The sequence below is a fragment of the Xenopus tropicalis genome, chromosome 2 (genome assembly GCF_000004195.4).
Source record: "Xenopus tropicalis strain Nigerian chromosome 2, UCB_Xtro_10.0, whole genome shotgun sequence".
Classification (NCBI taxonomy): domain Eukaryota; kingdom Metazoa; phylum Chordata; class Amphibia; order Anura; family Pipidae; genus Xenopus; species Xenopus tropicalis.
This window is the reverse complement of record NC_030678.2, coordinates 72022809-72166987: the sequence shown is the minus strand read 5'-3', so window position 1 is coordinate 72166987 and position 144179 is coordinate 72022809. Positions and strand designations below refer to the sequence as shown.

The 144179-nt window shown below is 38.7% G+C and overlaps 3 protein-coding genes across 4 annotated transcripts; all 3 read right to left on the bottom strand.

The window, feature by feature from the left end:
* Positions 1 to 1489: 1489 nt before the first annotated feature.
* Positions 1490 to 52819, bottom strand: slc6a17 (solute carrier family 6 member 17). Of its 2 annotated transcripts, none has more exons than XM_031896867.1 (12): positions 52729 to 52819; positions 37404 to 37789; positions 34058 to 34215; positions 30793 to 30919; positions 28621 to 28802; positions 16816 to 16926; positions 16481 to 16722; positions 11679 to 11871; positions 10359 to 10551; positions 9239 to 9398; positions 5552 to 5714; positions 1490 to 5201 (listed from the first exon to the last, which is right to left on the bottom strand). In XM_031896867.1, exons 2-12 carry the CDS (start codon positions 37684 to 37686, stop codon positions 4836 to 4838), a joined length of 2178 nt encoding a protein of 725 aa, XP_031752727.1. In that variant the 5' UTR covers positions 37687 to 37789; positions 52729 to 52819; the 3' UTR covers positions 1490 to 4835. The 2 variants fall into 2 exon arrangements, with proteins under 2 accessions (XP_031752727.1, XP_002933031.1); XM_002932985.5 differs by lacking the exon at positions 52729 to 52819 and adding an exon at positions 52485 to 52629.
* Positions 52820 to 61979: 9160 nt separating this feature from the next.
* strip1 (striatin interacting protein 1) lies at positions 61980 to 80729 on the bottom strand. The gene is made up of 21 exons (NM_001032312.1): positions 80597 to 80729; positions 77903 to 77972; positions 76250 to 76324; positions 75119 to 75253; positions 73898 to 74018; positions 73023 to 73091; positions 72817 to 72923; positions 72586 to 72713; positions 72326 to 72508; positions 70277 to 70494; positions 69973 to 70038; positions 68684 to 68747; positions 68480 to 68551; positions 68287 to 68361; positions 65937 to 66034; positions 65625 to 65751; positions 65201 to 65301; positions 65051 to 65117; positions 64839 to 64943; positions 64557 to 64761; positions 61980 to 63192 (listed from the first exon to the last, which is right to left on the bottom strand). Exons 1-21 carry the CDS (start codon positions 80720 to 80722, stop codon positions 62945 to 62947), a joined length of 2460 nt encoding a protein of 819 aa, NP_001027483.1. The 5' UTR covers positions 80723 to 80729; the 3' UTR covers positions 61980 to 62944.
* A 5265-nt stretch (positions 80730 to 85994) lies between these two features.
* On the bottom strand, positions 85995 to 125963 carry ahcyl1 (adenosylhomocysteinase like 1). Its single transcript, NM_001127975.1, has 18 exons — positions 125788 to 125963; positions 117137 to 117245; positions 114870 to 114998; positions 113382 to 113482; positions 110474 to 110576; positions 109427 to 109524; positions 109192 to 109298; positions 99719 to 99937; positions 99239 to 99355; positions 98264 to 98327; positions 95200 to 95288; positions 91161 to 91231; positions 90547 to 90641; positions 90158 to 90256; positions 87133 to 87201; positions 86862 to 86940; positions 86214 to 86334; positions 85995 to 86104 (listed from the first exon to the last, which is right to left on the bottom strand). Exons 1-8 carry the CDS (start codon positions 125875 to 125877, stop codon positions 99838 to 99840), a joined length of 837 nt encoding a protein of 278 aa, NP_001121447.1. The 5' UTR covers positions 125878 to 125963; the 3' UTR covers positions 85995 to 86104; positions 86214 to 86334; positions 86862 to 86940; positions 87133 to 87201; positions 90158 to 90256; positions 90547 to 90641; positions 91161 to 91231; positions 95200 to 95288; positions 98264 to 98327; positions 99239 to 99355; positions 99719 to 99837.
* Between the last annotated feature and the right edge of the window lie 18216 nt (positions 125964 to 144179).

The following is a 144179-nucleotide window of genomic DNA, read 5'->3' as shown; positions in this document are numbered from 1 at the left end:
ATAGGTAGCAAAACACAAGATTTTCTTGGCCCAAATTATATTATCACTTGAGGCGAAACTCTTTTAAAGGGCCAGAAACACAAAAAAATCAAGGGTTTTTCATGCATTAAATCAGGTGAACTCCAGGCGCTGCTGGCACCTGAGGCTGCACTAATAGGCAACCCATTATTTAATATGATTTTATATATTATTATTTTATGTAACTTTAATCCTTCCTCCCCAAACACCGGCCCACTCACCGGACCAGAGGAAGAAGAGGCTCCTCCATTTCCTGTTTCCCTCTACTGCTCCTCCAGACTGATCTGCCTGTCTGCCAACCCCAGGTTTCCCTTTCAATGAGGCATAACATGTCTCAAGTATTGCAGAATTCCAGAGTTCATGCACATGTATAACATCAAGAATGCTTCCCACTGAAGCTTCCTAGATGCAGGAAAAGGTGATGTACCGTGCTAGCCAGTCAAAAATGTTTACAGGGTAACCCTTTTGAAATAAAAAATAACAAAAGTGGTATAAAGGTGATACCTTCCCACATATCCAATGCAGGACAGTCCCTCTTTTAACAGCTCAGCCCGCAGTCCCGGATTCTTACTGAAGTCCCTCATTTCCCTTTGATCTCCTGCACTGAACACTAAAAAAGATACAAACTTAATTATAAAGTAGCTTTTGGCAGAGAGCCCAGAAATCTTAACCAGCCACACCTGCACTTTAGATAACATTGTACCTAATAAGCTAAACAGGCCTCTTGGGGGAACTGAGACTTGCAGCTGAAAGGGCAATTTCACCTTTTTAGCAAAACTGTAATAACACATAAAACGACCCTAAAACCCCTAGTCTGGGGGTTTTGTGTTTGGCCAAACCCCTGAACCCACACTGATAGATTCTGCCGAATCCCGAACCGAATCCTAATTAACATATGCTAATTAGGATTTAAATTAAAAAAAAAATTTGAATTTTTTCCCCCTGACCATTTAACCCTTTCTGAATGCTAATAAGCATATGCTAATTTATGCTAATAAGGATTCAGTTCGGATGGGACCGTGGATTCGGCCAAAACCGAATCCTTCAAAAAAAGCCGGGATTCAGAGCATCCCTAATTTTTAGCCATTTTATTGTATTTTCAGTTCTGGTGTTGTTTCTGTCCATAAAAATTATTTGGCTAAAATAAAATATTTAAACTGTTTCATATTGTTCTTTGTTACTTGTTTGTGGGTGCCTCTGTATGCCAAAATAGATTCAAATGCATATTGAGCATTAAACTGTTCAGTATACCCCTGGAATTCATATTTAGAATGTTTGATGCTGGTAAGTTATGGGGTATATAATGGCCACCTTTATTCTTGAATACACACTTTTGCCATACATCTTACAATCCTATCACACCTTTTTTAGTACTCTGGCCATAAAGGCCCGAACCCCTGTAGCTGGAATCACAACATAGATTTTTATTGACTTATTCACAGTCTTTTAAAAAATAATTCATACATAAAACTTTTATTGTAAGAACAGAGTTTATTTAATGTACAAGAGTACAGCTTGGAATGTTTTACTGTGTAACTAACTAAAACAAAGCACAGACTGGAGACTAGAACATATGGAAAGATAACAATAATAGACACAATGAGCAGCAGACAGTCTGGTTGTGCTGAATCAGTACACAGTATTACAGCATTTCACAATATTCCATATCTACTAGTATATCTCTTCCTGCTGAGCTCATATATATCAGTGCAAGAAAACATATTTCATATACTTCTATAGTTTCTATTCATAACATTTTTTTTATGTATTTCCTTGCATAAAGATTTGTAAACCAAAGGTTCATGTCCACTGAATTGTGACTTTATTATTATGCAAACCCATTATATGAAATACTTGTACAGTAATTTTGTGGGAATATATGTATCATATGTGAAAATATTTTTCAGTAGGTCTATATTCTACATTTTAAGCGCTATATGCATTTTTAAAAATCTATTTGAATAAAAGGACTCTAGTGCTTATATATTGTTTTCTATGTCTATTGTGTTTAAAGGTCACACAGCTATTCACAAATCACGAAGCACAGTTTGTAAAATTATTGCTAATAGGCCTCTCCAATCTCCTAATTATTCCACTTTGAGCCAGCTTCCTGTGTGCCATAATTATTGCTGCCCTTCCTCTCTCCTTGTGATCTTTTAGCCCCAGCTGTACATGACACAGAAACAGTTAGACAACACATGTATACTACTGATCTGGTCTGGCAGTGCACAGCTCTACTATACATGTGCTTCTTTTATCTGGTAAAAGCTCTGCTTTCTTGGATTCCTTTGTGCTTCTCAGATTATATTCTGTGCTATTTTAAAAGAATCTTTTCTTAGGTTGGATTTGATATCAGCTAAAATTCTCCTCAGAGACTGAGGAGGCATTATATTATGCTCTGGAAACCTTCTAATTGGCCTATTACACTGTTTGGCTCTAAACCAGGCCATTAATGTTACATCTTTGCAGATCGGGTGACAGAGATGTGGCTGAACATTTTTCCTTTGTACGCCACAAAGTAGGCTGTATCCGATAGCTGTACACCAAGAAATACATTCCAAATGTTGCTGCAAATGGTGGACAGGTACACAAAAAGATCTAAACTTAACACATAGTGTTAACTACCCCTAATGGGAGCTTAATAAGAAGTACTAAGTGAAGCACACATTGCACAAAGCAACAACTAAGCGGTTCTGTTTCAAGAACAGGAGGTACAATCACATACAAGTCACTTTAAAAAATTAGCTTTTTTATACAGTGTACATTGCAAAGTCATATTTACAAAATGAAAAGGGGCATAGTTCACATATTACCTGAAGGACAAAATTTACACAGACATGTACAATTAAATATACAATATACACAACAATATAACAATATATAATTATACATATAGTTAAATTATTTAGGATTTTCAAGTTTTATTGGCTTTCATAAATAAAGAAAATAATCTCTTACTGATCTTTTCTAGATCAGTACCAGGTCCCTAGAGAGTGTAATGTAACATGTTTTGTATCTGGTTCCAGTCAAGAGATTTCAGAAGAGCATTGCATTTTATTCACAGTTCTCAAATTGGCAACTGTAACCACAGACATGTTCTAAACATGCCTTAGATCACCAAGCAGCTGCCATATGGAGACAGACTTCCATTACGCAGATAAAAATCACCACAAATACTGATATGATTTCACACCCTTAATTTCCACAGTGTTTTATTATGTGGTTTACCAACACAACATAGCAACCCTGAGTTATAATATTTCTAGCTCCTCTAAAGTGCTTAATTAACCAGATATATTAACTGATGTAAATGACATTGTTTAACCACATATAAGTTCAAATATGTGTAAAAATTCTAGTATAAGTATTCTGTGGATTCCCTAAAAAAAATAGCTGGTTTGATAAATTGGCTCTTGCCAATTACCTAACATTAACTAGTATTAATGTAGGTGCATTTGTGCTTAAGTGCAGAGAAGGGTGCTTTAAACCAGAAATATAACCACACACTTTAATTCCCGCCTTCATTCTCTATATTTAAAATCACATGAAATCTGTAAAGACCAGCCAAATAAGATTGCCTGTATGCTATTTTATAGGGACACAGAATTTAGAAAAGAACTGCTTTACTTTTTTGTCTTGTAAAAACTGGCCAGCAAACTTTTTTTTTCAGCACACAGAATTAAGTCACCTATTTAAAAGCAAACTTTTTGCTTAGTTACTATTGGTTACTGCACTGCACCTGGGCAAACTGACTTTTATTACATATGGTGGTAACTGTACTGCAGCTGGTCAAGTACCAACAATGGGTTATGAAACATTATCAGGCGGCTAAATACAGGAAAGGGTAAAGTTGGGTACAGCATTTTGCTAGCTCCATTGCCTTTCACCTGCCCTTGGACTAATTCCCTTCTGTTATTATGGTGATGATGTACTTTTGTCTTTTAGTGCAGGTGGTGTGTAGGGGAATATTTTAAGGGGAAAACAGGTCTGAGTGTTTACAAAGATGGGCCCACTGGCTGGTCGATGACCCAGTTAGACAACTGCTGATCTCTGGAGCAGAGGATGACCCATTTAAGATGGCTTGTACAGGCACAAATAAATGTTATACTATATATGACTGGGGGAGAAGGATAGGCTTATTTCTAACAAGGGATATCAGTTGCTGATCTCCAAAAAAAAAGGAATTCAATATAACCTCAGGCACATTTCAGCTACTGTTATTGCAAGTAGAGAGGAGATTGACAAGAAGGATTTGTGGTATATATATATGCTCATTCTGAAGTGTTTCAATTGAGTGCCTAATTTTTGTCAGCACATGATGGCTATATCAGCATTCCAAAACCCAGTAGGTAATGCCACATTTTATCAATGGTATTTAATGTTAAACACATGCAAAAGTATCACAGGTCTGTATAGAAGCATTACAAATTATTGGTCTAGGTCTATATAGGTCTAAAAGCCTTATCTGCCTTAAACCTGTGCTACCCATTTTTAAAGCTTTATTGATTATGAAATTCACATATATTCTTAAATTATATACTTGGAAATAAGAATTTACATAATGGCAGATTCTGAAAGTTCATAAAGCAGCTAAACTTTTCCAGTCAAGGAAAGACAAACAAAACAAAGTTCTTTCAAATTAATACAAGACTGCATTCTCTGCAGTATCAGAGAATAAAATTATATTATCATGGAGACATTAATCTTGAACCCAGTTATCAGTGTATTTATAAGACTTCAAAGGGTGATGTCTTGTCTTGTTTGCTAAAAAAGAAAATTTGCATTTGACAATGTTGTAAAATAGCCAGCGGGCTAGATTACAGTTCAGACTCAGGGGTTGTTGCCAGCAAATAGCCACTACCATACCTTCCATTTGATGCACCACCCAGATCTAAAGGTGATGCATTTGCTGGACCCAGATATGAACGGTGTGTAGGCATAGGAGATGGTGTCTCGCTAGGAACTTTGCTCAGAATAAACCGAGTTTCATCATTATCCTCCAAGTTAGAGATATCCTTCATCATACCTTTTTTATAAGACACAGACAGTTTGTTGGATCCATCTGGAATGAGCTGGAACTGCCAGAGAATGAAGATAACTGGGACTGGAAGGATAGCTAGTATTATCAGGGTGATAAGTAAAGAAAGAGCCCACGTAGGATACAAGACAAATTGTTCTGCAGCCTGAAAGGGAGCAAAATATTAAAAAGCAATATGTAACAAAGATTGTAATATAATATAAACACCTACAAAAAATGTTAAGCTTGAAACTTGCCCCAGGCATAACAATTTTTAGCACTGCAGATACAATATTCTAGAATTCTAACTCCCAGCATACCCTCACACCTGAGCTGCTAGATTTGAGAAAAAGCACAAACAACAAAAAAAATTGTTGCATTTTTTTGTACAAAACTTTTAACATGATGTGTGTGACTGTGTTTTCTAGGTAAAAAAGGAAGAATGTAAAGTTACATAGTTCTAATGCCCACCAGTCAAGATTCTTTATTTCACTATTACACTATTTATGTACATACCAGTTCTCTGATCCATGCACTGTAACCTGGGGGACTTATTCCCAACTGGATGACGCTAGCTGTGAGAAGTATTGCCATGAAGATTGGGGAAACATATTTCCATGAATAAAAGTAATAGCTGTATGGGCGAAATCCCAGCATTTCTGTTAGCTCCTGCATGAACCTGTATATTTAAGGAATAAACCATTGTGTTTACTGAAATAACACTGAAATTATAAAAGGACAATTAAAGCCTTTAACACAATAAAGAGATATGCAACAAAAGACATTTTGACACTACCAAGCATTACATCGGTCCCCAACATGCAGTCAAAGAGCTGCTGTCAAAGAGCTGCTGACAGGAAGAGCAACTAACAAGCATTAAATAAAAGGTAATTGAGACACCAGCTGTATTTGTATACAATCACAAGTGTAAAACAAATCTTTACATTCAGTACATAAAATGGAATCTCGATCGCTGATTAATTTCCATTTAGCCAAAAATGAATTTGGCCAGTTGCACTTGTAATAAATCAGGTGCCATTCATTTAACATATTTTATTGAACTTTTGCGATTACATGTTTTTTTTTGGAAACAGTGTATTCATAGATTATCTCATCCAATTCAAATGTCACTGCCATACCTTCATTACACCACATTGCCTGTACCGATATGTACAAAAAAAACATTTTGGCTAAATGTTTCTCTTTTTTTTTTTTTAAAACAAACTACCCATAACTCTAAAACCAACATATAATGCTATTTAATCTTGTGGAAATAATTCTTAAGCATTCACAACACACTGTGGCCATCTGTGCAACAAAAAGGCAGTTATACCTATAATGAAAGTCAGTGACAGGTCCTCCAAAAAGCTTTAGATAGGCTAAAAGTAACTTGCACTAGTAGGGGATGAAAGGGGTGGTTCTTCTTAAAATTAACTTATTATATTATAGACAACTTGCAATTAGTTTTTTAAATTGCTTTGTGATTTCCAAAATATTGACTTTTTTTATTTTGCAGCCCTTAGACTTGGAATTTCTATCTGGTTGCTAGGGCTTAATTATCCCAGCAACCAGGCAGTAGTTGGGATGTTATAATGGAAGGTCAATAGGGGAGGTCCTAAATGTAGCATAAAAATAACAATAAAATGCAACACTCAAAGTTGATATGTTTTTTAGTTGCTGCGGTCATTGATCCCCTTCATTGATTCCTTGCAGTGGGGCCTAGCCCTTTATGCTATGCCACTGTCTATATGGCAAAAATGATTTAAATAAATAACTGCAATATTCGTCCCTATCTCAATGGATTGTCTGGACAGCTTATTTCTATAAATTTTAAGTTTGAAAGGGATGATTTTGAACTCTATATTGCCAAGCAATCTCTGTTAAATTGGATACGAAACAGGACCGTTCATAACTTTAAAGGAAAAAAAAATAAGATTGGTGCTGAATGGATGAAGAGAATCTATACTATTTTTTTAATAAAGGATGTTGTAAATTGTAATCGTTTTATGTCTTATGTCTTGATATGTCTTAATATGTGAAATAAAAATGTTGTTTTGGTATTATAAACCTATAAAACCAACTTTAAAGGGGTTGTTCACCTTCAATGTCCAAATCTTATTAAACCACCACCAATGCTCTCAGTGTGGTAGATAATCCATTTTCCATAAAAAAAAGTTCGAAGGCCACTGTAAAAGCTACTTTTTATACCTATAAAATGAGTCCTTCTCCTGAAGGGAGATGGGAGTGGCCTATTGTGAACCTGACACACTGAGAACTTCCTATATGCTTACATCAGGGGTCCCCAACATTATATACCCGTGAGCCACATTCAAATGGAAAAAGTGTTGGGGAGCAACACAAGCATGGAAAAAGTTCCTGGGGGTGCCAACAAAAGCTATAGCTCACATTTAAGACTGTTCTATTAATTACTAATCCACTGCACAACATGAGCTCTTCATAGGTGTCCAGTTTTAAATGGATCATTTAACAGATCTATGCATTTAAAATTCAGCTCCAGTTAAACTCCAGTGCAGTCACGTATGCATTACAGTGTACTACTAAATAAATTAATTCATTAGTTAACTGATGTTAGATTTAGTGAGGCATTTATTAACATTTGATTTTTTGTGGTTTGAAGTTGTTTAAAACCAGAACTAAATTCATTCCCACGAACATCGTTCAATTATCAAAATATTTGAATTGAAAAAGCACAAACAAAAAAAAAGATGCAAAAACCGCATCACACGAAAACTTTTTCATAAAAGAAACCCAAAAAGCTCTAAAATCATCTGCCATTGGCTTCTACATGATTGACAGGTTTTAGATGGTGTATTTTTGCTTTCCTGGGAAAAAAAAAAACGTATTTTGGCATAAAAAAAAAATACGAGAATTAGTCAATGCCCCCTTTAATGTATGTCGTTAAACTTCCACATCAGACTAAGGGGCATATTTACTAAAGTGCAAATGGTAAAACTTAGAGAATTTTCAAATTATCTTCACACTAGCGAACATTCATGCCTTTTCGTATGTAATTTCACATGTCGTTTTCATATTCACCAATTCACTAACACCACAAGAACATCCCACATGTCATTTATTTATGCCATAAAGTCTTGAGAATGTTCCCCACTACCATTGAATAGGGAAAATACACAATTTTATTTTACTAAATGTGAAAAAATATGTAAAAAAAAATACATAAGCCCTTCCCACAATTATAAAATATAAGACAGTGTCTTATATTTTTTTAATCTCCAAAATATGCACTAGGTCTTATTTTCAGGGGATGTCTTATTTTTCCATGAAGAAGAATACAGTACAGATTTATCGCCCAGCCCTAGGTGGGTGTCTTATTTTTGGGGGGTGCCTTATTTTCCGAGGGGGGTGAAAAATCAGGGGGGTGCCTTACTTTCGGAGGATGTCCTATTTTCGGGGAAACAGGGTATAAGCCTTGCCCACCAACTCTTATTAGCTTCACCCACATTAAAGCAAAGTATTTTGCTATTTCCTTTTAATACACAATTAGATGCCCAGTATGCATAAAATTACCAAAGTATGGAGTGGAGTGTAGGGCCCCCAAAATGGAAATAGTACATATTAATTTTCTTGGTTGGCAATTCAGCTTCTGTAACTACAACACCCTGCCTGTATATTATGTGTTGTAACCCCAGCATATTCTATATTTCCCCACATTATTTAATATAAATGTCATCCTCGTACCATTCCTCAGTCTGCTGCTGTATGCTACCTTTATTTTATCTTTTTGTTATCCCTATTTTCTTCTTCTCTCCTGTTGTCTATACCCTCTCTGATGCCTACACCTTCTTCATCTGTATAACACTTCGACATCTCTCTCATCTCTACTTCTTTCCCAGCAATCTTATCGCCCCTTGTACTCTTTATAACTTCTCCATCTTATTTGCATGCTTCAGTGGATATGCATGCTCTTGGAAATAAGTCTTATGAGTCAAAATTTCAACAAAATGTGTTGATTAAGAATGTTGTAATGGCACCGGATTTAATAATATTTCCCTAATAAGTGGAATGAAAATGTTTTGTTATTATCAATCCAGCTTTAACATTTTCCCTCTTTTATGCATATTTATAACTAATTATTGTGAATAAAATGAAAGCAAGAAAAGCAACCCTACTATAAGTGGAAAAGTAGCAGTCTGAACAAGCATGTTGTGGTAAGATTCTTACTTCTTTGTGCCATACACCCATGCTACTGCAATGTTTTCCAGGATGACCACAATGGTGAGTGGCAGTGTGGCAGAGTAATCATCAAACATGTTGACGAAATAATTTCCAGAGCGCTGAACAAAGATCAAGCCCAGCAGGAAGGCAACGATGCAACAGCTAACTACAATTTTTAGCAGAAAGAAAAATTATACAGTGAAATGATGTGTGTGCAGTCAGTAGCATGACAAATGAGCATAAAAGTACAGGAGCGTGCATTATTCCATGCTTTCAGCAGTGGATCAGGGCGGTTTGCCAACATCCCGTGAAATGTCGGCTGTACGCTCCAGATCCAAAATTTTTCGGTGAATTTGTAATGGATCTATATTTCTAGATTTGTGCACACCCACAAATATTTGCTGGACAACACCAAGCTACTTTCTTAACACACATTTTATATTAATACAATAAACCAAAATAAATTGCAGATAAGCAAGAGATTTTATTTGATGGAAAGGAACAATAAGTACAGCACAGACCACTTTGTTTGACAATAGTGTATCTATACTACTAAACTGCAATGGACTGTATGTTCTCTCTCATTTGACCAAGAGGTTAAACACTGATATCTACTATTTTGATACCAGCAAGTTTAAGCAAAACACTGTCAAACAGACCTAAGTTATCTTATGCAACACTAAAAAAATGGCACTTTGCTACTTGCCCCTTTTAGGTAAATCAGGTGTATTTATTTTAACAATTGGCCTAGTTTCTCCTTAATACTTATTCATCTTTTTGCTAGCTTTCTATCTAGCAGAAAGGGAAAATCTTTGTCTATTGTATATTGATGCTGATAAAAAAGGTAAATGCTACCTCCCTCACAGGTAAATTTTTATGAAAATATTTTATGAGTGGACATCACTAAAAATCTCTGTTATTGTTTTCTGCTTTTTGGTTGAATACTTAACATTAAATTTCTATCAGTGTAAGAAAACATTTTTTTAGTTATTATATGGATCACAATGTTATATGGACCTGAAATCTAAACATTCTCAAGTAGCAAAAAATTAAAGTTATATCACTTCTGCATAAGGGAAGGTGCACTCAGCAATACTACCAATCACCAAACCAGGCAACTACTTACCTGTCAGAATTTCCTTACGTACTTTAAATGTATCTATTATAGGTGTGATGATACCCGACATGGTCCCAATCATGCTTCCAAGTCCAAGATTAATCAACATGAAGAAAAACATAACAGACCAAAAAGGTGAGGCTGGGAAATGTGTCATAGCCTCTGTAAATGCAATGAAAGCCAGTCCTGTTCCTTGGACTGCCTGTGGGACAGAAAACACACACACGTAAACATAAAGGTAGATATAAAATAAAGAGATTTTGAAGAGATCAAATGATTGAATAAATAAATGCAGTCATTGAACTATATTAATCAGCTAATGTCAACAACAAAGCAACTGCAGAAATGAATGCTCACAGTCAAAAGAAAGCATGTAGTGCAATAAGAAAATATTATAATTATTATATGAAGTGTTTCATAGTTTGAATTCAGTCTTTTGGGTGCAGTATGCCAAGCCTAGGTTTTTATTTCATTTTCTTCTAAATAACCTACTAAGCTCTGTATACAGCCCCAGTCCAGGGTTATATTTAAACTTTTTAATACATTTATTTGCATGCTGCCTTCCTGATTTAAGGAAGAAGGAAAGGTCTTAGGGAAGTGATTATAATCTTTGGGAGTTCCTAACATGATTATACATTTCCTTCTCCTTTGCAGTAGGTCTCTGCAATCTATTTTGGAGCACAGAGACCGAGCATGCAAGCTCATCCTCTTAGCTCTTACATGGAGCACTGGGAACAGGACGCAGAGAAATCTCCATTGTACCAGACCACAGTGCTCCGGATTGTGAGCAAGTTCCAGGTGCAGCTGGGAGGCATGCCTCCCCTAAACTGTGCCAACCTAGGCTCAGGCCAGGCCTGCAGAGACCTGCAGCTATCCCCATGAATACAGTAGCCATTCAAGCTGGAAAAAGGAGAAAGGCACAGGTTACATAGCAGATATCAGATTAAATAACTGCCCCCATGGCTAGAGTAGCTTTGTTTATATAAACTATTGTAGTGTTTCCACTGCAGGGCAACAGTACATTATATTTAATTACTTTGATACATTTTCTTTTTGGTGTTACTGGTCCTTTAAACATTCAATAAACCCAATAGGATAGCATTGCCTCCAATAATGATTAGTTATATCTTAGATTGAATCAAGTACAAGGTACTGCTTTATTAGTAGAGAGAAAAGGGAAATCATTATTATTTGCTTATAATGGAGTCTATGGGAGATTCGTAACTTTCTGGATAACTGGTTTCTAGATAACAGATCCCATACCTGTATATTACAAGTAAAGTTAGCTTCCCCTTAATAGCGGGCATATTAAACATATTAGAGACTGACCTTATCAAGTTCATCCTCCAGCACACATGCATCAAGGTGCAGGTCTTGAAAATGATCTTCTTTTACTGTCTTGATAACTTGATACATTTTAGCATAGTCTTCCGTTGTTAGGTGGGAAAAGTTCACGTGTGGCGGTATCAGACTATAGTCTATATCATGAGTATTTATATATCCAAGAATTTTCTCAGCATTTCTTGGGAATAAAACAGGTTTTAAAAACATGTCAGTCTAGTGAAATAATCGAAAAAAAAACAAACTATTTTAATTCCCCCCTTTTTAACAGTGTTTCTAATGATGCACCAAAAAGTCATAAAATGGAGTTGAAGTCGCATCATTAATAGCTTTTCAATAACATCAATAGAATATTCAGGGGCCCTCCTGCCTTGAGGCAAGGTAAGAACCTATTTACAAAAAGTTTCTCCTGGTAATTTCAAAAGCTGAATTTACAGTTATGAAACTGGAATTTTCACTCTTCTTCCACAGAGAGCACAATTTAGTCTCTGCACTAGTGATGCACTGCCCCCTGGACCCCTTCTGGCACAGTAAAGATGAGCACAGGGGGTAATGAAGTGGAGCAGCATCACTAGAGCTGCTTCAGGATGGCTCAATGGCTAGAATTGCTCTGAGAATAATAATATTAATGACTTCTTTCATTTTTTTTTTGAAAAGCATTCTTTGCTACCCCACAGTTAACAATGGGATTTTTTCCAGTCTTAGCTTCAGAAGATGAAGTTTGATAAATAGGCAAGGTTGGAAAAACTGGCAAAATCCACAAAATTTACTTAAAATCAAAATAGATTCATGATTCCTTATAATCTAAAAACTATTAATTTTCTGTTGTGTTTTAGTGCCGAATTTTGAAAGGACACAATAAGTTCATTTCATTTTAAGCACAAATATGTACGTAGGTAACACTGTAGTTTTTCAAAAATGACATAATTGTAGTAAAGTATTCAAAATTAACTTCTTAAAGGAATTCTGCATACAGCTGTCTTGTTTTAAAATAAATAGAAAAAGTGTTTTCAAAACAATCATTGCAATTATCTTTTGGAATATGCTTTGTCTATGTCTTATTTACTTTGATGTGGCGAAGTACATTAGCAAAAGGGAAGCTTAATTCCCATGCAGGCTCGTCCCTTCCCATGCAATAAACAGCATGGAATCTGGATACACCTACCCTGGATATAACAATTCTACACACCCCTGCAAAATGGCAGGTTTTTTGGTTAATAAAAAAAGAAACCAAGATAAAACAGTTTAGTGAAGAAAAGGAAAAAAAGAAACCACACAAAAACCTGGTTGCATTAGTGTGCACACCCACTAAATTAATACTTGGTTGAAGCATCTTTTGATTTTATTATAGCACTCTGTCTTTTGGGTAAGGGTCTAAAGGTCTAAAGGTCCCTTGGACTGATTCGGCAGCTTATCTGCCCGTGTAGGGGCAGAACCGAGGGGCCTGGCCGACTGATATCTGGCCTGAAATTTGCCAGATATCGATCGGCCAGGTTAGAAAATCCAGTCGGATTGGGGACCGCATCGGCTCGTTGATGCGGTCCCCGAACCGACTGCCCCATTGCAGCATTTAGAATTCGATCGTTTGGCCCCAGGGCCAAACGATCGAATTTGCCTACATGCCCCCCGATATCGCCCACCCGTAGGTTGGGATATCGGGTGAAGATCCGCTCGCTTGGCGACATCGCCAAGGGAGCAGATCTTATAGTGTATGGGGATCTTAACAGTGCAACAGATCTGTCAAATTGTGTGAGTGCACAGGTCTCTTCAGGTCAACCCACAGGGGTTTAATCAAATTAAGGTCTAAGTTCTGGTTGGGCCATTCCAGAATATTAATCCTCCTTAGGTGAAGCCATTGGTTTGTTGATTTTGAAATATGCTTTGGGTTGTTGTCATGTTTGTGACAAAAATAGACTGACTAAAGCACCAGTTCCAGCTAATAAAAAGCATTTCCAAAGCATAATGCTGCCTTCACCATGCTTCACTGTGGGTATGGTGTAATGATGTGCTGTGGTTTTTTTCATGCCAACATACATTTCATTATTATGGCCAAATAGTTCAACCTTGGTCTCATCAGACCATAATACATGGTTGTGGGAGACTGGGTATACCTTTTTGCAAAGTGTAGCTGGGCTTGGATGTTTTTCTTTGTGAGTAAAGTTTTTCATCTTGCTACCCTACCCCACAACCCAGAGATATGAAGAACGTAACAGGTCGTTGTCACATGCAGAAAACAACCGGTACTTGCCAAGAATTCCTGCAGCTCCTTTAATGTTGGGGTATGTCTCTTCTTGCCCACCCTGACATAGGTGAAGGGTGATTTTTTTATTTGAGGAGGCTAAAGTCAACCATCCGCAAGCAAACTGAAAATGGTCATGCAGGCTAAATGGTAATTTACTGCCTAATATGGCCATTCACATGTGTATTCTTGTATATATACTGTACAAATGCTTTCATTATTGTGCTGAGGCACACATTATATGGCATAAACATCAGGACACAGATAACCTAAAGGGGTGGTCCACCTTTAAGTTAACTTTTATTATGTTATAGAATGGTCAGTTTTAAGCAACTTGTCTTCATTTACTATTTGTTATAGTTTGAATTATTGGCTTCTTCTGACTCTTTCCAGCTTTCAAACAGGGGTCACTACTATTGTTCTCTGAGGCTACAATTTATTGTTATTGTTGCTTTCTAGTCATTATTTTTCTCAGGCCTCTTCTATCTCCCAGTCTCTTAATCACACCACTGCCTGGTTGCTAGAATAAGTTGGACCTTAGCAACAAGATTGCTACTCAAAGTAAAAACTGAAGAGCTGCTGAACAAAATGCAACATATAATTCAACCCCACCCCCCCCACCAAAAAAAAAATGAAGACTAATTGCAAATTTTCTCACAACTTTACTCTCTACATCATTGATCCCCAACCATGGAACATGACATGGATGTATCAGCTGGTATTTGAAAAGAGCTAAGTGATCAGGAACTGCTGGGACTTTGTGCTCCCACCTTTAAATGGGTTTGCTAAGTCCCTCCCTCTGGATCAAAAACTAGTCACTGAGGGCACATGCTGCAGGATTTTTTCATTACATCTTTTATTTTTTTTTGTTTTTGCAGATATCAGGCAGGTTTCGGGAGGCTTAGCCTTAAAGGGATGTCCTGATCTTGGTACAGTCACCGTTGAGCCACATTTTATCCAGTTGTTGAAAATTGTCTTCACCATGCTCCACTGAATTTTGAATGATTTGGATACTTTTTTGTACTCCTGTCCTGATTGCTACCTTTCAATGATGAGATCTCTTCCATGTTTTGAAAGTTCTTTGTGGACCATGGCTTTTTGAGAATGAGACCAAGTAAAATAATCCTACAGAAACAGCAAAACTTTATCTGAGCTTGATCAGAGGAACTTCAGTTCAAGTGTATATTAAATACTATTTGATATGAAACTGAATGTGATTGGTCTGCATGCAGCCCCATCCTTGATTGTTAAACTGTGTGCACAGTAATGCAACCATGTTTTTGAATGATTTTTGTTTTTTCCTCTTTTACTAAATGTTTCTGATTTGTTTTCAACTTCTTTGTATAGATGGCAATTTTGCAATAAGGTAGAATAAGTTCTGACAGGATTTATTTCAGTTGCTTTTTTTTATTAAACAAAAACCTGCCATTTTGCAGGGATGTGTAGACTTTCATATCCAAATTCAAATTTCAATAACCACAATACCTAAGCAGGTGTAGTTGAACAAGAACAGAAAAACATGAAAAAGAAAATTCTGCACTCCACTAGAGTTTGCACAGTTATGTAAAAGTTGCCCTATTAACAATTGTTGTACAAAGTGAAACCTCTTATATATAAGGTGAATAGTGCATAAATAGACTAAAATTCATGTCAGTAAAAATATAATTAGGGTGAAAATTAGTGGGTAATTGTAAAGGTGAGAATATTCCAAATGACTGCGGTATGTTATACAATAAATCAGTAAAACCAATTTGTGACTGCATGGGATCAATTAATCCATGACCATCAATTTATTAAAAATTATAGACTGACTGGAGATATCCCAAAGAAACTCCTAACTCAATTATTGCTGCCTAGCCCCTAGGGATACTGCTTATGGAAAAGGCAAGGGCTGTGATCTCATTTGTACCTCCCATAACTGGAAGAACTATATAACTATATAACAAACCCTGGGTACCTTAGAGCCAGAATAGATATACTGTAGGTTCTTAGAATTAAAACAAAAACAAGATAGGCCAATTAAAAACAGAGCACAAGTACCAACTAATACCCAAGAAATAATGTCAAAGTCTGGCCAAAACCAAAACTGAAAAATATTTTTTTAAAGGGATTAACTAATGATTCGTCCAATTAAATGCTTATTTTCAAATAGCTGACAAGTAATTGCTGCCTGCTAATTTTTTTATATGGGTTACTAGGGAAGTAGCAAGTATAAGACCATATATTATGTGAGCCCCTATTAGAGTTGCCACCTTATCGTCGCAGGAGGCAGGGACGAGATGTTGGTGGGGTGGGATGTGGTGCCACGTGGGCAGGGACAATGACATGGCGTTTGGGTGATTGCCTCCTCAATTTAGGAGAGTCTTGTCTGGTTTTCCAAAACTGGGCAGGCAGTTTTGATCCTGACAGCCTTTCTGATAAACGGGCTGCCGGGTCAAAACTCTAGCCCCATATATCTATGTCATATCAAAAATGTCTGTATTCTGGTAAATTCTTATGTAAAAGTACAAATTGGTGCATGCAATAAAATGGCATGTATGTGTGTACTTACTGCACCACGCATTTCTCATTCATTACGTTAGCTTTGAACCCAAGCACTGCAAAAACAACCAGCGTAGCCAAAACTGAAGTAAAGAAGTTTATAAAAGAGACAAGAGCAGCATCAAACTGGCAGTTATTGTCCTGCTTGTTGTAACTTGAAAATGCAATGACCCCTCCAAAGCCAAGTCCCAAGGCAAAAAAAACCTGTGTTGCAGCTTCTCTCCACACCTGTGGGTCCAACATTTTCTCAACCTGAAGTGGCAAATGCAAGTAGTCATTAAAATTAGACTTCTTAAAATAGCTAACTGCATTAATTAATATTCTTTGAAAGTTAAATATCTTTACCTTTGGTGTTAACATATGAAGTATTCCATCAACAGACCCCCGTAAAAACAAGCCACGGATAAGGAAACAGATCAAAACCACATATGGGAAAAGGGAACTGAAGTACATTACCTACCATAGGAAATAAGGAATATTAACACATGCAAAAGAATAACTTTAAACATGTAGATCTCAAAATGTGCAAACTTTGACCAATTTTAACACTATTATCAACACTTGCAGCAGAATATTTTTGTATATATATATATACACAGGTATGGGATCCGGAAACCCATTATTCAGAAAGCTCTGAATTACTAAAAAGCAATTTCCTATAGACTCCATTATAAACAAATAATTCTAATTTTTAAAAATGATTTACTTTTTTCACTGTAATACTAAAACAGTCCAGTGTATCCTACATAATGAATCCTCATTGGAGGCAACATAACCCCACTGGGTTTTATTAATGTTTAAATTATTATTTTTTTGGAGATCTAAATTATAGAAAGACCCCTTATAGGGAAATCCCGAGGTCCTAAGCATTCTGGATAATGGGGTCCCATACCTGTATCTTAAAAACCAAAACATAGGGCAAATGCATGTACTTGTACATGTTAAGATAGGATAAAAATCCCCTATGCTGTCTTCTGCCATACTAGCCCTCGCAGAACTAAATTTTAAGTTTAAAAATGGCTAATGTTCTTTACAGTTCTTAAGCCATCAACAAACATATTTTTGCCCATACTTAGCAGAGCATCAGTAGGCCAGTTCCACTTGATTTGATGACCTGGGTGCAAGGTGCAGTGCTCACATATACAAAGTAGTCCAGAAATTCAGCTATAAGGGGTCATTTGCAAAGTAGAAAGTAGGATGCAAAGACCAAAAAAAAAAAAAATTAGATGCAATATGAATTTTTTGCTCCAAAGTGCAAGGGCAATTGCATTAATTTTGATGCACAGACTGCAAATGCATCAGGCACAATTCTCCCTGGTGAGAGCAACAACGCTGGAAATATGGTGATTGCATAATCGTACCTTGCTCACTGCACTTGCAATTGTATATGACTCCTGCTAAGTTTGTGGGGGACTGAGAAACCTAAGAAACCAATTTCCTTCAAAAACAGGACAGTGCTAAAGAGGGAGCAGAGAGGAATATGCAAATTGGTGCTTCACTTGAGAGGCTGCCTGCATATTCAATTAACTCTGCAGCTGCAGACCAGACCAGCTCTGTCTGAAAGCCAAATCTTAGCATATACAACTGGCATTTTCTTTAAAACAACAGAAGATAAAATATTAAAGGAAAAGGCAAAATAAGTTAAAAAAAAGGGGTGGGGGGGAATATTTACCAAGCGAACTTCCTTAAATAAGAAAAGCTTCATCAGTTTTTAGGTTTCCTTTATGGTTGCTAAAGCCGAAAAGCTCAATGTCTGCCCAGCCAGATATTGGTTCCCCCAACCAATATCTGGCTGGTGCAGACATCTATCAAACAGAGTTTAAAATTCTTTAAATGTTAACGAGGGTTGAAACATGTTCTTTAAACGTATGGCCATTTTTATATATTTATGTATATGACAAGAACGTGCTTCTCCACTTTGGTAGTAGTCACCCTCCAGCCCTTAAAAAGTCCCTACCCATCTCACAATTTTGTAGGGTTTTGAGGAATAACTCCGATGAGCGCATAGCGGAAACCCAAATCCTTGAGATGTGGGGGCGCTTTGATGCAAGGGGTTACCCAGTTTCAGTTTTAACGCAAGCTCTATCAACAGCTCGCTCTCGCTGTAATCTCACTAGCAGGGGTCCCAAGGCACATCCTGGTGTGGTGTTTTGTACTACTTTTAATTCTAGATCTGGCCACATCAGAAATACGATTGGTAAAAATTGGAATATTCTTCAGGCCGACCATGACTTTAAGAAGGTGTTACCTAATGCCCCACTTGTTAGCTACAGAAGGGGTATAAATTTACGTGATCTCTTAGTACAGAGTGACCCGATAGCATGTTACCAAAAGAAATCTGGTTCATGGTTGCGTAGCAACAAACCTGGATGCTTTAAATGCCCCAATTGCACCTCTTGTCGGTATATGACTCCAGGGGCGACTTTTTTACATCCCCATACGGGTAAGCGTCTTAATATAAGACATCATATCACTTGTACTACATCTTTTGTCATTTATTTGATTACTTGTCCCTGTGGTTTGTCCTATATAGGGAAGACTGATCAAACGTTGAGGCTGCGTATGGATGGTCATCGCTCTGCTATTATTACAGCATTTCGTGATGGGGTGACCAATAAACCTGTGGCAAAACATTTTTTAGAACAGGGCCACAGGTTACCCACCTTTCGCTATATTGCAATCGACCATGTTCCCCTACCCAGGAGGGGGGGTGACCGCTCCCGTTTGCTCCTACAAAGGGAAACATTCTGGATTAAAACTTTAAATACATTATCCCCTTTTGGCCTTAATGAATATTGCTCTTTTTCCTGCTTTTTAAATCAACGCTAGATGTTTGTGGGGTTTAGATTCTAGGGCCCTTAATTTAAGGTGATGGGCCAGAATATAAATGGGAGTTTATGGCCAGTGGTATGCTCATTATAATTCTCCTTATGGTGTTTGATATTGTTTTCTCCTTGGTACAGGGTTTCTTTTAATTTTGACACATGACTAGAATGACTTGTGCCATTGGGTGTGGGTTTGTGCTTTTATCTATTTATAGCTTTGATGGTTTTTACATGTTTAAGGTCTTGACAAAGGCCCAAGATGGGGGCCGAAACGTTGACCTATTTCTCCATGTATGAAGTTTTATATATTTCAATAAAAGCTAATTTTTAAAGGATTCCCAGTGTGCACCGCTATACCTGTGGACTTTATTGAAATTGCTTGAATCTGTAGCACCTCAATTCAATTAGCCATTTGCTAAGGAGTGCTGAACCCTCGTGGTTTGTATATATATATATATACACCGTATATACTCGAGCATAAATGTGCTGAAAAAGTCACCCTCGGCTTATACTCGAGTATAAACAGTAACTGTACCCATCTTATAAGCACCTATGGGATAAATCCTGCCTCGCACCACCCCCCATGCACGCGCAACGAATTACAAATCCATATACTAGGAACAACCCCTGCTACCAGAATCCTAAGTGCCCCACAACTCCCTCTCCGGCCGCTGCAGGCAGAGTGGACTGTGAGCTGCAGCTACCGGCGAGCTCACTCAGTGCCCCGGAAGAGACTGAAGCGTTGTGCGGGCCGCCTGGTGTCACATGTTCTCCTCTGGCTCCGCCCACTGACTTTGTGCGGCTGCAGTGAGGGTATAGCTGCCCTTGGGAGTGTTATCTGGCCCACTTGCTCCTGACTCGGCTCATGTTGCCCTCCTGCCTACATAGTAATGGCATGTGTGGGTAGGCCAACGGCCTCCTGGGATGTGTAGTTCCACAGAAGCTGCTGCCAGTCCGCATTTGCACATATTTTCCTTATGGCATGTAAGTGCGCACGTCCGCACACACGCTGCACGTACATATGCGCGCTCGCGAGGCTTCATGCGAAGGAAGCGCATACAGCGCAAATATGATGGGAGCGCACACAGCACGGCTTCATACGATGATGGCTTCTCCATGCACAAACTGTAAGTCTACCCTGATGCACTCTCTGTCAGTTGTGCTGGGAGACATGCTGCATTGCGATGGGAGCACACACAGGATTGCGAGTACTTGATACTTAGTATGGCAGCTTCCTTAGCCTTCCCAAAATTGCCTGACAGTTAAAAAAAAAACTTAGCAGTAGCTGCTGCATTTCCAGCCCTAGGCTTATACACGAGTCAATAAGTTTTTCCAATTTTCTTACGTAAAATTAGGTACCTCGGCTTATATTCGGATCGGCTTATACTTGAGTATATACGAATATATATATACAGATGTATAATTCCTTGTACAGAGAAGCATAATTTGATTAACTACCTTCTCCACACTGAGAAAATAAAATTGAAACTCAAACTACTTTTCAATAAGCCCCACTACTTTTTGGAGTTCATGTATGGACTGTATGACTGTTCAACCTAAATTTGGTACAGGAATGGGACCTGTAATCCAGAATGCTCGGGACCTGGGGCTTTATGGATAAGGGATCTTTCCATAATTTGGATCTCTATAACTTAAGTCTGCTAAAAATCATTTAAATATTGAATAAACCCAATAGGCTTGTATTGCCTCCAATAAGGATTAATTATATCTTACAAAGCACAGTTTTTTATTATTATAGAGGAAAAAGGAAATCATTTTTAAAAATTAGAATTATTTGCTTATAATGTTGTATGGGAGATGACATTTCCATAATTCAGAGGTTTCTGAATAATGGGTTTCCGGATAAGGGATCCCATGCCTGTACCATTGAGAGGTATGCACATTTGCTCCGAAGAACAGAGGATGTAAGTTCAGGTTTAAAATGCTTTATGTTACTGTTCTGCGGTATTTAGTATTTAATAACAAAACTATGCAGAATGCGTTTTCAACACAAACCCTAAGATTAAGCTTATATAGAGCTTAAGCTTATGTGGTTCACTGCATTGTGTCCTTCAGAACATCCAGTCACTTGCTTGATACACCTACATCTTACCATTGTTCAGTTAAAAAAGTTACCCCCTTACAAATTATGATGCAATATATTTTATTGAGAGTCATTGATTCAGGAATTGATTCAGCAACAGGCAGAATTAATAGTGCAGTGCTCACTTACGGTGGCTTTATGCATCTTATTAACCCACAAACATGTGTACAACTTTTCTCCCAAAGTACATAATGTTTTTAATCTGTTCTAGTTTGATGGCATGTAAAGTGGCAAATTAAAGATGTCGTTCAGTGCTTTGAAATCCTAATTTAAAGGAATACTGTCATGGGAAAATATTGAAAAATGTTTTTAAAATGCATCAGTTCATAGAGATTTTTTATATTTTAATTCCTATATTTCACATGGGGCTAGCCATATTCTTCATTTCCCAGGGCGCCACAGCCATGTGACTTATGATAAACTTCAGTCACACTTTACTGCTGAGCTGCAAGTTGAAGTAATATCACCCCCCTCCATTTCCCCCACCCCAGCAGCTGATTAGCAGAACAATGGGAAAGTAGCAAGATAGCAGATCCCAATATATTTGAATAGCAGTTAATGGTAAGAAATCCAAGTCTGGCTTAGGACTTGACAAATAGGTTATTTGAAAGCAGTTCTAATGTGTAACACTGGCTCCTTCTGAAAGCTCAGAATCAGGCACAATGCACTAAGATGGCTGCCTACACACCAATATTACGACTAAAAAAATATATAGTAGATTAAATTATTTCCTATGTATACAGTATAATTTAGAAATAAAAAGTACACCATAAAAATCACGACACAATACCTTAAAAGTGTGCAGTTTGTTTTTTGCTACAGACCTTCATGTAACGCCCTGGCAGGCATTACAAATATTTTCTTCTATAAATTCAGCACAGGATCTCTCTCTTTGCTACTCTTTTACTACAGTTAAAACATCACTAGGACTAGGGTGCATTGTGTGTAAAGTAGGGATGCACTGAATCCAGGATTCGGCTCGGGACTTTTTCGGTAGGATTCGGCCAAATCCATGCTCCTGGCCGAAACGAGTACAAATCCTTAAACTCACATTACTTTTTTGTCATGTAAAACACGGGAGTTGAAAATGCACACAACATTTAACCCTTCGGTGCATCCCTGTAAAGCTCAGGCTGTTATATATGCATGTTCAATTTTTGGTAAATTTTCTTCTGATTTTTGTTTTACACTGGGGGGTATGATCTATATTTTGCGCTTCCTGTTTAGATTTTCCAAAACATTTTGCAATAGGTTGCAGTGAAACTATTTACATTATCAAGCCAATTTAATCCAGTATGTATTGTCATAAATATTCTATTACCTTGCTGTTGGGACTATTTGTTCATCCGGGAGATTGCCACCTAGCAACAGCTTGTGAGAAAAATTTTTAAACTTACCCACTGCATCCTGTTCGGGTCCTCCCAGCCCACTTCCTGGTAGGGGAGGGAGCATGCAATGCTGCCTCCTGATTGGTGGAAGGCAGGGACCCTGAACAGGATGTCAGATATTTTTACCTCAGCGCAAGATGGAGGATGCAGTTTCTATCTCTGCAACTGACTCCATGGAGCTGTCTCCTGAGAGAGGGGCGGGGTGTTTAAAAAGCACCCTAAAATGCCTCAGGGATTATTTCTCTTCTTCTGAAGAGGAGAATTTAATACATAAGTCACAGTTTAAGAGAAGGAGGATTGTGGACAGAGTTATATCATCCTCCTCAGGGGACTCTTCCCCTCACAGCCCTAAGCATGGCAAGAAGCATGTTTCTAAGTCAGTCTCTGGTACCAAACATGCACACAAATCTGTCTCAGCTCCGTTTGGAGGCTTAAGGGCAGCTCTTCAGTAAAAGAGACCCAGTTGGGGAGCTCTAGCTGCACATGTTCACCTGCTGGAGGTCAGTATCCGCAGGCTATGATCTGTCAGATTACGAAAATTTAGACCTTACTCCAAAGCAAGTTGATTGAGAGTCTGAGAAAGTTAACCTCTTGTATGCCGCTGGTGACAAAGGAGAGCGAAGTAACTTGCAAATGACAAGAGTTAATCTCCAGGGCAAGCTACCCCCAGCTAAATTCACTGCAAAACGCTGGTGCATTGACAAAGACACAGAAGTGTACAATTTCTTACAACTGGGGTTTAGAACTCCTCTAGTCAGAGAGGACGACCCGATATTAAGATCTCATGCAGGCATACCTGATATGACTGAGCTTGCTGCACCTGAAATGCACCCAGCATTAATCTCCATTTTGGGCAATCAATCAATTAAGTCTGACATTATGGATCAATCATTACGTAATATACAATTTAAAATAGCAGACGCAATTGGTCCACTAGCTCTTATGTTAGTCAAAGCTGAACAGGAAGGTTCAGATTTTGAGCTCCTCCCTAGAGCTACTCTCCTAGCCTCTAAGCTTGCTATGCTTCAGGCTATTTCTAGAGCGGCCCTAATAATTGGGCAGACATTTAACCACATCACCAATATTAGGAGATGCCGTCTGCTAAAGTCAGCAGGTATGGCTGACCTAGCTCAAAAATATTCGGAGTTTCCCAATACTTCCACTCCTCACCTTTTTGGTCCAGAGTTCATTCCCACTATAAGGCCAAGAAGTCTTTTGCGGACATCAAATCAAACAAAAGGTTCCCTTCAAAGCCCTTTCGTAAAGAGGGACGTTTCTCCAGAACCCAGGATTCGTTCCGTTCCAAACAGGGTTCAGGCCAGGGTTCCGGCCAGTCGACCTATCATAACAGGTCCAGTTTCCCCTCCTGGGGTATTTCTCTAAGAAAAAATCAGGTAAGTCTATGCCATTCTGTGCTGGGCAAAGTAACACAATGGTCAGAGATCACATCAGACCCCTGGGTGATACTAATTGTCAGGAGATGCTTGGCTCTGCCATTAAAAAGATTTCCCTTTCAGTTCCGCATGTCACATGCCCCTTGCACAGTATCTTTAAACAAAGTTTTAATGACTGCGCTACAGACAGGGAAGATTTCCCCATCAGATCCCACAAAAAGGGGTTGGGTGAGTCCTCTTTTCCCGGTAAAAAAACGGATGGCTCTCTCCGTCCAGTCCTGAATGTAAAGAAGCTGAATCGCTTCATAAAACCAAATGTTTCAGAATGGAAGTGTCACGCACGGTATCCCAAAACTCAGAACAAAGGCCAAGGTCCCTGTCTGAGCTCACTCTTCTGCCTATAACAGCCACCTTTCGCTTCGGGAGGAGCCCTCCGCTACTCGGGTGCCGCCAGGACTTATTGTGAGGACCAGGGCAAATGTTCTGAGCAGGCTAGGGAACCTAGCGTTATGCAGAATTTGGGGAGAAGAGACAAGGTGACCAGGCCGAGGTCAAACCGAACAGACAGCGAAGTACAAAATCAGATTCCGGAATCGTAGTCAAAAAACAGGCAGAAGGTCAATACAGGCGGCAATCAGCAAGGTCAGGGTCAGGCAAGGGTAAAAACACGAATCAGAGTCAAAACAGCAGAAAACGAGAACCAGGAGGCAAAACCAAAGTTGGGCACTGAAAACAAACACAAACGCCTTTAAATATTTGAAATTCGAGCCTAGCGCGATGACGTCATGCGGCGCGCCGGGTTAAAAAGGAAGCGCACACACTTCCGTGTTCCATTGCTCCAGGATGCGCGCATCAGCACAACGGGTGTCCCCGCCTAGAGAGCGGCGGGCATCCCCGCCACCCAGGTATCCTCACAGGAAGGCTTAAAGGATCTTCCAGTGATACTATGTGCTGGCCAATGGGCTATAAAAATAGATTTAAAAGAGGCTTCTTCGTTTTCACTGGGGTGCACATCTGTTCCAATGGAATGTCATGGTGTTTGGCCTCTCAAATGACCCTTATAACTTTTCCAGGATGATGAAGGCGGTAGTATGTCACCTACTCCTAAAAGGAATTTCCTGCTTAGTGTACCTCGACGATTTACTAGTGGTACACCAAGACAGAGACTCCTTAACTCACATAAGAGAAGTCTTCTCTCAAATCTAGAGTTTCTGATAAATATAAAGAAGTCTGTTTTAGATCCTTGCCAAGTGATTCAGTTTCTAAGCTTCTTCCTCAACACAGAAACATTGACGTTACAGGTCCCACCAGAAAAACGTCTAACAGTTTCCAAAATGATTCAGAGATACAGGTTGTGGGACATCTTTCCCTACCAAAGCTAGCGGCTCTGATAGGCCGCCTAGTGGTGTTATCTCCGGGTTTTCCTCAGGCCCAATTATATTGCAGACACCTGCAATTTCTGCTAAACTATCACCTACAAAAAGGGAAGCACGGGAGAGAATTTTTAGATTTCTCAGATTTTTTTTTTAGAACTCAGAAGCCAGAGACGATTTAAATGTTTGGCTAACCATCTCAAACTCCAGTCCTGCTCCTATAACTGTAAAAACCCCAGATCTTGTTATAAATACAGATGCATCTCTGGAGGGCTGGGGAGGGTTTTCCAGAATGAGAGCTGTAAAAGGACATTGGTCCCCAGCCGAGAAGCTATACCACATAAATGTATTAGAGCACAGGGCAGCTCGACTGGCTCTACAACAGATTCTAGCCCCTCCCTTTCCCGCCTCAGTTCAGTTTCAGATGGACAACAAGACTGCAGTATCGTACATCAACAGAATGGGGGGCACTCAATCATACCAGTTGTGCAGAGAGGCAGTCCTCCTTTGAAACTGGGCCTTGCTCCACAATCTATACATATCGGCAGAATACATCCCAGGGGTTCAGAACGAGATAGCGGGCTCCATGTCCAGGCACAAACTCTCATTGGCAATTGTGACTCTTCACAGCCATCTATTTCACAAAATCCAGTACCTTGGGAATCTTTTTGCCTCTCCAACATCAGCACAAACAAAAATGTTTGTCTCCAGGATCTGATCAAAGGGCGCTTGGAGGATGGATGCCTTGTCATTAAGATGGCAGGCTTTAAATGGTCTATATGCCTTTCATCCTCCGGCAATAATCCACAAGGTTTTACTGAAGGTCTGGAAAAAGCACTGGTCATAGTGTATCCAGTATGGCCTTCCAAGATTTGGTACCCAAACTTACAGAAGATGATAGTTGGGCCCAAGGTTCCCCTAGGCTTCACGACAGAATGCTTTCAGGGTCTGAGGGATCTCCTAACAGCCTTATCCCAAACAATGTGGCTAGCAGCCTCGGTGAGAGGCTAGCTTTACCTGCTCTTTCGAAAACAGCAAATGCTCTGATAAAAGCATCCCTGTGCTCTTGAACTTATAAAAGATATTAGGCTATTGTACAAGAATTTCATACCTGGCAAGCAAATAATCCTCCTACAATCCAGTCCTCTGATACTATTAAGGGTATATTAGATTTCTTGTCTTACAAGTTTACCCTAGATTTGGCAGTGTCTACACATATGGATCGGCATTAGCTGTCATTTATCCGGAGGTTACAAAACACAAACTTTACACTAGGCTAATTAGAGGAGCTGGCATTTCTAGACCAGTCCAGCCAAAATACAATTCAACTTGGGATATAGATCCTCTTTTGATGTACCTTTCAAAAATACCTCCAGACCCTCCTGAAGTGAGATACCTAGCCATTAAATTGGCTTGTTTATTAGGTTTGGCCTTTGCTGCCAGAGGAGCAGAACTTTCCTTAATACATATTACAGACCCTTGGTTATCCACTACGCCAGAAGGTTTTCATTTAATACTCAAGGGTCACACTAAAACTACATTTAACAGAACTCTAGTTGAGATTAATTGGTGACACTGATTCCTCCTTATGTATAGTAAAGTGCTTGTCAACTTACTTGGAGAGGACAGAGCCAGTCAGGGCAGATCTTACTCAATTGTTTATTACTTCTAGACAACCTTTCAGATCAGCCAAGACTAATACTATCAGAGGCTGGATCTTGTCAGCTATGACCTTGTCGGGGATTGACACTTCTCAATTTAAAGGTCATTCTCTAAGAGCAGCAGCAGCCACTAAGGCAGCAGTTAGAGGTGTTTTCTTTCCAATAATCATGAAAGCTGCTAGATGGTCCTCATCCAAAACTTTTGTCAAGCACTACTGGAGGCCACCCAATAAAGAGAGAGTAACATTTATGAGAGCTACTACTAGGTGTGTGTTACTCTCCCACAAGCTGTTTCTAGGTGGGAATCTCCCGGATGAACAAATAAGTGTGGAATCTATGACCTGCAAACAACATTTGTTCTAGGGAAAGGATTGCCACCTAGCAACAGCGACCTCCCTTCCCTCCCATATATACACTCCTGAGGGAGTCCTAGTAGTTGCTATTAATCGTGTAATTATTTCCTTTCTCTAAAGGCTACAATCAGCAAGCAGGTCAACATCCTAAGAACAAGGAGACCTAAGGGATAGAGTCCTTGAAAGTGATGAAGCCAATATCTAGGATCTATGTCATGGGACAGCTTTCTTTATCTACACCCCATTGCTTGTTGGGTATAACAAAGTTGTTTTTGCCTTCTTGGTTTTGGTTACCACATATTCTGGACACACCTTGGTCACGGTTCTGCAATAAAAAAAGTTATGAAGCGTATATTCTTATGTTTATTTGTTCACATTAAGGATTGTAATCCATAGGCTCCCGGTAAAAAATTTCTCCCACAAGCTGTTGCTAGGTGGCAATCCTTTCCCTAGAACAAATGTTGTTTGCATGTCATAGATTCCTGCAAACATTTATAACATAGTAACATAGTTACATAGTAACATAGTAAGTTGGGTTGAAAAAAGACATACGTCCATCAAGTTCAACCGTAATGCCTATATATAACCTGCCTAACTACTAGTTGATCCAGAGGAAGGCAAAAAACCCCATCTGAAGCCTCTCTAATTTGCTGCAGAGGGGAAAAAATTCCTTCCTGACTCCAAGATGGCAATCGGACCAGTCCCTGGATCAACTAGTACTAAGAGCTATCTCCCATAACCCTGTATTCCCTCACTTGCTAAGAATCCATCCAGCCCCTTCTTAAAGTTATATAATGTATCAGCCAGCACGATTGATTCGGGGAGGGAATTTCAGAACTTCACAGCTCTCACTGTAAAAAATCCTATAAGTTTTACTGAATCTGAGAAGCTAGTTTTGGATATAAAAACAATTAAGAAAAAATATTTGTTAGAGTAAAAAATATGGGATACTTTACTAAATTCTGCAGGACTCAAATAAAAACACATTGGTTCAGTTATTATTCCATTCCAAGAGGTACAACTTAAGGAACGTTTTTTGGTTTCTCTCTTACCTTTCCTGATGACTGGATTCCTTTGATCATTGCCATGCACACCATTGTCCAAGCAACTAACAGACACAATGTCATCTTCCAGTTAAGGCCTCCACCTTCTGATATTGAATTTGAAATATCTAATGCCTCCCGATACCAGAAAAATGTTGTGGCTGAACTTTTGTCACACTCTGCCTCTACCACTGGAAAATATAATAAACTACATGTTATATATACTTTAGAATTTTACGCTGTTGTTAAGATGCCAATATACATTAGTATATTACACTAATTTTGCAAATTGCCACAGACTGTATTGTCCTGAGTTGACCTGCTAAATGAGTGCTCAACAAGATCTAAGATGCACTTGCCTGGTGCCCTTAAAAATACATATCTTGTTGTAGAATTTGCTACTCTATTTATTGAATGATATGAATGATTTTTTTCCACATCATATTAATAATAATAAGATGATTCTAAATATTTTCAACTAATATACTAAAATTAATGGCTTGTATAAAGCATTCCTTGCCCTAAACTGCTAACAGGAGTTACATCAAAATTTATTAAACCATATTACAAAAAGATGCTCAAAGAGAATATGTATATAAGTGCCTATGGGATTTTCAAAAGTGTATTTACCAGTGGGTGAAAGTTAGAGTTCAGTGCAACATTTTTTTAATGATTTTTTTCACCCACTGGAGCCTATGGACATTTTTTAGCAGGGAAACCTGGCGAAAAATTTTGCTCATGACTAATATTGCTCATGACTAATATCTGTCCCTAAATAGTAACTGACATTAAATAACTATGTTTGAAAAATACATTTAAATTACGTTTAAACATCCACTGCAGTTTAGTGGAATTTTTAAGTAACAATTATCTATTTTATTACCGTATATACTCGAATATAAGCCGAGTTTTTCAGCACTAAATATGTGCTTAAAAAGTAAGCTTCGGCTTATACTCGGATATATACGGTAGTTACACTCAAAGTAGACACAACATGGCGCACCCCCCCCCCCCTGGGCGACCTTAACCTGCTTATTGACGCACGGCACCTGCACGGCATTATGCGCAGCGCGACGCTGCTCCGTCAACAACGGCCCTGACCTGTGCGGCGCACCGGTGGACTCAGCGACACCCCCGAGATTGCCGTGCACAGGACATCATTCGGTGCGCGCCCGTGCACAGGATATGGTGCGGCGCGCCTATGCACCTGTGCGGGCCACATCCCACCGCGGATAACCTTGCATTGCATGAATGGCAAAGTTGATGGTAAGAAACAAGGGAACGTTTGTGTGAGGGAGGATAATGCAGACGTGTGTGACAGGGCGTTGCAAGAAAGGAATAGTCACAGAAGGTTGCAGGAATAATGGGGGCGGTAACTTAAAGTAGTTGAATCCTTACTAATCACATGTATTCATGGGAATCAATGCAATTACAGTTGATATTTGCGGGTGCTGGTCAATTTATTTAGAAATGTCCCACAGCAAAATTATTTTAGGCCTCCCTTAACATTGGGGATAAGAGATTCTTTATATACCTACATATCAGCCAGTGTCCCACTGCCTCCCCTGCTTCCTGGGCACCCAGCAGTCACAGGGTCTACTATTTCTATGTTTATTCTTTTGGTAGTATCTCAGTATCTGCCCGTGCACAGGCACTTCGTGCGCGGTGCGCCTATGCACCTGTGCAGGGCACATCCCCCCCCTGGATAACCTTGCCTGGCGTGCAGATTCTCTGATGAGGTAACAGTGACATCCAGAACAGCAATTTACTGTACTGTACAGAAATGCCATATTTAGTTATGGGATTAAAGATTTTGTATATATGGATGCTTTTCATGCTGCACCATTGAGGGGCTTATACTTGAGTCAATAAGTTTTTCCAGTTTTCTTAGGTAAAATTAGGTACCTCGGCTTATATTCGGATTGGCTTATACTCGAGTATATACGGTAATTACTATTTTATTGGTGACAGTTTATCAATCCCAGTATTAACACAGACTGTATGATTCCACAGTAACTACCCAAAACAGTATGAATGCAAAAGCAAATGTTAGTCCAGCTGGATTGATAAATTGCCAGAGGAAAAGCTACACTGGGGCAGTTAGCAAGAGCCGCACAGTTTCTGTTTAGAACTTTAGAAATACATGTTCAAAAAGATAACATACAGTTAGTATTTACATACCATTTACAGATCCATTTTTTACAGTTGGGCATTCATTCCATGGTAGAGGGTATTGGAAAGATTGAAAAAAATAAAAGATGCTCCATCCAATGATAACATTATAATAAAGGCCAACAAAGAAGCAAACCTAAAAAATAAAGTTGGGAGTGAGTCACTGGACATCATTTAATAAATGCTTATATTTAGGGAAAATGAAAATGCTTATATTTATGGGCCCATTTACTTATGTTTATATTTTATTCATTTTCACAAATTGTATCTTTTAGCACTAAAAATCTTCAATATCCTAATTTCTCAAAACCATTTCTTCGTGGTTTTAAAGGTTTTTTGGGTTTTCTGACACATTCATTCACCTGAAAAATCTTATGGAAACAAGGGTTTTGAGGTTTTCAGATTTTAAAATCTTTCAGTCCATTGAAATAAATGACTTGGCATTTGTGTTTATAGTTTTTAGTTGTTTTAGTGGTTTAAAAACCTAAAACCAGTTAATAAATGGGCCTTTTAGGGTCAGATTTATCAAAGTGTATATTAGATCTCCACACAGAAAAATTCACCCACTCTCCATTCCTGTGGGATTTTTAGAAGCATATTTATCAAATGGTAAACTGTAACTTTCACTCACTGATAAATACACTATTAAAAATCAGAACCTTAAAAAAAAACAGCAGTTTGTGTAAAGCGGTGTTTTAATAAAGGACCAGTAACACCAAAAATGAAAAATTATTTAGTTTTATTTTAACATTTGTTTGTATACTGTAAATGGGAAACTGTTTTATTTAAAAGTCATTGAGTTTATTCTATGCAGCCTGTATGTTCAACCATCTTTGATCTGTTGCCTAATTACAAAGCCTAAACTTGTCTATTGTGCACCAACACTGGCAAAACAAAAAATTTGCCACAAAGCTGTACCAGGTGAAAAAGTTCACTCATCCCTATTAACATTTGAGTACTATATTCTGTCTCAGTCACTTGTTACTAAAATATTTCTATTTTTTGACTGGAACTCTCATCCTGTATGTCTTTACTATTCATAAAAAAAATTTTTTTCCATCTTTTCTTGTTAAGCAGTCAGTTCCTCATTTTTTACTTCTGACTTCTTCATTAAGGCTTTACACTTATTGTATGTGCTCTAAAGGAAGCACCTGTCCATTCTGACTTTGTTTCTTCTATTCAGACCCTTCTTAATGTGTCATATTTTTAGTTTAAACCACTGAAACTCAAAATTGATTTTTAAAGTGACATTGTTTTATATTATTTTTATACATTTACATATTTATTAATATACTATTTGCATAAGGATTTTTAAATTTTTTGGGATAATTTTTTCTTCCATGGATACTGTTCTTAGGGCCTTACTCATAACCTCCACAAATTAATCATTAACGGTACTGCTATGTTATCTGGATAAAAACCCCATACGTAGAGGATTATTATTCAGGTTGTAAATCTGAAACACAGCTGTGAAAATAAAAAAAAAGTTTGGAGCAGAAAGATATACAGTATTTGCTAATTTGTATTCTCCAAACAATATATGTTTTCTGGAGTCTGCTGGGGCTTACACAATGCATGCAGGGATTATTTTAAAGCACCAAAGTGTCTAACATGAACATTCGTAAACCCTGTTTTTATTTTGGGGTCATTACATGCCCCCTAATGACGTGTGGAAGATAAGATTCTGAAACTACAAGCTTTGAAGTAATTTTCAGAAACATTCTTAGCAAGCCTTAGAATGTACAACATATGGGGTGATTTCATGCATTTTGTTTCCTGTTGAAATTAGTAGCATGGCGGAGAAGAAATACTTGAAATTACCCCCCTTCAATTCTGTGGTATTACAATCTATGGAAAGTTCTACCACTATTTTTTACCCTTATTACTAATTTCCACTACAAATTTTCCCATCTATTTACCCTGTCTCTTTACCATGAAACATTGTATAGCTTTTATTTTTTACTTAACAGTCATGCAACTTGTTCAACTATGATTTGGTGCCCTTTTGCCTCTAACCACTTGGCCTGTTTCATGGCCATTCCTTTTTTTTTTGCTTGGAAAGAGATTGGAGAATAGATTATAGCATGTAAAGAACACAGACTAGTAAAATAAAGAAGCTAAATGAGAAGAAGAAGAAAAATAGTTTAGAGATGGTCTTTTTGGTGGGCCCATGGCATCCCAGTTCGACACTGTTTGGGGTGACCTACCTATATGTAACAGGATGTTGTGTGTTTTTATTCCCTGGATAGGGCTGAATTCACACTTTACCAAAATGACAGTTATTAAGATACTGTAGATAAACATAATGGTGAATAAACTTGAGGTTGCTTAATAACAGCTTTGCCGTTTCTCTCCATTAACATATTATAGTTAAAACAATACAAAATCTTAAGCCCTAACCCTGTGACTGTGCCTATGACTGGTAAAATGCCACCTTGCACACTTCTCCAAGGTTGCTATACTCAGTACCTTGGAGTCATCAGTTTTCTCCATATCAGAAACATTAACTTGTAAATTCCTTACTCTCTTTTATATTCTACCCAGGGCAATCCCCTCCCACTGACTGACACTGGGAATTCACTGTCCCAAAGGACCACCTAATAACTAAAACAAGTAATAACAATAAACCAATATAAAACATAACATTATATGACTCTCTCTTACATGGAGCTATTATGCCTTACTTTTTACTACTTTATCTTGTTACTGCCTACCTTTAATTGTAAACACTTGTAAGCAAGGACCTTTAATACTATTTCTATTCTGTAGTGCATATTTGTCATACTATTGGTAGAGCCCTGTAAAGTGCTCCTCTATATAAATAAATGATGATGACATCTCCATCCTTTACCTCACTGACCTCACTGAGGCAATAACCCCACCCCTATATTTTGTGCTCAGTGCTCCAAGCTGCCCCTTCAGGTTCAGTCACTGCAAAAGGAAACCTACCTGATGCTCTCACCTTTAAAGTGGCTGGCTTTTGCTCCATGCTACACCCTTTGCTCATATAAGAAACTTTTCTGTCTCTCTATTCTTCTTAGTGTGAATCATATGCATAAAGATGACCAGAAGCTTCATAAATCTCTGCATAAGCTATTCAGTTTAATAAAGTAATTACAAAGCATTACAACCATGTATTTAAATATAATGTTGGCATAACCAATGCATAAAAGTTCAACTTACGAGAAGAGAGTAACCTAAAAAGAAGGATTCACAACCTATAGCGCTACAGATATGCTCCAGAATACATAATTGCAGAGAAGACAATACTAACCACACAGCTGGCATATCCAATTCCCCCTAATCGGGGACAAATGTAATTCCATACTCCAATGCTCCCTCTGCGAATTCTCTGTCCAACCGCCAATTCAAGGAAGAAGAGAGGGATGCCGATTATAATAAGTAAGATAAGGTAGGGAACCATATAAGCACCTGTAAAGATAAGGTGTGAGTTAATTGCGAAAACAAAGTCATGTTAGGGCTCATCTATCAAAAAAGAGCTAGGCGCAGAGTGCTCAATATTGGCACAATTCTGTGTTTTTCTTTTTATGGATAATGCAGCAATTTTCCCAGATCTCCTACATAAGAATGTGGTGCCTGCATATAGAGTGCAATGCAACTCACACTTTACTAATCTGGGCACAAATTTACATCCACTATATAATAAACTATGTGCATGTTGTTGTAACAGTTTTTATTAAACCAAAATGTGCATAAATGGTGTCATTTCCGGCTCCCAAATGTGCACAGCATCAATGATGACACAAATGCAAACGTTACTATGTACAAGTCCTTTGCATACTAAGGTGCAGTACACTTAGAAAATCACAGTTCCTTATGGCAGGTGTATATCCCAAGGCTCAACTCATCAAATCAGGCTGCACTGGTGTATTGGCATTAGGCTCAAGTTGTATGGAGCAAGTAAAGACTCAAGTAAATGTAATTTTTAATATAAAGTATAGTTTTGCGTTTACACTTGCATTTAATAATGGGCCACACAGTGTTCATCTAGTCTCACAACTGAAAAGTAATAAAAAATTCAAATAAATGTAATTTCAAAATACTTCTCCATATTTTGTTGCTACATGCTGGGGATTAAAATGGATTTTACTGAGAGTCTTACCATTTGATTTACACAACATAATTAACACTTTTATACTAAAATTTATTTTTTTTAGGGACACAAAAGTTAATTAAATAAAAAAAGCATACATTTGCTGGCTGCAAAAGTATTCACACCCATTAATCAACACCTGATAGAGCCACCTTTGGCTGCGACTAGCTTCACACATCTGGGAACTGCAATTTCTGCCAACTCATGGCAAAATTGCTCAAGTTAAAGGAGAAGGAAAGGCTAAGTCACTTGGGGTGCCAAAATGTTAGGCACCACCAAGTAACTTTAATTGCTTATCTTTTACCACAGGCTGGTGCCCCTATTAGGAGAAAACCGCACCAGCTGGTGTACCTGCAGCGAGTGCTCCCTTCTTCCTTCTATCGGCAAAATCACTGGGCCAGCGCATGCGCAGTAGAGTGAAAAGCCAACCCCCAAAGTGACTTTCCTTCTCCTTTAAAAGATCAGATCATCACTGATAACTTGAGCAATTTTGCAAAGTCTTGACACAGATTCTCAGATTGATTAATGTGAATTCTTCCCTTACCAGTACCCTGAGACAGCCTATCCAATACCGGTTCCCTTATACCTAACCTACCTTACAGGTGTGTGGAGGGACTGCATTGCTAGGAAGAAAATGCAATTGGGCTCTCTGCACTAAAAGAGCTGAAATTTTGCTTTTAAAAAATGGAATTTCGGTTACCAGGAGCAGAGGTTTTGCTCCCCCCTCACCTGCCCAACTTGTCTCATTCTTTTTTTAAATGCTTTTATTTTCCTTTTTTCAAACAAACAAAACAAGGTGTAAGAAGAGGGGAAAAGAGAGAAAAAGAGGGGGTGAAAGAGAAGAGAAAAAGTGGTAGAGAGTTTACATATTTTGCTCGCATTGAAGTTGGTGAAACATGGGGACTTAGCATGGTGGGTCAGGAGTGTCTCCTGTGCTAGGCAGGGGGTCCCCCTCAATGTCCAGCCATGGTTGCCATATTTTAACTTGTCTCATTCTTAACTTGCCTTATAGCAGGAGGGCTCTGTTCATTAGGAACAGAGCCCTCCATTCCAAGAAATTGAGGTTCTTGGTTTTTAATCACTCCAATTTTGCTTTGACTGTGTCTGGGGGATCATTGTCCACCCCCGTCTAAAGTCTCTTTCAAACTGAAACAGACTTTTCTCTAGATTTGCCATGTTTTTCACACTTTCGATCTTGTTCCCAGATCATGTTTATAAAATTATCCCCACAAAATGACACTACCACCCCCTTCTGTGTGTGAATGGTATTTTTAGGGTGATGGGCAGTGCTGGCTTAACACCACATATACGGTTTTTTGTTAAAAAGAAAATTACTTTTTGGTCACTTCAGAGCAAAAAAAGCTTTTCCCATGTATTTGCTGTGTCTCTCATATGTCTTTTAACAAACAACAAACGACCTCTGATATATTTTTTTTCAGCAATGGCATTTGCCTTGCCTCTCTTCCATAAAGACCAGGTTTGAGGAACATCTGTGTTATGGTTGTCCCTTGGATGGGTTTTCCCATCTTAAATAAAGATCTCTCTAGTTCCTTCAGAGTTGCCACTGAAAAATTGCCTACTTACCTGGTCACTGAGCTTTGGTGGATGTCCTTCTTTAGTCAGAGTGTGAATTGTGCCATATTGTTTCCACTTTTTATATACAATGCCTTATCTAAAAACCTGTTATCCAGAAAGCTGCATGAATCCATATTGGTGGCACAGCAATTCTATTGTATTCATTTAATGTTTAAATGTTTTTAAGCAGATTTAAGGTATAGTGATCCAAATTATGGAAAGATCCATTAGTTGTGACCCTAGGTTATAACCATTCTGCATAATAGATCCTATACCTGTAATGGTTTCAATGCGATGTTTATAATTTGGGATTTTTTTTAAATATTCCCAGCATTGAAAAAGGAGGCATGAGTGACACTGGACTGCAGGTGATTACTAAGGATTAGAGATAAAACAGCAAGGTTCTGTGATAGAAAATGACAGAACATGTTCTGACAAAATTAGACCAACATATGGACATAAAGTATTCATAATTAATCCTTTAAATATTTACGAGGTAATGATCTTTAGCCGGTATGATTTTAGGTTGTAAGTAACTGTGGACATTAATGGAAGCAAGTTCAACATTAGTTGTACATGCAGGTAGAATTATACCTCAATCAAATAGCAGATTCTAATACATTTAAACTGCATTAATTAATTATCTGAGCTCTATACTAATAATCAACAGAAATACTGAAATTAATCAATGAACAGCAGCATTAATCACCATTTCAGTACAGCTAATGCATGCTTAGCAAGGTAAAGTTTTTATATTTATTAACACTGGCACCTGGAAAAGTTATGTTAGACTAAACAGAGCTTGTTACGTTTAATATTACTGTATAAAAAAAATATTAAATGTAACAATGTAACATGAAACAATATAAATAATTAATGTAACAATGTAAAATTAAAGTAATATTAAATGTACAATACATCTTCCACTTACCTCCTCCATTTTTCTGACAAAGGTATGGAAACCGCCATACATTGCCTAGGCCTACAGAGTATCCAATTTGTGCAAGAATGTATTGTAATTTGTTGTTCCATGCTGGCCTGTCTTCAAGTTCTGAGCTGTCTTCCAGCTGTTTTGGCTGACTGTCTTGGCTTGAAACATTCAAAGCACTTGCTTTGTGATCTATGGGTTCTTCATGAGCCAAGAGGTCAGCCACAGACTCTGTGACATGCTGATTGCAGTGCTCTCGCTGAGTAACTTTACTGTTTTTAGGCATTTGTAGGGTTTGCTGATTGGAAGACGCAAAAGATGGTGTCGGAAGTGAAGATAAATGCAGAGAAATTCCAAGCTACTTATTAAAGGGTATTAAGCAGTGTAACCTGAAAAAGAAAAATGTAAAAAGCCATTTTATTGCCTTTTTTATTCTCTCCACTGCTGTTTTCTGTGTGCAACCTTGAAATAGTATTTTTGTGTTGTTTACAAGCTTTGGATGTGTTATTACACAACAGCTCTGACTCAGTATGTAATTAAAGGTGTAAAGAAAACCTTAAAACTATATTTAGTTGATTAGTTAATCAGTTTAATTACAACAGTTAGGTACAACACTGCAACTAAGGAATGCTGACTGCAATGAGGACTCTTGCCAATTTCCATAATGAACATCACATCATAGCTTATTCTTCTCAATGTAGGTGCTTACTAAATATGTGTTAGTATATATTGTATTAATAATACACCTTTTGTGATATGACTTTATGTGATTGTATAAATACTACAAAGCTAGTAGTATATATTTCTGAATAGCAGTTTTTTCAAGTTTCTTGGAAAGGGAGGGGTTATATAATTTTGCATTTTAAAGATCCAATCAGATTGCTTTTTATTCCAATTTGTAATATTACATTAGTTTTACTGAAGACAACTATTCCTATAAAATAGGTATTCACATGAATCCCACATTCAGTTTGTGAATTAGGCAGAATCCAAACATTTGTGGAAGTATTCAGTTTTAGCTGAATCCTTGCTCCTCAACTGAACCAAATCCAAATCCCAGTTTTTCCTGTGCGCATAAGAAAAATTTACTGAAACTACAGTTGTACTACCTTGCCCTTGCTGGAACTTCTTTGTTCTCCCTATTCTGGCTTCAACAGTTCACCACACTGAAAGTGTGCCACAGTACAGCCTCATTGCACTGGTTAAATGTTACTCCATGTCAAGCCACAACGCAGCTAATCGGTTATAATAACCCTCATTCTCGGAGGGTTTTGTCAGAAACAGCAAATATTTACCTCAGCAGCTGCCAAAGAAGATTTATGAACCCGATAAGCTCCGGAGGCAAATAGAATTCCTGGTTATAATTTTTTTTAAGGTTTCCTAATACAAAAAGGCTGCACAGTATTGGAGGTGACGTATCACATAAGGTGTTTGTAAGGGGAGGTGAGAGACAACAAGGCTAATATCTCCTTTTGTGTGGCATGTCATTTAATAACCTGTATTAGCTATACAATAACTTAATATATATATATATATAACTAATACAGATCATAAAAAATTATATGCAAACAAAACTGTAACGCAAACCAATTCCACTAATACTAGTAATATATTCATCACTTTGCTTTCAAGTTTGCAACACCAGCCTTGTCATCTTGAGCACTTTTTATTATTGTTAATACGTAATATTATTAACAATAATAAAGTTGCAAACAAAGTGATCATGTTACTAGTATTAGTGGCATTGGTTGGGGGTTACAATTTCCTTTTTTAAGATTAACTCTTTACTAGCCTTTCCTTCTCCTTTAAAGGAACAGGAATTACAGACACAAGAAATATTTTTTCAGAGAAGTCAGTGCAGCGTTTCTGTGAGTGCTTATGGCTGTATTTACATAGACCTTTCTGATAAAGCTTACTTAGTTTTTACCTTTCTTTCTCTTTTAAGTTACTTTATCACAGGATCATTGTTGTTGTTATTGACTCTTGTTTGTGGTATGGCAACTGATGGGTCTTACTCACTGAATAAATGACGCTGATGTGCATATGAAAAAAACCGTAGTGTGTGGTTTGGTTAATACATAATAAATAACCCCTAAAAGGTCTTAAATCTAACTTCCAGTTTGCAATAAATAATAACCCCTTGGCAATGCACATGGTAGCCGGTCAGATACAGATACTCTCTTCATTTTATTTTATAGGTATATAATTACATTTCATTTTATTGTGCTAGGACTAATATTGTATTTCTAACATTTAATTATGCTTTTATTAGAACTTCAACTCAATATGGGATGTACCATCTGTGTGAATTGTAGACTTTTTGAACCTTGTTCAACTTTTCAATTAATAAAAGCAGCAGTACCACATTGGATATAGCTCTTAGTACAAGTTGATCCAGGGACTGGTTCGATTGCCATCTTGGAGTCAGGAATCAAGGAGTCAAGGAATTTTTTCCCCTCTAAGACAAATTGGAGAGGCTTCAGATGGGGTTTTTTGCTTTCCTCTGGATCAACTAGCAGTTAGGCAGGCTATTGTCTTCATCTGTTTTTTTTACCCTGAATCTTCACTGCCTGCCCTTTACCTGACTCTGACGGTGCCTCTGCCTGACCCCTTTTGTACCCCGTTATTGTAATAACCTTGGAAGTATATAGAATCCCTGTCTTCCCTGCAGAAGAAAGTCCGTGGCCCCAAAAGGGCATCGATAAAACCTGGAGTTGCCAGGGCTCTTCTATTTCACCTAAAAGATTGTTACATTCAGTCTTCGGACTTCCTCATATTACAGTCCGTAACAGAATGACTGCTTGCATCACAACGAGCCAGCAAATGTGTAGGGTTAGAGAATACAAGAGCCAGATGGGTCTTGACAGATGTATGTTTTTTTTTTATAGGCGTATAAATGATAGTGGACCAATTAACTTTTAATTAAGAAACTGATTGTATAAGCTTCTAGGTTGAGCCCTATCAGATAAAAATCCGTAAGACTTGTTGATTTGCTGGGCTTAATTAGAAATTGAGCTTTTTAAAATTAGGTATTTCTGTGTGGAGATAAAGGTATATGGCAAATCATTTGATCCAAGCAGAATCATAGTATTTACATTGTTAGAATTGGGCAAATATGTGCATGGCAGGCAGTTTATGAGATAACTTTGGAATTATCGGTCAACCATGTTTTCAGTTTTGACTAATAGGAGTTGTAGTACAGGGGTTATCCAATGTTACCCCAGATGTTTAATGACTTACAATAAATATCTATAATACAGCACATCAGATCTAAAGGTTTAGGAAAGTAAGATCAGCATATTTTGGAACAGTTACTAAATAATCAAGATATCCAATGTCCTATGAGCTGCATATATTGCTCCACTGTAAATACAGGTATGGTTATGTAGCATACAATTTTAAGAAAGACCAGGCTTTAGTGAACAGATACTGTACCAGAAACGGGTGCAAAACTCACAAAACATCTCACACAAGCATTACTACCACACAGCAGACCCCAAAGCGTCTTCTTTGCTGTGGTGACAGGTAACAGTCAGCAAGAGGTTGGGGGGGGGGAGCATCTGAGGGTGTGCACCTTATTGCACAAGTCAGTATTTGGGGTTGGAGGCCTCCTCAGATTTTTGGCATAAAAGGAAAGTTTCTACCTAGCTATAGCTATTTCCCATAAATGTGTGCCAAGAATTCTAGAATGCTTAATGTTTGGGAACATGAATGTCATGCCTAAAGAAGGCTTTGTAATCATTATCATACAAGATAAAAATATTTAACCCCTGTCTTACATTTGTGTGTATGTTATTGCTGAATAGCAGTATATCAGAAGGTTTAATCAATTATCCTGAATTCTTCACATATATTTCAACACACAAACACATATACAGTAAATGTGTGTGTGCATGTAGAAAAACATGTCTTCTGAATTTGCTATTAAATGGCTTAAATAGTTATTAGCTAAAAATAACATACAAGGTAGAGATATTGCAATATTCATCTGCCTCGTGGTGGGTGGCCAGTTACCAGGGGTGGAAACCTAACTTTAAAGGGGACCGGTCTCCCACACATAAAAAGCTGTATAATAAAAGTCCTTTCCAAATTAAACATCAAACCCAAATTATTTTTTATTAAATCATCCATACCTGTTTTAATTGTATTTACAAAACTGAGATATCAATCACATATTGCCAGCCCCGCCTCTATGCCTGAGGCATAGAGGCCAAACAGGCAATATAAAAATGACATCTCAGAATTTTTGATTACCATTACTTTCCCTTTCCATTCCACACTTCCTAGATGTCACCTAGATAGGGAATACACAAGATTTTGGGGGTTATACAAAATTTACCTTAATAGTGTCCACAAAATGGCACTTGCCTGCTTACTGCCACTGTTACTTCCAAGGCAGAAGGAAACAAAATGTAAAAAAATATATATAGTTTCAGTGAAGTTCATTCTGCTCAACTACCATGACAGGAAAGGATTTGGAATTTTTTTCTAGGGTGACAGGTCCCCTTTAAAGGACATGTAAAGCATACATTTGCCTACAATGTATATCAGTTGGGCATGCCTTCCCCACCCAAATGGCATAATTTGTACTGCATATATCCCCTCCATTTGCCAGCACCATCACATCTTCCTAAAGCAAATAGCAGCTTTCACCTGGCCATTTTTCCTCTGATACATAATTGGATACATTTAAATCTGCAAACAGCATACACACACAGACCCTTATTCAGCATACATTTCTTCAGGAATACAGACTCACACAGGCAGAACTATCTCTGATAAAAGTTCTGCTTTGTTTGAGCTGAGCTCAGGAGAGTGGGTTAGGAGAAAAAAATTGAAGCAGACAGCTAGAGCTGAGTTTCTATGGGAACCAGCAATGCCATCTCTTTACTGGCTGCTAGACTGGGGGGCGTGTTTAGTAATCTGAGTTTAGAACAACTGAGCATGACCACAAGCCAACAGCCAAAGCAAATTCCTTAGGGAGGAGGCCGAGTGGGTTACAGGAGGAGAAAGAAATCTAAGTGATTAAGGAGATGTTGCAGCCTTACTATTAACCTCTGGACAACCAGAGTGGCAGGTATTGAAAGATTTCAAAAAGACTGTTCACTGATTAAATTTTTGTGTGTGGGGTTTACATGTCCTTTAAGAGCTCTTCTAGTGCAGAGAGCTAGCAATGCAGCCCCCCTTGACCGGCTTTGAAGGCTTTGAGTGGATGGCAAGGGGAGACATTGGAACGCAGCAGCAGCCCCTGAAATGTCCCTGCTTATTTTAATTGTGTAGCCTCTACAGGTCAAGTAGTTTTGTAATCCTAGGTCTACTGGGTATCAAAATGTTCAGAAAACCCCTGGCATTCATATTTAAGATGTTTCTATGTTAGGATATGAGGCTAGAAAGTGGGATTTTCAGAAATTTCATGATATCCATTAGAGTGCTGATTTTCCAAAAAAATGGTTTCCTGGGATTACTGTATTCTGATTACTTTTAGGCTTTTCAGTAAAATGCCAAAATTACTTTCCTTCTCCTTTAAAGGCATTAACAGTTCTGCCATCACAATACCTCACCACCTAAGCTGTTTAAAGTGAAAGTTCTATTCCACTAATCTAAAGGGTGGCCTCTGGTGCACTGATCCTTTTTTCTGGGAAAAAAGGACATCCCCTGTCTATAACCCCCTCAAATGTACTTGTAAAGAGTAATCATGTCCTCTCGCAAGCACCTTTTTTTCCAGAGAAAACAACCCCAGCCTTGACAGTTTATCCTCATAGTTAAAATTTTCACAAATATTTGGGTTTTATAAGGCCAGGTGCAGCTTTTACCACACAAAAAAACAGGAAATGTTTTGATTTTGAAGTAACTACCAGTAAAATTGAATTACTTTGGTAATCATATGCATATTGGGCATTAAACTGTTTAGAAGACCCCTGGCATTCATAAACAATATCCTTGCATGTCTTACCTTTGTACTACAGGCATGGTTGGACTGGCCCAATGAGGCAAAGGAAGAAACAGGGTGTGCCTAGTTAGAGCGATTTTAATATAATACAATAAAAATCTTGTATTTCATTGACTTAAGAGTTTGTCAGATCTTAAAGGAATAGTAACACCACTATGTGCTTGCTAGGACACATTCCGAAGCGCACGCGTGCAAGTAAGACCAGGGAGTGGTGCACTGAGAGGTAAGAGTGCACGTTGGTCTCCTGGAACACTTTACAATAAACTTGCCTGTAGCAAGCAATGCCAGTCAGCACCTGCAAGTACAAACATGTTTTTGAGTTTTGCAACTTTACTTTGGCTATATGCTACCTGGATATATTTAAATATGGATATATTTAAATACATGGATATATTTAGATATGGATTAATACCAGTGGCATAACTATAGAGGGGGCAGTCACTGTGGCGTTGCAGGGGTGACCTGTGAAGCACACAAAATCAACAGTGACCAACAATTTTGCACAAGGCAAGGGTCACGGGAGATTTCATGCTATGGAGAGCGGTAAAAAGCATTTTGAAGGGGGCCCAGGCCCTTACTGTTAGATCACTGATATGTGTGCTCTGGAATGTTTACTTGGGACTTGTGAAACCTAACAGATGTAGTGGCTACTACCTCATAAAAATTGTGAAAAGAAGGGCTGAACTTCATGGTGCTATTTATAGTACTGAAGACACAGTCACAGAATGTTTATACTGTCTGGTCTTCCACTGGTGTAAGGGGAAAATAAGCAAAGGTTAACAAAAGTGAAAGGAGATGCATGATTTGGATAATTATTTGTCAACAACATAAAATTGTGGTGCAGATGCAAATTGGAAATTATTTGTATCTAGTGGGAAAAAAATACTTTGAATTTTACCAAGACAAAAGACAGAATGTGCATTTTCTTGCCGCATACCTCTAAATTTCCAAATATAGACCAAATGTATTTCATTAACATATCTGTAAAATGAGTTCATGAACTTCTAGATGTGATTAAAACTTCTAGATGAGATTTATGTTGCAGGTAGGATACAGCCAAAACAAAGTGGCATGTAGCACCTTGTCTCTTTCCTTTGGCTATATCCTACCTGCAACAGGAGAGGCTTGTAGGCAATATACAGCAACAAGAGCTAGCATTTCTGTCATTTCTTTGATTCCTATTAAAGAAAAGTTGCAAAATGCTTTGTGTTTTGGTAGTCTGTGGGTTTCTTTCTGTGTAAGTCATATTATGGTAATCAGATGCTGCTGAGTGCTCTTTTGTTAGTTTATAGATTTAAATATTACATTTCATGAAAGAACTCACTGCACTGTGCAAAGCAAATGACCAAAGGCTGGTGACATCACCAGATTCCTTAACCATTCATTTTGCTTTGCTGTCTATAATATGAAGAAAAACTGATAAGCAAGCCCAGCAAGTGAAATGGCTGCTAAATGTAATCACTTGGATATTATGGTGGTGGTGGAGTGAAACCTACAGAGCAAAATAATTTTGTAAGTGTATATATATATATATATAAGTATCTGCAGGTCTCCATCATGTGTTCGGGACTCTTCTCCAGTAAGAAGCCTCTGAGCACAGCCATTGCCTTTATGTCTCATAAACATTTTACTACAATTTATGTACACTACTATGGAATTTGCAGTTCAATACTAGAACTGCATAACTTGAATTTGGTTAAATCAATCTCTCATAAAATCTTATAACCCTTTCCTTCTCCTTTAAACTAAATATTAGTATGTCATAGAATGTCCTAATCATAGCATAATTTAAATGAGAATCAGTGACTAATGCAGCCAAACACACAATGGTCTGTGAGGATACAACATTATTATTACATTTTATAACTGATAGTTCTATTCAGGTTCTCTCTCAGCTGCCTGGTTCCTATGGTAAACTGAACCCAGAAATCTGCTAAACCAAATCTGCTAACCAAATATCTGCTAAAATTCCAAAATTTAAATCTGCTAAATAAAATAAATTTAAATAACTTAAGCACATAAAATAAAAAATGACAACCAGAGCAGTCTTCTTTAAAATTACTTGATATTGGTAAAATGTTTATTTGGAACATAATACTTTTTTGGAATGGCTGGATTTAAGTTAAATTCCTGTTTAAACATGAAAATATTCTAGTAAAAAGTACAGATATAATTAATTCCACAGATTGCGAGGAAACCATGATAGTCTGTCTGTTTGCTCACTCTAACCAGTTCTCCACCCCTCTTAGACAGTGTAATGCAACACCCTCTTAATTTTGTTCCTCTGTAATCGATTTTGGGACATAGAACAACGTGAGGGTGGGTTTGCATTACGCTGTGAGTCTGAAAGGGGTAGGGAACTGGATCATGAGAGCCCCCAGACAATCTTGGTTTTCATTTTTCAATTTCAATTTTTTAATTTTACTCTACTGTGCATATATATATATACACTAGGTTTCACCTCAAAATCACATTTGACCTTTCCTCACTCATGAGAATGCCAAAATTCTCATCCACGTCCTTGTCATATCTCACTTAGACTACTGCAACTCACTGATCTGTGGGCTTCCCCTGTCTAAACTGACACAACTCCAATCCATCATGAACTGTGCCGCCAGACTCATACACCTCTCCTCCCGCTACACAAGTGCCGCCCCTCTCTGCCAATCCTTGCACTGGCTACCTGTCACATACAGGATTTAGTTCAAAATTCTTGTACTCACCTTCAAAGCACTTACTGGTGCTGTACCACTCTATTTAACCACCCAAATCCCCAAGTACAACCCCAGACGTAACCTCCTCTGTACTCATGACCTCCTTCTCTCCTCCTCACTCATCGCCCCCTCTAACTCCCGCATCCACGACTTCTCAGGCGCTGCACCCATCCTCTGGAATGCTCTTCCCCATCCCATTAGACACTGCCAGAGCCTCCAAGTCTTTAAACGGTCTCTTAAAACTCTTAAACCTTTTCATTCAAGCCTATAACCTAAACCCTCAGAAATGCGATTACCCACTGAGCACCCCTAATCTTCCCTCATGCACTCACTAACCACTGGTTCTCACCTCCCACTAGCAGATGTCTTCACAGACATTTTTAAGCTTTCCCTGCTCCAGTCTGCTGTCCCAACATGTTTTAAGAGGACCACCATCATCCCGGTCCCTAAGAAAATGAATGTGAGCTGCCTAAATGACTATCGCCCAGTAGCACTCACCTCCATTGCCATGAAGTGCTTTGAGCGTATAGTCAAGGCTCACATCACATCTTTACTCCCTGCTTTACTTGATCCACTCCAGTTTGCCTACAGGTCAAATAGATCTATAGCTGATGCAATAGCAATTGCACTTCACACTGCCCTCTCCCACCTGGACCAGAGAAACCCATACGTGCGGATGCTGTTCATTGACTACCGCTCCGCTTTCAACACCATCGTACCATCCACACTTGTCATGAAACTCCGTGACCTGAACATCGGTTCCTCCCTGTGCAGCTGGATCCTGGACTTCCTGACAAACAGACCTCAGGTGGTACGGATTGGCAACATCACCTCATCCACAAAGACACTTAGCACCGGTGCCCCCCAGGGATGTGTGCTCAGCCCCCTGCTGTACACCCTGTTCATCCACGACTGTACAGCAACACACAGCTCCAATACTATCATCAAATTTGCAGACAACACCACCTTTATCGGCTGCATTTCTAATGGAGATGAGTCGGCATACAGGGCAGAGGTGAGAGCCATGACATCATGGTGCCGTGACAACAACCTGCTGCTCAACGTCGGCAAAACTAAGGAGCTCATTGTGGATTACAAGAGACTGCAGGGAGGAGGCCATACCTCCATTCACATTGAGGGAGCAGAGGTGGAGAGAGTCAGCTGCTTCAGATTCCTGGGCATCAATATCAGTGAGGATCTGAGTTGGTCCCACCACGTTGGTGAGATCACAAAAGCTGCAAGAAAGCGGGTTCTTCTTTCTGAGAAGAACCACCTGAGAACCACTTTCTGAGAACTTTCTGAGAACCACCTGAGGAGGTTCGGCATGGACCCCAGAATACTCACAAACTTCTATCGATGCACCATTGAGAGTATTCTGTCTGGCTGTATCACCACCTGGTATGGAAGCTGTAATGCTTTGGACCGCAAAGCTCTGCAGAGGGTGGTGAGCTCAGCACTGCGCATCACCAGGACTAAACTGCCAGCCATGCAGAACCTCTACAGACAACGCTGTAGGAGGAAGATGCAGCGGATCCTCTCTGACCCCAGCCACCCCAGCCACAGTCTTTTCACGCTTCTACCATCAAGTAGGCGGTACAGGAGCATCCAGACCCACACCAGCAGATACAGACACAGTTTCTACCCACAAGCCATCAGGCTTCTGAACTGCTGACATTCTGCACAAACCAATACACACTCCCCATAACTACTGGACTCTTCGCAGTGTCACTTTAAGCAAAGCCACTTTAAATCCTCACTGCACAATTTCAAATATTTCATTGCATTTTTTTATTGTAAATACTTGTACCTTTATTGCACACTTTTATTATATTTAATATTTGTATTTTTTTTTTTTTGTCTATGTAAAGTTGGGAGGAACACGGGTCAAAAAAATTTCATTACAGTAATGATGCTTCATTGTTATTTGTATATGACAATAAACTTGAAACTTGAACTTGAAACTCACTCCGCACTGTCACTTTACACACAAAATGAACTCTAACGCCATGCTAGTTACCCTGCCTTATGTCTCAGCCGCCCCCCTTTTTAGAATGCAAGCTCTTGCGATCAGTGCCCTCCCCATAGTGTCTCCAATCCTCATCCAAATGTAACTGTAAATCATTATTGTGAATCATTTATATGTACATGTTAACTGTTCTGTCTTTTGTACCCCTTTACTCTGTATATATATATATATAAATATATATATATAAAAATAATAATAATATATATTTATATAGCACCACAATTGTTTGCAGTTCTTTACAAGGTATGAACACAAAAAGCTTTCAATACACAGTTTGGATCAGGTCTCTGCCCCAAGCAGAAGGTAAGAAAATTTCAGTGTAGTGCTTTGCATCTGGCTAGTGCATTTTTCCCAAAAATGAGCACTGGCCTGGGGGCGGGAAGCAACTGCATTCAAAAAGGTGTGTAATAAAAAGGGGGTGGGTAACATAAAAGATAAGCTATGTGTTTGCAAGGGAATATTGTGCTGCAAAAAAGACCTGTATCAGTAATCTAATAATATGCAAGGGGAGCTCCTAAATCTTATTAAAGGTGATCTAGATTCAACAGGTTAATAAAATATTTTAGAACAACAATATTCACTTCAATATGTTTCACTCTGCTGTGTGTAGAGTGTGCACATTTTTTTTAAGACTGTGTGCTCTGTTCAGGGGTCTCTAGTCTAGAGAATTTTCAGTGTTTTCTGCAGAAAAAAAAGCCACAAGGAAAAAACAGTTTTTACATAAATTGCTCAGGTTTTCATTGCCATGCAATGTGGGGGCCAGATTGGAGCTTGGTAGCAGGGAAAAACTGCTGCACGGTGCTTCTGCCAAAAAGGTCCAGGGAAGAACACTTAGGGGCTGATTTACTAATCCACGAATCCGAATCCCGAATGGGAAAAAATCGGATTGGAAACGAACATTTTGCAACTTTTTCGTATTTTTGCGACTTTTTCGTAGCCATTACGACTTGCTCGTAAATTGTCGCGACTTTTTCGTATTGAGCGCTCAGAAACAGCAGGCAAACCTTTGCGACTTTGCATGATTTTGGAAGCCTCCCATAGGACTCAATGGCACTCTGCAGCTCCAACCTGGCCCAAGGAAAGTCACGATACTGAAGCTTGAATGAATGCAAAACTTTCGTACTTGGCGCGACGGCTACGAACAAGTCGCGACAATTTACGAGCAAGTCGTAATGGCTACGAAAAAGTCGCGACAATTTACGAGCAAGTCGTAATGGCTACGAACAAGTCGCAACAATTTATGAAAAAATCGCAAAATACCGATCATTACGGAAAAAACGCATTTGGATGCTTTTCGGACGTTCGTGGATTAGTAAATGTGCCCCTTAATGTGAACTACAATAAAATTTGGGAGCACCCCTTGCATGTAATCAGGAAAATTGGCTTCTCTAATGCAGAGTGCAATTACACTCTCTGCACTAACGTTGGGCTTCCACTCTCAACCTGCTTTGACCCAAAAGATGTAAGCCTCAGGGGGTGAGAGGGGGCTGTTCATTTATAACCTTTGCTTATTGTGGCCACTACTGCTATTCTTTATATAGTGTTTATATTGACTTTAATAAATGATGTCCTCAGAATGTTAATATTGTTCTCTAATCTCAATTTGTTATACCATACTTTCAGTGATAAACTGCCAGGCAATAAGCCTGGCAAAAAGGGCATTGGGAGAGCACAGACCATCAGTAAAATTAGGGAGTGCCCCTTGCATATTATTGGGTTACTGCTTCAAAAGAAAAGGATGTGTACCTGCGGAATAACTGCAAAGCAACTGCTTCATGGGCAATCGGGTAAGCTTAGGGTGGCCATTTGAGAGAAAAAACAATTAGGGCCATATTTATTAAAATGTGAGATTAGAGCACAGAAATTAACCCACTATCTATTCATTCCTATGGGATTTTTAGAAATGTATTTATCAAATGGTGAACCAACTGATATATTGTTTTTTAACAATATGTATTATAATTTAAGTTTGTTTACTTAAAAGTTTGATATTTAAGTTTACATTTCCTTTGTCATCCTTTTTCTTTTTGCTAACTCTCTAAACAATTAGTTTGATACATTAGTTGATACATTGCTTAACATCAGAAGCTTCAGCCATTACTAAGCATGCTCCTTTGCTTTTACTATACATTTTTACAATTGATGCTGACATCCCTCTGATACTGTCATGTAGTGTAGAAATAATGTTTCAAATTCTGACAGTTTAGAGACTAAGCATACTGGCATTCTGAGATGCTACTAGGAAATACAAAAGGGTGGATATTTCCATCGAAAATAGTTTTTTGCACAAGGAAATAAAATGTATTTCTAAGCAATTTTACAGTATACGGTAATTTAAAAAAATGTACAGTTTTAAAGTTATTTTTGAAGTGGGGAAACAAAATATCTGTCCCTTTCTGTGCTTTGCTCCTAACCACTGCAACAACTATAGCAGAAAGCAGTCCTTCAGGTCTGTATATCAGCTGCTTCTATTATTATTATTAACATTTATTTATAAAGCGCCAACATATTCCACAGCGCTGTACAATAAGTGGGTTTCATACATTGGACATACAGAGTAACATATAAAGCAATCGATAACCGATACAAGAGGTGTCTATTACATTGTTTCAGGACAGATACTGCTTGCAAGTGCTATTATTTTTACAAATACCATTAAAACCACCAAAATATTTGATCAATGTATATGGGAAAGCTGCTTAGAATTGCAGTTTCTTTTATTATGCACAATATAGTTTTATAGATCCTTTTGAATTTTAGGAAACTGGCCAAAAATAAAAAGCATATGAAAGAAGTTTAAATTTTTGGTGAACCATGCAAAAACAACTGAATTAAAAAAAAATATTGGGAAGGTGAATTGCTCCTTTTTAAAGCCTGGCTTTGACACTGAAGTACAGTATAATCAATACTCTATTTCATCCACAAAGCACAAAAAGCACTTGGATTTAACTCTGTTGACAAATGTAGGTCATGCAGCTTACAATGTCATGTAAGTAAGGCATTTGTGTATGTGAACTGTCTAAAAAAATATACTATGAAACCACTGTGAAACCACTTCATGTCTGTAACTGTTACCAAGCAACAAATAATTCACAGCTTTATTGCTCACATAAATTACTACAAAATAGGTTTACAGACACATGGGGCTATGTTTACTAAATAGATCTGCTGCCCTCTGCAAAGACAAATTAGACCTGGCCATGTGTAGCAGTTCAGTAACTACTATAATTGATTTGCTAAGTGCAGTGAAACTATGCTTGCAAGATTAAATCTACGATACATGACTTGAAGTCTAGACAGCACTTTACATTTGCTTTAAGCAGTAACTACTTTCAGTAATTCTTTCTCAACAAAAAATACAACTTTTATAGACTGGCTTATTTATGCAAAATGGAGTTAAATATATAAGTACTTGCACAAACTGTCCACTCATGCCTGTAAAAATAGAAACTAAGATTTTGCAAAAGTGCTGCAATATATCTATGAATACAGACTTCCATCCTCCAGGTGTCACCTCCAACTCCCAGCATCCCTAAACAGCCCCCTGCTGGCACATAAAGGTCAACTACCATGGAGGGACATAGGTAAACTATGCCTTCAGCTAAACATGTATTATATTATTATATACAGTATAATTATTATACAAAATTATATAGAAAAGTTCTATGCTAGTATACATTTAGATACATCTATCTAACTGGGTTTTACTTTGTGAACCATATTAATGACAACTGCCCCAGATAACAGGATCCACACCTGCCCAGCCCAACATACACAACCATTTGTATTTCTGAACGTCAGATTTCAGCAGAACACAACAATGGATATTGACAGATTATAATCACAAGACAAGATTCTGCAGAAGTCCTGATGCCAGGCTGCATTTTATGCGGCCCTGTGTGGCAAGAACACCAGCTGTGGGATTCAGCTATACAAGCAAATATATCTCTGCCCATAATACAAAACGTGTAGCCACTGTTTCACATACCCGGCAATGTAACACTCTGTAAATAGCCACAGGAATGAAATATTCATCATGTCTGAGGCAAATTTCAAGGTCACGCAGACAGTACGTGCAGCTAAGAGAGAAAGAGGTGCCCTCCCAAGTCCTTTGGCCTTCAGGTGACATCCCACCATCTGCTTGTCACCACCCCACATGCCCACCTTTACCAATCCGACAGACTGCACTGGCTGCACTCTCCTTACTGACAGCCATATATATACGTGATGCCATTCCTTCAATGTCACTCTGCTCCCTCAGAATTCAATAATACATTGTACCTCCTTTCCCACTATATTACTACAGTTATCAGCATAGAACATAAGTAAGAACCCAGACCCACACAGGTATCCTATAGGGCATGGCACTGCATCTAACGCCCCAGCAGCCTTACCCTCCGCATGTGATCCTGTCAGGACTGGATGCGCTCGGATTAGCACAGGTAGGAGGGACTGTGCTTTGGGCACAGAATTGGGAGGGACAGGGGACCCCGGATCCATTCACCGGGAGCCAGCGAGAGCCTCTCAGAGATGCGTACGTAAGCGTGACGTCAAAACCCAGGGGACCCTCCCGGCCCCCCACTCCCCTCCCGACCCCCCCCCCAGCGCTGTGCGGAGAGTATGGGAGGAGCGCATCACCTTTTTGCCGCCCGCATTTCTGGTTCGGATGGATGGTGCTGACGCAGAGCCTGAGTCACACGGAGATGCTTGTCACTTGTGAATGGGAAAGTGTGAACACAGCGAGTGGGGCGGAGTACGGGGGGGTGGGGAGGAAAGTCATGAGGAGAGTGTCTGACTTGGCGCACACAATTGCCCCATCAATATAAAATGCGTTGTCTCGTTGTAAAGCATGTGAGGGGCACGACATCGATTCATAGGGGGTGGCAGGAAAATGGGTTATTTAAATAAACATTGCACTACAATTGCGACTGAGAGGCAACATACACTGGCGCAGTACTAATGTTACATCAGGATTCAGTCAAGACCATTTGCAAATGAATAACCGGATTTAGTGGTTCTTGGCAGCCGCAATTGACAAAACTTCCTTTGCTTATTAGCTGCTATATTGTTGCGTTTATAGCGTTGGATTGATCTTTGTCCGTTGGTTCTTTCATAGTAGTTAAGAAAATGTATAATATCACACAAGTAAATGTTAGGGACCAGACATAGAGATCTAATTGTTGCCAAAGTAGCTGATCTTAGCCTGTTATGGCCACCCATGTGCTTGCTCCAACAGACAAGAAGACTGTACCAATAATCCCATGTAGCCCTACAGGATATTTAAACCTGTACAATTATTTGGTTGATTTTCTGTCAGCTATCTGTCCATTAGGGCCCATACACAGTCAGATAAGAGGCCCACTCCCACTGAAGCAGCCAAATTAGTTGTTCAAGTGACAGCGCCAGCTCAGGGGTCCTAGCTGCCTGAGGCAGCCAAGTTGATGCCACCTCATGTTTAGCTTTTCTGAGAGGGGGGGGGGGGGCTGCATCATAAGTGCAGAGAGTAATTTAATTTGAACAAACTATACATCCAGGGCTGGATTTGTGGAGAGGCCACAAAGGCCCGGGCCTAGTGCAGCGCAAACCTGGGGGCGGCATGCCGCTGCGCCGCACCAAAATCTTAAAATTTTTGTTCCCATACGGAGCAATGGGGACTTCTACAATACATAACTTACATAATATTTCTAATAATAAAAGCGTCATACTTTAATTTTGAACATCATATCAGGGGAAATTCACATAAATGGAGGTAATGTAATTGAAGTAAGACATTTTATTTAAATTATTAAAAAAGAACATCAAATTCATCAGTCATTTCATTTTCTGAATGTACATTTATGTGTCAAATTTTCATGCCAGGTACCACTTCAATCCACAAAAATCACAAGTCACAACTTGTTCTGTTACTCAAACTTTTTGACTTGAGAAAAATGTTTTCAGAAATTTCAACCAAACCCATGTTGTATGTTGTCATGACACTAATTGGTAACAATGCCTGGAGTGAATCATCATCCTAATGTTAGTTAGTAAGTTTAGTGCCATTTAACCATTTTTAAAGGCTACTGAGCAGTTAAATAAGATGCATGCAGCAAACTGAAACAGAAACAAGTGCAGCTATACAGCATTCATCTAATGTAGATGATAGTGATAATCAGGGTCAGACTGGGAGAAAACCCGGTGGGCCCCACCAAGCCAGCCCTGCTTCCTACCAGTTCCAGAGACCACAAGTTTACGGACGAAGGGGGAAGAAAAAGATACAGGCGGCCAGTGGATTAGACGCATTGGGTGGGTGGTAAGTGCATCAAGAGGGCAGGTGGGGGTAGGAGAAGTGGGTATAATTGTGACAGATTTTTATCTGTTTTACCACATCCCACCTCAAATGTTTCATAGATTCTGTTTTTCATGTGAGTTTCTACCTAAGGAACAGACTTAAAATGCCTATGGGCATTCTAAAGTGCACTTTGTATAAAGGAATGCTTGTGTAGTACTGCAGTTCATAAAAAAAACACCCATAGTATCAAAATGATTGCTGCTGTGGCTGGCAAGAAAAGTTTGTACCATGGGTTCTTTTCTAGCAGTTGATGTACTACAACTCCCAGCATTCACAGCCAATCATGTATAAGGTGCAATATCACTATACAATACAGGAAAGATTTGGAATCTGATATCCCTGCACTAGAGTCATGATAAAGCTAACTGGGAGATATCAGGGGATTATACATTATTTACTCACGAAGGCTCAGCTGTATTCAAAATAATTTTGTTCAATAGTTAAAACAGTTGTGTTTCAAGAGTTATTCTGGCAACGAAATGTGTTGTGGGATAATATTTATCTAGACAGGCAGTGTATATAAGGCAAGGGTCATAATGACTGAATCATTTAACATAATATCTCCTAGTCAGAAATCTCCCAGCCAAACCTTTGTTTCTGATATGGCAACAAGCCTGTGTGAGAAGAATTTGAAGCTTCTGTGTCCTAGGAAATAATAGCAAGAGGACACGTGGGATCTGCAGACCTATTTCCATAAGTGCTCTGATGGAAGGCTATAAATAGCTCTGTGAATTTGAACCTTCTGACTCTGAGCATCCAGAGCTGCAATCCATCTCCATGGAAACCTGATCAGCATCATCTCAAAGCTCCTTCCTGTGTTTGTGTAATGCCAGCTGGTGAATAAGTGAGATAACAGGGAGCTTTCCATAACGCACCAAACCTGATAAAATAGCAACGGCACAAACATATCAGATCTGAAGATTATCCCCAATGGAAAAGCCACACATAGCCTTTTACATATGTAAGATTAAAGGGATCAGAAATGTAATATTAAGCACAAGGTCTGATGATAGGGCTAAAAATTTTTGTTTAAACTCTGTGCACTTGACTCAGTTATCCTCAAGGGCAATGTCCTGCTGTCGTTTCAGTATTTTGTCACTGTTCAGAAAAGCGTATACTGTGCCCTTCTGCACTTGCTGTCCAATTTATTTTGTAAATAGGATTTTACAGCCTTGGATTCTTTGTCTGCACTAACAGGATAGTATCAATAAGTATAATGTTTTTCTGACTGCATGAAAACATTTGTCTTTTACTAGCACTTTCAGAATCCTCCACATCCCACGTTTTTTCATTATGGCAAATACCACCAAAATGCCAAAAAGTCAAGACTAACAATTATCATTTCCTATCTATTCTTATACATCTTTCCTCAGTCTGCTTCATAATGATTGTAACCTACTGGGAATATGCACATGACAAAGGAGAAAGCTTCCTCTTTTAATATAATTCTAAGCCTTGGCCTGACCATTACTGCTGTATTTTACACAGAGTCCAGAAAGGCACATGCCTTGTCCCATGACATTATCACTGTATAGGCTGAGACAGATAACCTGAGTTTAGCCACATTTTGGTAACAACGCTCTCCTAATACACATATTGCTGCTTCTCTTATTTCCAGACAATGGAATTGAATCTACATAATGCCCCAAAATTCTCATGTTTTGTTGAAGCCATTTAGGAAAACATACAGGTATGATCATATCTGTAATTCTAACCTTTTGGCTCTGTGCCAGTTTGCTATTCATGAAGAAAAGTGTCTGTAACCTCCTTTTAAGGATAAGTATACCTTTAAAATAAGCGTATGTAAAATTGATGACAGTGCTATTCTAAGCACTTTTGAAATTTACACTTGTTATTTTTTGTTCAAGATTTTAAGATATTAAGAAGAATGTGTACTGTTAATATAAATGAATTTTATTACAACAGCACCACCTGCTGGTCTGTTTTTGACCATGCTTTAGTCAAGGAAATTGTCAGGTGGAAGACAGAGGGCTGTTTAGGAAACATGTGAGAAAAGCTACAAAACAAGATTACAAGAAACAAAAACAACCAATACAAGAGGTAAAGAGGGCCCTGCCCAAATGGACATCATCTATGATCTAAAAATTGCATTGTGTTTTATTGTATCTATTAACTGTCCAGATATTGTGGTATTGGTTTTTGCTTCTTTATTGTCAAACGTCACCCTAGGTCCTTAAACTTTACGGCTATGTGGCCATGACAGTGTAACCAAGCCATGGAATTTTTCAGAGGAAGCACTGTCACAGCTGAAGAAAAACCTTATAGGAATGACAACTCACATGGAAGCCTGTAAAGCCCAGCACTTGGTAAGTTCTGAATATGCTAGTTGCTGTCTCCTGCCTACCACACTGCTGCTGGTACCTGCTGTTCCGTTGCCTACTGTTTCTTCTTATAGTCCCGCCCCTCCATGTTCCTTCTGTCTATATATGCTATGGTGGGATACATTATTTCACTGTTTTAAAACAAGGCATTCGGGTGTCTCCAATGGGAAATGAATGACCGCAGTGTTCTAAGATCTTTTCTTGGAACTATGTTTGTAAGACTGATGCAGCAATGTTTGCATATATCTATATTCTTGTAATAAAGTGAGGGCTGGCCAAATGTTAAACCACAACATTTGGCTCTCAATATATTTTAATTCACTGATTTACATTCATATTGCATGGTTACAAAAACCTGTGAAGTCTGTAGTGTGCAACTAAATTAACAGCTAATTAGACACACAGGAAGTTGATTTAAAATGTGTCTGGCCTTAAGGGGTAAGGTGGCAAACTTAATTTAGTACTGTGTATACACTATAAAATAACCATATTTATATCCAGTTAAAGTAGCAATATCCAATTTTCCTGTGTGACAAAGGCCTATGGTAGTATTATTTTATAAGGACACTGGGAACATACTTTCATCAGTGTGAGCTCAAGAGCTGATTTATTACACACTTTAATAGAAATACAGGGCATATGACATGAGAGCTACTGTTGATTCACTGCCTATACCAATGGACGTGATCTGATTTATTTTAGTTCTACAGTGTGTCACATTTAACTACACACACTGCAAGTCATGTGAAACATTATCATGCCTGGATGTCTACTGAGGATTAGAAAATACCAATTAGGGAAACCATGGCAACTACAAGGATAAAAGACCATCCAAAAGCTGTGGAAGGATGACAAGTAAAGTACTAATAAGGAGTTCTGGCAGTAAATGCTGCTTTTAAAGTTAGGCATTTAGTATAGTACACCCACCCAATGCATACTTTATCTAACACTGTATTTCACTCTTTAAGACAATTTGTAACCATTTCAGTGCCAATTTTTACAATTCATGCCAGTCAATTTTAAATTATTTAGTGCTTTTTGACTTTAGAGGTATTACCTGGGAGAACATTTAGTTTACTGAGGAAAACTACATATTGTTTTTTCCAGGACAAACCTGAAACTCTCCATGATCTTCTGTGTAATTCTACTCCTGTAACAAGCTGTAACACTGTAAATCCCTAAAAATAAAAATAATTAAATTTTCATGACTCAGAAACATGTTTTATTATATGCCCAAACATTTTCAAATCCTGAAGTCTCTCTAGTGCACCAATACCAAATAAGTATTTTTTGTGGAGATTCCTGGGGAAAAAAAAAAACTCATGGCCTAATCCCTGATCCCCAGTTACACCTCCCCCAACTGTATCTAAAGCACGTGCCTCTGCTGCCTACCCCTAGTTTTGATAAAACTTTGGAAATCTAAACAAACCTTCCACTTTTCAGCATCTTGTGTCCCACAAGGTGCAGAAGATAAAAGATGCAAGATAAAACACTGTAAATGTGAAAGCCAAGGGTCCACTGAACAATCTGATGTATAATATATATATAAGGTTGTATATGTATATGGCACAAGTCTGTCCTTTCAGCTACTGCAAAATCAACATATTTACTGCTTTTTTTACTGCAACAAATAAGGATGTTCACCCCCCAGCAAAAAATACATAATAAAAATGGGTAACTATGTCTTTCTACTTCAAACTACAAAATTTTTCTACAGCTACCAGTTTTTTTAGGAGACTTCTGAAAATTGCTTCAAAGCTTGCATGTTACAGCACCTTTCTTTTTTTTTTTTATTTCCAGTTGTCACAATTGCTGGTTGTGTTTTATTTCATTTAATGCATATCCTCATCTGCCTATTTGATCCTCCTCAAGGGATATATGCTTTTCTTGAATTTGAATACTTACACAAGTCAAGTCTGGCCCAAACCATGATTCACTCAGGTTAAGACAGCTTTTTTTGAGGTATACAGAGTAAAGAGTAGAGTATTACAATACGGAGTATTAAATAATAGGTCATATGTCCTGAAAGCTAGTGACAAGGGGGAGCATGTTACCATTCCCTCTTTCATATGGCATCCAATTATCATGCTTGTTTTAGCAAAACTGTGCCTCTCTGTCTGTCTTTAAGGAAAGACTGGCTCCCTGTCTCAGCACAATAGCCTAAAATGTATCTTTGGTAAAATAGCCGATATGCTATGTAAGCAGTGTCCAGAATATTTGTGCAGCTGGTGTTCTAGTATTTGTGAATTTTTTGGCCTTGCGCTAAGAATACTTGTGACAGGAGACAACCTATAGGTCCCTTGTTCTGTAGAAACATTCTAACCTAGCAAATAGAATGGTCTTTAACCCTGAGGTCTAAAATCTTCCTACAAATGCTCTCTACCAAGAGAGTCCTGTTCAAAGCTTGCATATCAAGCAATGGCAATGCAGAAAAGTGTACTGAACAATATGTATGAACTACTTATTATAGAGTAACATCAGCTTTTTATATTGGGATTCATACTGAATTACAGCAGCAGCCCCCATGAACTTTTAGCAATGGAATGGAATGGCCCCCTAGACTTAAGGTGGCCATCGGTCGCACGAAAGATTGTTCCAATCCTCCACTGACGTTCAGGTCTGAATCGTCAGATATGGAGGTAGAAACAATAGGAATTCTACCTCCTTCTGCCGATTCAGCCCTGAACATAGATCAAAATCTTTTAATCCTCCCGATCGGCGAGCTCTGTATTCCTCAGTGTCTGCAGCAGAATGAAGACTGGGTGTGTTTCACCTGCTCTTATCAGCAACTGACCAATGACAATTCAGTAAACAAAAACCTGTGCTTTTTTTCCAAGTCTGGTATAGAACAGTCCTTTGCTTTTTTTCCACATAAGGATGACCACTGGCTTCCAGGAGCTGTGATCAGAGCTTAATTTCAGTGAATAGCAGAAGATGCAAAATACAAAGGTTTCTAATTAAGAAATGGTAAAGAATTTTTACTTGGTTTATATTGCAAATTCATTTTATTTGTCAGTCTGCATGGCTCACTGCTCCTTCATTCCACATCACAGCACACACAAAGGAATTATCAGGAAGAGCTCTCTAACTGATAAACTATAACTCCCTGCACCCTCAAGATACACCTTTTTTTGTAAGTGGTCACTCTTTGGGGGTTAGTTAGTTTCTGCATAGGTTGTGCTGGAAGGAGTTTTAACTGCAAACATTGTCCTTTGGAGGGGAGTTTAACACCATCAGTTAGAGAGCTCTTCCTGAATTATTATTAATATTTATTTATAAAGCACCAACATATTCTACAGCGCTGTACAATAAGTGGGTTTCATACATTGGACATACAGAGTAACATATAAAGCAATCAATAACTGATACAAGGGGTGAAGAGAGCCCTGCCCAAAAGAGCTTAAATTCCCCTGTGTGCTGTGATGTGGAATGAAGGAGCAGTGAGCCATGCAGACTGACAACACTGTGCTTAGAAAAAAACCTACTAGTGCAAACTGGCTCCACTACTTCAGTGTTGCTTGTCAGGAACGCTCTCCTCTTTGACTATCCTGTAGTCGAAGTACTACTCAGGAAGATGAGGAGGCGGGGCTTCATGCTGTACCAGGAAGTAGAGGAAAGGAGCTGGAGATTTTAACTTATAATTCAAAAACCAGATCAGACTGAATGCAGGGACAAAGATATGTTATTCTGGGGGTTGTTTAGTGTAATTTTATAGATAGAAAAAAAAAATTTTTTAAGTCTTTCATGATATACATTTATGTGTCAAAAACTCACCAACCAATCAAACATTTTGAAAATAATGTTTAATAAGTTATAACCATGTTCCTCACAGGTTTCCACTGACTACAATATGCTTTTTATAGCGCCACTGCAGGCCTCTAGAAATGAAACATTTTATACATATAGTTACAACTGATGCCATTTCCACAATTTTAACCAACTTTCACTTCAGCAATGCAATATTATGTTACTATAAGCACACACTACATAAAAAAAATTACGTCCATCATCCACAGCCAATAATGTGCTAAAAAAAAAAAAAAAAAAAAAAAAAAAATCTTGATCCCAAAGTTAGGAAGTCTTTTTTTTACAGATATTGTAATGAATATTTTATGACATTACAGGGATTCTGGTTTACAATACCAGACATCTGCTAACTTCTGAGAAAATTGGTGCCAACGTTTCCTCAAGCTTATTTTAGTGTCTGAAAAAAAAAAAGCTTTTGTATAAACTATTAAAAGAGATGTGCAAAAATTATATTTCTGCGTGGACAGATAGGTGGGTTTCAGAATATTTAAATCTTCGTCTTCTCCACAATTTATTGTGTAAGCCAGCCTTGGAACATATTAGGGTTGATTCACTAAAGTGCGTTAAAACGAGCGCTATTTACAGCATGCGTTAAAAATTTTATCGCGTCTAATTTTTCATGTCTTAACGCACGATTCACTAAAAGGATATTTGCATTAATTTAGACGCGATGCTGTTTGCGTTAAGTCGCGAAGACTATTTTCATGCGGTATTTGATGCAACGTGCGCTACTTTTCGCTCGCACGCCATATTAGCCATACACAGCATTGCGTTCGTAAAACTACTTTTTATGAAAATGACCATTTCCCTGCAAACTGGAGGCTACATCACTCTAGGGCCAACACATACTTGAATAAATCACACTGCAAAGTCCTTATTGTGTTGCCAAAAGCTCATGAACTGTACTTTTCTATAATTACCGCCTGCCCCAAGTAGGTGTTAATTTTCGCATAGAGTAATGCGATATTTAGCGCGTCAAAGGGGTATATTTATCATGCTGTGTAAAAAGTGGAGTGAAGCATTACCGGTGATGTTGCCCAGGGCAACCAATCAGCAATTAGATTTCAACAATTAGAAAATCAAAGCAAAGCATCTGATTGGCTGCTATGAGCAACATCACCCACTCCACTTTTTACACAGCATGATAAATATATTTCTAAGTGGTTGTGAATCATGCGTTAGTATTATTTCTGTGCGCTAATTAACACAATGCGGTAAAATTAACGCACGTGATATGCGACTTAACGCATGCGATAATACTTTAGCGAATCGCGTCTTTTTTTCACGTCAATTTTAACGCAAAAAAGCATGCGATAAAGCTTATCGCACTTTAGTGAATCAACCCTATCGTTCACGCCCATGAATGCATGGCTTAGAGTGAGAATTTTGTCAGCCCATGTTAATATTTCTTTTTTTTTTTTTTTTTTAAGCTCAGGGAGGATCAGTGAGGAAACATTCTGGGTTCTAAACCTTTGGTAAGATCACTGTTTGCAATGCTTTGTGAATCTCTGTACAGAGATATAATCTATAGATTCTATAGTGCAAGGAAATATTTATTAGGTGGGGTTCCCAGCAAATATGGAGAAATAAATTCCTTATCAAATTAAATTGTTGTAGGATATAATTCCACCTTTACATAATGCACAAATCTTCATTCCTTCCTCATCTAAAAAAGCCCTTTTCCTTAAAGAAGAGCTAGAAAGGGGCGAGTGCAGATTACCATACTGTTCATTCTAGTGGTAAAAAACAAAACAAATTCAGACCTATAATAAAAGACAGGAAATTGCACTACAGGTTTAGGTTCTACTATGAAGAAAGCTCCCAAATACATACCAACTCAAATTTGTTTTCCTTTATTATTGTTTTTTTCTTTTGTAAAAAGACAAATTCCTGTTAATAGAAATACTATTATATTTTTCTTTTTTAATATTTAAACTTTTAAGTGGCCTTAAAGCATGGTGCACCAAATTAAGAAAAGAACCCTTTATCAAAAAATGCTACCATCCCAGATAAGAGATCCCAAACCTGTAGTTCGTTACTAAAGCCATCCCACCACTAGAGAATACTGGGATTATAAACAAAAGGATTTGTGACCGAATGCTTTAGCCTACCATTGCTTCTGGTATTCTGGTAGAATACTGAAATAAAAGCTGCATTACATTATGTTTAAAAAAAAAAAAAAACAAAACAAAAAAGGAATGTAATCTGTAGCACAGAGCATTAGGATATCAAAGATAGATTAGTATGATGCTGTTGGATGTAAAAGAAGAATATATATGTAGATAAGAAGTATTCAACCTGCATCTGCCCAATGAACATTTTAGGCTTGGAAAAAGTATAGTGTGCTGTTTACAACCTTCCCTACATATACAAACTACTGCAGCAGTTCCTCCCATGATATTGGTTTAGAAAACACTTCTCTCTCCAGCCATAAATCATAGTTCATCTGAAAGTCCTCAGGTAGCTCCACACGTTGTCCTAAAACACTCTGAAGACAGTTGTCTACAGGGAGAAAATCAGGATTCTTATGAGTCCGATCATAGCGCCTTGAGTTGAAACGTTCAATGTTTGCCCTAAGAGCACATTCCTCAGCCTGAAAATCCCAAGGACGAGCATCAAGATCTGTAGGCATGGAAAAAAGGTGATACATATAAATATAATAAGCTAGGAATGGATGGGATAGATAAAATCTAGACCTCAGATACTATACAGGGTTTTTCATCATTAAACCTGCCCACTGTTGACTAAAGATGCAGGATGTAAAATAGAGAGTTTGATGGCTGTTTGATAATATCACTACTCAAAAGTGTATCCAGAGGCAGGCCAGACTGGTTGGGTACCCTAGACAACCCGGCCAGCCACTGCGGTGTAACAGGGGGTTGGCTAGGTGACAAGTGACAGTGGGGGGGGGGGGGGGGGGGGGGGGGGAAATGTGCGTTCCACCTTTGTGTCCTACACTGGTGCCTCTTCTGCCTACCCCTAGTCCTGTAGTCCTGGCCCTGAGTGTAGATCCAAGTTGTGAAACAAAGATGTGGGATATCTAACTGATCATGCTTATTAATAGAACAGTGCTATAAAGTGTTCTGCTTTTCTCAAATGAATATGCGCTGACTAGTATATCGTATCTCTATAGGTGGCCATACACGCTAAGATCTGCTCGCCAAGCGAGTGGATCTTCTCCTGATATCCCCACCTAATTCGGTCATATGGCCCTGGGGCAGATGATCGAATTAGAACGACAGGTATAGGTGTCCGTCGGTTCGGGGGCCACATCAATGAGCCGATGCGGTTCCAGATCAGACTAATTTTCAAACCTGCAGGCAGGCAGGCCCATCGTTAGTGCCCATACACGGGCCGATAAGCTGCCAAATCGGTCTAAGGGACCAATATCGCAGCTAGAATCAACCTGTGTAGGGTCACCTGTAGAACCAAATTTCTGTAGTGTGCTGCAATTTTTTTTTCCATATCTTACCCAATCCCAATCTATTGTTTTGGTTTTAAGCCATCAGTGCTCAAAAAGTTTCACTGTTTAAAACCCACATTTGTGTTGCTCAGGCACATATCAATCATCAAAAATGAATCAGGACTAAACTTCCTTCTAACAAATAGTATTGTTTGCTATAGGCCAAGTCTGTTATTCACAAGTGAATTAATGTCCTTGTTCTTTAATGGTGAACAAAGCCTCCCTTCCTTTATAATCAAATTCTATAAATGTAAGTTTAAAGCCTTACATCTAAGGATAAAGAATCACATCTGCCACTTAGCTGTCTTAATTTCAACATGTGTTTTAGGTAAACTGAATTGTTCTGTGTAATTTTGTCATCGACAGTTAAATATGCATCGCTTATATTGCCCTTTTATAAGTTAACATATACTCCCATTTTTGTTTTGACATAAGCTCATTCATGTTGGTTTAGTTAATAAGGTTATACTAACTTATGCCTTCATACTTTAAATAAGTACTAAGAAGACAGGTTGATACCTACCATTTCCATAAGCCCAGTCATCATTTAGACGGTGCCGAACTTTCTGATAAATGGCTGACATTGTTTTCATGTTACTTTTCCTCCACTGACGGCCCAAATATTTGGTCTGTACCTTTAACAGCTTCAGAACATAGAGCTGCATCATGGCCTGTTTAACCTTTAGAGCTCGTTTTAGGATTGGAGCAGACTTAAAGACCACAAGCATCTGTAAAAAGAAGTGGATTACTAAATGACCAGTATGTGCATATCACAAAGAATTAGACTGCCTCTCTGTCAACTCACCATGGTCCTTGAGTGCTTCCATTTGGTTAGTTTGTTTAAAATACGCAGAAGATTTATGCAAGAAAACAAATTTCTCCAACAAAAGCGGTTATTGTCCCCAGCTTCCTGCAGTATATAAAAAGTATTAACATTATGAAAAATTGCCATGAATAAGGGACTGTGTGTAAGATACATAAAAAACTGCAATGATCCATCTCTTATCAGAGACTTACCAAACTCTCTGCAGTCAACTCTGGCAGCTCATGCACAACACTGTATGGATAATCCAGGACTGAAATACTACAGTAGTGAAAATACAAAACATGTTATACATAGCAAATAAGAATAATTTACTAAACACTTTTTCTTTGCCCCTCTATTACCTGTTCTTGGCAGTGATGTAGGACATAATATTCTGATTAAAGAATTTTAAAATTAAAGGAATACAATTGGCAAACACTAGGTGCTGGGCCATATACTCCATCTGGGGACAAAAAGAATGAAAAGAGAAATTCACAATAAGATATATTGCAACAACAGAATGGCAAATACAACAATGCAAATTAAATATAAAAGTTATTTGGTGGGATTTTGAAATTGACTATGACCTATTTTATGTGTTCAACAGGCATACCAAGCACCCTTTATTGTGATATTAAAGACTTCCATTTACATTACACAATCCACTTTAAGAGGAGGGCTTGGTGTTTTGGCTTCCTGTATATGCCTTTAAATGCCTTGCTACTTTTACTGTGTTACACTTGAACTACACATGAAAATCAAAACATACATTGATGGGGTACACACCTGATAAATGTGGTTCAGTTTAAAATGTTTAAGCAGCAGAAGAAGCACCGCAGAAATTGCTTTTACTATGATTTCTTTATGCCGGTTTACATCAACACCAAGTTTCATACTTTGTAAAACTGTGGTCCTAACATAGAAACACAGGCAAGTTAGTACAAAATTATGAAAAAAACCCACTAGTGTATGTGTAACTGCATGTGTAACAATATAAACGATAACCCCTTCATTTTAATGAACTCTGTAATATGACTGCACTATACAAAAAAAACATATTAACAAAACCTGTGCTGTTAATCATAAAAAGACACTCACGGCATCTCCTCAGGCAACACGTCTGCCAAAATATTAATGGAATCAGTCTTGGCCTTGGAGGTAGGGGCAGCAGCAAGCAAAATTTTCAGCAATGCAATCTGAATTAATTAAACACAGGCTTAGCTAAAACAGATATATACAAATACTAATATACGTTATCTACAATTATTGTTTTCTATTCAATTTAAAGGTCATTTAAAAGGAAATTAACATTATTCTTTATGTATATAACACAATCTTGTTCAGAGCTTTTCAGAAAATTTATAAGCTGAGCAATCTTTACACACACATTAGTGGGACAGCAGCGTTAGCTCGCTGCTTGTCAAAAGAAATATTAGAACATTAAAAAAAAAAAGTGTCAAATACAGTTACACATTATACATAACCACCAGAAAAACACAGCACTCAACCTCTTTGCTATAGTGTATGTATACAATATAAACATAGATATCCTACACATCATATAACACACACAAGCAATATAGCAGATCCTACTTGGGATTCTTATAACCTTCTTACGTGAATGCATCAAAGATGTTTTTATGAAGCTAGTGCCCTGTCTACAGTTACTGTTAAATCCAACAGAACGGAAGCTTTCATTAGCATGGCTCAATAAGATTTATAGATTTATTTCTATGTCCATGCATGTCTGCATTACTCTTATGTAAAGCTCTGCAGAAAATGTTGGTGCTTTAAAATATATAATAATATTTACAAGCACATATGTAAGGCCTCCTTTTTTACGGACTACTGTATAGACAATAGTGAAATCTGTATTAGAAAATTGTGTTAATTTTTCCTTAAGCTAAATTTGTGAACTGAAATTATTAGGGACCCACGTTTGGAGCAGGGATGTTGGAGTCACTTTACCATTTTTTTTTTATGGTGACCGTGTACTATTCGGTTTGTGTCACTGTTGTGTGACGAGGTCTCTGTTTAAATATGCTAGGGGGCATTGTAAGTAAAAGTCATGGCACTGCTGGAAGTCTGATTTGGGAACTTAAAGGAGACATATCCTATAAAAATGATGACTGTACCAGTGAATTATACTCCTCTAGATATAGAAGGAATGTGCTTAAAAAAGTTGCGTTTCAGGCTGATTTATTGAGAAATTTAACCAAAACCCCACTAGCCCCGCCCATCCGTTCCACTTCCTGCTGGCTGAATTCTCTGGATGTACAGGGGAGCCAGCGGCCCTCGGTACACTGCACTGTAGGATAGGAACCAATCAGCAGCTAGGCTGACCTGATAAGGAACTGAAGCCTGTCTGTGCTTGTGTGGGTGCAGGGTTGTGATTGGCTCTCCCCCTCCTACTGTGCTTCTGGCAGGGACCGTTAGGACACGCACACTCTTCATTTCAAACTCGGACAGAGAAGTGATAGGATCTATAGGGAGCTCCAATAAAGGGGCCATTGTTACAGATAGGATTAATTTTTAGCACAAAGTGAAACCAGCACCTTATATTATTCATAATTGCCTACAAAATTAAGTTTTTTCCATTTATCCAATATGTCTCCTTTAAATTTTTTTGCTTTCGTGTTCTACCTGTGTGGGAAACAAAACAAATGAGAGACTGCTTGCTATGGGTTAGTGGCCAAATATAATATGCTGGGAGGACAGGGTGGCAGGTGCAAGCCTGGAAAGCTGTATGTGAAACTTACTAGTATCCATGTAGCTAGAACTGTACCTCCAGCAGTTTTACATTACATCTGTCAGAAATCAGTATCATGGATATGCTGGCAGCTCTACTGCAGGATGTTTGAGTCACTGCACTATTTTATATAGAAGTCACTGCACCTTTATATGCTGTGCCTTTATATTGGTTACAATGCCTTTTTGCAATGTATGACCAACAACAAACAGAGCAAGACAAAGCCAAGTGCACACAAACTAAATATGTTATGCAAAGCACCTGTCCAGTTGCCTGCACACAAGAGAGAGGTGAATTCAGTATAATGTGAAAAAAAAACAAAGGTATCTGGTGGGTATGGTTACAAAAGTGGGCACGATCTTTAGAAATGGGCATAGCCAATGCATATTTCCTTGGTCTGTTATATTTTTTCCTCCAACATCGGTTCAGCTTTTCTGTTTTAAAATTATTAAAAGGACCTACACAAGGCCAGCATTAGCAATAATATCTTCATATGCATATATGCAAGTAATCTGCAAAATAATACACCTTGACATGATTTAAAATAAAACATAAAAATGAGGATGAAGGAATAAACAATATAGCAAAACACATCAACAAACAATAGAGCCCAATAGTACATCACCACAGATGAAGATGGGATATCAGAATTTACAAAAAGCAAGTTCAATAAAAGCAATGCAATAATGAAAATCTTACCATATACTGGGGAAGACTAGGAAGGAGACCTTGATAAAGAATCTCTGTAGGAACCTGCTCAACCTCCTCTTCTCCCTGAATTAATAATTATATATGACAAAAATACACCAAATATACACAGCAATAACATATTCTAGTAAAATTCTAGATTCTAGTAATCTAAAAGGGACAGGATTTGAGACATCACACTTACCCCTGATAAAGGGCATCTTAAAAACTCCTCTTCTTGTCGAATCTGCACCTCAGCAACAGATGTATACTTGTGCTAAGACAAAGTAAAATTATTGTATAAACATACAGCCTGTTTACAAAAGCTAAATTACATACAGAATACACTACAACAGGAATAATGGTGCCCTGCAAATGCTTTATGCATGTTCAAATGAAGCACACTTACTAGTTTGAGAGTGCGTATACTCTCATGGATGGGTCTTGGTAAACCTACCACTGTGTTAGTGTCACTGCAAAATAAAATAAACAAAACTAGACCTTAATATGGATCATTAGCTTTATGTCCATTTAAAAGTGTAAATATACCTACGTTCAAGATGTGCATTCTTTATGCTTATACCATCCTTAAATTCTCTGAATACCATATCAACAGATCAAACAACAATACTCAACAGATCAAGTTACTTGTCCTCCTAAGGATACTGGTACAAGGGGAGATTTGTCACCCTTGCTAAATATGTGCTACTGTGGGCAACATATCTTCCAAAAATGACTTCCCCTTCACTTACCTTTGGATTGTGCAAATAAACACAATACTTGTGGCGATCTAGCTTAACCACAGGAGACTGCCTTCTTTAGTATTTTCTCCCGATTAAGCTGGATCCTATGAGTAATATGATTAATTTGCAGCAATCCAAAAGGTAAGTAAAGAAGGCAGACATTTTCTGAAGATTTGTCGCCTCTGGTAGCCTAGATTTACCACAGGCAACAAATCTCCGTTTGCCTGTAATCTAAACCTGACTCGGCAGAAAGACTGGTACTGTACTGAATGACAACCAACATCATAAAGTGGCATTTTTCTTTTACATTTAAATTTTGTATATATTGATCAAGCACCTAAACATTCAATGGCATCTGACCCATTTATTATTATTAACATATATTTATGAAGTGTAAACATATTCTGCAGCACTGTGTATTGTGTACAGCTTACCATACATGGGTTGAAACCTGCTGATTCAGTTTCTCCAGAACTTATTGGCCTGTGTATGGGGTTCATCGACTGGCCAGCTCAAATTTGCCAAGTTTAAAAATTCAGTTTGTAAATGACTGCATTATTGACAAGTCTACATAGGCCCCACTGTATGATATGAATAGTTGGCCCAGCAAGCAGGTGATGAAATCAGGCCTAGATCTACGTGTTTGGCCACCTTGCCACAGTGAATGGCTACCTTAATAAAATTTATGTTCTGCTGTGTATACACATGCCTTTTTGATCTCTGTCTTGTACCAGTGCCCCCATGGCTACACTGCATCGTATTTATATAAACTACAGTAGTAGTTTATAGTTTCTGAAACAAACACACAAAAACACTTTCAATTTAATGCATAGATTTCTTTAATTTCTCTCATAAAAATAAAAAACTGTATACGCCCCATTTACTAGGCAACATATACTTTAATAAATACTTTCATTTTTCTACCACTCTTCACAATAAGCAGACTAAAACCCACCTTCCAAGGGTATAACCAATAAATTTACTACGGCTCGATTCCAAGAACATCTCGATATCTTTCTCTCTGTAAGGGAAGGAAAAACAAAATGTGTAAAAAAAAAAAACAAAAAAACAAACAAAAATAAAACCGACAGTAGAAAAGTAATGATTCAGATGAAAATGACATTGCATTTTCTAACACACAGATAAAGCAGGCGAGTACATTACACACCACCAGAGTGCTGCACATTGTATTAGTATTATCTTCATATACTGGTTTAAGTTACACATTTGTACTACCGCTCCTCTGCCAAAATCCTCACCTTACTTTAGGTGCCCAAGGTAAGCCCTTTGGGAAGGCAAGACGCTCAGCTGGAGGATGAGTCACTGATGGAGGCATCACTTCCTCCCTTTCTATGGAAAAGGGTTCATTCTCAAGGCTGTTATCTTCATCATTTTCTTCCTCGTCATCACGGGAGTCATCTGCTTTGTAAGGGTCTCGTTCATTAAAAGCATCAAGATTATCTTGTTTAATAAGTGCCTACAAAGGCAAAAGGAGACAGGTTTTACCTATAGATACATCAACTGAGGTAGAAAAGCCACATGTCCATCATGTTTAATCTTTACTTTAAATACATGCCTAATTTCTAGCTATCTAAGGAAGATACAACTACAGTGGTGTGAAAAACTATTTGCCCCCTTCCTGATTTCTTATTCTTTTGCATGTTTGTCACACAAAATGTTTCTGATCATCAAACACATTTAACTATTAGTCAAAGATAACACAAGTAAACACAAAATGCAGTTTTTAAATGAGGGTTTTTATTATTTAGGGAGAAAAAAAATCCAAACCTACATGGCCCTGTGTGAAAAAGTAATTGCCCCCTGAACCTAATAACTGGTTGGGCCACCCTTAGCAGCAATAACTGCAATCAAGCGTTTGCGATAACTTGCAACGAGTCTTTTACAGCGCTCTGGAGGAATTTTGGCCCACTCATCTTTGCAGAATTGTTGTAATTCAGCTTTATTTGAGGGTTTTCTAGCATGAACCGCCTTTTTAAGGTCATGCCACAACATCTCAATAGGATTCAGGTCAGGACTTTGACTAGGCCACTCCAAAGTCTTCATTTTGTTTTTCTTCAGCCATTCAGAGGTGGATTTGCTGGTGTGTTTTGGGTCATTGTCCTGCTGCAGCACCCAAGATCGCTTCAGCTTGAGTTGACGAACAGATGGCCGGACATTCTCCTTCAGGATTTTTTGGTAGACAGTAGAATTCATGGTTCCATCTGTCACAGCAAGCCTTCCAGGTCCTGAAGCAGCAAAACAACCCCAGACCATCACACTACCACCACCATATTTTACTGTTGGTATGATGTTCTTTTTCTGAAATGCTGTGTTACTTTTACGCCAGATGTAACGGGACACGCACCTTCCAAAAAGTTCAACTTTTGTCTCGTCGGTCCACAAGGTATTTTCCCAAAAGTCTTGGCAATCATTGAGATGTTTTTTAGCAAAATTGAGACGAGCCATAATGTTCTTTTTGCTTAAAAGTGGTTTGCGCCTTGGAAATCTGCCATGCAGGCCGTTTTTGCCCAGTCTCTTTCTTATGGTGGAGTCGTGAACACTGACCTTAATTGAGGCAAGTGAGGCCTGCAGTTCTTTAGATGTTGTCCTGGGGTCTTTTGTGGCCTCTCGGATGAGTTGTCTCTGCGCTCTTGGGGTAATTTTGGTCGGCCGGCCACTCCTGGGAAGGTTCACCACTGTTCCATGTTTTTGCCATTTGTGGATAATGGCTCTCACTGTGGTTCGCTGGAGTCCCAAAGCTTTAGAAATGGCTTTATAACCTTTACCAGACATAGATAGATCTCAATTACTTTTGTTCTCATTTGTTCCTGAATTTCTTTGGATCTTGGCATGATGTCTAGTTTTGAGGTGCTTTTGGTCTACTTCTCTGTGTCAGGTAGCTCCTATTTAAGTGATTTCTTGATCTAAACAGGTGTGGCAGTAATCAGGCCTGGGGGTGACTACAGAAATTGAACATTGAATTGATAAACCACAGTTAAGTTATTTTTTAACAAGGGGGGCAATCACTTTTTCACACAGGGCCATGTAGATTTGGAGTTTTTTTTCTCCCTTAATAACGTAAACCTTCATTTAAAAACTGCATTTTGTGTTCAATTATGTTATCTTTGACTAATAGTTAACGGTTTTTGATGAGCAGAAACATTTAAGCGTGACAAACATGCAAAAGAATAAGAAATCAGGAAGGGGGCAAATAGTTTTTCACACCACTGTATATAGCACAATATAGTCACCAATTGATGGACAGCATCTTTTCCTCAGAGATGCCATATTTTTAACTCCTTTCTTACCTTATGCTCCCGACGACCTCTCCTCTGTTGTTGCTCAATGAGGTCAGAAGCTGAAGCTGGTGGGGAAGCAGCCCTCATATTTCTGATAACTTTAATGCTGTCTTCTGGAAGAGGCGGCAAACCTAGAATCTCACGCTTTTGCGCTTTCATTTCCAGTAGTTCCTCAAAGCCACCAAGTGTACACTGCAGGAAAAAACAACATGAGCTTTAACATGTTATCCAAACAAAATTTACAGATACACAGTCTGTGATACACTTACCAATACAGTCTTCCAGAGCAGCAACAGGACCTTTTTCATTGGGAAGTGTGGAGCATGACCGCTGCAGAACTTTGTAACCATGCCAAACAGCATCACTGCAAAGGGTTCATTGTTATAAAAAGGGGACCCTACAAAAGATAATTCATATATTATAGTAGTAAGGGCATGGTCTTCAGCATGCAATTTCTGTAGAATTTTCATAAGAATATTTGCCATTATAGGATCCATTACCCAGTTCTGTACGGAATGTCTGCCGCATGGCTTTCCACTCAGGAGAATCCCCTTCTGCCTCCTCCCGCAAAGTGTCCACCATCAAATACATAATGTTCAGCAGAACACTACATTAAACAGAACAGTAACATCAAGTAAATGTTTAATATTAAATACTAAAACTGAGTTCAAAAAACAAATAAACAATTCTATAGAGATTTCCTTACCGTAAGTCTGTACTGTCGGCTAAAGATATGGCTGGCTTCCTTACTGCATTGCTGCAAGCTGCACTGTTTCTAAGAAAAAAAAAAAAAAGCTTTAAGTGTAATATACATACATAATGTCATCTTTTTGGCAAATTTTCAACTTCATTCATTTTTGAGTTTCCAAATTATTTACCTTTTTCTGCCTCATTTCGGCTTAAAAGTAGACCACCAAACCCTTTGGCCAAAAAACTCCATTGCACTGTGAGGCTACAATGTTATTGTATTGTTACTTTTTATTGCTTATTTTTCTATTTAGGATTTTTCCTATTTATCTTTCAGTCTCTGGTTGCTAGGGTAAATTGAATCATTGTAACCAGACAGCTGCTGAAATTTTGGAGAGCTCCTGAGCAATAAGCTAAATAATTTAAAAGTTATAAAAAATTGCCAATAGCAAATTGTCTCAGAACACCAATGTCTTCATTATACTAAAAAGTTAATCTAAATGTAAGCTACCCTTTTAATATGTAGCTGCTTTTCTTTCAAGAGGCAATATCCATATGCCTCTATGGTAACAATGCCTCTAGTAAATATACGGTAACATGTATGTTGCGTTTGCAATAGAAGCTTAATGAAAATGCCCCAGTCAAGGCAACAGCATGGCAGTTAATGTGTAATGCAATAAATAAATCATTTACTGAGCAGCAACACAAATTATTCAGTTGCAGAACCTAACCTATAAGACTGTTTTAGGAGAAATAGATGTATATATAAGACATAGCTATGTGCACTGCCTTTCATTTAATTTGTTGGGTCTATATATGAACCTTTATTTTTTTTATTCTGTAAATACAAAAAAAAAAAAAAAAAATCCACCAAGCTCAGATTTTGTTACTTACTCTACTTCCATATTTAGAAGTTCTACAAGGGCAGTAAATGCACCAGCTTCCAGCAACAGAAAGATATTGTGTCGCAGCCAGATTTGAACCTCAGCCTCTGAACTACAATCCCCAAATGTACCTACACAAATTTAAAAGAAACACACACATTATTTATCTATAAATTATATATATATATAAAAAAAATCCAATTGAGAACAGCACTCTTTCCAGCGTGCACGGCTTACCACTGGCATGAGGAAAACATACAACAATACAAATTTGCCAGTACTCATCCTGCTTTCAAAACACTACATCATAGCAAAAAATGTGACGTTTCAGAACAGACGTCCCTTGGTTACAGAAATGAATCTAAAAACAAAAGCCAACTGGATGCACTGCTCATATTCCGAAAAGTGCCTAGAAAATCTCTATTTAGGACAAGTGCTTAGGCTTTATAAAATACTCAAAAACTTGTGGCCCAAATAGAAAGCTCAAACAGAGCCTTAATTAAGCACTCTCCAGGTTTCCACCATAGAAATGTTTTTATTCGTACAGTGCAATTAAAAATAACACTATATACTACAACAATAAAAACACATTAGGAAAATGGACTACCAGCACTGTATGACTACTTTATGACTAAAGTCAACTATAACTCCCTTTAATAGTCCAGGAATCCATGTGTGCAAAATACTCCATAATGAAATGAATTACTGACACTCTACACTTGACAATGAACACACCACAATTTTAAGAAAAGTTCAGATTCTACACCGCGTCATTTCTCAATTATCAAGCACATAATACCGACCAAAAGCGTGGAGTGAACCAGCCTTGTAATGTGCAACTATAACTCACTTTTGTTGTCCAGAAATCAATGTGTGTAAATCAGTTCTTAGTAAAATATGTTACTGCTACACTGCATTTGGCAAATGAGCACACCACAATGCTTAAATTATTAACACTGTACAATACTTAACTTCTTAATTATCAAGCACATAATATTTCCCACAGTGGGGTAGAGTAAGTCAGCCTTACAATGTGCATACATCAATTGTTTACAAATCCAGGTTCTATTTGGGCTGTTTGTTTCTATTTGGAAGTAAAGGTTTTTTAGAAACAAAGCTACAGAGTTACAAAATGAAAGGTATTATCTGTAGAAAATCCTATACAATAACACAAACAGTGGATATAAAAAATCTAGAACACAACAAAATGATTTAAAATGGTTGCACTGACCTTGTGCTACATACAAAATAGCACGAGCCACTTTCAGCCTCTTTTCTCTGGCAGTGACTTCTAAAGCATCCAGGAGACGCATGGTGTGAGCCCGCTGCTGGGACACATCCAGTTCTGTCCATTTTTTATCAGGCACTAATAAAAGAGACAATTATATTTATTCCATATATATATATATATATATATACAGCAACATAAATACCGTACTCACAGGACTTATGGTGAAGAAAAAAGTTCATTTATTGTTCAAACATCAAACTGACGTTTCGGCTGTGTCCACAGCCTTTTTCAAAGTGTGTATGCAGTCAAACCCACCCTACATTTAACCTCAATCTGGCGCCAAACAGAACTGATGACGTCATGCATTCCAAGGATGATGCTCCCCCCACTCGTGTACACTATCAAAATTAAACATAAGAAAACCAAAAAGCAAAAAACAAAAATGAAAAGTGCAAGAAATAAGTGAACCAACACTTATGTAGTAATAAAAGCAAATAACATCAGAAAAAGAGGTAGAAAAAAACGAAAGGAAACCTGTACTGGCTGAACTGTAACTCTCATCTTGAGTTGAGCAAGCAGCAATCACTGGGGCGGCAGATAGAGCTAATCAAATAGGGGACTTATCACAGCTGTCCGAAAGTAAAAAGGAGGACTTTCAGAGGCATGAGAGGCCCGGCACGAGGGAATAAAGTCTCCCCAGTCAGCCGTCGTGGAGCGGGATCGTGGAACTGATGACGTCATCAGTTCTGTTTGGCGGCAGATTGAGGTTAAATGTAGGGTGGGTTTGACTGCATACACACTTTGAAAAAGGCTGTGGACACAGCCGAAACGTCAGTTTGATGCTTGAACAATAAATGAACTTTTTTCTTCACCTGTGAGTGCGGTAATTGTGTGTGTGTGTGTGTGTGTGTGTGTGTGTGTGTGTGTGTGTGTGTATACACACACACAGCAACATAAATACCGCACTAATATATTTTATATATACATATATATATATATATATATATATACATATATATATACATATATATATATATATATATATACATATATATATATATATATATATATATATATATATATATTATATAATATATAATGAATGAATGAATAAAGTTTAATCCACCTCACCATGCAAATGGAAATCTTCTTCAAAGCATTTTCTGTTAAGGTGGAACTCTGGACCTTCAGTATAGCTGTACAATTCTGTGATAAAGAACAGTGGAACAGAAAAAAGAACATTATTTAGACTTTATTTAAACATAAAGTCAAGTATCCTGATGAAGAACTATCAGTTGTATAGGTATGGGACCGGTTATCCAGAATGCTCAGGATCTGGGGTTTTCGGGATAAGGGATCTTTCCGTAATTTGGATCTCCACACCTTAAGTCTGCTAAAAAAGCTTTAAATATGGATAAACCCAATAGAATAGTTTTGGCTCCAATAAGGATTCATTATATCTTAGTTAGGATTAAAGGCGAAAGAAAGGCTTATAAAGAGTTAATCTCAAGCTGCAGGCATACCTTCAGTTGTCTCAGTAGTGCCCTTAAGTCTCCCCATATTTCACCATGATCAGAAGCCAAACAGGAAGAAAAAACGCTAAGCTGTGTAAAGAAAGTTCCCATAATGCCTCACTCCTGCACAGACACCCAGACCAAGTGAACATGCTCAGTTAGATAGACTATGGGGCAGATTTATCAAAACACGAGCTCAAATCCCGAATGGGAAAAATTCAGATTGGAAATGAAAATTTCTGAAGATCACAAATATCATGAAAATGCTTACGAAAAAATCGTATTAGCCAAGATAATATCGTATTGGCGATCCGAAAGTCACAAAATTTTTGTACTGAACGATTGTAAACAGTGGCAAAACTGATCCAATTTTTTTCCACGAAAAATACGATAAAGTCGCGCAAGCACCGAAAAAGTTGCGGAAAATACAAATGGCCTGATCGAAAAAACGCTCGGCGCGTTCGTAAATAAGTAAATGTGCCCCTATGAGTCAGCTTCCTGCTAATTGGCTCAGATCCACATTCCTAAAGGGGGGGGGGGAGTAAGTTCTTGAGGGAGGGGGAAGCAGGATAGAGGAGAGAGCAGAGAACTGCATGTCTCTGGCACATGAATTACAGACACAAGAAATCTTTCTCCTTTAAGTACAAGGTTCTGTTTTATTATTACAGAGAAAAAGGAAATCATTTTAGAAAATTAAAATTATTTGCTTATAATGGAGTCTATGGGAGATGGCCTTTCCGTAATTTGGAACTTTCTGGATAACGGGTATCTGGATAAGTGATCCCAATACCTGTACTTATCTGGGCCATGCTGGTGTGGGACAACAAACACGTAATGACTGAATCAGGTATATGATTGTATGAATGAGTGACTCTCTTAATGACAAGAATACATGCAGCATGCACAATTGAAAGTTCCCTATGACATAACTGGTGACTTGTAATTACTGTGTAAGACATAGGCTAAAAAGGCTCTTCAATTCTTTCATGTTATTTAATAAAAAAAGTGGTACTGAGAAAATACATTCATATACCAGCTGATAAAAGTTTACACAATGGTAGCAGTTTGTTTGTTTGTGAAGAATGCATCAGCCAAAAGCAAGCAGCATTGCAGTTATATTTGTACTAATTTTTGCATATTGTGAGAGAACCAACTATGCACACTTATGTTGGAAAGTAGGAAAGTAAAAGGATGGTAAAAAAAATTATAAGTTGAGTAATATTTTTATTGTACTTAGTGTAGATGACCAAGATGAAGCCCTACAATTTACCTGAAAGTTCTGCTGCCCACTTGTCAGAATCAGCATATATAAACTCTAGGTCCGGAGACTCCGAATAGCCCTAAAATGAACAGAAGTGCCATAAAAAAATAAACAAAAAAAGAAACCCAGTGCAACAATTTTAAATTTATTTTATCATTCAAGTTGGCAACAAACAGCTAAAACACTTTATGGCATATTTATGTTTTCTGTCTGCACACATAAAAATAATTACAAAAGGCATGTAAATAGTATCACCAACAAATGGTCATCTTTGATGTATACTGTAGAACAATAAATCATCAACATGAAGACTGCGGTCTTGGAAATATGATAGTTCACAGGAGAGACTGGGAGATGGACCAGTCAAATTGTTCTATCATTATCAGATTGTTAGATTATACCCAAACAGTCAAACTAACAACAATTTTCAGACCTTCCCTTTAAATCAAATAACTAATATCTGTGGTAAGAGGATGTCTTATCTGATCATTCTTTGGACACAAAAGCCCAGAAAGTCATAAAAAAAAACCTTTTATCCAAAAACATTGGAAGGCTAACGGCTCTGGCACACGGGGAGATTAGTCACCCGCGACAAATCTCCCTGTTCGCGGGCGACTAATCTCCCAGAAATGCCATCCCACCGGCAAAAATGTAAAAAAAATGTGAGTTTCCTCTCAAGGCAACTTCCGCGATTTCAGTGAAAGCGCGCCGCCGCTTATGCCATCCCACCGGCGATTTACATTTTCAGGGAGATTTGTTGCGGGCGACTAATCTCCCCGTGTGCCAGAGCCCTAAGGGTGAAGACACACAAGGCGATTAGTCGGCATAAGTCTTTAAAAAGTCGCTGCGATTTCTCTACGCAGCGAAAACCTGTGTGCTATTAGTCGCAGCAACATATACAGGATCCTTTGAAGGGAAAGTCGCTGCGACCATTCGCCCTAATGGCACATGGAATGTTTTTTTTCCCCATTGCTGTAGATACACCAGCAGAGAAAAGCTGATCTGCTGCCTTCTGCCCCCTCTGTGTGCACTTCTAGGCAAGGGATATACCTGTTCACTCACAGAGAGCAAATACAAATACCTATTATTGCATTTCCACGCTGAATTATGTGTGGACAGCTTTCAATGCACTTGCAACTAGTCACAGAATATGACTGCACTCTTGGAAAGAAAAAAAAAATTATAACTTCGAAAGATATCAATTCTTTCTCATAAGACTGATGCAAACAAAACCATATTTCTTAGTAGTCTGGGAGATTTAAATGTAATCAGTTTTGAGACCTAACTTTATTCATAGATGTTCAGACACTGTACGTGTTACACCTTTTTTCCTCAAAGGCTAATTTGCTTAGGTAATATTTTCAGTAGCTCTTTTACTTAACAGGGAAAACAATGAAACTGAAAGTGATTTCATTTTGCAACCTGGTTCTTTAGAGTAACCGTGGAATAGGGTCACATTATAGCATAACACATTACGAGAGCAATTGTAAACCCCAGGTGATGAAGCAGTAAACACAGACCAATAAAAAAAAAAAAATCTCACTAGTAAAAGCAAGGCCATGCTAGGAGATCTTTTGCTCATTGAAATATTTTCATGAGTACCCAGGGCCCTCTACCCTCAGACTAACTTTCAGGCATTTTCTGTGAAACCATGTGACAGAGTGGTACATTTTTATACTATTTTCTTAAGTCTGAATCATGTTTACAGCCCAAAGAATTCTCTCCTCAGTTACTTTTACAATATGCACAGCTGCTCCCAAATACCATTTGTTTGTTCCACCCTGAGAAAGGTGCAAGTGGTGAAATCTTAGCTTTGCATTAAATTCAACTTTTTGAATAATACATGGGCATGATATTTCCAGGAACACTTTAGGGCTCATTTACGTCCACGAGTGCAATAGTGGTCCCCAGTTTCCCCCCAACCAGCTGCACCTAGCACCACTTTTATGTTCTCCTTCCTACCTTCCGTTCCAAATTGAGAGCTGCTGCACCAGGGGAAGCCTGGAGCTGCCACACACTTGCTGCACCTAAAGAATCAGGTACAGACCAAACAGTAGAACTGACGCCAGCTGGATTTTGGCGCAATTGCATCCAATTTTGGGTACACAGTTGCAAATCAGATACAACTGCAATAGACAGAGCAATTGTGCCAGGCGTATCACTCCACTGAGAACCACAATGACTCAAATTCTGGGGGAAAAAGCAACATTTTTTCAAAAACCTGCAGCAATTACGCTCAAAACTGCACTTTTCTCACTACATTTGCAGAGGTACATGTGCCTTTCTGTCACAGCATCTTCCTGCAGAACAGGAATATAATGTGTGATTCTAAATGAAATGCTCAACTTTCAGGATGACGGAGATTTAATTAAATATTTTTGATAACTATAGGTTATATTAACATGACAGCAACCACGAAGAACTATAATATATATTTTTGGTGAACAGTAAAACTAAGACAAGTCAGCAGTTTAGAATAGTTCGCAAAACTGATGTGAGATTCCTTTTGGAATGGGCTTTTTAATCAGGTAAGAACTGTCTTGTCTTCCTGTCACAGGTTCCCCAGACATACCCCGGTCACTAAGTAAGCATAAAAGCTGGCACACAGTTACATTACAAGGGTAATTCGAGGATAACTGAGTACTAATCAAACACAAATGTTAATGCAATATAGTTATACATAACAACCACTTTTACTCATACCTCTGAATCCTTGCGCTGTGTACGGTTGTACTCTCGTCCCTTGCCCGGTTGGGGGCTGCCAATTACCGCACCACCGATTCCTGTTCTCATTTTGTTGTTGACAATCAGAGAACCGGAAGCCTCCATCTTTCTCAGGCGACGCCCACGTGACGTGACACCGCCGTCTCAGTAGAACATTTGCGGTGGAACGCAAAGCCCAAGGCGTGTCTGTTTCTGCTTTCCAAACATCGCGATAGTATGAAGAGTCTCGCCCTTTCTTTGACAAACTGGGCGGCTTATAGAGACTGATGTATCGGCACCAGTGTGATAATCAGTGTTTTGTATATTCCTGTCTACATAACATGTATTTTATTGCTGAGACCTGCATTTATCTATATATCTAACCATGTATTCTCTGCAGTTACAGCGATGTTTGAAAGCCGGCTACCCTTAAAGGAAACGTTAACTCTAAATACATTCATGTAAAATTGGGCTTCTTGCCACTTTTATTAGGTATTCATAGATTTTAAGCTGGTAAACGTTTTTACACAGCTAATGCGTCTAAATTGAAATAATAGCACCATCTGCTGGTCAGTTCTATCAACCAAACTACAGTCAGAAAATTTCAGTAGAAGAAACTCTTGTAACGTTGTCAGAGTGCTTATACAATTGAGCAAAAGGAAGTGTCCAGATCTAGGGTATGAGCGCTGCAAATTGTGCACCTGATGTTTCTAAAAAGTAAAATTGTAAAATGAGGCAACACACATTAGCTATCCATAGATAAGTGAAATGCACAATTTACATTTTTAAGTTATCTAAATGGCCCCTGATAATGGGCAATCATTATTGGAGTACACGTACATCAGCAGTCAGGTGTCCTGAGATGAAAAGGCATGATTCCAGGTTCTTAAAAGGGATGGGGCTTGTGGATGAGTGGGCAAGGTTTTGTTGGAGTTTTGTCTTAAATTAAGCTTAGAGACAGGTTAGAACACACTGTATAGGAGGGGCAATTTTTGTTTCGTTGAGGCCCTATTTTACTTGAGACAGGGCTTACCATTCAGGGGGCCTAGGTGTCCATCAGACTATTAATTGGGACCCCCTGGTGAAGGTGGAGATCCCTGCTAATTTAGTAGGATGGGGCCATAGAACATACACCCTAGTTTGTAATTACAGTGATGAGAAAAAGTATTTGCTGCTCCATTGTTTTACCTGGTACTGCATATTTGCAAAGCGAGTTGTTTCCGAGTTTAAATGTAATATTACACAAGGGAAACTGAGCAAACACAAAGAACAGATTATATATATATATATATATATATATACACACTTAGGGCCGCTTGAGAAATCATGAAGCCCCCCACAACAAAATTTTCTGGGCCCCCCTCTTCTCATGTGCCCGCCCCCAGTGACCCCTCCCATCAGTACAAAGGACACACATACATTGTTAGCATTGCTGGCCAGGGCCCCCTAAAACATTGATTTACAAGTACATTAGAGGGGATTATAGGCAGATGGGGGATGTTCTTTTTTCCCATAAAAACAATCAATGCACCAGAGGTCACCCCTTTAGATTAGAGATTATTTATAGTTTATGTATGTGAGTGTATAGATTGGTAGGTGTGGGTTAGGTGTGCTGGGTTTACTTGGATGGGTTGAACTTGATGGACACTGGTCTTTTTTCAACCCTATGTAACTATTGATAGCCAGGGACCCCCTAAAACATTGGTAGCCAGGGCCCCCCTAAAACATTTGTGGCCAGGGCCCCCCTAAAACATTTGTGGCCAGGGCAGGGACCCCCTAAAACATTGTTAGTCAGCCCAGTGCCCACTAAGCGTAAAATTTTACTTTTCGGCCACCAAGGAAGATGCTATGTCTGGGGCAAAACCAACATCCCCACATCACCCCAAGAACACCATCGCCACTGTGAAACATGGTGGTGGCAGCATCATGCTGTGGGGATGTTTTCCAGCAGCAGGGACTGGGAAACTGGTCCAAATTGAGGGAAAGATGGATGGTGCTAAATACAGGGACATTCTGGAGCAAAACCTGTGTCAGTCTGCCTGTGATTTGAGACTGGGTTACAGTGGTTTAAGGGGAAACATTTAAATGTGTTGGAGACTTATCCAAAGTGTCTTGCAGCTGTAATTGCAGCAAAAGGTGGCTCTACAAAGTATTGACTTTAGTGGGGGGGGGGGGGGGGGTGACTGAAGTTTTCTGTTATTTTGTCCTATTTATTGTTTCCTTCACAATAAAATAAAGTTGTAGGCATGTTCTGTAAATGAAATGGTGCAAACTGTAAATACAAGGGTGTTATAATATATACAAAGCAAAATGGGCATAGCAATCCTACACACTATACTGAGGGCTTTACTATAAATAATGAGTGTGATAAGCTTTCATTCTCCTTTAAGGAAAACTATACCCCAGAATGAATACTTAACCAAAAGATAGTTTATATTATGTTAAGTGGCCTATAAAAGAATCTTGTCAAACTGAATATATATATCAGTAAATATTGCCCTTTTACATCTTTTCCCTTGAGCCACCATTTAGTGATGGGCTGTGCGCTCCCTCAGAGATCACTTGACCAGAAATAATGCAGCTCTAACTGTAACAGGAAGTAGTGTGGAAGTAAAAGACAGAACTCTTTCCATTAATTGGCTGATGAGGCCTAGCATGTATGTGTGCACTCTGAATCCTATTATCCCAGGAGATGGCCCTTAAAGAGTAAGTTCACCTTTTTTTTTTCTATTAATAAAATAACTCTAAACAGCTTCCCAGATTGCCTGCCTTTGTCCCTCTGTTCTTTCTTACCTGGTTGCTGAGTTACATTCTGCTCTATTCCACTCCTTCCTTGTTCAGAGTGAAGCTCCGCCCCCACTTCCTGTTCAGGTCTCTCACTGCACCGACAACTTGTCGGCAGGGGAGAGTCCCTTCTGGGCATGCCTGGAGGCAGCAGGAGCCAGCCTGTGTATGAGCAGGCTTTTTTTTTTCCAGGAGGGTGGGGGCTTCTGCTCTCTCTGAAGACTTTCAAACATGGCACATGTGACTGCAAAGCACCAGGGGGAAGTGCTGGACACAGTGGATTAAGGTAGTCTTATTTTAAAAATTAAGGTAGTGTAAAGTGTAGAGAATAGTAGTCTAAGGCTAAATATATGATTTGTTTTTTTAACATTTACATCTCCTTTAAATCTTAAAATGGGAATTTTCTAATTAGGAGTACCCAATAGCACATACTACTAAAAAAGTATATTTTTTTATGAAAATGGTTCATTTAGATCAAGCAGGGCTTTATTTGTCCTATTTATGTTGGTGAATACAGGCAACTTCCTGTGTAGTGCAGGTAATGCATTGGTTTAAGACACTGTATGTACAGATTACATTTCCATTCATAAAATATAAATTAAGAGCAGTAAATGAATGTTGTTTTTGCTTTATTTATGTATTGCTTATCATCAAGGTTCACTGTAATATTGCATTCATTTAAAATCATTATACATATATCTATCTATTCATATATATAAAATAAATCTCTGTCAAGCAGATCATGCGGTTAGAAGAATCTGTGAGCAGCAGTAACAGTCCTTGCAGCTTGTGTCTGGTTTCAGCCCTTTACTTATCTTTAGCAGTAGGAAATGGCAAATCCCAGATGTGAACATAACTACTCCATAGCTACAAGAAGGCAGATAACGCATGCATAGCATGGCTGTGCCTGATCACCATAAAAGCCAAACCAGAAGGTTGCAGTCTAATCTTATTTCAAGACTGCATAATAAATAGAACAAGAGCTTTGCTGGAGATGCTTATAAGAATTATTTCAGAAGGCTGCTAGATTCACAGTAATGTACGGCAGAGAGATAGTTTATTTTTAATAATTCTCTTAAAATATATAATCATTTCAGTTATAATTAGGGTGATTAAAAATATGGTTTCTCAGTGCAAAGACCTATATTCAAGAAGCAAAGCAAGCACAGTGTACGCTAGAATTAGGCAAACAGTTGCTATCGATCCACTGTTAAACTGCATCTTCCACCACCCTCAGCCAGTCATGGAAGATAATGTCCAGGAAGAAAATGTTCAGCAACAGCTGAAGAACAACATGTTGCCTACTTTTGGGAATAAAACAGAGCTCATTTACCAACATAAGAGTACATAAGCACAGAGCGCCCATATACATTTAGACATTAGTCAGTAGCAATGTCCAGCCAGGTTGTTTTGGGTACTTCTGCATATGTGCTTCTATGTTACAATATGAGGTCTAGTAACAACATAGAGTACCAAGATGCTGAGGTATTATTTTGTGCCTTTACAAAGTGTTCCACGAAACCTATTTGCAGAGAATGTAAAATCTGGAAGAAAGAGAATATGGAGTCAATTAAAAAGGGAATCTAAACCCAGAAAAATGAATGATGTTAACTCATTTAAAGAGATACTGACGTCTGAAATAAAGCTGTCTTTTAAATATATCATAACATTGTCTTTGAATGATCTTTATAATTTTGCCATAAACCTACTTTCTGATGCTTTTATATAACCTATCTGATCCCCCATGTTCCTCTATGAGGGGGCTGCCATATTTGTGCAGCAGGAGGCCGTTAGCATTAGAAGCTATAACTGACAGGCTGAGAAGGGACAGTCAGGTTGGCAAAACAGTCAGGTTTAGGGACTTCAAGTAACAATTACTTACAAAAGCAGCCCTATCAATGAAAAATGATCAACATGACCTATAGGTAACTTTTTATGTAGATTCATATTTTAAAAAGTAGTTTTTTCGTGTCAGTATCACTTTAAAGTAATCCTCTAACCACACCTGCTATTTACATTAGTTTTCTATTTTAGTGGTTTCTTAGCAATTTTAGACTGCTAATAGCAGGTTTTCATCTAAACAGCTCTCTTTTAAGGTCAGAATGACAGCAACCCTGAATGTCTATGCTCTTTTTGCATTCAGTTAACCCTATGGTTGATAACTCTTAATTTAAAATTTCATATATTTTAGAAACCACTAAATGTAGAAATAGCAAAAATTCTCTGAAAAGCACTCTAACAAGAATACATCAAATAATTTTTTGGGTTTAGATCCTCTTTATCTAGAAGATTCCATTCTGGTCCTTACAAACATAAATGGAGGTATACTAACCATCAAAATACAGTAACAAACAATATTGTATTACATATCATTGTAGGAAGTGCAGGAAGCCCTCAACGAGCATATACACTTGTTAAAAGCATGTAAAAAGAAATAACTTGTAGGGTACCGGTACCAGAGTGAATTAAGGCAGCAATAATTGCAGTGCTCCAAGAGTTTTTATACTTGTGGATTAACACAGTCTAGGGATCCTGGTAAGAATATTGGAATCCTGACATATTGCCAAATTAGCAATTTTCTGTCCATATCAGAAAAGGACAACATGCATCAGCACAAAGAGAACAAGACATATATTACAGCAATGAGAAAATATATATAGACTGGTCTTCTTTCTTTATTTGTCTTGGGAAACATAAAGTAAGCCTTTAATGATCCATCAATATCTGAAAAATAAAGCAGAGATGTACTTTACTGAACTGTTGGTTATAAATTATATGTATTAAGTGCCATGTTTAAGAATACGCTTTTGATTTACAAATTAATGCATCTTGCCTGTAATAGTTTGGTTTGAAAGGTCCATTCTTGTTAAGCCCCAAATACTTAGCCTGATCCTCTGTTAATTCTGTTAAATGTGCATCAAAAGAGGGCAGATGGAGACTGGCAACATACTCATCTAGAGAAAATGGAATGTATACTGATTCATTGGAGAGCACAGAAAATGTGCTGAAAACAGCTTACCAGAAAATAAATACTGGAAAAGAAATGGAGCCTGTACTCAGCATGGACACCTACAGTCAATGAAGCCTGTAATGTGCAATTTGAGATGCTTTATATGTCTGTACATTTTTTGGATAAAAACAAAAAGTGCAGTATGCAATGTAATATTTAATTTTTTAAAGTAAAAAATTTGCCTTAGTTGTGTTTTTTTCATCGGTAAAATTTATTTTCATCGGTAAAAGATTTTTGATTGAATTAAACCATAAATAAATCACTTTAGCTATAACTTCTATTCACCTTAAAGGCTCATTTATGTGCAGGGTACAAAGTACAAAAAAAAGCAAACTTATGCTGCATAGTAACAGGAGGGCATGGTATTTGATAAATTATTCTTAATAAAATTCCTAGGATAAAATACTTTTTTAAGTAATTTATCAACCAGTATACTGTGCCTGCAAACTGTGACCCATGTACAGTACTTACCCATCTTCTTGGGCAATAGATACACATCCTGCTTGTATCGTCCTTCAGGGGCATTGTATAGTTCTATTAGAGCTAGAGCCTGTATAAATAACAATAGCACAAAGCTTTACATACACTATATATATAAACAAACTATAAAAACATTACAACATAGTTAGTAGGACATAAATCAGAAAAATACATGACAATATCAAAATGACTAAAGAGATCTACAACAAATGAAAACTGCTTCTTGCATGTTCTATAAATCTATGTAGAGTAAAGATCCTACCTCTGTGGTTGCTGTAATTGAGAGCACAAATGTAGGAATTGTTGAGCAACTTAGATTGAGAAGTCGACCCTAAAACAGGCAATATAACATTATATATCATTGATGTTGTATATATTTCAGTATTATTCATACTGTACAAAACCTATTCCAATGTTTCTGCCATGGATATATAAATTCATATGTAATGAAGGAAACCTTTAAACCCAGCACCTACACCTTGATGGCAAAGTACACTTTCATACAATACACCACAGCTTTAAGTGTCTCAGGTTATACTTATGCATTATTTACAAACTACATATTTCACTGCAAATCATTTCTATCAGGTCCATCAGCCAGCAAGTCCAAATGATGATGTACTATTTTTGATGCTGCCTGGTTGCTGAAGACTATTGCTGTGGTGTAGCTTCTTAAGCTCATTCTTGCTCTACTGCAGTGCTGTCCAACTTCTGTTGTACCGAGGGCCGGAATTTTTCCGACCTACGTGGTGGAGGGCCGATAATGGAAGCCAGTTTTGACCACTCCCCTTTTTGAAACCGCACCCACTTGAAACCACACCCATGTTATCACATGACCATACCCATATTAATTGTTGTAGTACAGCAAAAACCTGCCATACTCTGCCTGCCCTACCCTGCCTGTGTGTGCCATACTCTGCCTTCCCTACCCTGCCTGTGTGTGCCATACTCTGCCTTCCCTACCCTGCCTGTGTGTGCCATACTCCGCCTTCCCTACCCTGCCTGTGTGCCATACTTTCACTGTGTGTGCCATTCTTGGCTGGTTTGTGCCATACTTGGCCTGTGTGTGCCATACTCTGCCTGCCCTACCCTGCCTGTGTGTGCCATACTCTGCCTTCCCTACCCTGCCTGCGTGTGCCATACTTTCACTGTGTTTGCCATTCTTGGCTGGTTTGTGCCATACTTGGCCTGTGTGTGCCATACTCTGCCTGTGCCATACTCTTTCTGTGTGTGCCATACTCTGCCTTCCCTACCCTGCCTGTGTGTGCCATACTCTGCTTGCCCTATGATGACTGTGTGTATGGCACACACAGGCAGCATACAGTGACACAATGCTGGCACTGCTCCTACAGTCTGCACAATAACTATATATTAAAAAACTTTTTAATTGAAGTACCACCTCAGTATATGTTCTTTTTGTAGTGTGCAGGGATTATTTGTGGGTTTCTACTGCTCCTGAGGTGTGAACAGGGGAACAATGGGGGTGATTACAGCCTGAGCCTGAGGTGTGAACTCTACAGGGGGGGAACAATGCAGAGATTAAAAGGTGTGAAAAACACAGGGGATTACATATTTAAACAATACAGCCTGATTACAGCCTGAATCTGAGGTGAGAAACATGCAGGGGGCCAGTTAATCTCAGTACTGATACCATTTAAAGCTTACTCAAGAGTAAGCCATCAAAGCAGCCAGGCAGGTGGGGGGCCACACAGAGGGGGGTCGCGGGCCGCATGCGGCCCGCGGGCCGCCAGTTGGACAGCACTGCTCTACTGCATTTGCAGAATTTTGCAATTTTGAATCACTTTATGTCAGTCAATTTACTTTTTATATTGCAGTGTTTAGATAGTATTATATTTGATGGTACTGTCAACCACAAATCACAAAAATACTATCGTTCTTGGCATGTTCTGTGATGTTTGCTTGATCCATTCCTATAACCAATACCATGTGAGACAAAAAAAAACCAAAACAAAATAAAGGTGTGCTGCTCTGCTGGAATGAATACTGCCTTTCCCCTGGTTACTTTTAGGATTATCTCATAACCTCTTCAACAATAAACATGCCTAAGAACAAGTAAAGCTGGCCATACACACACCAATGATATCGTACGAAACCTTGTTTCGTATGATATTTGGTGCATGTATGGCAGCTTGACGAGGCAACCGATATCGAACAAGGCTGCGGATATTGGTTGACTTGTCGATCTGGTGGGCTAAAAGATTTTGAGCAAAATCTACATTCAGGGCTGAATCAGCAGAAGGAGGTAGTCAGGGCCGCCATCAGGGGGGCACAGGTGAGACAGTTGTCCCGGGCCAGAACGCTTTAAAGGGGGCTCGGCCGTGATAGATTTTTTAGCTCGGGCCCCATTTAAAGAACTACGGGCCCTGTCATTGGTTCATTGGTGGGCAGTGGGAAATTTGATTGGTTGCTCCCCATGCGTCCGTAAACACGGGGCGCAACCTTAAAAATGTGCACATGCAGTGGGAGCTGGGCACATATCAAGAGGACGCAGCCGGAGGAAGTCAGTAGTGGGGGAGCTGGAGGATGCCAGAGGAAGCCGCAGTGGAGCTGGAGAAAGTCACTGGAGGTGGGGGGGGAGCTGGAGGAAGCCGCAGGAAGTCGCTGGGTGAGGTGGGGAGCTGGAGGAAGCCGAAGGGGAGCCGGAGAAAGTCACTGGGGGGAGGGGAAGCTGGAGGGTTAGATGCAGCAGGGAGCTGGGGCACATATCAAGAGGGGGCCAGCTACAGGAAGTCGCTGGGGGGGAGCTGGAGGATGACGGTGGCAGCAGGGGGGAGCTGGAGGATGCTTGGGGGTGGTTGAAGCTGGAGGATGCTGGGAAGGACACTGGGTGAGAGCTGGAGGATGCTGTGGGGGGGGGGGTAACTGGAGTATGCTGGGGGGATGCTGGTTACCATTGTTTTACGGAGGCCCTGGCTACCAATGTGTGTGTGTCCTTTGTACTGACCGGAGGGGTCACTGGGGGAGGGGGCCCAGAAAATTTTGTTGTGAGGGGCACCGTGGTTTGTGATGGCGGCCCTGGAGGTAGTGTTCTGATTGCTTCTACCTCTACGATTCAGCCCTGAACTTCTGTGGAGTGTGGGAACGATCTTTCGTGGGACCATTGAAAGGTCGAAAATTGGTACGTGTATGGCCACCTTTAGGCCGAAGTTTCTTTCATTGCTTTGAAGTTACATACTACAAAGCGCAAGTTTAACTATGATGCCCCTTAATAAGCATGAAACACTTTTAAGCAATTAATAGCATTTATTCTAGTCACAGAGACCCACCTCAGCTAGAAGAACTATCCGTTTCCCATCAGGCCAGATTATATGGTCCACCTGAGATCTGATGCGTTCCCATGTTAGCTCAGGAGTACGCAAGCTGGTCTAAAAAAAAGATCCTATTAATATGTGGCTGAGATCAATTAAACCAAGAAGCTAGAAATAAACAGTGAGGAATTAACTAAGGTAAAGCTAATGGCTAGGGATTAGAAGAAATGAAAGGTAAAAAACTGAGTTAATATAGAGAAGATACAGAGAACAGAGAAGCGAGAAAAAATAAAATTAGTTTTTTTTGTTATAATGACAAATTAATATTTGATCATATTCTTCTCCTATCATTGAGTATGCCATAATAAATATATCAAAGCATGATAAATATTGCAAATGTAGCTCACCACATCAATCTCTGTATTGGAATGTCCCATGTTACATACAATGCAGCCATTTTTCATGCGGTCCAAATGTTCCCGAGTTACAACATTTTTGTTTCCTATAAAATACCACATATTATAAGCTATAGCTAACAGGTATGTTTCTTACTGGTGAGCGAACTTGCCTTAAGGTATTGCATATTGTTTGTACCCTGCTGGTGGCCTAGCTTGTTCTGCTTCTGTACTTATCTGTGTTAATACCAAAAGAGAACATCAAAACAGAAGCCCATAAAAATGGAGAGAACTGCTTCATGCTTACCATAACAAAACACACTAAGCATAAAGTGGGATAACCACATCCAATTAATAAATGAAACAGGGTTTAAGTGTTTTGTTTTCCAGTGTTAGTCTGTGGTGTACTAGAATAAACAACATGTGCAAAAAATTTTATTAATACCCAGTTATGGTAATGGTTTCTGCAGAATAAATATATTGTTCAAGGTGGCACTAATGTGGCAAATCTATTGGCAGTAAAATGCCAAAATGACTTTCCTTCTCCTTTAAGGATTCAGGCTTCTGCCAAATACAAAAATAATGAATTCTGTGCATCCCTAACATTTATCTTAGAAGTAGCTTACCTGTGCAAGTAATGACCACATCTACCTGTCGAATAATCTCACTTAATTTCACCACACGAAAACCTTCCATACTATAAATGAATGGAATACAAGACATATAAGAAAAGATAGGTGCTATATTCCCCCAAATTAATACTGGTTACTGGCCCCAAAAGAAAGCTAAAGTGAGCAACCTAAGTGGAAATCTAAAGTCAGAGTAGTCCAGGGGCTATATTCCATCTGAGCCTATATTTAGTCACTACAGCTTTAAGTGGTAAAACACTTAAATGTTATTCCAGTTAGTTAGAATAATGACAAGCTCCTTCAAACAGATGAGCCATTCAAACAGCACTTGATTTTTAGGCAAAGTGGCACCCTAGAAAACAAGTAAACTACTATACAAAGCTGCAAAAGAAAAAAATAATTCAAAAACTATAAATGATAAAAAAAAAAAATGTGAACATACTGCCTGATCATCTTGGCATTTATGGCCACTTGAGTTGTTCAGGCCAATAATTCTGCAATCTTGGTAGAAAATTTCTATTGGTTGCCCAAAAAAAAGGTGAAAAGGAGCCGCAGAGTTTCATCTCCTCCTACTGCTCCAACTGTTTGATTGGTCAGTCAGATTTCTGTACACCAAATACCTTTTTCCACTTAAGTCAGATTCCTAGCAATAATGAGGAATTTTTTTTATATTTTATTACTCTACATAATGCTTTATTAAAAGGTGAAATTTTATCATCTGCCACAGAAATGGGAATCAAAATGGTAGATTCTGGCCATTGCAGCTCTTGTGGCTGACTGGTGATAAGGCCACAAGTACCTACACTGATATAATCTCAATCACTGCCAGGTTTTGTAAACAAACAGGCCAAGAACTCAATGTCCAAGAAATTTTTGCTATAGCACGCCACAACTGCACAGATTAATGTGATGAATCATGAACTATTACATTGCTGTTGGCCGATTTGCACACAAAATATAACCTATTACACAACATAATAACAGGACTGGACAGTAGTGTTTATTTAATGATAATTTACATGCACCTTACATGACTCTACATCTACCAACCTGACACTGGAAGTTTACATTAATTGGACTGGGTTTGCCATTATTAATCATTATCCATTTATGACTGATATCTTGTACACTTCACTTTTTGCAATATGCAATAGAAGGGCCTCTTCTCCTGTTCCTTCTGTTTTTAAGGGCTACAGTGTGGGTTTAACATTTGTATATAATAAATGTAATGGTATATTCAAGACAAGTTGGTTAAAGGAGAACTAAACCCTAAAAATAAATACGGCTAGAAATGCCATATTTTATATACTAAACTAACTGCACAAGCCAAAAGTTTTGGCATCTCTATAGTAGTAATGAGACAGGTATTTACAGTTGTCACAGGAGTTCTTCATCTTGGATTCTATTAGAACTGTCCTGGACAGTGCACATGCTCAGTGCACTCTGAGCAGCTGTTGGGTAGTTGAGCTTAGGGGTCGTTCCAAATTATCAAGCAGAAAATGAGGTTTAACTGTCATATAAACTGATGCTACAGGTCTGATTATACTCTGATGCTAAATGTACTGGTTTCAGAGCTGCCATGTTATGTGCCAGAGCTAGAAAATCTTCAAACAGGTAAAGAATGTCGGCACTCATAGGATTTCCGCAATAAGGCAAAGAAAAAAAAGATTTTTTAAATGCAAGCGGTGAGATTTATTGTGTCCAACGTTTTAGTCCTTTACTAGGACTTTCGTCAAGGAGTACAAGAAGGCAAACACATCGGCGTTTTAAAGGTAAAGTTTGGCGCCAAGACATAGTGTTGCCAGGCAACAGAGCATAAACAAAACAAAAAGCAAAGAACAAAAGCGTGCCAGTGTATAAAGCAAATAAACAGTGTACATTAGAGCTGGGCGGTATGACCAAAAATTTATATCACGGTATTTTTCAAAATTATATCGGTATCACGGTATTGACGGTATTTTTTTTTCCAATTAACATTGGTGGCCAGGGCCCCTAAATATTGCTATTGAGACAATTAGTATTTAATCCACAGGGAACAAAGTTGAAAATATATGGAAAGGCTCGTGTTGGTACAATTCCTCAGAGGTTCTAAATCGGTATATGAAGCACTGCTTCATGCAGTTCTGTACTTGGAATGTGCAATTTTGGGAGGTTTGTACCAGTGAGGCGCCAGTAGAGGGAGCATGTGACCAGCTAAGCAGGAAGCTTTCCCCCCCACTTTCCCCTTATAATTACGATTATTATTTATAATTTATAATACCTTTTTTTTTTTAAAAACCGATATTCATTTTTGAAATACCCCCATACCGGTGATGATCGGGTTGCGCCCCGTGCGTACATGACGTCAGTACGCACGGGGCGCAACCCGATCATCACCAGTATGGGGGTATTTAAAAAATGAATATCGTTTTTTAAAAAAAAAACGGTATTCGGTATTTTACGGTATACCGCCCAGCACTAGTGTACATGGTGCCATAGATCCGCCCTTTACCCCATAGCCTTTCAAATTGCTACCTATAGACCCGCTCCTGACAGGCAGGAGTTCATTGTGTGCACATACAGTAGAGACGGGAGTAGAGGGGCCGAGCGTTGCTAGGTGGTTACTCGGTAATAGCCGAGTAACTGTGCCCGTCCCCTTGTCCTCCGAAGTAAATACCACCTCTAAATAACGCATCCCAGGCCTGTCAATGCCCCCCGCGGGGCAAGTTCAATATACTGCACGTCTCAAATATACACATACCCCCCACGGGGTAAGTACACTAGAAGGTCACTGTCCAAGCGGATAGCCTCATACGCATGAGGCACTAAGAGCGGGCATATTGGGGTACACCTGCTGCCCCTAGGATTGGTCGCTCCGGGATCCAAATAGGCAATGAAAGGTATTAGGGCAGAAAATACACCAAAAACACCTACCCAAAAGAAAAAAGAATGAAAAGAAACATATATACATTGTAGCCTTGTACAGCAGTATCAAGACAGCTTGATAAGGGCAAAATAGTGAAGTAACAAATGTTGAAATACAGGCAGGAAAAAGTTACAGCATTGCCAAAGTTATATTGAAAGGCAGAGATACATTGTGGCTTAGTTCAGCAGTGTGATGAGGGCAACATAATACAATAATCAATGATGCAGTGAGAGCAGACAAAGTAGTTACATAGTAGCCACTATTATACATAAAAGCAGAAGGAGTGATCGGGTGAAGCATCCTAATGGCAATGTTTCATTAAGGCCCTTAGGGGATACACAGTCCAATCTGTGGATCCACCTGGACACTCTTTGCAGTAATGCTTGGTCCCTGTTCCCTCCTCTTGACAAAGGAGGTTGAAAATCAATGGCCATACACTTTCAACATTTGTTACTTCACTATTTTGCCCTTATCAAGCTGTCCTAATACTGATGTACGAGGCTACAATGTATATATATGTTTCTTTTCATTCTTTTTTCTTGGCGCCAAACTTTACCTTTAAAACGCCGATGTGTTTGCCTTCTTGTACTCCCTGACGAAAGTCCTAGTAAAGGACTGAAACGTTGGACACAATAAATCTCACCGCTTGCATTTAAAAAATCTTTAATTTTCTTTGGCTTATTGCGGAAATCCTATGAGTGCTGACATTCTTTACCTGTATGTATATATATAATATACTATATATAAGTATATTTTGCATCTTTTCCTAAATTCAGTAACTGACAGCAACACAGAGCATGTGCAGTGAATCAGCAGAAAAGAAGACAAAGAGCTACTGGGCATCTATGATGTTTATTGATCTTATATAATCTTTATTGCTAAAGGGCTGTAGTTGCCTTGGGCTGGTACAGAAGCACAAAACATAATGTACAACATTTCTAGACTATTTCTTGGTTAGGCTTTAGTTCTCCTTTAAGTTTGCAGTATTTCAACATCTTTTTAACCCCTCTTTTGCCCCTGGTGGGCCTTGTTTGTATTAATTTGCTGACATATAACTGTGAATTAAAATAGACATATTCTTCTTCTGGAAAAATGTAATACTTTCAAACATTATAAATCACTGCCCCTTACCAGGCTTGAAGAGCACAAATTGGATCAATTTCTGTTACATGGACAATAGCTCCAAGGGCTTTCAGAGCTGCACAACATCCCTTACCAACCTGCATTAAATAAAACAAAAGTCCTGTGAACAAGCATTTTTAAGTATTGTTTTTTTAAATCATGTGTACTACAGAAAAAATTAATGTTTGAAAACTATTAGGGCCAATTTAAAAATGCAGCTCAAATGGTACTTTTCTGACGCAAATCACAATTTTTTTGCACACAATGCAGCATTTTAATTAAACATAAAATCTAAAAGCATAACTTGAATTGGTTGCAATTACATACAATGAAGCCTTAAGAGCAATAATACGTTTTGCATTTGTATTATTTTTTAGAGTGGGAATGGCATCACTATGCATAATAATACCAACATAATATAATAAGAATGCACTATGCATAATAACACCGACAGCTTGCCATTTACTTGCCTCAAGTCAGAAACTATTGACGCAACCCAGAACTGAAATTTTGTAACACCTCTGTGCTCAGGCATGTGGTAAATAAGTGGTTCCTTAGTATCAGAGCAGAGTGCCAATTTCAGGGTTCCTTAGCATCAATGTGTGTACTACACACTATTTATCAGAGCAGGTGGGGTGGGAACACTGGTGCTCCTGTACATACTCCCAAGGGCAAGAAGTGTGTATAGGCACAATAATCTTGTGAATTGTGTTAATTCACAATTTTGTGTCAAATTTACAATAGTTCACTTGCAGATGCAATTATAAAAGAGGCCTTAGGTCTTAGATGTGACTGAAGTCAAATTTGGCTTAGAGTAGTTTTCTTGCGCTTGGCTGGGTGGACCACATGAACCACGCATAAGCCTACTGCCAAGTCACAGAAACGTTCCACGAAGGAAGGGCAAATCAATGAAATGTGAGAAAATGTGAATAACTTCCTGAACTCGCTTGAGTTTTTTTGCAAGCAATTGTTTTTGTTTGCTCTTGATCCTGTTGAAGGACATGTAAAGCCAATATTTGCCTACAATATATATCAGTTGGCCACATCTCCCCCACCCAAATGGCATTATTTGTACTGCATATATTGCCTCCGTTTGCCAGCACATCACATTTTCCTAAAGCAAATGGCAGCTATCAGCTGGCGGCCATTTCTCCTCTGATACATAATCAGATACATTTAAATCTACAAACAGCATATTATTAACATTTATTTATAAAGCACCCAGCGCCAGATTTCTAAACGACGCGCCCCGAGGCCGCCCCAATTCGGCGCCCCCTACCGCCCCCACCCGCCGTGCGAGCGCGCATGCGCAAACCACCTCCTCCTTCCCTGCCGCCGCGCTAACGCGCATGCGCATGCGCCAAAGTTAAAACTCCCATACGGAGCAGTGGGGAGAGGTCCCCATTGCTCCGTATGGGAGCAAAATTTTTTAAATTTGCGTGCGGCGGGGCGGCATGCCGCCCCTATGTTTATGCCGCCCTAGGCCCGGGCCTTTGTGGCCTCGCCACAAATCCGGGCCTGAAAGCACCAACATATTCCGCAGCGCTGTACAATAAGTGGGTTTCATACATTGGACATACAGAGTAACATATAAAGCAATCAATAACCGATACAAGAGGTGAAGAGGGCCCTGCCCAAAAGAGCTTACAATCTACAAGGAGAAACGGTTGAGACACAAGGTGTGAGAATGGGCATGACCAGAGTTGTGAGAGGTGTGGCACAGGGTATTGTTAAACTAGATTAGGGTAAGCTTCTCTAAAAAAATGTGTTTTTAGAGATCTCTTGAAGGCAGAGAGATTGGGAGAAAGTCTGATAGTTTGTGGGAGAGAATTCCAGAGAAGGGGGGCAGCCCTTGCAAAGTCTTGAATGCGAGCGTGTGAGGAGGGAATGAGAGAGGAGGTGAGGAGCAGGTCAGAAGAGGAGCGTAACAAGCGGGTTGGATGGTACCTAGAGATAAGTTCAGAGATGTAGGGGGGGGCAGAGTTATGAACTGCTTTGAATGTGAGAGTCATTAGTTTGAATTTTATCCTGGATGGTAGGGGAAGCCAGTGCAGGGATTGGCAGAGTGGCATGGCAGAGGAGGAGCGGTTGGAGAGGTGTATGAGCCTGGCAGCAGTATTCACACACACACAGATCCTTATTCAGCATAGATTTCATCAAGAATGCAGGCTCACACAGGCAGAACAAAAGTTCTGCTTTGTTTGAGCTTAGCTGAGGAGAGGAAGTTAGGAGAAAAAAATTGAAGCAGACAGCTAGAGCAGAGTTTCTGGGAACCAGCAATGCCATCTATTCACTGGCTCCTAAACTGGAGGGCGTATTTAGTAATCTGAGCTTAGTACAACTGAGCATGCCCACAAGCCTGGCTCTGTGGTGCTCGGTGAAAAGTACCCCAGGCCAGTGCAGTTTTCTGCTAACTGGAGCACAAGCCTGGGGTATCAGATTACAATCCTCGGGAGGGGGATAATATTTGGCATCCCCCAGTGATTACCCTTTCCTTCTCCTTTAAAGAAAAAAAGAGTATTATTTCCACAAACTGGCAAAAATTGAAACCCTGCCAGCTAAAACCTGGCAAGCTTTTTATGTTTTGCCAAAAAGTGTATTGTAAATTGTACTGTTTGTCAACCGTGACTCAAAGTCAACTAGCAGGGGTTAAAAAGCACCAAGTAGATGTGCCCAGCATTTGCATTCATGACTTTAGAAAAACAGGATGTTAACTACTTAACATAACTCAGGAACCTGTGTGGATATATTCACATTTAATATACCTTATATGCCCATTATTTTTTAAATTATGTATAAGCCCTTAATTCCCCACTTTACAATTCCTAAGCTTCACTGTATGGGAACAACCTCTGACATTCCTACAGAGACAAAACACATTCCAGTCTCTGTTACCAGTACAACATTTTATCAAATATAAGCCTTTTTTATGTAATGGGATGGTAAGCTTGTGAATGAGATTTAGTGTTGAACTGTATTGACAAAATGAAATACAGCAATAACCCAAAAGGAATCCCTAAGTCCACTGAACAACTGACAACAGAATGAAAATGTTAAACAATAGGTCACTTACCTCTCCATATCCACACACTACAACCTGCTTTCCACCAAACATAACATCTGTGCTTCTTTTTAGGCTGCAGGATAAAAAATGAAAATATAACACACAAAACCATAATATAAAAATAGACTTCTAAAATTTAAGACCTGTTTTGGTTTAACAAAATTCAGGGGAAAATGTGTAATGCATGTAATGTTATGTTTATTCTACCTTTTGCTCTCCTCTCTGTTCTTCATCTCTGGACCGATAATCGGATCTCACTTTTCCCCTCCCTTCTCTCTTTCTATTTGTACATAGTTTTTGCTCCATGCAAGTAATCCAGGTAATGCAAGTGTTTTCCCAACACCCCCGGTAGTGCACTTACTATACTTCAAGCTGGCTAACTGCGTCAAGAAGGGATGACTTTGACGCAGTTGGCCAGCTTGAAGTATATTGCAATATATGGACAAACAATCCCTGTTTTGCTTAAAGGGGAGGGCATTTCATAGTAGCTTAATGCACAGAATGTCTTAATGTCCTATATATATTGATAATGGGTGAGTGCAGAGGATCTCTTGTTGTTGTTTCTATGTATTTTGTGGTCACAATAATACAATAATATACAATAACTTTCCCCAGATGTAATAAAGGCACTATTGCCCAGGTGCAGCAAACCATAGAAGTAAGTTGTTTGCTTTTAAATTTGATAAGTAAATGCTTCCTTTCTACTGGTTGCTGCAGATGTGCAGATGATTATACCAGCAACAAACTTTGTACCTTATAATACTGTACCGCACTTATGTGTTAAAGTATCAGTTATTTAAATGTATCTGTCACATTGAATTTCCAGTCAACATGCAATTGCGAGTTACATCTTAATGAAGCCTTATTCAGATGTCCAGATTCAGATGACATTTGTAGTTTACACAGTTAAAATGCCTAAAATGTGACTGTTGATTGATGTTTAGAACTTGTTATAGTGCCAGAGCTGCAAGATAAAGATCTCACCCATCCAATATGGATTCTCGGCAGCAGTATAGATTATCAAACTTCTGCTTAGTAACAGAGTCATTAACATTCATTGCTGGAACACACAGTTTACCAGCTTTGGAGAGCTGATACAGCCTGGAAAATGAAGAGGGAGAAAAAAAAAATACAATATAATACAATGTATTAAAAATGCAGGATGAGGTGGGAAAAGTGCAAAAAAGGAGATAGGAGCAGACTGCAGCTTACCCTGGGCACAAGAGCTTCTTCTGTGAGCACTATGGGGTGCAAATTTGCACTTGTGCCCTGGGGTATAGTAAATGACCCCTAATATATAACTGACAAACAGTATGTTCATGCTTTGATATACAAGATATTTCATGGATTTCTGCCATGCATTAAAGGAGAAGGAAATTCATTTTAGCATTTAACTGCGAATAGATTCGCCATATTAGTGCCACCTAGAATGCTATATTTATTCTGCAGAAAGCATTACCATACCTGAGTAAAGAGCCCTAGAAGCTGTATCTGTTTGTTAGAGATTGCAGCTGCCATTTTAGCTTGGTCTTCATAGCTTCCTACTTGCAGTCTAACCATAATAACTCAGATTATTATCATTATTATGAATTCTTTTGGGAGGGGACAGCAGGAGAGGGGAGAGAGGAGAGAACTGTGCAGACTGTGGCCCCCTGGAATGAAGGATTTTTCAAGCCAAATTCCCTAAGATCATGTTTACAAAAAAGGAGACAATAAATCCTGTGTTTCTGTAAATGATCAGCATTGTCTATTTTAGTAGCCTGTGTGTCTTCACCCTTAACACACAGAGCTACTTAATAGCAGCTACTTGTCACAGCTACAGAAAATACCCTCCCATAGACAATACTGAGAATTGCCTTTGCTAAAACACACAGAGACAATTATCAGTAAATGATCAGCGTTTTCTATTTTAGTAGCCACAAGAAGTAGCTGCTACTAGTAGCTCTGTGAACTAAGAACTGTGTGCTCACTGAAAGAACACTATTGAAAACAGCTCCGGTAGTGGGGAATCTGCAAGAGAAGACTTAGCAGGGAAATTATTCATACCATTACTAACATTCTACAAGTACAAGACCTGTATAATATATTGCAGATAGCCATCCTATTTCAACATGCCAACACATATGCATCTGCATAGCATATTTCCCCTACTCAGTATCCTAAACAAAAATACCCAAGGGGATTTCAAGAGAAACCACCCAGAGAAACTCTTGCAGCCACAACCTGGTTTGGCGTCAAATCCAAAGGGCCTACCTGGGGTCAATAATGGTACAGAAAACCGGTCAAACAGGTAAGACAAAGGGAGTATGAAAACCGGGCAAACCATATCACCAGTGACTCTTACACATGCATGCTCTGAGTCAGAAATGGTGCCCTGCACACAAATTCTGCAGGATGCTCAGTTGTACAATCTTACTTTATCAATATTTCAGCCACTTGACCTAGATGAACATATGATACATGCCCTGTGAGGTATCCCAGACCATATAACAGCCTAAACAAAGCCTTAGGCAACAGCAAAAAAAATAATTCTAATTACCATATGGCCATGATCCCCTTCCAGTAAAGCACAAGACCAGTAAGCAGCCATGTCATATACAGGACCATCTTAAAGGCAAAAACTAAAAACTTGGTACAAAAAAAAAAATTTCCACAAGACATCCCATTAAAGATACTGCCATGGTACTAAAATGGTTTATCATACACATTCAGGATTGGTAGTTACAATAGACAGCCTCTAGAACCTCTGAAAATTTCAGTTAATTTCTCATCTGTCAGGTGGTGAGTGTAGTACTGCATGAGTTATAGCCAGTAGGTGTTGTCTCCTGACAAGCTTCCTGAAAAATGTTTAGTTTTAGTGCCAGTACACAAATCCTTCATCCTCCCTTTCAAATCACATCAGTTAAGTTTGCATCAGCGTTAAAGTGGCCCAGAACTTTAGAGCCACACCACCATCTTTAGCCATGTGACTTCCATTCCCATCATCAATTTCAACTAGGAACATGTGCAGTAACCCAGTTTGGCCTCCGGATGTATGTTGGGAACAGAACACTGCTAAAGGTGTTGGCCAACACTGGTAAGCAGCTCTGTGCTTCTGGCATGCTATGGGGACACAGATAGGTTGGTACAAGTGTCAGTGACATATTGGAGAGGGGGCAGTGTACTAGTACTAAAAATTTGCCAGGAAGGCATTACTTCTCTTAAATAAAGATTTATACAATGTATTCACTCAAAATGCTATTATTGCCTCATTCTTTAAGCTAAAACTAGCAGAATAATGCAAATGTCAGTGATTAAATAACACTTTTTGTTTAATCAGTGTTTTACTTGTTTATAGGGTTATTCTAGGGTTAGACAGAAACATGTCCTCTGACAATAGGATGCTAATGCCCATTAATCTGCTAATGATCCCCCAATGGGGCCTCTACAAGAGGTGTGAAATAAAGACTGGGTGAAACAAAGCACAACAGGAGACTTTAGAATTGATCTGACAGAGTTACACTGAGCTTTGCACCATTTTGAAAATTTCAGGAAAAAAATGTTCTTTAAATGTTGCTTACAAGGCAAATTCACAAAAGTGTCTATAAACTGTCTTCCTTTCACCAAAAAATGAAAAATGGTGGTTGAGTCAGATTTTGGCGGATTTGTGTTTGTGAATATGGAGAAATTTTTACTCCAAAAAAGGGCTATCTCCACTTTTGTGAATTCTCCCTATTCAGTTTGTTCATTACATTAAAGAGATACTGACACCAGAAATTAAACCTTTTTTAACATCTATCATAACATTGTCTTTGCATGACCTTCATTTTTGCCATAACAGTATTTGCCCAATGCTTTTATATTACCTGTCTGATCCCCCATGTTCCCCTATAAGGGGGCTGCCATAATTGTCCTGCAGGAGTCCTTTAGCATTAGAAGCTATAACTGACAGGCTGAGAAGGAACAGTCAGGTCGGCAAAACAGTCAGGTTTGGGAAATTCAAGTTACAATTATTTACAAAAGCAAATCTCTCAGCGAAAATCAATCAACATGACCTAGTGCTGGGCGGTATACCGGTAAAAACCGATCACCGTTTTTTTTTTTGAAACCGATATGAATTTTCTACATACCGGTGTGCTGAATACTTCCGGGTGCGCACGTGACGTCAGCGCGCACGTGACGTCAGCGCTCACGTGACGTCAGCGCGCACGTGACGTCAGCGCTCACGTGACGTCAGCGCGCACGTGACGTCAGCGCGCACGTGACGTCAGCGCGCACACTCTACAAAAGCGCCATCGCTAGGACGCATTCAGAGTCGGATACCAATGTGAGCTGTCGGGGGGTGCCTGGCCAGTAATTATATTTTATGTGAAGGGGATGGGGTTGTGTTTGGGGGGGATGGGGTTGTGTTTGGGGGGGGTGGGGTGGGGGGTTATATTTATGTGAAGGGGATGGGGGGGTGTTTGGGGTGGGTGGGTTATACTTATGTGAAGGGGATGGGGTTGTGTTTGGGGGGGTGGGATGGGGTGGGGGTTATATTTATGTGAAGGGGATGGGGGGGTGTTTGGGGTGGGGTGGGGTGGGGGGGTGTGTGCGGATGGGGGGTGTTTGGGGTGGGGGGGGTGTGCGGATGGGGGGGTGTTTGGGGTGGGGGGGTGCGTGCGGATGGGGGGGTGTTTGGGGTGGGGGGGGTGCGTGCGGATGGGGGGTGGGGGGGTTGCGTGCGGATGGGGGGGTGCGTGCGGATGGGGGGGTGGGGGGGCTGCGTGCGGATGGGGGGGTGTTTGGGGTGGCGGGGGGTGCGGGTGGCGGGTGTTTGGGGTGGTCACCTAATCATGCATGGGGAAAAAAAAATACAGTCAAATACCGTGATACCGATATAATTTTGAAAAATACCGTGATATAAATTTTTGGTCATACCGCCCAGCACTAACATGACCTATAGGCAACTTTTTATGTACATTCATATTTTGAGGAGTCATTTCTTAGTGTCAGTATCACTTTAAGCAAGCCTGAGCACACTCTGTTACTAAAAGACCCAGAGCTATACATTCTATTTGGCTAAACAGAAATTTTGAAAACACCAGTTCTCCAGCTTCTAAAACCAGCTGGGCTCTGGGTATGATAAAGCATTCTAAAAAAAAAGTCAGTTTGAAGCTAAACAGGACATCATAGTAACAAAGAGAACCTACTCTTGGGGGAGGATTCACAAAAGTAGAGATAGCCCTTTTTTTAAGTAAAACTAGTGGTAAAACTGGTACAGGTATGGGATCCTTTATCCGGAAAGTTCCAAATTATGGAAATGCCATCTCCCATAGACTTCATTATAACCAAATAATTTTAATTTTTCAAAATGATTTCCTTTTTCTCTGTAATAATAAAACAGTACCTTGTACTTGATTTCAACTAAGATATAATTAATCCTTACTGGAGGCAAAACAAGCCTATTGGGTTTCATCAATCTTTAAATGATTTTTAGCAGACTTAAATTGTGGATATCTAAATTACAGAAAGATCCCTTATCCAGAAAACCCCAGGTCCCGAGCATTCTGGGTAACAGGTCCCATACCTGTATAAAACACTTTCTCCATATTCACAAACAGAAATCCACCTAAATTCCAACTATACCCCCACTTTTCAGTTTTGGTGAAAGAAAGACAGTTTAGAGACACTTTTGAGAATTTGCCTTTTAAATTACATTTAAACAACATTTTTTTCCCCACCATTTTTCCAGACATTTTCAAAATAAGAGTAAAACTAAGTGTACTTGTCAGATCAGTTCTAAGATTTAGTGTTATACTTTGTTTCACCTTGTCTTAATTACACAACCCCAAAAAAGAAAAAGTTAGAAAGCCCAACTGTCCTGAAAAAATTATGTACAGTTTTCCTGGGCAAATTAAAATTACCCTTCAGGAAATGCCCCTAAAGTGAAATGACTAGCAAAGGAAATGCAAAATGCTGCTGGTAAAATCATTATTACATGTCTCATATAGATGTGGGACTTGGTTTGATGGCAGACTGACAGATTTATTAAGAGCTAAAGACAAATTCATAAAAAAAATTGTTGGTAAAAATGTAATCTAAAAGACAAAATCTGAAAACTTTCTGGTTAATAGACAAATTCACAAAAGTTTAGATAGAGGTTTGTGAATAAGGCAGAAAATCTGACAAATATATCTCTGCTTTTATTTAGTCTCCACTTACGGGGGAATTCACAAAAGAGGCAATAGCTGTTTTTGGAGTAAAAGTGGTGGTAAAACTGGTATAAAATACTTTCTTCTTATTCACAAACAAAAATTCGCCAAAATTCTGACTCAACCGCCATGTTTAATGTTTTGGTGAAAGAAAGACACTTTATAGACATTTTCGTGAATATGTTGGTAAAGCAACATAAAAATAATGCAAAAACTACATTTTAAATGACATTTAATCACCATTTCAAGAGTAGCTAAAACCCCTGGCCGAAAAAAGCCATAGTCAGGGGCCGTGTGGGTTATGCGGCATTTATAGGCAGAGAAAATACGTGGCGTAAAGATGCCTCATCTGACAGCCTTAATCCTTCAAAGTACATGACTGGAAGTGTGAACTGTTGTGAAACCGCTGAGGTAAGGATGTCAAAGCGGATGAGTGGTGAAATATTTTGAAGAAAAAACTCAGAAAAAGTCCAGTTGTTTTAGACTTAATTCTACTAGATACTGTATATCATGACCTGGATGAATGAGAATCTTCATAGACAATTCTAAGCTCTGTTTTGCTTTGTTTCATCCAATATCCAATTCACATCTCTTGTATGGGCGCCATTAGCAGATTAATGGGGATTAGCAGCCTATTGTATAGAATGGTATTTTAGAGGAAGCATCCTTTAAATCAAAGATCCCCAACCTTTTATACCCGTGAGCCACATTCAAATGGAAAAAGTGTTGGAGAACGACACAAACATGTAAATGGTTCATGATGGTGCCAATAAGAGCAATAATTGGCTATTTATTAGCCCCTAAGTGGACTGGCAACCTATAGAAGGCTCTGTTTGGCATTATACTTGGTTTTTATGCAACCAAATCTTGTCTCCTAACCAGAAATTCAAAGATGTTGGCAACTGGGAGCAACATTCAAGGGGTTGGTGAGCAACATGTTGCTCACAAGCCACTGGTTGGGGATCACTGCTTTAAATTGATGGTTTTGTTTGATTTTGAGAGATTTGAGAGGAAGAAATTGGAAGAGATAAATAAAGATATAGAGAAAGTAACATATTGTTAAAGAGAATATGAATATAGAGAATCTTAATGAATATGAGCAACAATTGGAAATAACATTTAATAAAAAGGAGAGAGAAACTATGGAAATGAAATGGAGGAAATATATTAGGGATATATTGAATTATGAGAGGAATAAAGTATTTGATTGGCAGAATAGAGATTAAGCTTATTATAATAATGGTGGTAAGAAAGATGTGAGTAATTACATTAGAGTGGAAAGTAATAGGGGATATAGGAGAGTAGAGGTTAATAGTGATGTTAGTGAGAAGGTCTATCAAGGAATGGGGTGGGGGGGGGGCATTCCACATGAATAAGAGGGTGAATCACCTCTTAACCTCCAATAGATTTACACCATTGGAACGGGAGGCCCCTATGAGCCCATTTCAAAGAGAAAATATATGGAGGAATATGGGAGTGGAACTAAAGGTGAAGAAACCACCCTCATGTGGGGAATATGGGAAGATGGGAAGAGGGGAAGAGGAGGAGAGAGGATGTAAAAAGAAATATGAGGATGAAAAGAGCTTGGGTGCAGAAAACAGTGTGGGTAGAATAATGAAGAATGAGCTAATGGATAAAGCAGATACATTGAAATATGACTCTAATAATATAGGGAGTTATAGTAATTTTAAGCCAGGCTCTACATTTTATCCTTTAGAACAGTGGTCTCCAACCTTTTTTGCACCATGGACCGGTTTCAAGCAAGACAATTTTTCCGAGGACCAGGGGTGGTGGATATAGACTAGAGCTTGCAACTAGATGCGCCCTTGCTCGTTTTAGCTACATTGGATGTTTCTTCCTTGTACACATGTATTAAGCACACTTTGGGTTTAAAGGTGGTAGAATATTTTTGGGGACATTATTTTTAGACAGGTCATTTTTAGTACAGTGTATTAATTTTATTCTTAATCACAATTATTTTTTATTAGAGGGTTTTTTATAGGCAAACCTGGGGAACTGATTTGGGCACAAATTTTGCTCCAAGCTATGTGGGGCTATTAATGGGCTTTTAGGAGGAAAAGTATATATGGACTGATTCTATATACCGCCCCCAAATATTATTTTGTAGATGATATCCTTATGATTTGGAAAGGTCCAGAGCCTCTTCTACCTTAACTCTAATCATGAGGATATTAGATTAAAAAAAAAATATTTTAACTGTCAGTCATCATATGTCGTATAATTGATTCAATGTACATTGAATTTGCAATATGTGGGTGCAGACCGGTGAGACCAATCTATCCTGGGGGTTTCTTATAGTGTTTAAGATTGGGAGGATGGAGGGGGATGCCCCATTGCTATACCCATCCCTTAAAGTGCATGTAATCTTGTGCTAGTCTGAAAGCAATGAAAAATTTGGATCTTGGATTATACTTTACTAGATCTTCCCTCGGTCTGGAGGAAGTGCTAATATTATCAACGCTTAAGGAATTTAGATATTTTACTTCTTGATTACTAATGAACTGGAGAGTCTTTTAATTTTTAATGAACTTTACTAATTAATGTTGGTGAATTTTTTATGAATTTGAGCTACATATTTTATTGCTATGGAGTGCTTTTAAATATGGATAGTTCTTAATTTCTGGCTGGCCAGTTTTAGGTAATTTTTTTTGTATTTATGTAAAGGGCCAATAAAGTATAATTTGATGCTGAATTATTAACTTTTTAATGATTGGATAATTCCACCTACCATATATATTTTTTCCAAGATTTGCAGCCTATTGTTGTTGGGAAAAGTTTCTGTTTTACCCTCGAACAATACGTGCAAAAAGCCTCATTAACATTTTTATAAACAAGTAAAACACTAAACAAAAAAGCGGTTTAAACAATTTTATGTATAAAAAGTTTTTTGCTAGTTATTTGCTAGTTTAGCTTAATGAATGAGACAATAATAATGTTCTGAGTAAATGTATATATATCTATATTTAAAGAAGAAACAGAGCCCACACCACAAGGGCAACCCTGGGACTCCAAACCAGGAGTGATTCCCCATCATCCCCAAAGGACTGGGCCCGCTGAAACCTTTAACAGTTTAATCTTAACTAACTGGCACCCCCCTCTCCCATCAGTAAAAATCTTAAGGTGTGTAGGGCCACATTGCCATTGCCAGAAGAGAAAAATATTTAACATAAAATCCCAAAATAGCAACATTTTAAAAGGTGTAAATATGTAAGCTTGAAACTTTATTGCCCCGAGGAAGTGCTTTCCCAGACAAAATGTGTTTGGCTGAGCAATGTAGTGACAAGTTCAATGAGCGTGTTTACTATGCTGAAATTTGTGCAATATTTTATTTCTAAATAAATCTTTTAAAAACTTAATACACCTCAGAGCATGCCCTATCCCCTATTTTCTTTGTAAATATGCAAATGTTTAATGGAATTATTTAATGGCACTCAGTACTGGGCTCATGGACTAAACTAAGTTAAGTGGATCTGAGCAATACTGGTTCACAGACCCCCCAAATAGACTGAGTATAAGACATTTTCACCAGCAATGTAACCTCCACTTCTGGATGACCAAAGCACTTTAAGTAAATTACTTGCATGATCACAAATTTACAAAATATTGAACTGTAAAAATCAGATGTAGGGATTCACTGATCCAAGATTCTGTTTGCAATTCAGCCAAGTTTTACTTTTTCAGCAGGATTGAGATTCAGGTGAATTCACCCTCAAACTAAATCCTTAAAATCATGTGACTTTTTGTCGAATTTTTTTTTGCTGTGTACATAGAGCACGGTTCTCTTTAACCCTTCTATAGGCTAATTTGCGTATGCAAATTATGATTCTGTTTGGTATTCGGCTGAACCTTACACAAGGGATTCAGGGTTAGGCTGAATCCCAAAATAGTGGATTCAATGCATCCCTATGCCTATTCCCTATCATTACCGCAGGTGACTAATCTCCCTGTATTGCCATTCCACCGGCAAGAATGTAAATCGCCAGTGGGATAGCATACATGTCGCTTCGGTTTCCCGAAGTCGCCTCACAAGGAAACTTCAGGCGACTTTGGGAAACCGAAGCGACGAATATGCCATCCCACCTGCGATTTACATTCTTGACTGTGGGATGGCATTTAAGATTAGTTGTCCACAATAGCGAACTGGTGACTAATCTCCACGTGTGTGCCACTGCCCTTAGAAGAATACAATTTAATGGGTTACAATGAATCAGCAATAAAATGGAGAATGATTGCCAAATGGCAGCTGGTTTTTTTTTGTTTTAATTTTAAATAAAAAGCTTGTCAGCTTTTAGGCAGCAAGTTTTTTATTTTTTGCAAAAACTAGTTTGTGAGAAAAAAGCAATTGCTTCTTTAATGCAGGATTGTTAAAAAAACAAAAGCAACAATTACTGAAACTACTGCAAGAAATTAGAGTAACTTGAAAAGTGTACTTGCGTTTTCTGCCTTCATTTTGCCTCACTACAATCACTGAAGGATTGTAAGACTGTTTGCACCCAAAAACTAAAGGGCAAGTTATTACAAGTACTATGCACTGGTATGTATTATTTCACTCACAGTCCCTTTTGCAGCAATACATGGTCCCCAAGAATCTCTTCAACACAGACTAAAGGACCCAAGGCCACGGTTCCCAACATGACTTTCAGGTAAATGTGTGCATGTCAAAACCCTTATCTGTAAAGCCATAACTTATAAACATTAAAATATACTTTGCTATGATGTTCCATGTATCAAAGTGCTCCTTACCTGTGCACTCCTGTTACGCTCTCCTCCACAATTCCACGAATTTGTTTGTAAACATGAGGATACTTCTTATAGACCCAGTGGGTTAAATCACCTCCATCATCCAGGATCTAGGGGGACAAGAAGCCAGCAGTCGGAGCCTGGAGATGACTTTTAAAGGGAGCACTAGAGGATGAAATGTTTTAAGAGAATACATGAGGTAGCAAAAAGGAGAAGGGAAATATAATCGTCTTTGTACCATATTTGCTTGCCAACCACTATCAGCGTTCACGCATCGATCAATACACCACCAAAAATCATCTTCTGACTCTCCCTTCCAGGCGAAAATTGCAACACCTTAGAAAGAAGAGTAAAAAGTCACAAGCAATAATAATTAAAATTCAAAGACTCATTTACTATACTGAGACTATGTTTAGTGAATAGAAGAGCACAAACAACGCAAAATGAATGCAAATAAGGGAGAAACTTGAGAAAATCCTAATTTTCTATCTTCCCTATCCATGGAAATACAGTAGGGTGACTGGAATTACATGTAGTTATGAATTAATAACTTTGTAATAAGATAAAAAATAAGAAAAAATTCAAGCTACAAGCAGTGCTCACTGCTATGTAAAATCATGAACAAAAAATAGAAGCTGAAAAATGTAATAACTGGAGCACAGAAAACTATCACTGATAAATAATTAAGCAGTACAGACTTGTATTCAAATTTGTAACCTGATTTGCAATAACACAACCTAATCTTGGGTTAATCTTGTTGGCTGCACTATGCATAAAGTCTGGTTGCATTCACTAAATTCACTTTTCTAAAATGATCTAAGTTGGTTATGCTGCTATTATAATTAGTATCAGCTCCCCTTGGTGTGACCCATGCACCACTACAAGACTATACTTTGAATGCAGCTGCTGGAGAATATAAATCCAGACTCAGACTGTGAAGGCTTTATCTTAAATATTCTTGAAGTGTCTCAATCTACACACAGGCAGTCTATCCAGATGCTGAATGCTCAATGGATCAGAATGCATCTTTTTACTTAGGTAAAACAGCAATCTGTCCCTCAAATGAGAACCTGCAGTAAATTCATCTTTAGTTTCTTTACACAATACATACAAAATGATCACATGAAAATCTTGACTGTTTTTTAATAAATAAAACGATTTCCATTGACTTTTGTTGACTCTGAATACATATGATAGAATGAAAAAAAACTTAAAAACATGAACTTCTGAAGAAAATGAGCAGAGTTACAAAGCTTTGTATTAAAAACTTGAGCAAATACTTTACCTGACTCAGCCAAGGCTGCAGCTACCTCATTCTGAGTAGAATAGATGTTGCAAGCAGACCACCGGCACTGAGCACCCAAAGCACACAGTGTTTCTATCAAAACCTGATGATAAGATAAGCAAATACTATATGATTGGAATAAGGATAAACACATTTCAAATACAAACAGCTGATTAGAAACACAAGGATTGCACTGTAATATACCTTTTATGCTGCTTCTGTTCTGACTGTACACACACTAACATATTTAGGACTGATAATATATACACAGATTAATAAGTTTATTGATCCAAAGTTAAAGAGCCAGTATAACCCCATTTCGACATAATTTTAATGAATAGGCTTGTGCGAATGCTAATTGAGACTGTCTGTTTCAAATTTTAAATTAGGCTTGATGTGCTGGGTGGCTTAGAGCAAGTTTTGGTATTGTTGTATTTAATTATCTCCTATAAGGTAAGCGATTCCAATCACTGGGGGGTGCCTAACATTTTGGAACCCCCCAGTGATTTTACCTTTTCTTCTCCTTTTAATCACAGTCCCAAAAAGAGAGGTCTATTATGTCCAACGTTTCAGTTCCACACAGGAACCTATGTTAGGAACCTTTCCTCACGAAGGTTCCTTTGTGGAACTGAAATGTCGGGCACAATTAACCCCACTTTTGGCTTTGTTAATCGAGTTTTGCAAATTCCTGTGAATGTCGTCATTTGGACTGAGTATATTGGACTTTGGCACTGGCGCCCAGGTACTCTACTAAAACTTTTGATGTGCAATCTATTCCAGATTCGTATATATAAAATGATACACACTTATTTATACATATATTCTTTTGATTGTTTTTCTATAAATTTGGAATATATATATATATATATATATATATATATATATATATATATATATATATATATATATATATATATATATAAGAAAGAACTATAGAATCAGGCACTCATGTCTCAAAATCGTTACAGATGCCTGGGTGCAGTATCCCAAACGAACGTACAACATGTTAAACAAATATACCGCACTCACAGGACTTAAAAAAGCAAAAAATATTTTATTAAAGCGTGACTAACGTTTCGGCTGACATAACAGCCTTTCTCACTTTGTCAGCCGAAACGTTAGTCACGCTTTAATAAAAGATTTTTTGCTTTTTTAAGTCCTGTGAGTGCGGTATATTTGTTAACATATATACAGGTCCTTTTCAAAAAATTAGCATATTGTGATAAAGTTCATTATTTTCTGTAATGTACTGATAAACATTAGACTTTCATATATTTTAGATTCATTACACACAACTGAAGTAGTCCAAGCCTTTTCTTGTTTTAATATTGATGATTGTGGCATACAGCTCATGAAAACCCAAAATTCCTATCTCAAAAAATTAGCATATCATGAAAAGGTTCTCTAAATGAGCTATTAACCTAATCATCTGAATCAACTAATTAACTCTAAAAACCTTAAAAAGATTCCTGAGGCTTTTAGAAACTCCCAGCCTGGTTCATTACTCAAAACCGCAATCATGGGTAAGACTGCCAACCTGACTGCTGTCCAGAAGGCCATCATTGACACCCTCAAGCAAGAGGGTAAGACACAGAAAGAAATTTCTGAACGAATAGGCTGTTCCCAGAGTGCTGTATCAAGGCACCTTAGTGGGAAGTCTGTGGGAAGGAAAAAGTGTGGCAGAAAATGCTGCACAACAAGAAGAGGTGACCGGGCCCTGAGGAAGATTGTGGAGAAGGACCGATTCCTGACCTTGGGGGACCTGCGGAAGCAGTGGACTGAGTCTGGAGTAGAAACATCCAGAGCCACCGTGTACAGGCGCGTGCAGGAAATGGGCTACAGGTGCTGCATTCCCCAGGTCAAGCCACTTTTGAACCAGAAACAGCGGCAGAAGCGCCTGACCTGGGCTACAGAGAAGCAGCACTGGACTGTTGCTCAGTGGTCCAAAGTATGTCATTCGGAAATCAAGGTGCCAGAGTCTGGAGGAAGACTGGGGAGAGGGAAATACCAAAATGCCTGAAGTCCAGTGTCAAGTACCCACAGTCAGTGATGGTCTGGGGTGCCATGTCAGCTGCTGGTGTTGGTCCACTGTGTTTTATCAAGGGCAGGGTCAATGCAGCTAGCTATCAGGAGATTCTGGAGCACTTCATGCTTCCATCTGCTGAAAAGCTTTATGGAGATGAAGATTTTATTTTTCAGCACAACCTGGCACCTGCTCACAGTGCCAAAACCACTGGTAAATGGTTTACTGACCATGGTATTACTGTGCTCAATTGGCCTGCCAACTCTCCTGACCTGAACCCCATAGAGAATCTGTGGGATATTGTGAAGAGAAAGTTGAGAGACACAAGACCCAACACTCTGGATGAGCTTAAGGCCGCTATTGAAGCATCCTGGGCCTCCATAACACCTGAGCAGTGCCACAGGCTGATTGCCTCCATGCCACGCCACATTGAAGAAGTCATTTCTGCAAAAGGATTCCCGACCAAGTATTGAGTGCATAACTGAACATAATTATTTGAAGGTTGACTTTTTTTGTATTAAAAACACTTTTCTTTTATTGGTCGGATGAAATATGCTAATTTTTTGAGATAGGAATTTTGGGTTTTCATGAGCTGTATGCCACAATCATCAATATTAAAACAAGAAACGGCTTGAACTACTTCAGTTGTGTGTAATGAATCTAAAATATATGAAAGTCTAATGTTTATCAGTACATTACAGAAAATAATGAACTTTATCACAATATGCTAATTTTTTGAAAAGGACCTGTATATATATTTCATAATAACTGTAACAACTTTTGTACAAATGAAAAAAAAAAATACAGGCACAGTGGTTTCCATGTGTGCTCTGTGTGAAAAATGAAAGACAAGAGTATTAATATATGAAAATAGTTTACACTCACCCCTGTTTGTGCAGTAATGTGTGTGCAACCCACGATCTTTGCTCCTAATAGGGGTTTTTCTCCCTGTGCTCTTTTCCTCAGAGAGATTAGAGCCATCATTTCTGGAAATGTCAAATAGAAAGTATTCATTTTGGAAAAGGCTGTTTTTTGCCAAGCTAGCAATGCTAACATATTTAGGCATTCCAGTAGAATTTATGTAAATTTTCCAAAAGAACTATTATATAACATTTTTTTTATTTTACATACATATGAATTTACAACAAAATTTCTGCTAGCTACTTTTTAACAACATTGTTTTAAATTGTACAATATTATATTAAAAGTGTGTAGAGCAACAGCAACAGTATTTTGGTGTGAGATGTTCCAGGTCCAGGATTTCCCAGGCCTAGGGGAGTAATTCATTTCTTGGTTAACGTTGTAATCCCTTATTCTATTTATTTTTATTTAGGAACTCCTCAGTGGGGAACTTACATTAATTAATCTCTAGTATCAAATAGATACTCAGTATACTCAGCACCAGAATCATTGAGCTCTAGGTCAAGACCACCAAATATGCCACAATGTTCCTAATACAGTATCCCCTAAAGCACTAAGGAACGAAATTAGCATCTCAAGCTGCTTTACTGGGACCATAAACCATCTGCTGAGTTTGTACAATGTTACTAAGTTGGGCATATATATTGATTGCACTGTGGCTGGTTAGACCTATTGAACCAATCTTCCTTATCCATATCAAGGTTTAATTCTTTGGTCCCATTTTTAATATAGACGATTTCCATCACAGTGAATAATTAACCATGTTCAAACACAATGCTTAAGTAGCTTTTTGGATACTGGATATTTTAAGCAAATGATCTCTAGTACAGAGGTAGCTAATGTGGGCCATTATTAAGAGATAAATAGTTTTTTATTTGATGGTATCGGAATAATTCTGATTCTGGAAATTATTTCTGCAATGTAGTACACTCAGGAAGAGTATCCTGCTATAACAAATGCACTCAGGTAACCCATAAAACTAAATAGGGGATGTTCTGTAATAGGATGATGATGATTTATTTTATTTCATCACTGGAGAGTTTAGTGTTTTGTGTGTCTTATGCATGCACATTATATAATGCAGATGTATTGAGTCAACTTCTGAATCTTCACATGTCTACACATGCTGGTTTGTTGTCAGTAAGATATCATTTGGGCAACTGAGCCTAAAGATAATTAAAATATATTAGAATCCCTATACCACCCTGGGTTCAATGTCAATTTGAAATCTTTAATTAAGTTATGAGTTACCCCTGTAACTAATGCAATTTAGATCTCCATAAAGATCTTCACCTTAAGATGCGCAATATAGTTAGATTTCCATGTGAAGTTTATTTGGAATAGTTTGTAGTGGGTGCAGAACACAAATTAAGTTGACTCAAAGAGGTTAACTAATAGGCAATGTTCTTGCTTAAGAGTTCTACATGCCATTTATTTACAAGCAATATCCACCTTGTTCTGCAATTTCAATCTCCCGTCGACCAAAATCAGCCTGTTTGATGTTTTTGACACAGAAGTCAGCACTACCTTTCGAGGTGATTTGTTGCTTGTCTCTTGGAGACGTCTCGTCATCTGAACTATCTGTATAAGAAGCCACTAACATGTTATAAAAGAGAAAAAAAAAAAAAAAAGAAATAAATTGACTTATGAAAATAGTGAAGGATTGATTCTTACTATGTAAAAAGGTGCAGTCTTCATAAGGCATTTGCTGGTTTTTTTTTTTTTAGATAAAAACATATTACTGAAAGGATATAAAGCAGTGGTTCTCAACTCAACCCTTTAATACAGTTCCCCATGTTGTGGTGACCCCCAACCATAAAATGATTCCTAAAACCATCGGAAATATGTGTTTTCCGATGGTCTTAGGCGAGGGTTGTTCGACCCTCAAAGCGGTCCTGACCGACAGGTTGAAAACCACTGATATAAAACCTTAGAAGGGGCTTTTTTGGGGGGGAGTACCATACAATGTGTTAGCATGGTTATATGCTTGAAATGTATAATTCATTAGTGTGAGGAGATGTTAGCTAGACCTTGTTTTCTACTTTTTTTTTAAAAACATATAATTAGCATATCTGAAGGAAAAAAGAGTTCATTATTTTCAATAAAATTAATTATGACACTAGATAATACCTTTTAAATATAAAAGACTACACTTTGGTGCATGTTTTGTATATGCAGGTTTATCACTCATTTTGATCAAATTTTATACATTTGTGGTACAGGTCTTTAATGCTGGTGGCTTTGTTGCTGAATCGGAAAATGTAAATAAACTGAATCTGAAAATGTGACCTGTGGCATAATTTAGAATCTGCATAAACATGTTTCTTCTAATATTTGATGCAAATTGATAATTATTTATTAAAAAACGAAAAAATCCTTTGAGGTGCAAAAATTGTGTTTTGTGCTACTGAGCCATAAAGTAAAATGACAAATTCAGTCAGTCTGACTGAATGCTAAGTTATCAGTTGAATCAGACTCTTGCTATAAATGCTAAAATTAAAACACAAAATAAAATAAATCAAGATTCAATACACCCTAACATATAAAGTTTCTGGATAAGGATTTCCAGATAATAAAAAAAAACACATTCACATGATGATCTATGAAAAGTAGGGATGCATCAAATCCAGGATTCGGTTCGGGATTCGGCCAAGATTCGGTCTTTTTTGGCAGGATTCGGATTCCGACGAATCCATGGTCCAGGCCGAACTGAATCCTAATCCTAAAAATTATGTAAACACAGAAGTTGAAAATTTTTCCAACATTTTCCGATATTGAACTCTTCCAAAACCTAATTAGCATATGCTAATTCTGTTTCAGTTCGGTATTTGGCCGAATCCTTTACGAAGGATTCATGGATTCGGTGCATCCCTAATAAAAAGAGAAGGATAATTTATCAAAATAACAATTATGAGTATTAAGGACAATGACCTTATAAGGATGATTTATCAAAATTTTTTTTTTTATTTTTTTTTAGGATTTGAGGAAAAACACAGACAAAAAAATGCAAATGCGAATATACTTGAGAATATTCTTAAGAACCTGAAATGGTCTGTATTTATTAAAGAAAAAATCTTCGAAAAGTCAGATCCTAACAACTTTATTTATTTATTTTCCCAGTTATTACAACATTCAAGTTTTTTAGCCTTGTTGAAAAGCAATGTAACAATGTGATTCTCGCCAGTGTGCAAAATACATGTGGGAAAATAATTTTGTGTTTTTTCTTAAATAAGTTAGCATTTGAGATGAAAAGTCGCATGATTTTTGGTGCAGTTTTTTTTACACATCTGCATTTTTGGTTCATGAAATCGAACTGTAGATTTTTTGTTTAAATATGAATTTAAAAAATTGTGCTCCTAGATCAAGGACCTAGAACACTGCAAACTCCCCTTTGCATAGTTATGTCTGGAACAACGTGTTACATTTTATGCTGGATTAGAAAGTTGGCACAAGATGCAGAGAGCAGAGGGCACATGACAGCCCTTTACTTAATGCTCGTCATAGTCTGGTGGTAAGTACAAGGCTCTCCTGTGCCTTGCAACTGTGGTACTTCCTAACTTGTCTGTGTTGTGTGAATGATGATGCATTCAAATCAATGAAACTGAAAATACAGAATCTGTGGTGCTGATAAATTCAGCGATGTTCATTCAATGATCTTTGGCAAGCTAAAGTTTAAAGGTTAAACTACCACTCATATCTGTGAATAGAAAAAAACCTACCAGAACTGTAGCTGTCTGTGGATGACTGAGAAATGGAGCGTGATAGCGATCTGCGACCAGTTTTGGTAGGAAACTTGCTGAACTCCTGCATGTCATCAGCAAACTGGATCTGTTCAACATAAAGATTTAATATATAACATGTCTTATGGAAACAGTAGTATTTCAGCAGTGACAAAATGTATTGGGTTAGCAGAAAATATGCATCATAACCAAATTAGACAGGTGCATAAATGTGGGCACCCGAACAGAGATATTACATCAATACTTAGTTGAGCCTCCTTTTGAAAATGTAACAGCCTCTAGACACTTCCTTTAAGCCTTTGATGAGTGTCTGGACTCTGGATGGTGGTATTTTTGACCATTCATCCATACAATATTTCTCAAGTTCAGTTAAATTTGATGGCTGCCGAGCATGGAAAGCCTGATTTAAATCATCCCATAGATTTTCTATGATATCGGGGGCCGTCACAAGTCGGGGGACTGTGACGGCCATTCCAGAATATTGTACTTCTCCCTCTGCATAAACGTCTTTGTAGATTTCCAACTGTGTTTAGGGTCATTGTCTTGTTGGAATATCCAACCCCTGCGTAACTTCAACTTTGTGACTGATGCTTGAACATTATCCTGAAGAATTTGTTGATACTGGGTTGAATTCATCTGACCCTCTACTTTAACAAGGGCCCCAGTCCCTGAAGGAGCCACACAGCCCCACAGCATGATGGAACCTCCACCAAATTTGACAGTAGGTAGCAGGTGTTTTTCTTGGAATAATAATAATAATAATAATGTTCTTCCTCCACCCTACAAAGTGCTTTTTGTTATGACCAAATTTTTGTCTCATCAGTCCAAAGCACTTTGTTCCAAAATGACTGTGGCTTGTCTAAATGATCTTTTGCATACAACAAGCAACTCTGTTTGTGGCATGATTGCAGAAAGGGCTTCTTTCTCATCACCCTGCCATAGAGATGTTCTTTGTGCAAACTGTGCTGAACTGTGGAATGTGTAGAGATACACCATCTGCAGCAAGTTCTTGCAGGTCTCTGGAGGTGATCTGTGGGTTGTCTGTAACCATTCTCACAATCCTCCGCATATGCCGCTCTTGTATTTTTCTTGGCCTGCCAGACCTGGGTTTTACAGCAACTGTGTCTGTGGCCTTCCATTTCCTGATTAACATTCCTTACAGTTTAAACTGATAGCTACCTTTTTGTAGCCTTCCCCTAAACCATGATACTGATCTTTGTTTTCAGATCTTTTGAGAGTTGCTTTGAGGATCCCATGCTGTCATTCTTCAGAGGAGAGTCAAACAGAAGCACAACTTGCAATTGGCCACCTTAAGGCTAATGCCACACGAGGCATAGGGCTGATATTTTCGGCAAGCGGAAAAGCGATTGCTGAAAATTCCGCCCTTCGCCTCCTACATGTGCCTGCACCCGAATGAATGAGATACGCTCCGGTGTGGGCACATGTAGCCGATATACGCATGAAAACGTGAGATAATGCAAAGTCTTGCGTTTTTATGCGTATATGGGCTACATATGCCTGCACCGGAGCGTATCTCATTCATTTGGGTGCAGGCACATGTAGGAGGCGTAGGGCGGAAATTTCAGCAATCGATTTTCCTCTTGCCGAAAATATCGGCCCTACGCTTCGTGTGGCATTAGCCTAAATACCTTTTCTCATGATTGGACACACCTGCTTATGAAGTCCAAGGCTTAACGAGCTAATCCAACCAATTTGGTGTTGCCAGTAATCAGTATTGAGCAGTTACATGCATTCAAATTAAATTATTATGCAGGCTGAGTTGGGTTCCCAAACTTTTTCATACGAATGTAGTTTATACAGACTTTGAGCAACCTGCACTATGCTAAAACAATGTTACACCAGAATTAAATTAAGCGTCAACTAGATGCAGACAATTAAGCACACTCATTTTTTCAAAATCACTACATTTGTGACAGAAACACCACGTAAACATATCAGCAAAAGCCAATGTTACACACATGCAAAAGTACAGAATTTTTAAGAACTGCCCAGGAACAATTTTTGTAAAACATGGTTAATATTACAAGAAAGTAGACCCCAGTGTGTGTAATTGTTCACAGTCTCAGAGCTGAAAATAGAAGGGCTGATGTTATATTTTGTATCAAATAACCAATAAAAAAAGTACAATCCTGAAGAGTAATTTACCTGTCGTGAAACCCACCCAGTTTATAAGTGACCCCTTTCAGTTCAGGCATAGCAGAAAATCCTTATGTATAAAATCAGTTCTGTCAAAACCACAGTGTAAGAATGTAAACTACAAGAAAACATGATACAGTTGCAGATTGTCTGTGCTTAATCCTTACCCCTCTGTGGATTGCTGCAAAATCTAGAATTGTTAAATATATGTAATGCAGCTTTAAGTTTTTTTGGTGTTAAACCACAAGCAATCAGAAAAATTAAGGGTTCACATTATAATGATTTATAAAAGGAAATTTTAAAATGGTACTAAAACTCTATAACAATCTAAGAACAATATAAGAACCTGATCGGAGAATACTTTTACAAATTTAAATAACAGCACATATTTTGCATATGATCACATGACTCTCAAGTTTGTTCCCCTTAAGTCTCTTGCCACACGAGGCGTAGGGCTGATATTTTCGGCAAGCAGAAAAACGCTTGGCGAAAATACAGCCCTATGCCTGCTACTTGTGCCTGCAGCCGAATGAATGGTATACGCTCGGGTGCAGGCACATGTAGCCGATATACGCATGAAAACGCGAGACTTTGCATTCTCACGTGTTTTCATGCGTATATCGGCTACATGTGCCTGCACATGAGCGTATTCCATTCATTCGGGTGCAGGCACAAGTAGCAGGCGTAGGGCTGAATTTTCGCCAAGCGTTTTTCCGCTTGCCGAAAATATCAGCCCTACGCCACGTGTGGCATCAGCCTAACATATTAACTTTTTTTTGTTTTTGTAACCAACAGGTTTCGACCATTTGTCCTTTTTGCTAGTTTGTCTTATGCACTCTCTTCTAATTTACACATATGTGCTAGTTAACAATCAACCCAATATAACGCATCAGAGTAGCTGCCTTTCTAACTGTGATTTAATTACTATAAGTGAATACACTTTTCCTGTAGTGTTTCTGTTATCTTTCTGACCCTGAGCAAAATGCTCAAAATTGGCCTGTGCGGCAACTGCACTGCTGTGCTCTCTAATTTTCAATTTTTCTTTAAAATCAGTTAAATTAGCAACCCCATTTGTACATCAAATTATACAATTGTAGATAATATACACTGCTCAAAAAAATAAAGGGAACACAAAAAAATGACATCCTAGATCTGAATTAATGAAATATTCTTATTAAATACTTTGTTCTTTACATAGTTGAATGTGCTGACAACAAAATCACACAAAAATTATCAATGAAAATAAAATTTATCAACCCATGGAGGTCTGGATTTGGAGTCACACTGAAAATTAAAGTGAAAAAAAAAAACACTACAGGCTGATTCAACTTTGATGTAATGTCCTTAAAACAAGTCAAAATCAGGCTCAGTAGTGTGTGTGGCCTCCACGTGCCTGTATGACCTCCCTACAACGCCTGGGCATGCTCCTGATGAGGTGGCGGATGGTCTCCTGAGGGATCTCCTCCCATGTCCCAGATGTGCCAAATTGGATTCAGGTCTGGGGAACGAGAGGGCCAGTCCATAGTAGCAATGCCTTTGTCTTGCAGGAACTGCTTCAACACTCCAGCCACATGAGGTCTAGCATTGTCTTGCATTAGGAGGAACCCAGGTCCAACCGCATCAGCATATGGTCTCACAAGGGGTCTGAGGATCTCATCTTGGTACCTAATGGCATTCAGGCTACCTCTGGCAAGCACATTGTAGGGCTGTGCGGCCTTCCAAAGAAATGCCACCCCACACCATTACTGACCCACTGCCAAACCGGTCATGCTGGAGGATGTTGCAGGCAGCAGAACGGCGTTTCCAGACTATGTCACATGTGCTCAGTATGAATCTGCTTTCATCTGTGAAGAGCAGTGGCGAATTTGCCAATCTTGGTGTTCTCTGGAAAATGCCAAACGTCCTGCACGGTGTTGGGCTGTAAGCACAATCCCCCGCCTCTGGACGTTGGGCCCTCATACCACCCTCATGGAGTCTGTTTCTGACCATTTGAGCAGGCACATGCACATTTGTGGCCCGCTGGAGGTCATTTTGCAGGGCTCTGGCAGTGCTCCTCCTGTTCCTCCTTGCACAAAGGCGGAGGTAACGGTCCTGCTGCTGGGTTGTTGCCCTCCTACGGCCTCCTCCACGTCTCTTGATGTACTGACCTGTCTCCTGGTAGTGCCTCCATGCTCTGGACACTACGGTGACAGACACAGCAAACCTTCTTGCCACAGCTCGCCTTGATGTGCCATCCTGGATGTGCCATCACTAGAGTGAAAGCACCGCCAGCATTTAGAAGTGACCAAAACATCAGCCAGAAAGCATAGGAACTGAGAAGTGGTCTGTGGTCACCACCTGCAGACATATTGGGGATGTCTTGCTAATTGCCTATAATTTCCACCTGTTGTCTATTCCATTTGCACAACAGCATGTGAAATTGATTGTCAATCAGTGTTGCTACCTAAGTGGACAGTTTGATTTCACAGAAGTGTGATTGACTTGAAGTTACATTGTGTTGTTTAAGTGTTCCCATTATTTTTTTTTGAGCAGTCTATAATGGAAGTTTCAAAAATAAAATAATGCAACTCCCACTAGTTTTTATATCCACAGGCAATGTTCTGAGGCTGGTGGATATAAGTATACAGCGCACTAGCCTATTAGAACATTGCCCTGCCCCTAAGGCCTTGGGCACACAGATCTTTGGATCTGCTGCACACAGCCTGCAGTTTTTTCTGCACACTGAGAGAAGCGGATGCGCTCCCTTTCACATCTCTGTGTATTTGCACTGAAAAGTACAGTTTACACTTCATTGCAGGTACAATGAGCAGAGGTCAGCCAAAAAACACAAAAGCAGGCATTTTCAGGCCAATCTCCTTTCCATATATCTGCACTCAAGCGGAAGCTGTACTTTTTAGGGCAGGTACACAAAGACGCAGAAGGGAGCGGATCTCTCAAGCTGCAAAAAAAAGCAGGCTGAGTGCAGTGTAACCAACGATCTCTGTCAGCCCAAGGTCTAAACATGTCATTCAGGAAGCTGTGCCATGTAAGAGATCATCACAGTTAATAAGGAAGGGGTAAGGGGGGAGGTGGGGCACATACTTAAAAAGATTATCAATATCTGGTTTAAAGGGGAAAAGTGACGTGTTTCTATTATAATCAGAACTTGTCACTATCTCTTCAAGAATGAGTCTGGAATGAGGCAACAGAAGCTGCAGAAGTAAGTGAAGTAAACTAGAATCAAACGTGAATTAACATACCACAGAAATGCCTACTGTTAAATATGAATAGATTGCCTACATAAAATCTGCATACACCAAAAACCCAACCATGAGGAATCAATGTCTGTAAAGCAGGGGTTGTATGTTGTTGTATGTACACATGTGATCATACAGTATCCATGTAAAAAAATTTAAACAATTTAAGGGAGAAGGAAAGGCTAAGTCACTTGGGGGTGCCAAGATGTTAGGAAAAAACTGCACCAGCCCGGGGTATCTGTAGCGAGTGCTTCCTTCTGTGTCAAAATCCCTGGGCCGGCACATGCGCATTAGAGTGAAAAGTCAACTTTTTTGTTAAAGTTCGGCTTTTCACTCTACTGCGCAAACGCGCGAAGAAGGAAGAGGAGACCATGCTCGCAGCTACCCCGGGGGGTGCCTAACATTTTGGCACCCCCAAGTGACTTAGCCTTTCCTTCTCCTTTAAAAGGTACTGTAACTGAGCAACAAAAAATAAAAACTCATTTTACAATCATGTATTTCCCAAAGATTATGCCATTGCCTTCTTTGGATAAAGTGAGCACACCCTTGACTCTAATACCTAGTATTGCCTCCTTTGGCAGAAGCAACCTCAAGTAGGTAATTCTTACAACCCAGTTTCTGAAGTCTGAACACTGCATAAAATATAGGGAAGCACCAAAACCAGGATTTGGTTCAGGATTCAGCCAAGATTCGGCTTTTTTTTCAGCAGGATTCAGATATGGCTGAATCCAATGCCTCTGGCTGAACCAAATTCCTAAAATCATGTGACATTTTGTCACATAAACAAGGAAGTTGAAAATTATATATAAATAAATAATGCAATGATTCATTTAAAGGGGATGTTTAACTACCATAGTTTAGAAGAAAAATAGTCTTAAAATATGAATATTTACATCATACTAATTTTAAAGATGAAGCACCACTTTAAAAACCAGAACATCTGTGTACTCTGTTTTTCTGCCTTTTAGCCAAAATATGTGAAAGCAACCCACCCACCTATGGAGAGATGATTAATATCCTAAATACAAAGTGTATAAAGCCTGAAAATATGGGATAATATTTTGAAACAACAGATTTTAATATGTATGTGATAGTCAATTCTTTCAAGTGGTCTTCATGTTTTATATTTATTTTTTATAGTTTTTGAATTATAGTAGAACCCCGAATTTACGTCCCCGGATTTAACATTTTCCCACCATTTTGTTGTGGTCCCACCAATTTGTATGCATTTCTATGGGCTCTCTTCCCGGATTTTACATTTGTATTTCCCGCATTTTACATTGTTTTTAACATGCATCGCCCTGATTTTACATTTTCCCTGATTTTACATTTTTTTCCATGGTCCCCTGAAAAACGGAAAATGGGGGTTCTACTGTATATGCCTTCTACTGACTCTTTCAAGCTTTCAGATGGGGGTCATGGACCCCCAGCAGCCCATAAACTATTGCTCTGTGAGGCTACAATATTGTAACATCTGAAGTTTCAAACTGGAAAGCTGCTGAACAAAAAAAGCTAAGTAGTTCAAAAACCACAAATAATAAAAAAATGAAGACCAACACTTTTTACATCAAAACCAGTCAAATCAACTGGACTTGCTGTGTTTTTTCTTAAGACATTTTGCCAGTCATCCAACCGGCTTTCTCAAGAAAGCCAGTTAGATGATTGGTGAAACATCCTAAAAAAACACAGCAAGTCCAGTTGATTTGATTTATTACTATAGACATACCCTCACCTGGATGAATGAGAATCTTTACAAACAAGGACTGTGATTGGCTATTTGTAGCCCTATATGGGCTGCTAGCCTGCAGGAGGCTTTGATTGGAGTAAAACTACATGTCTGTGCTTCCAAAACTTGCCTCCAAACCAGAAATTTAACCTACTTTAAGGCCACTGGGAGCAATATCAAAGGGGGTGATGAGCAACATATTGCTCAAGAGCCATTAGTTGGGGATCACTGCTCTACATCATACTAAAAGTTAATTCAAGGTAAACATTAGGTGTTCCTTTAATGCTTACCGCTCTAACATACATGCTAATCTTATAAGTCTTATGTATATAAGTTCAACAGCTTGCTGTACCAAACCTAACTATATATTTTTTTTTTTACTTCTCACCTCTTTCTTTTTCTCTTTTTTCTTCACTTTTCTGTGGATTACATTACATTGTTACAGCAATAATTATTTGTTTAAAATTATAAATAAAATATTATTTTGCTCCCATTACATTTTTACAAACTGGTCCTGTTTGAATAGACTACAAAGCCCATAATGTACTATAATGCATTTGAAGCATGGTTACAAGCAGTTACAGCTGTTGAAATCATCCTTAAGACTAATGCTGCATATTTTCTAATTCTCTCGGTGGCTGAAAAACGCACAATATCATCATCCGTAGAAATAACTTAAACAGTTTGATGGAAAACACACTATGCGTAAATACGCTAGAAAACGCGTTACCACGGACTTTTCATGATTTTGCCGAAATACGCCGTTATTTGCACAGCAACCTATTCCTATGTATACACAAAGGCAGCTGTCAGACCTTGCGGAAATACGCTGCGTTTTTACTATTTCGCACTATTAGCACCATGGGAAACGGGATTTGCTACATCACCAGTAGTAGGCTGAAAAACGCCATAGTCAGGGGCTGTGTGGGTTGTGCGGCATTTTTAGGCGGAGAAAATACACAGCGTAAAAACGCCACTTCTGGCATTAGCCTTAGGTAGAGAAAGATGAAAGTCTAATATGTTTTAAAAAGAAGTGGGTTTCTTTGATAAAATAAAAGCAATATGTTTATTTCTTATGGCAGCAGTAGCCAATCGTACTATTTTAATACAAGCCCTTTATATAAAATAATGGTACTAAACACCTGCGTGTAATATGCTGATCTGCAACAGGCATTAACAACCACCTTATATAAATCCATAGATCTAACTAGATTCCCTTGTTGCAGCATGCAGTCTTTCTTATAAAGGAATAGAAATACTAGAATGCAAGTGGTTAAAAACATTTACACGCAAAGTTAAATACGCCACAAAATAAATAGAGAACATGTTTGAGTATATAACCAAGTAAAAGTAAGGCGTAATTGACAGGATAAAAGAGAACCGGCACTGCAAGAAAGCCACATGAATAAAGTGGAAACCGGAAGGGTGCACAGCACATAACACTAGCCAGCCTTACACGAACACATCAATGTGACATGTATGACGTCACGCATACGAAAGGACGTTTTTACCTTCTTGGGGGTCTTGCTGACAGGGGCCATAAATAAAAATTTCTCTGCGGCTGCAGGCTCATCTGCAGCCACTGCATCTGGCAACGACATAACGAGACTGTCTTCTAACCTAATACCCAAGAACAGATAGAAATTCCCGTCAGCTACCGGAATGACAGCTGCTCAGTTGGAGAGCGTGAACGTCACTACAACGTTCTGCGTCATCACGACATGGGAATACGCGCATCGTAGTGTAAGGGCAACGCAGAGTACTTTCTGGTGAGCGTGCGAAAGATGGCCACAAGAGGGCAAGTCAATCGTATGCATGAACTTCCACGGATAGGGCCAAAGGGGGAACTATTCCCTTCTAGGAATTTGAACTACATAACGCAGGATATTACTTATATAGGTTTTTGTCTGTTATAAATTAGAACACTTTTTAAGATTACCATTAACAACCCTTAATAAGTTTAAACAAGGCTTGCATCTGGAGTTTAGCGCCCCTTGAAACAAATGGGCCGTCCCAGAGCTGATTGGTCATCGCAAACTGCTCACTGATGCAAGTCCGGACCTACTCCCTGTAGGAAAGTGGTTGCCTGTGTAAGAAATGAGAGCGGAAAATCTCATAATAATGAAACAGTAGATTAGTATTAAACTGTCAGGTGTGATTATCTTGGAGTGTGAATGCTAGTGTGTGAGTGTACCAAACTGTCAATGTTAATGTTTGTTTGTAAGGACGATTGTGTGTAATAGAGTATTTAACTTATGTATGGCTTTGTATGTATTACTGCATTATTGAATTGTGTAAGTATGTAACCTCTATTTCAGCTCAATAGCTGCCTTCCCGGACTAGTACCAGTAGAACATGGATTACAATGTACTCTCTTACCCAGAATTGGACGGTAAGGGTGTTGTGAAACTACACCTCTCTTGCTGCTATGCAGAAAAATGAAACCAGAGGGCACCACATACAGAGTGTAATACAGACTGACACTCCCCTGTGGGCAGACTTGGCAGGAATCTCATTTCACCTCTGCGACACACCCCATAGTGGATCACCTCAGGGAATTCTCTATCCCGATTTCCTAGTCACTTGGATCCCTACACTACAGGCAATGTGGCCTTGGGAGAGATACCTCCAAAACTACAAGTCCTTTGTAGGAGCTCAGAACTGCTCTTTGTATCTCAACCCTAACTGCCTTACACTCCTAGAGTGTACTATAAAGGGAGCTACACCTGCCACTATCTAATGCCTCATTCAAGGGGCCCTGTTCCCCAACTTTACTGGGCCTGGGCCCCTGCCCTGGGCTCACAGCACACATCCACCCTTTTCCTCAGGTGGAACCAAAGCGGAAGGTGCCACTCTTTTCCTAGCACTATACCAAAGTGAGGCAGGATGTGGTCACCCTGCCTTCTAACCAATAGCAGACATATGTTAATGAACTCACTTAGATACATTCCCTTTTGCCCAGCAACTAAGGGAACTGAACCTGCAGGGATTTAAAGCCATCGGGGGCATTTAATTCTATGGGTCCCTACAAGTACATATTGGATGTATGCTGCCAACCGTTTCCTATTGTGTTGTACTTATTCACTTCTCACTGCTAATTTACCCCCACACTCACCTCCCTGTCTCTGCTAGGGCATACATATATATATGCCCTTCTACTGACGATTCCCTTTATTGCTGGCGGAAAGGCATTTTAGAGAGATTAGATGCCCATGTTAGCTGAGATTTAACTATATGACAATCTCATTAAGTGACTCAGTTTAGGGCTGTGGTAGATGGGGAGACTAGTCGCCCGCAACAAATCTCCCTTGTCGCGGGCGACTAATCTCCCCAAAATACCATCCCACCGGTGAGTATGTAAATTGCCGGTGGGATGGCGTACGCGGCGCTGCAATTTCGGGGAAATCGCAGCACCACGTATGCCATCCCACCAGCAAGTCTGGCTTGGGACTCTTTCAGTTACATGGGTGTAGGAGAACAATAAGTTACCTGAAAGCAGTACTAATGTGTAGAGTTGGCTCTTTAAAGTGATACTGACATGAAAAAAATACTTTTCAAAATATTAATGTAAATAAAAAGTTACCTATAGTTTGTGTTGATCATTTTTCACCGACAGGTTTGCTTTTGTAAGTAAATGTTACATAAAGTCCCTAAACCTGACTGTTTTGCCAACCTGACTGTCCCTTCTCAGCCTGTCAGTTATAGCTTTGAATGCTAACAAACTATTGCTGTGCAGATATTGCCCCCCCCTCATAGAGGAACTTGGGTGATCAGATAGGTAATGTAAAAGCATTGGGAAAATACATTTAAGCAAAAATTATAAAGCTCATATAAATAAGCTATATAATTATATGTATATTTATATATTTTTGGTGTCTGTATCTCTTTAATGCTCAGACCCAGGCACAGTGTACTTAGATGGCTGCCTACAAACCAATATTACAACTTAAAAAAAATAAATTTGTTGGTTCAAAAATAAAATTTTACATGGTAGAGTGAATTATTTGCTATTATTTATTTGCAAACACTAATCTGATGCTGTTCCAATCATTCAGGTGGTAAGTCTGATTGGACAGAATGGTGTAAAGCTATTTAAATGTGTATGGTCACTGGTATGGTTTCAGTTTATTTAGCCCAAATGTAGGCAGATCTCAAAATGTTGCACCCATAGGTTCACGCCCGCTCTACTTCCCAGCCTCCTAATTATACCTGACAACCAGCAGTGTAAGTGTGTGGCACATGTAGTGGGGATGTGGCAGTAGCTTGAACCACCAGCATGCAACTGCTTGCTCACTCCTCAGTTGCTGCTAGTGAGTGTGCAGCAGCAGCGAGTTTATATACAGTATACATACTGCCAAAGGAAAAGTAGTCAGCTTTCTTACACTATTATTCTGCTGCAGAGCAGTTAATGCTTAGTTTTCATGGTTTGATAAATTCCTCCTCAGTTTTCTGACCTTACAAGGTCATGGACTGGAAGTAGGTGGCAGACAGAGAACAAGAAAACACAAATCACTGATCCACAGGGGGACTGATTATTCTTTTCAAAGACAGAGGAAATTGGGTTAATATAGTTAAAAGTTATTACATATTCCAGTTGCTAGATGGCAGCATAGGTCAGGGAATCCCTATGGAAGAAAGTGGTTTTTGACTGATATCAGTGGTTTTTGACTGATATCAGGAATAAGGATTGCTGAGAATTTTTACCTCATAGCCCAATGTAATAGATATTTTACCAGATTTACATTAGGTTAATTATCTATCTAAGGAGCTGAGACTCCACTGAGGAAAAGGAGAGGACAGTACACCAGCACCACTTGGCCACAGGGACAAGGCCAAGATTAGCTAGGTCGGGGGTCGGGAACCTTTTTGCGTGAGAGAGCCACGGATGCTGCGGGGCAAGGTAGGCTGGGTCCCAAGGATGCCGGATGTGATGCAGAGGAGGGCGTGACCTGCGCTCGGCGGATAGAAGACTTAGAACACGTCTTCTATCCGCCGAGCGCAGGCTATGCCCCCCATTTTTTCTTATTAAAGATTTGGCAGCAAGCCAGATGCAGCCATCAAAAGAGCCACATCTGGCTCCAGAGCCATAGGTTCCCTACCCCTGAGCTAGGTTGTCAGCAGGGCTCCTTTGTGTGCCTGTTTCTGGGCTGGACACCAGCAAGGCCAAGGGGGTTTCTCTGGAGAAGAATTAAGTGTAGAAGGTGGCTTTTAGTTGGTATTGTGTGCTATGGTCCACTGGACTGTTTACTTTTATTGAGTAGGTGAACAACTGAAACTGATGTAAAGCCGTGGAGACAACCACAAATAAAATCTCTTCCTAAGGTTAATTACAAGACCTGTATGGCCCTTTTTACCTAAGGGGTTAAGTAGTAAAAGACACTAAGTTTGCCCAGGAGCAAGTAACCCATAACCCACTTGGCTCTTACTGTAAAAAGCCGCTTCCAAATATTAAGATGGAACCAACTTTCTTTTAATTAGAATGGATGCCCTCATGTTTGCTGAAAGGACCTACTGATAAATAAAGCATTAGAGAGATTAGTATATGATCCTCTGATATATTTATACAGTTATCATATTCCCCCTTAGTCGCCTTGTTGCCATAAATAACCCCAAATTGTCCAGCCTTATTTTTATGTTGGGTTTTTAACTGTTTGACTTCAGCTTATTCTTCCGCTTTTTCCTCTTCTTATTCTTAGAGCCCCCCATTTTCTAAACATTTTCTTAACATAAACCGAATGAGCGACATTTGTTGGATGACCCAAAGTGGGAGGGGCCAACAATAGCCAATCAAATTTCACCCATTGACTAAGCTTTGAGGCTACACTCCCCAAACTTGAATCACATAGTCATGGGGCCAGCCTGAATGAAAACCTAATGATTGTTGGATGCCCAAAAGTGGGTGGAGCTGTGAACAGCCAATCAGATTTTATCTATTGACTTGGTGGAAATTCAACTTGTTGCCAATCTCACAGTAATAACACCAGGGTCCGCAAAGTTTGCAGATTTAGGCACCAGGTACTGTAACTGCGGCAAAAGTGGGAAGAGCCACCAACAGCCAATCAGATAAGTAACAAGTCAGTGACTCGTTGTCTGCACAATAGCTGCTAGGCAGACGTTTTGAAACTATTGTAACAACTCACACCTCAGCTCCCAGGTAATGCTGAAAGTTTGCAAAGGTACTAGCTGTGTGAGCAACTTGATTGAACTGGTAAAGGGGAGTGCACACAGGGGGTTTAAGAAACCTATGCCTGACTAATAGGCTGCATGGCCAGTGCATGTTAACTCACGCTGCAATCCTAACAGCCAATCAGACACCTATTGATTTTTTTTTGGTTTAAATTTAAAATGCTGCCTTTATCACACTATTTATGTCAGGGTTCCCAAACGTTGCACAGTCAATGGCTGACTATGTGGGGAAAGTGGGTGGAGCCACCAACAGCCAATCCATTTCAACCCATTAAATTTCATTGATTTATATTTAAACTGATGCCATTATTTAAGTATTAATTTCAGGGTTATTAAACTTTCCAAAGTTAGTCACTGGGTATTTGCCTTTCAAAGTTATAAAAAGTGGGCAGAGTCACCATCAGGCAATTACATTTCACTTATTTACTTTCAATGGTGAAGTGTAAAATGTTGTCAGTCCCACCATTTTTATGCCTGAGTCCCCAGACGTTGCAAAGTTGGTCACTGGGGGACTGCAGTTCAAAAATAGAAAAAGTGGGTTGGGCCACTAATAGCCAATCAGATTTCATCCATTGAATTTTATTGGTTTAAATTTAAAATGCTGCCATTCTCACACTATTTATGCCAAGGTGCCCACTGTTTGTCACTGGGTAACTTCGACTCAAGGTTAGAAAAAGTGGGCACACCCACCAACCATTAATTACAATTTACCTATTGACTTTTATTGGTTTAAATTTAAACTGCTGCTGTTCCTTAACTATTAATCCTAGGGTCCCTAAACTTTGCAGAGTAACAGTAACTGCAGTTCCAGATTAGAAAAAGTGGGTGGAGCCACCAATCAGATGTCACTCGTTGACTATCAGTGGGGAAATTTAAGTTGCTGTCATTCAGACACTATTAAAACCAGGGTCCCCAAACTTTGCACAGTAGTTTTTACTATATAACTGTGGTCCAAGTTTAGAAAAACTGGTGGAGCCAACAACAGAGCAGATTTCTTTCAGTGACTTTACATTTTTCAAACTAACATGAAGTTTGTTCTTAAACTTCTCTTTCTACTTTGTAACTGAGACTGTTTATACTCTTTACCAGCTTTGCTGCCCTTCTTTGGACTTGCTGCAATTCAATAATATATAAAAAGTATAGTGTTTATATTCATTCAATTCATCAATGCAGAATCTAGATCCTCTGGAAGAGCCTGCTATTCAGCCTGATCTTATGTTAACATCAGCAAATAAGGATTATGTTTTTCTAGTTCATGATGTCATTAAGTCTACTATTAAGTCTGAGTGGGTGGTCCCAGATAAGAATTTTTTTTCATCTAAAAACATTCCTTTTTCTGAGGATGAGGTTAAACAATGGGATGCTGCTCCTAAGGTGGATGCTTATATCACTAGAGTAGCAAGGAGAACTACATTGCCTGTAGTTTTCCCTCAAGAATCCAGATGACACATTTCAATTTTGAAGAAGATTAATTCTGTTTTAGACACTATTTGTAAACCAACAGTAGCAATTACCCTATTGGCTAGGGCCAACAACATTTGGCTGTCTAATATCGAGGAAGCACTCCAAAAAAAGTCAGCAGAGATTCTTCACTTTGTGGAAGAGGTTAAATTAGTTAATGAGTTCTGTGCAGAAGCTTCCATGAATATTCTTAAGCTGTCTGCTAGGAAGAGTCTTTCGTCACTGCCCGCAGTTTTTTTTGGCTGAAACAGTGGTTGGCTGACACACCTTCTAAGCATAGTTTGAGTACTCTGCCTTACAAACGAGATTTGTTGCTTGAGAATATTATTTCTAAGGCTTCAGCAAGCAAGTAGGCTTTCCTGCCTCAAGATAAAAGAGATGTTCTTTCAGGGGTAGCAGATCCTTTCTTAAAGATGCCAGATCATATCATCCAGGTAGAAACTCTCAAAAGTATTCTTCATGGAAGTGTAAGTCTAAGTCCTTTCAGGCTAAGAAGGAGGTCAAATTTGAGAGGAATAAATCTTTCTGAAGTTTTGTGAGCCCAGCAGTCACCCGTTGGAGCGAGACTTCAAAGCTGTTTCGGCTGAAACAACTACAGAAAGCTGGGTATGAGAAGTCATCTCAAGAGGTTACCCTGCCCCCCTTCATTAGCTGATTGGCACCTAGGTCAGCATTCAATAGAATGTATTTTAGCTCTATACTTTATAATAAGGGGTAATGTAGGCTTGATGCAAAATAAGCTTTTGAGATAATCTGTTCCTCTTAACTAAACAAGGGCTTCTCTGCCCTGGCAGCAGAATAAACAAGGAATATGTGGTACAGGTGTCTTCAACTCAGGCATGCATCTGCTAGTCAGGTTCCCGCTCCCCCTAGATATCCCTCTCGTACTTGAGGGAGCTTTAAGAACACCAGACAAAAAAAATCTAGTGTTTCTTATCTACTTTATCTTCAATACACAAAGGGGCAACCCCTTTTGTGCGCTTCCATACTAAATGGGTGGTAGCTATATCACAGATCGAGGCTGATGACTGGTTGGTCATTCCTTTTTAATTAATAGTGACAATATTCTAATACAATAACATATGACACACCTAACACAACACAACTGCATTCCATGGTACTCAAATCAGATCAGACAATCCATGTATTAGATGTGGGTGCACTCTGGTACGTTTCTACATACATTATGGACCTGCCTGCTGATAGCTAAGTTTTGGGAAAATGGTAACAATGCTACCTTGAGATTGGAGATGGTCAAAGAAAATATGGCAGTTTCCAAGAATGTATAATCCTTCTCACAAGCTGTAATCAGAGACCACCTTTATTAGCATATATGTCTTCCATGAGGCTGAGTTGGATAAGAAAATAAATATGATGTATACTGAATGAGGAGGATGGGGAAAAATATAACATGAAAAGTAGTAATCTTTTTAGTACATACCCTTAGGATGCCAAATGTACATTCCCCAGGGGCATGCCTCTTGGGACTGGTTGAGAACATAGTCCCTGGCAGGTACCAGCTTATTTTTCTGCAGCTTCTATACTTTAGGCTCCTGTCACACACTATGCTCCAAAAAACTTATTGTTGTTTTGCATGCGGAGCCATTGTGTCAGGTCAGGTGCATGCATACTGGGCGGATTTCGGTGCATAACTGCATACTCGAGCCAATTAGTTAATGACTCGAGTCAATTGGCTAATTTCACATTCAAGATAAAATTAAAAACTCCAGTACAAATTACTGGCAAATTAGTAAATGTAGATATAGGGTAGGGACAGTCAGAAAGAATTTATAATGTAAACGGTGGAACAAAAGTTCTCTATAAAGTATCTATAAAATATATATTGCATAAACCAGCTTATATGTAAAACCCTGCTTCATATAAATAAACCGTTTTCATAAAAATATACTTTTTTAGTAATATGTGCCATTGCGTAATCCTAAGTAGAAAAATGCAATTTTAAGAATTAAGAGCCACCTCCTGAAATCATAAGATTCATGATGCATACAAACAAAGCAAGGCACACATACATGCTAGGCCACATCAGCCAATTAGAGCCAATAGAGTTCTATCTTTTGCTTCCACACTTCTTCTTGTTACAGTTAGAGCTGCATTATTTCTGGTCATGTGAATTTTGAGGGTGTACACAGCCCATCACAAATTGTTGGCTCAAGGGAAAAGATGTAAAAGAGCAATATTTACTTCTATATATATACAGATACCCTCAAGCTCCCCACTCCTTTGGAAAGATCTTGTTTCACAATTGCAAAATTAGTTTGTTTTTTAACCATCTATTTTATTAACCAGAGCCTCATTATTCTACTTTATAAAATGTGCAATCTCCAGAAATGTTGGCTCCTGTTCTGCCTCTAGGCCTATATCAGAGGAGGAGAAAGTGTTGGCGTGGGATAGGCCAACGGGTGAGAGCTCAGTGGTATCAGTGGAGTAACACCCTGGATTGTGTGGAACTAGAAGCTCCAGGTTTATTAGCTGCTGAGCCACCAATGGCTTATTTATCACCACTCACCTTACTAGAGGGAAAGGAGTGGTTGTAAGTAGGACCAGCAACATCTGGCAGATGTGTTCTGACTGTTTGGTAGCAGAATGTTTTCCAACAATAATAGGAATAGGCTCACTAATGTTCAGCACAGTTTATCCATGGGAAAATAAGAACACATACAGCACTGTAAATATTTGCAGGAGGGAAGAAAAACATCTTACTTCAGCGACATGTTGTCCACTCCCCCAATATGTTTGCTTCTAAACAGGTGATAGATAACTGACACAGGTGACGCATAAATGCTGATTGGTTGCTATGGATTACAGCACCTGGGCAAACTTTGTGCCTTTAATTACATAACCATTAAGAGTTCATTATGTGTTCCCCTTTAATAGTACAATATTTAATGATCATCAACAGCTTTAAGTGCTATCACTGAGATGTAAGCAATCCCTCTTTCTTTTTTTATGTTCCTCTTGTTTAATGAAGACCAAAATTTAAATGAAGATAAGATTTTAGCAGTATTTTATAAAGTGGAAGAATTAATTATGCCATATATGGGTCACCCACAGGAAATTACCAGGGTTTCAGAGCTCCTGGAAATACCATTCTGTTGCGGTGAAAAGAAGTTGCCACAGGTAAAACAGATTAATTTAAAGATCACAAGAAATTTCCTTTTGAGACATTTTCACACAGTTACACAATATCAATGTTTTACATGCTGCAATCTTTGTTCACTGTTATGCAAAGGTAATTTCAGGCAGTTTCCTGCAGACAACAAAGTGCCCTGCATGCCATGAGACTTACAGATGCATTACACTAGGGAGTATTTTAAAGGGAGATTTGTTATATTTGAACCCCTTAACTACCAGCTCTTTGTAAAATTTACGATGTCTGCAGAAAAAGACTCTGTCTGCCACAGATCATAAATTTTGCAAAATACAGAGTTGCAGTTCGGCAAGTACTTCACTAACCTTTAAATACTTTTATTGTCTATTGCTTGTTTTTGCCCCTGAGACTAGTGGAACTGGGTTTTGACCCAATACATTTGAACACATTTTTGCATTCTGAATTGCTCTAGATTACATCTTTGTTCCTCTAAGAATAGTTTTTACTGTTTTAATTTAGGGGTCTCTCCATAGCACATAATTTTGTAACTTTTTGTAATTTTACATATAGCAGATCAAACTGTTCAAAATGAACCTTGGTGTACATATTTCAGATATTTGCCTTTCTGTGAGATAAGGCAACATAAACTGTAAGATGTAAGGTGGTTTTCAGATATTTGTAAAACCGTCCGTCTTGAGCAAGGGTTTTCAGTTTGGTCATGTGAATTAGAAATAGACAAATTAATCCACATTTAACTTGCCATAATATGTACTTTCTATTAACATTTTTTGCATGAGTTTCTTCTTTTTGGCTTTTATGACACATAAAATGCAGGCAACATTTGAATGGTATATGAATAGGGGAGGGCCTGAATAGAAAAGAAAGTTACAAGAAGTAACAATAACAATAAAACTGTAGCCTCAGAGAGTAATATTTTTTTGGCTGCCAGGGCTAGTGGCCCCCATTTAAAAACTGCAAAGAGTTGGAAAAAGATGGCAAATAATTTAAAAATTATAACAAATAAATGATAAAGACCAATTGAAAAGTTGCTTAGTATTGGCCATTTTGTAACATACTGAAAGTTAGCTTAATGGTGAACCACCTCTTTAAATCCAGAACCTGAAAGCGTTTTCAGTTTCTAACAATCAGCTTGAGCTGCAAAAACAATATATTAGATAACTGTGTGATATTTTAACATCCATAATCCCCAATAAAGCCAGGGATGGTGTAATAGAGAAAGTCCCTTTTGTAATATCCAAATAAATTCCATTTGCTATTGTAATCAGAAGAATTCTAAGGCAAATTGCAACCTTGTCCATATTTTTTATTCTATGTGTTTTTAATTTTTGAACTTTTTGTTTTGCAGCTCTCTAGATTGGAAGTAGGCTGTTCTCTGGTTTGCTGTTAGCATAAGTCAGTAGTTTGAATGGTAAACTAAAATAAAGGCAAATAATTCAAAGGCTAAAGGCAAATAATTTTAAAAAAAGCATGAAAAATGTAAATAAAGACCAAACTGTGCTAAGATATTATTATTCATCTGCTTAAAAAGTACATTTTAAAGGGGAACTCTTACACTACAAAAATTAAAATAAAATATATGATTTGGCTCGTGGAAAAAATACATTTTCTGAATAGAAGTTTAATATTGGTGTTGTTTCTAAAAAAAAAAAAAAAATCAAGTTAATCTTCACTATCCCCCTGACACCAATCTGTGTCTCTTTTTTATGCTTTATATTTTTAAAAATAATTAATTGTTAAAATATTAATGTTAAAGGAGAAGGAAAAGTAAAAACTAAGTAAGCTTTATCAGAAAGGTCTATGTAAATACAGTCATAAGTACTTACAGTAATGCTGCACTGAGTCCTCTATCAAAAGAAACACATGATTTCTTTCTCTTTTTTTGTAAACATGATGTTCCAGTGTCTGACTTCATCTCTCAGAAACATCCTTAATTCCCATGACCAGAGCCTGCACAGTTCTCTTCTCTCTCCTCTCTCCTGCTCCCCCCCACTAAAATGCTAAGAACTCCCTCCCCCCCTCCCTTAAGAATGTGTGACCTGAGCTAAAATGGCTAGACTGCAGGAAGGAAGCTGCTTAAAATGGCAGCTGCTATCTTAAGCAAAGGTAGAAAGCTTCTAAAGCTGTTTACTCAGGTATGTTAATGGTTTCTGCAGAATAAATATATTGTTCTAGGTGGCACTAATGTGGCAAATCTATCGGCAGTAAAATGCCAAAAAGACTTTTATTCTCCTTTAAAAGCCACTAGTTGCTCCTCCCCCAGCATGTTTTGTCCTGTCCTACCAGCTTAGCAATGATAAGAAGATTCAGGCTCTTAGGGACTTGATGGCTGATTATGGGTTACCTGAGGGTGAACCCAAAGTGGACTGGAACATCCTTTAGCTTTAATGCATATAACAAAATGCATTGTGAGCATGTCAGACTGCTGGGAATTGAGGCAAGTCATGTCTGCTACTGGGCATCAACAGTTTAGTCTGTGCTTTTTTCTGTGCATGTTGGAGGATCCAGTACCTTCATGAGAACTGGAAGCAGTGCTGCGACATCACTTCCTCTTGCACACACTAGCATGACTTCAGTTTCAGAACTAGGCTTTCTACCTTTTTCAACCATTTCTAAAGGTATATATAACCCTTCTGATACTTCTACCAGGCTGTTCATAGACAAGTTATCTAGGACTCACTTCAAGAGGATGCAGAAAGTATGCACAGCAGGTCTGTCTTGCTTGTATCAAGGGTTTTGGTTATAAAGAGCAAATAAAAAAAGAATATGTTTAATTAAACAAACAGGACATGGCAAACTGAAATGAACCTCCAAAAGTTTCTATTCCCATAGCAATGGTGTCTAGACTATACTACCCCAGTAGATGAAACATCTAGTCTTAAAGAACCTATGAATAGAAGGGCCAATACAGAAGATCTTACATAGCAGCAGATCTAGCCAAACCTTCCACTGCAGCAGAGTATCTATTACACTGAAGTGTTGGGTCAACAATTTAAAAGAAGATATCGATAAAGGTGTATCCAGAATCCAGAAAGGTGTATCACGAAATCTTTTGGGGTCTCTTAAGTATGTCAAGCTTAGTACTGATTTCCTATACAGAATAGAGCCTGTTTGATTGTCAGCCAGACTTATGGCTTTATCTTCAGTGGGTCAGAGGGCCATATGGATGAAGGGCTAAAAAACCTAAATCTGTCATCCAAGAATAGGCTTTGTTCATTACCTTTTTATCCAGGTAAGTTGTTTGGGTCCAAAATAGATAAGTTGATTGAAAGTATCAAACCAAGCACTCTAAAATAAAAAAGCTGGACTTCTGATGCCAGGCCTATAGCACAGTCAGTTGGAAGCAGTCTGTTTTTCTTTTATTGTTAATGGGTCCTATAAAATACAGAATTAATTTTCTTCCTATAGGAACATTTATAATCCCCACTCAGACAGACACCATATTTTAAGAAACAGCTTCATTTTTTTGAATGTTTTGGCACATGTTTCAATTCTAAGACAGAGTCAGGGACTTAGGGATTGTACTCAACTATGTTTTTGGTTCCTAATCAAGGAGGAAAAGTAAGTTTGTTTATAGACCTAAGGTACCCAGACAAATTTATATGTAAAACAAAATTACATATGGAATCTAGTAAGTCTGTTAGTGCAAAAAAAGATAATATCTTATGGTAGCAATAGACTTGACGGATGTGTACTTGCATGTTCTTATTTCCTAGATCTGTAGCTGTGATCTTAAACAAGACAGACATCTTCAGTTTAGAACTTTGCCTTCGGGATTACCTTGGCTCCAAGGGCATTCACAAAGATCATAGTGTTGATAGAAGCTGCCCTAAGGAAAGAAGGTATTTTCTTAGTTTGGAAAATAGACAATTGGCTACTCAACACAGAAATATTGAATCTGCATCCATCTCCCTCTTTGAAGTTCTTGGGCTTTCATTACATGAAAGCTTTTGTTCCAGAAGAAAAAATAGAGAGTATTGGACTACTGGATTTTAGGATAAATAACTGCAGCCATAGAGGCAGTTACATGGGCCAAGGCTCAGCTGAGACCTTTTAAATCTCTGAACACTTGGAATCAGAAAACTTCAGGTCTAGACAAGAAGATGAGAAACAGGAAGCCTGCCTTACAAACCATGAAGCATGCCTTAGGGCTCTGGCACACGGGGAGATTAGTCACCCACGGCAAAACTCCCTGTTCGCGGGCGACTAATCTCCCCGAGTTGCCTTCCCCTGCCATCCCACCAGCGAACATGTAAGTCACTGGCGGGATGGCACACGTGGCGGCGCGATTTGACGCAAATCGCCGAAAAAGACTCGCAAGTCTTTTTCTGCGATTTCCCAAAATCGCCCCGCCGCGTCTGCCATCCCACCCATCGCCGATGGGATGGCAGGGGAAGGCAACTCGGGAGATTAGTTGCCCGCGAACAGGGAGTTTTGCCGTGGGCAACTAATCTCCCCGTGTGCCAGAGCCCTTAAAGTCTTTCACATTCAGAATGTATACCAGGGTGAAAACCTTTCATTGTCACACTCTGATTATGATCACAAAAAATGCATCATTAAAGGGCTGGGGAGCCCCCTATAAAGTTAGATGGCACAAGGTTTCTGGTCTCAGATTTCAGCAATCCACATTAGAGGTGTGAACAACAAGTGGGAAGACCATTTTAGGAGGAAAATAATCATACAAATGATTACCAAACAAGTCCAGTTGCTTTACATTTATTTATACTAGACATACCTGGGGAGTGGTCAATGAATGAATAAATCCTTCAACAAGTTACATGAGGTGGGGGGGACCCACAAATGGACCTGATGGGAAGTAAGAAGAACTTCAAGTGCAGAAAGTTCTGTTCTGTTTATCAGGAAGATAAACCAACCTTCCTGCATTTTATATCAAGTGGAACGTCGTTTTGAAGTAGGTTTTCTTAATCTTGATTCAGAGAGTCATCAAGAAGGTGCAGCAGGATTGAGCAAAAGTTATAGCCATTATTGCAAATAAACATGAGCACTTTAAAATGTACATTTATTTTCTACTTTTCCTTTACAGCTATCACCTCAGGTAGAAGGCTTGGAGATCTTCAGACATTAGAAGCATCAGAACTTTGTTTTCTTACAACATAAGGTATGTCTCAAAACTCTACCTTTCTCTTTCTTCCTTCATAAGGTGCCAACAACTTGGTGTACTAACACAGAAATAATTCTGCCCATGTTTTTTTTTTAAACCCTAAGACCAAAATAAAGAATTACTTCATAATGTGGATTCGAAAAGAAGTAGTGTAACAGGCAGGCAAATGAGGACTGTGCAAATGCCACCTCCAGCCTACAGATGGCAGCCTTAGACAATCTGGAAACAGTCAGGCTGATACCATGTGACTTTGTAAGGAGCGACTTCAGGTTCCCCTTAGTGTGCCAGTAAGTGCCAGCCAGAGAAGGATTGTACTCTCCTTGCACCTTAGGACCATTAGGTTCCAGTTCCAATAGGCCCTCACTGTAACTAGTGCAGATTTAGGGCCCAGTTAGGGATTTAGGGAATTGTTTTATAAGAGCCAGAAGGTTCAGTAGTCAGGTCCCTTCTCTGATCAGAGTAGGTTAGAGCCCCAGGTTCCAGTGCCCGTTAGAGTCAGTCACCCCTGCTTAGTTAGTGGCCCAGCTTTACCCAAGAGGAGAACCAGGACTAAATACTGGACACTGTAATCCCTGGGAACACTGGATAGATTTCCATCACCGGATTATAAATCTAATGTATTGGATCTTATGGATGTCACTGTCACACCTTGGATTACAGATAAGTGCGCACCAACATAAAGTGTACACAACAAGCAGGCCTGAACTCTCAGTTATATGTGGTGCACCACAGGGGTTAACAAATTGTATTACTGTATTGGTTTGTTCTTACTGATATTATTTGCACTTGTTCTCTTATGGTTTTCATTTACCTGTTCTAGTAAAATAGAGTGCTGCATTCACTCTCACCATAAATTCAGCAAGTGTGTCATTTCTACTTTGTACCAGGCTGTTAAAGGAACCCATACCTTGCCAGGCTACCCAGAAGGTAACATAATTTGGTACAGTATCTTTAAAGAGTATGTATCTTGAAAGAACAAAAAACTTCAGAAAGTCTGTTATCTCTTTGTACTCTTAAATAGGAAAAATAGGGGTAATAGAGATACCAAGGCATTTTTCAGAGTTACTCACTTAATTACCAGATAGGAGCCATTGTGCTGTAAACACTATCAAACATTTTGAGGCTTAAAGGAACAGTAACACCAAAAAATGAAAGTGTATAAAAGTAACTAAAATATAATGTGCTGCTGCCCTGCACTGGTAAAGGTTGTGTGTTTACTTCAGAAAGTCTACTATAATTTATATAAATAAGCTGCTATGTAGCCATGGAGGCAGCCATTCAAAGGAGAAAAGGCACAGGCACATAGCAGATAACAGATAAAACACTATTGTATTCTACAGAACTTATCTGTTATCTACTATGTAACCTGTGCCTTTTCTCCTTTTTCCAGCTTGAATGGCTGCCCCCGTGGCTACACAGCAGCTTATTATATAAATTATAGTAGTGTTACTGTAGCAAACACACCAGTTTTACCAGTGTAGGGCAACAGTGCATTATATTTTTATTACTTTAAAGCTCTTTCGTTTTTTGGAGTTACTGTTCCTTTAATACAAACAGCTTTTTAAACAAAAGATGTATTAGGGTGAAGACACACAGAGCTACTAGTAGCAGTTACTTTTTGTGGCTACTAAAATAGACAATGTTGATAATTTACTGATAACTGTCTCTACGTGTGTTTAAGCAGAGGCAATTCTCAGATTTTTCAATAGCAGGGTATTTTTCTGGAGTTTAGTAGACGTGAAAAAGTAGCTGCTACTAGTAGCTGACAGTCTGTGAAGTAGGCAAAAACTAGGGCAGGCGACAGACATGGAAGGATCCAAGGGCCAAAATTGGGGAGTCAGAACATATGGGACCATGGGCAGGCCAGAACCCAACTTACAGGAAAGATTTCTAAATGGCTTTGTCTCAGCAAAAATGCTAATGATTCAACGCTGTTTTTTAGAGGAGGAAGGCTTAAATAGCCCCTTAACTAGGCTATTGTCTGCAGCTGGAGTTAGCCAGGGAATACAGAGGCAGAGGTAAAAAGTCATTGATGTCACTGCCAGACCTAAACCACACTGCCTCCTGTGGTTTACCAGCAAGGAGCAGTGGTTAGTATACCTCAGGTTCCTAGTTCTTGAAAATAAGCCTTTATTGCAAGGTGGGTCAAAGAGGTTTTTTTTTTAATCTAATCTACAACCAGGGCCAGAGTCACCAGAGCCACCAGAATTTGTAAAGGCTCATTCCGTAAGAGGAATTGCAACATCCTGAAGTGTCATGTATCACCACAAGACATCTGCAGAGCAGCTACAGTATATACATTTGCCTATATAATTTAATTTTAATGAAAATAATCTATTTGCTAACAACTATTGTACGACATAATTGGAGTTATTTACATCTGCACTAGGCAGAAGTGCAAGAGCACTAAGGTATGCAAGCGTGCTCTTTGCAGAGGTGCAGATTGGAGCAGAACACTTCAATTTACTTACCTCCTAGATAGACATCGCTAGCTTGGGCTTACACTACATGCGCAGTAAAATACGTTTCTTTACTGCTAGTATAATTCATTACTAGGGACATCTAAGAATGGTAAGTGTAATGGTGGTGCAAGTTTCTACCTTTTGGATTAACTGACAAATTGGCACCCCCAGTAATCCAACTTCAAAATGTCTGAAAAAAATTACAATGCAAGTCACTAATGTGCATGATTTCTTTTGCGATTATGCTTATATTTATTAAATAAAATTATTAATAGGTTAATCAAGATCAGTTTTGAAACTATAGAGAGAGGGCATGTGAGGTGGGGTTGCAGGTGATGTATATTTTTGCATGCAACCTGCAAACTCATAGGTTAGGTCCTATAAAATCTTGCAGGGGGGAACTCTGAATTTATGGCACTGAAAATGACTGCCTACAATTGTGACAAAAAAACATAAATCACTATTTTCACAAGTTTAAAGCAAGATGAACATTTTTAGGATAAAGTGATGGGGAAAAAATACTTGATTATCAACTTGCTTAAATGAGATCTAAGCAGGATGCACATGTGAGCACTTTAAAATTTACATTTATTTTCTATTTTTAACAGTTTCTAAAATCTTAGCATTTTTATAGTGCTAATACCAGCCTTTGGGTTAACTGAGAACCAGCAACCCTAGGGTTAACTAAAGGCAGGAAGTACATAGATAGTACATAGACAGTACATAGACAGTTCATACACAGTTCATAGACAGTTAAGATGACCATACATATTTAGATTTTAATCTTATACAACAAACATTCTAATAACTGTAATATGTTTTAATGCAATTCTCTAAAACTAAAATTCAGATTTAATTTGCCAGATTAATGTTCTGGTTATTAATTAAGGTTACCATTCTTAACCCAGCATTGGAACTTCTGTCCCCGTGAAATTTGCCCCCATAGGCCATCTCCGTCTGACAAATAAAGCCCAAGAGAAACCCTCTGATTGTTAGGTGTTTAGGCAGCCATCTTTGCAGGTCCTTCAACACAGAGGTGTGCAAATTGGCCAATTAGGTAGCCACAAGCAGCAGCTAATTCAATTCACTCTAAAACCTGAAGTCCTCCTCCTGTACATGTTTGAACTACAGAGGAAAGAAATCCTGCTGATTGACCTACTGCTTTCACTAGTAAGTTTTTGTCACACAAAATAATTTAATATAATTACTAATTATTGTCACTTTGTTATCGTAATATGAGTTCTGTAGTATTATACATGCAATTGCCATTGTTCATTTATATATTTACTGAGGGTATATCTGTAAAATGGAAAGTGGTTTATCAGGGGTACATTTACCAAAGTGGGCATGGCCTAAAAATTGTTGCTGTGCACATAACACGCACCACCATTCCCCACCCTGTCTGCAGATTTCACTCTGAAAATCTGGTCACTTTACTATTAATTGACAGACAACAATCTTATGAAAGTTATTTGTCAGTGAAGTATGGAAACTTTGATCCCAGGAATGATGTTGCTTAAAGTGATAATAACAGCCAATTAAAAC

Coding starts and splice junctions, on each gene's coding strand:
- slc6a17 (XM_031896867.1), bottom strand. CDS start 37,686: ATGCCTAAAAACAGTAAAGTTACTCAGCGAGAGCACTGCAATCAGCAT. Junction 16,927..28,620: donor GAATCCAGTCATCAGGAAAG/GTAAGAGAGAAA, acceptor TTCCTATGGTAG/GTAATGTACTTCAGTTCCCT. Junction 16,723..16,815: donor TTCATATGTTAACACCAAAG/GTAAAGATATTT, acceptor TTGCCACTTCAG/GTTGAGAAAATGTTGGACCC.
- strip1 (NM_001032312.1), bottom strand. CDS start 80,722: ATGGAGGCTTCCGGTTCTCTGATTGTCAACAACAAAATGAGAACAGGA. Junction 77,973..80,596: donor CACAGCGCAAGGATTCAGAG/GTATGAGTAAAA, acceptor TGTTCATTTTAG/GGCTATTCGGAGTCTCCGGA. Junction 76,325..77,902: donor GTGGGCAGCAGAACTTTCAG/GTAAATTGTAGG, acceptor TCTTTATCACAG/AATTGTACAGCTATACTGAA.
- ahcyl1 (NM_001127975.1), bottom strand. CDS start 125,877: ATGTCGTTGCCAGATGCAGTGGCTGCAGATGAGCCTGCAGCCGCAGAG. Junction 114,999..117,136: donor CACAGACAGCTACAGTTCTG/GTAGGTTTTTTT, acceptor CTTCTTATACAG/ATAGTTCAGATGACGAGACG. Junction 110,577..113,381: donor ACATTACTGCACAAACAGGG/GTGAGTGTAAAC, acceptor TCTTATCATCAG/GTTTTGATAGAAACACTGTG.